The sequence below is a fragment of the Cervus elaphus genome, chromosome 19 (assembly GCF_910594005.1).
Source record: "Cervus elaphus chromosome 19, mCerEla1.1, whole genome shotgun sequence".
NCBI lineage: Eukaryota > Metazoa > Chordata > Mammalia > Artiodactyla > Cervidae > Cervus > Cervus elaphus.
This window is the reverse complement of record NC_057833.1, coordinates 406,171-550,349: the sequence shown is the minus strand read 5'-3', so window position 1 is coordinate 550,349 and position 144,179 is coordinate 406,171. Positions and strand designations below refer to the sequence as shown.

Here is a 144,179-nt window from a genome sequence, read left to right as displayed (position 1 = left end):
ATGTTAAGGAACTTAGTACACTTGAAGATAATGAGTATGAATTTTAATATGCACTCTTTGATCACAGAAATGAGTGTTGACAAAATTAAGCATGGCTTATTGTATATAAGAATTTAGTCTTCTTTTTTAGTTCTTCATGTGATAGAACATAAAACACTAATATGGTTTTTGAAAACTTTTGGCATATGTTTGTTACATTTGTTTTTCAGTTTATTGTTCACTGTTCTAGAATAACTGCAGAAAAACATAAGATGTTAATTTTTTTGTTCTTTTGGCCTGAGGAGGTCCATAGCACTTGGTTTCTGACTAGTTAATGCTAACAGTGGTTATTATTGTTCTAAGAGAATCCAGAAAGTCAACACTGCAACAAGAAACATATTTTTTTAATTTATTCCAAGGTCAAGAAAACCCATTACTGAACTTCTTGAATATATATAATGAAGAGGTGACTATAATTGGAATATATTTAAGAGCTTTGCTGTATTATTAAAATTTATGCTTATGGCAGGCAATGACAAATCAGTAATTTGGAAGAGGAGAGGAAGGGTGTGGTTTCTTCTCGGGAACACCAGATTTTAGTTAAGGATATGGAAGGATCAGTTGACTTTTACTCCTCATCTAGGGTAACACGGTAGTTGGAGTTATTAAAGGGGCAGCAGAGACGGGAGAAGGCCTGGAAAGGGCTGAGCACATTAGTGCTCATTAGTGCACATTAGTGCAGGTCCAGATAAAACAGTCAAGTAGCAAGTTTTGGCTTAATGTGTTAATTATAATTAATATGCATACAGGGGCTGGGATTTAAGGTGGAGAGATGGAAAAAGTAGTGACTAGGTAATAGTGGGAAGGACTAGGATGGGATCAAGTCACTAGAAGACAAAAACAGCTTCTCCAACCTCTGAGTGTATGTGTTTAGGCTAAAAATCATTTACTGATATACAAACAGGAGGTCAGGCCTTCTCAAATTTGCTGTTCAAACTGGGCAGAAACTATCCTCAGGGCCTGGGAATTCCGGAGATATCTGCAGTAGTGTGACCTGGTAGCTGAACTTTCTCCTTTTCATGCTGGACCACAGCTGGAGCCTAGACTGGGGCTCGGTCCTGGGCTGCGTGCTCCCTGTAGGTTGTGTAGGTTGGAAGGCTCACGTTTTTAACTGGAGGGCCTTGGGCTCAGAGTGTTTCTTTTCTGTCTTCCTTCCTCTTTGAACCGTCTCCTCCCAAGATTTTTAGAAATCCTTCACCATCCTGGACTGACCCACAATTTCTAAAATCCTACTCAGAAACACAGCAGTGGGAAAGAGAGTCAAGACTGAAGGGTTCAAATGGCCAGATTCTCAATGGTTAGATGAGTAGAGGAGTATCTTGTGTGTATATAGTTTCTGGGTATCCTTTTACATATATTTGACCTATATATTTATATCAGGTCTTCTTTTTCAGAACTGGTTAAATCATGGACAAACAAAGTAAGTAATCTAAGTGTTTATTTAACTCCTATAATATTAAATCTCTTGTTAATGTGTTATTTGTCAAAATGTTTTATTCAGTTTCTGAAAGAACAGAATTTGGTTTGTGTTGTTTATGTTCCAGAACCCGCAGTCTGGGGCAGTGTTTTGACTATAGAGAAGATGTACACAAATATCCACTACCACTAACTTTCCCTTTAAAAATAAAAAAGCCTTAGATAAACCTATGAAATCTTGGGCTTAAAATAATGAAATTTAGGCTTACTGGAAAACATGTAATATTACACTTCATCTGAATCAGGTTTCCCTTTTCTTTGTACATTTTATATATAAAAAAAGACTATTCAAGTCATATTATTTAATAAACAATGGATTTAATATGCCAGGACATTGTAATAAAATGCTCAGATACATCCCCAATATATATCTCATAAAATGCACATTTGAAAAGGTTTAAATAAATGTTTATTTTCTGGCTTTTTTTTCCTCAAGAAAATTCTAAGTAAGATGAATACTGGCCAAACATGTAATAAAAGACTTTGTCTTTTAAAAAAATCTAAGTTTCTGAAGAGAAAAAAATCAAATGGGAAAAAAAAATCCTGTCTTCAGAAAGATCTCTTTTCTCTATCTTTACTTAGATAACCGAAGAGATATTTGTCTCTACCACAATGCCAGCCTTGCTTCATATATCAGGTCTTCTTTAGGGCCAGAAACCTTGACTTTCTTTCACAATGTTTCATGATTTTTCTTAATATATGCTATATTAATTAACAATACTAAAAGCTTTCAAAATGTAAATTCATATAATATTAAGCTATTTTCTTTGCTGTAAGCTTTAAGATTCTTCAAATCACTTAAAAAATTGATTGGGTCATGGTCATAATTACCTTTTAACTTCAGTTTCATATATACAAATATATGAATTTGTGTGTATATGTGTACATAAGTAGAATGTATATGTGTGTGTGTGCATATATATACACACACACACACTGATATAGAGAAATAACAATAAAATAACTTGTTGACAATATGAAAGTCCTATGATTTTTTTAAGTTATTCTGAGTTGCACTGCACAAATGCAGAAATGCATCCATAAGTCATTTGCTGTTTGATCCACTTGAACACTTGCCCATTCACTTATTGTTTTTCTTTGTATAACTTCCCCCTGGAATTCCTGAAACTGGGATTGTTGCTCTGATACTGAAACCCCAGAGATTATAGCCACCTAATTTCTTGAATCTGTCAGCTCCTTGATTTGTGTGTGTACTTACTGTTGTTCAAACAGCAGTACCTGGTAAGAAGTGACAAAATGCGACATGCCATTTAAGGATGGGTCTCTAAGTCACACTTGCAGTGTGTTTCCTCAAGGTCTGTTGAATCTTGCCCTGTGAGGGGCTGTGGGCAGAGCCTGGGGAGCTGGAGAACTGGAGCTGGCCCACCCACCTGAAGCCAGGGCAAAAAAAGAAAAGACGGCTAGGACAGAATGACTTGTGATATTGCAGCGATGTGTGATGATTTGGGGTATGCTGTGGTCCGTATGGGGAAAAGCCCTAACTCAAGTAGAGGATTCTCTGTTGCCTGAATTTGCACAGTATGCATCGACTCCATTCAGCTGAAGTTATTATGAAGCCAATAATGGGAAAAAAAGGGGGTAGGAGTGGGGCATAACCCAGTCTTCCTGTGAAATTACATGACCTGAGTGGTCTTTCAAGACACATGATAGAGAAACATACAGGAAATGTGTCAGATTGAAAGTCTGGTCAACTTTTTCTTCTACATTCATGCTATGTCCCCATTATTCAAAACTAAACTATTTTGAATTTACAATTAATAAGCCATAGGAAAGAAAGGAGAACGTTGCATAAACGGAGTGTCTGCTAGATCATAAATTCCATAAAGGCAGAGCCAGTGTGGCCCCTGAACCTGACTGCGGGGTGACAGAGGACATGCTAGGAAACACTCCTCTCCTGGCCACGGCGGTCGCTGAGGGACCATTAGACAGATGCAAACAGGAGGAGATGGGAGCTGAGAAATGTGTGCACACACTGAGACTGTTCAAAGCACACTGATTAGCGGGTAGCAAGACGTAATATGTTTGTTATTGTAATTAACTCAGTTATGATTTTTGTCAGTCAGAATCAGTCAAATGCTGGGAATTCCCTATGGTATAAACTTAATGGGGGTAGTTCCAGAGTAAGCATTAAAAGGATATTTAAATACTGAAGTACACGTATAATTTTGAATATTTAAAACATAATTCTTATAGCAACAATTATAGATAGCTTTAAAGTCACCTATAATCCTTCCATTACCAAACCCACATCCAACTAGTTTCATGTATCTGTTTCTCCACAGTCTATGTGTGGTTTTAAAACAATCTATTTTTTCCTCATAACGAAATCAAAATATGGAAGACAACACTCATCAAACTTTTTTGAGAAATAGAAATTCAGTCCCAGTAACTTAGCTGCTATTTTATTCAAAGAGAATTTGTTTGAACCAAGATTTGACTGCAAATTACCTTTGATAACCGGCACAACTTTTGTTAAGTGAAGAATCCACACTGTTTCAATACAACACGAGAGCATGTAAATGAAATTATCTAAGAACTATGCATTTTTCTGATATGTATATATATTTTTAAGAAGGTATGTTTACCTTTTGTTGAATTACAGATGTGCAAATGAATGCTCCACACCCAGGAACAAATTTAACAGGTGGGTATCCCCTTGAATATCCATCAGCAGCATTCCCAGGTAAACGTTTGCTTAAAGAATAAAAAAAACAAAACAAAATTTACCAGTATGGACATTCCCCAAAGGATGTGCGTGTGTGTGTCTGTATGTGTGTGCCTATCTCTGTGTGTATTTTAGTAGTGTCTTTTATTAAAGGGGCAATAATGAAATTGACAGTGTAGTACTTGATTTTTTTCTTTGATTATATGTTATCATAAGGATCATTAAAATATTTTTTTATATACAGGATAGTAAAAACAGTAGTGAGTTGACAGCATATGAAATATAAGTTTTCACGTAAATTGAAAACCAAAATATACATATTCAGTAACAGATTTTATTGATTCTCAATTTGTTCTGAAAATTATGGTCATTCAATCATATTTAGGAGATTTGTCTCTGGGTATTTTTGAGTTATTTATTGTCTGGGGTTAATTGTGTTCAGTGATTGTCATGAAAAAGAGATAACTGCTTAAGCATGGAAGCTTCACTCATCAGAAACATAGCTACCTGGGATAATTCTCACTTTCATTTTGAAACATACGGAAATGTGAAAGCTTTACTTTTATGTACATACTCAACTGTGCCTTGCCTTTCTAAGAAAATAACTGAGTCATATCACTACATACACCAAGGAATATATTTTTTTTTTGAACCACTGTCTAGAAGACTTCAGAGATTTTCATTTAGACAAACAGTCATCAGCATTTCCAGAACTTTACCAGATGGCAGAGTTCATTTGCAAGTAGGCATCTACTTTTGAGAGACCAGGACTTAGGATCAAAAGGGATCCTGTTTGGCCACAAGGGTTTACACATTTTGTATTCTACTCTGAGCAAACACATCTGCTTGGAACTGAGTGACTGGTTTAGCTGTCTAGCCAGGAGCCTTTCAGTGAAGCCTGATCTCCTCCCGATGTTTGTGTTTAAAAAAAATGTGACATAGAAAGACTGCCGAGGTTCTAAGATGATCGCTCTCAGAGGTGCCTCGGCTTAAGTACTACTTGTTAACTGTCGAAAACACTAGTACCAGGGCACCATCCCAGGAAAACTGAAGCAGGGGCTATGGTTGTGGGACCCTGGGATTAGTAATTTTTTAATTTCCAGGTGATTCTAACGTGCAGCCAGGGCTGAGAACTGCTACTTGAAATTTTTATATGGTTGGTGTTTAGAGAATTATTAGCACTTGGGGGATATTTTAATCCACCCATGACTAAATAACAGTAGATGGTACATAATTAGGTTATAACCAGACTGGAGAGCTTGTGAGAAAAATAGCTCAACTTTATTTCTCAAGTCTAAGGCTCATGTAGCACAGGTCTTTTATGATAATGATGCTAACAACAGTGATGGATTGTGGAATAACTCGTTTAGTTCTCAGGAAATATTAACAGGGTAAATACTATTCATTATCCCCATTATGCAAGTGCAAAAACAGTCATAGAGAGACTGGATCGCATAGAGAGACAGGATCAGGCTTCAAGTTCTGGCTTTTGTATTTAATCATTGTGTAGTGGTTTTAAGCCAGTTGCTGTACCTCCAAGCCTCAGTTCTTATGTATAAAATGGGCATAATATTTTCTAATTCAGGTGGTCTGAAAATTAAATGAGACTATGTGTAAAACACCCAGCACAATGCTTTACAATTAATAAATGACAAGTATTTGCTATTATATTTGTAATATATTAAATCAGTTGGGCTTTAAGTAAATGAAATATTATTTCAGGTAATTCCATATGTCTGTTTAATCCATTGATTTGGAAAATAACTATTCTCTCAAAGAATCCTGTGAGGATTTAATGATGCTAATAATGTAACCAGTTAATTCACATCTCTCCCTCACTGGCTTCCTGTGGTTTGATCTTTGCACTATAGTCAGTGCTGTTTAAAAATAGATATGTTAATGTTACAGACAGTACCTAATGGGTGAGGCTTCCCTGGTGGCTGACTCAATTGTAAAGAACCCACCTGACAATGCAGATGATATGGGTTCAGTCTCTGGGTTGAGAAGGTCCCCTGGAGAAGGAAATAGCAATCCACTAAGTATTCTTGCCTGGGAAATCCCATGGACAGAGGAGCTTGGTTGGCTAAGTCCATGGGGTTGCAAAAAAGTCCGACAGGATTTAGCAACTGAAAACAACAAACAACTATTAAAATATTGTAGGACACAGTAATTTCTTTGAAGTTACATTACATTCCTATGGAACAGTTACTCTGTAGACTATTCATTTAAGTTATAAAGTTACAAAGCTTCATATTTGTAATCACAAATTCATGTGGAATAGAATAAATACCTATTGAATTTCTTCCTCTACTGTGCTTAATAAATACTTGAGACAATTTTGCTTGCTAGAAGTTTTTACCTTCCTTGATTCTCAAGTTGTATTTTCCAGAGACTTGCTAAATTGTGAAATTTAAATTTGGAACATAAGTATCATAATAAACTTTTTTTTTTTTCCCCTATGTGGAGAGTTTTAGGAATGGAATACACCATGGGTTCAAACTTCAGGCAAATTGTTAACCCAGGGTGGGTATCTGAACTAGTGGAAGCAATGACACGCCTTTACCTCTTTATGAGGGTTTCTCAACAAAGGCACCATGATATTTTCGGAAGGATAGTTCTTTTTTTTTCAGGCACTGTTCTTGTTCTTTTAGGCTATTTAGCAACACCCTTGGCTTCTACCCATCTGATGCTAATTCTGCCCTCCAACTGTGACAGCCAGAAGGGTCTCCAGATGTCGAGTATGCAAGAAAGGGACAAAACTGCTGTCAAATCTACACGTGTAGGAGACGCCACTTGTTAGAATTCTAGAACCATTTTTTTCACAAGGTGGCCTGGCTACGGAAATGCTGACTCAGAGCCTCTGTTCTGGGCTTTCTACTCAATGGCATCCCCCTTTTTCAAGAAGCCATTTCAGAAGTTTTATGTACCTGACTCTAGATTGTTTGTTGACCTTCTTTTACTTCCTTGGTTTTCAGGCATATTTTCATCTGAGTTTTGAATGATGAGGGTAAGTCTGTGTGGCAACTCTGTACACAGAGCCTAAAACCCTCAAAATAGGAGTGGACATGAAATCACAGATATCTCAATGAAAAATCACTGACAGATAAAAATATCTTAGAATCCTAAGAATCTTAAATATCTTAAGATTTAACATTATCTTAGAATCCTGTTTCTACAGGATTTCTGAGTAGGAATTGTAGTTTGTAGACAACCGGGGTGATCCTAAAAGACTTGGTTTGCATTTTTCTGTGCAGTTACGAATTATTTCCCATGTTCGTATTTCAGGACCTCCGGGATATATTGGCTGTCCTGGCCCCCAGGCTGGCTATCCAGTGCCACCAGCTGGTTATGCAAGTCCTGGCCCAGCTGGCTTCCCTGTCCAGCACCAGCCAGTGACTAGTCACCCAGGTGAGCCCACCCAGGTATCATGGATGCCAGCACCACTGCCTCCATTAAACTGCCCACCAGGACTGGAGTATTTAACTCAGGTAATTCAATACCTAAAACACTCATTAAAAACAAAACTGTGCTCCCAGTTTACTTAATGAGAATAACAATTGACTAATTCACAAAAGTGTGAAACAGTAAACAACTTTACTATCAAATTACTCTAATTCTTCTAGGTCAGGTCTACTTTTACAGCAAAATGCAAATGTTTTAGGAAATTGTGTGTTCTATGATCTTGAATATAATCTGCAGTAACAGCCAATATCAAACCTTTAGTAAGCACTATTTTTCCATGCTTTATCCCTAAGTATAATATATGTATTAACTCATTTAATTCTTTTTAAAAAATTATGTGATATGTAAATATTATAATTATCACCATTTTACAGAAGAAGAAACTTAGGTCCAGAGAAGTTACATAATTTGCTCAACATCAAAATGCACAGGAAGTAGGAACAAGTTTTTATTTCCGGGACCTTGGCTCTGAAAACTGTGCCCAACACTGAATAATTTTCCAGGAGTTGGAAAGAAACATCAAACTCAATTTAGTGTTCATTTTCCACAAGTGGTACTAAGAAAGGAGTTAATAACCTGTGTATAATATGACCTACCTTTTATAATAATTAGAAAATTACATTTTTATGTTGCTCTTGTGTTTTGGAAGACCCAATTTTATTAATGCTACCAATAAGGAAAAAACATTCCTGGGTTTTAATGTACAGCATAACGGCTTACCTCAGCAATGTGAGGTTTAGTATTTGCTTGCCATTAGAAATTTGGTAAGTTAGTTTTCAGTAAATGAGCTGTCTCTCTTGCATTCTGCACTAATTTCCCATAATGCACTTGGGCAGCATATACTATAAGAATTTTGGTAGTTCCTAAATTCCCTAAGAAATACCCTAAGTAAAAAAAAAAAAAGAAATACCCTAAGTATATTTTTTTAAAGAAAAATTAAGCCCTTACAATATATTTGGGGAAGTCATCACCTACCACAAATGATATCAAGCACACTTTAAAAGAAAAGTGTTTTTATTTGTACAAAAAAGCTCTTTAAATGGATGAAAAGGTCTTAATATTTCTTAGGCCCTTTCTGGAAGGAACATTTTTTTCTAATTTTATAGGGATTCCAGTGTAAGTCAATTTTGTTTGCCCTGAATTTGTCCACATTAAAAATAAACACATTTCAGTAGTTTTTAAAAATATACTAACTTTAATTTTATACCTAGATGTGAAATAAACAGTTATTAACTATTGATAGTATTGATAAATGTTGATAACTGATTATATACATTCTTTTAAAATATACAAACACTGATGTTAATTTGTTTGGCTTAATAACATGGTTACAGCTCTTTTTTTTTTTTTTTTTTCCTATAATAGATAGATCAGCTATTGATTCATCAGCAAATGGAACTTCTGGAAGGTATATATTCATTGTATTTATCATATTTCTAGGAAGAGAGGACATTTATGTAGATAAAAGCATATCATCAAACACAGATATAACACTTTCAGTGATGTTGAAATTAAACCTGGTTTTAAAAACCATTATCTGTGATAATGATAATCCTGATAAGGATCATCAGCAGCTCATTTTTTTGAAATTAATAGTCAAGTGGTAAAATACCATTAAGCTGGACATCTGTCCTCATGATACAGACCATGACTTGGGAGGAAACCAATCAAAACTTACTTTTGTTCAATCTTCTCTCTAGAAATCACTTCAGTGATTCTATCTCTAACCCACCCTAACCTCTATCTTTTCAACTTTTTTTCCCCCAGTTTGTGATGAGCTTGAGATTGTCAAAGAGCCACATGCAGTAGTTCAGTTACTACACTTCCAAAGTAGATGAACTCTGACTTTGGAGGGATGGGGATGTTTTGGAAAACCTCATTATTGTCCATGGTTTTTCTTGGGAGTTCAGATGAGCACTATAAAACCTTTGTTCCACGGGCTATGAATTATCACCTTGGCACAGGGCCTCCACACTGAAGGGTGCTGACCAGTCAGCCACGCCTGACTTCCTAGAGTGTCCTGCTGCTCCTATGAGTGGGGCCTGATTCCTACAGTTGTTTCCTTTGGCCCAGAGCTCCTCAGGGGCAAAGGAAACTTAAGAAAGCCAGTAGATGTTTCAGGACTGCTGCCAGGGAAAGAGAAGCTGGGTAAATTCACGCACCGATGTATTTTCCTTACAGACAATTCAGTGAAAACGCTAATAGATTTTAGAATATATCTATTAAATCTTTCTTCACATCTCTGCAAAGTTCTTTACCACTGATAGGAATAATAAAGTGAATTGTACTACTATAGTAATATGGTTAATATTTGGTTAGAATATATAATTGTTGCTTATTTCACTTAAATCACTTGTGATGTTCACTGTTAGAAATTTAATGTTCTCTTTTTTTTTTGGTCCTGAGATCTCAGTTCCCTGACCAGGGATTGAACCCACACCTCCTGAAGTGGAAGCGTAGTCTTAACCACTGGACCACCCGGGAGTCTCATAATGTTTTCATTTTTTTAGTTTGTTTATACTATATTTTCTCTGGAAAAGAGTATGATAATTTGAATTTTCAGTTTTTTTAATGATTCATTGTAGGGTTTATTTTTGATATTATAAAAACCAAAAAATCAGACACTGTACATTATATAGCACTCCATTTATAGTTTTCAGATTTATAAGTTTTATATATATTTGAAAAAATATATATGCATTAGTCATGAAATATAAATTTCAAATTTAATAATTATAAATTCTTCAGTTTTTTAAAAAAGGATATCTAATTTTCTTATTTTTTGTCTTAAATTGCAAGTTTATATTTTAACATTATAAGTAGTATAGAGAAAAGATTACTCAGTTCATTTTTTAGCACCTGAGACATGACAGGACACTAGTACATGTCCCAGTTCAAAACTTAAGAGACAATAAAGACAAAACAGTAGAATTCTTTTATTTGTTTTCATTTTTTAAGAAACTAGAAAGAAACAGATTGTGTAAGCTCACTTACCTCACTTTACAGATAAACAAGGTGAAGAAGTTAGAGATTAATCTACTTAAGAAACACTTAGGTAATAGATCCCATTTCATGATTACTTTAACTTTTTTACATAAAATATTTGACAGGTGGATACTGAAGTAAAGGGTGGCTCTTTTAAAGGCAGAGTCAGGGTCTGTCTAAGGCATGGCAAAGACACGTAAGGGAGGTCATGGTGATGGAACTTGTGAAGAACATCTCCATCTAGATCCATCCACACCAATGTGAGGGGCTGATTTTTGCCTCTGGTTTTGACTGCTCCGTACGGGATGACCGCTGGTGCCCTGTGACTCAGCCAGCGAGGGCTGTGGGCGGGCGTGTGCACGGGCGTGTGCACGGGCGTGTGCACGGGCGTGAAGTTGCTCGCTTGTGTCCCACTCTTTGCGACCCCAGGGACGGGAGCCCGCCGGTTCCTCTGTCCATGGGATTTTCCCAGCAAGAATACTGCAGTAGGGTGCCATTTCCTACTCCAGGTGATCTTCCTGACCCAGGGATTGAACCCCCATCTCTTGCCTCTCCTGCATTGGTTGGCACTTTACCTCTGTGCCACCTGGGAACCCCTTGTGTCTCATAGAAACTCCACATTTCTCTGTGCTCTAATACCCTCTCCTCCATTCCTGTCTCCTTTTTTCTATATTTAGATCATTCCTAAACACCTTTCCTTTTCTTCCTCCTGTGTTAAATGAAGTGCCATCTAAAAACGGTATGGCTAGACACTATAGCATCTTAGGATAGACTGATTATTGTTTTAATACTGTAGTCATAATGAGTCCCTCTTTTATGTTTTTAGTCCTCACAGGTTTTGAAACTAGAAACAAATATGAAATTAAGAACAGCCTCGGACAGAGGGTCTACTTTGCATCAGAGGATACTGATTGCTGTACTCGAAATTGCTGGGGGCCTTCTAGGCCTTTCACCATGAGGATCCTTGATAACCTGGGCCGAGAAGTCATCACTCTGGAGAGACCACTGCGGTGTTCCTGCTGCTGCTGCCCCTGCTGCCTGCAAGAGGTGGGCGAGCGATCAACGGCAACACTCACAAATACTCTGCAAAGCAGTCCTGTAGGGGTTTTCACCTTACCGGTGAACTTATGTAATAAAGTGAGATTTAAAGGTGTGGTTCACCAGCTATAGTTTATGCTCGAGAGTAACTTGTAGGAAGGCGGCAGGTGGAGAAGAGCAAGCCGTCAGCCGCACCTCCCTGAGCAGTGTGCCCTCCGGGCTGGGATCAGAGCTCAGAGACCAGACTTCTTGATCTTCAGGGAGAGCTGAGAATTAGGGCACCTGGGTCACGTCCCTCACCTGAAATGACTACGAGGGCCTGGCCAAAGCCAGAGGAGAGCCCCGGGTCACGTCCCTCACCTGAAATGACCACGAGGGCCTGGCCAAAGCCAGAGGAGGGTTCCATAGAGAATATCCTCAAATGCCATCCCAGCAGCAAGTGGTCAGAAGAGTGAGGAAGAGGACACACATGTTCATCACATAATTTTAGCCAACCTGCAGGGAGCTAAGCAGGGCTTCCCAGGTAACTCCAGCAGTAAAGAACCCTCCTGCCAGTGCAGGTAGATGTGCGTGGCCTGGCTTCCATCCCTGGGTTGGGAAGATACCCTGAAGGAGGGCATGGCGACCCACTCCAGTATTCTTGCCTGGAGAATCCCATGGGGAGAGGAACCCAGTGGGCTACAGCCCATAGAGTCACGAAGAGTCTGACACAACTAAAGAACCTGCCCACCAGTGCAAGAGACCCAAGAGATGCAGGTTCAGCCCCTGGGCTGGGAAGACGCCCTGGAGTAGGCAGTGGCCACCCGCTCCAGTGTTCTTGCCTGAGCTACCCCATGGACAGAGGAACCTGGTGGGCTGCAGCCTAGGGACACGCAGTCAGACGTGCCTGAGCACGAATGCACACGCGGGGAGCGGCCCTAGTAGAGGCTCCCTCTGGGAAATCTCAGTTCCTGTGTCTTTCAGTTCTCCATTTGAAAAAGTAGTATATTTGAGTTCCTGTAATTCCTACTACAGGACAGGGCGAGTTGTGAGCACCTTCAGGCCCGTAAAGGCCAGGTGTCTCTTCCGTAGCACTTGACAGCCCTCTGACAGAGAGCATGGGTCTCGGGGGGACCCCGGGCGCAGAGTGTTAGAGGAAGCTGACCTTCGCCTGTACCTCCACTGGCCTGAGACCAGTGCTGCCGGGCTGCTCAGTCGTCCACACAGGTCGCTGTGAGAGCCGGGCAGACAGAACTACAAGCACATGGGCATTTGATGTCTAACACTGCACTGATTTTTGAAAGGATAACTGAAGTTGTTCACGCTGAATTATTTTGTTTTCCAAGTCAATTAGTTTAGATATAATAATATTCAAGAATAGCTGAGGTAAAACAGAGTTTGATAGAATATGCTTTACAATTTATAGAGCAGGTTAGCATATGATTGGCCGTAATAAACAGATCTAGGAAGTCCTCAGTTACACATGAACATGCCGAGATGCTCTCAAGGTTGCGGAGTTGAGGTTCAGCTTCAAGATTCCAGGCCCCATCTTGTTTCTGTCTTAGCACTACTGACCTTATTTGAAGATTGCTCCAGTGATCAGGACTCTGTCCATACATCTAAACCCCTATTTTTAAAGGAGTTTAAAAAATAGCTCTTAATAATTTAGACATTTTTCATAAGTATGGAAATTTAAAAATACACGAGACGGATAGAGCAGCACTCCAGAGTGGGTGTGGGGCATGTGGCTCCCTGAGCTGGCGTCTTCTCTCTTCCACTCCGCCGCTGGGGGGTCTGATGCAAGTTAATTTACCTCTCTGTTCCCCCCTTACTGACTCTGTAAATAGGGGTAATAGTAGCGACCTGGTAAGGACATAGAGTGAGTTAACTGGTGCTTAGAGCAGTGTCTGACAAACAATTTATATATTCTTTTGCTTTTGTAGATAGAAATCCAGGCTCCTCCTGGTGTCCCAGTAGGTTACGTTACTCAGACCTGGCACCCTTGCCTGCCAAAGTTTACAGTTCAAAATGAGAGGCGAGAGGATGTGCTAAGAATTTCTGGTCCATGTGTTGCCTGCAGCTGTTGTGCAGATGTTCATTTTGAGGTAAGACATGTGATAATGTTTATAGGTTTTGCTTTCCTAGTTGATAAACTTTAAACATGGTGGTTTCTGTGTAGAGGCACTGTATACTATCCCTTTTGAGTGGAACATTAACCTAGTCATTAACGTCTGGTTTCCAAAGCATATGGTCTTTCCTTAGTCTGAAACACAGGCTATCAGTGCTCTAAGCCCTCTTCAGAATCTCTGGCATCTTTGAGTTCCTACAAAAAGCCCAACTACGCAAAGAGAATTTTAACAACAATAATATATGAGGTACTAGCCTACCATGCTTCTCTATGATCTGTCCTTTATCCTTGTATTAAAGTAATTAGAAATCACAATTTATCTGTGTATTTACTACCTCAAGAAACTTCATTTCAGCAATTTTTCGACAAATGGGGCCCAGACTTACAGCCCAAATTAATTGGATGCAAATGCTTAAAAGTCAAACAACTATAAAACTTAATCTTAATACCACAACTATCTTGTATAAGCATAAAATCTGTTAAACTGGACAATTTCTACAGAAGGGACAAATTCTAAAACTGAGTAGGGCTGGCCCCCTTATAATGAACCTGTAGATTTCCTTTTAGAATAGTTTATCAGTTATTTGTATTAAATTTATAAGTTAATCAATGTAATAGTAATATAATATGTTTATTATTTCTAGAAATTGAAATCATTTTATTATATAGGTTTTTGTTTTTAAATTTTTTTTTTAGAATTTAGTTAAAAATCATCTAGTCCTATTGACTTTCCAGTTGTACATCCGTATATGCTTTTCTGTTCCTTTCCATTAAAAATTTATATATTCTACTTCTTACATAAATTTTTGGTGAATTTTTAAATTCCTTTCTATAGGAATCAAAAAGAAAAAAAGGAAATCTTAATATCTTGTAAGTTTAGTAGTAGGATTGTGGTGGCTGATAAATTATCTTCTGTATATTTCATTTAAAATTTTTCAAAAATTAAACTAAAAATAAAATGTAAGGTATAGATGTTTAGAGGACAGCTGTTAGCAGATGAAGCATGCGAGTGTGCACTAGGGAATTTTTGTAGCGCAACGAACAGCCCCTAAAACCCAGTGGCTTAAGAAAACAGGAATTTATCCTCATGCTTATGGATCTCAAGGTCAGCTGCGTCTGGAGGACATACCTAGGCTTAGACAGATGGGCCTGACTTAGGCCGTAAGTTGGCCTCAGGTCTGCCCCAGGTGTGTCCGCTCTGGAGTTGCATGAACAGCAGCTGCCTGGATCATGCTTTTTTAGTGGCCGATCACTGGAGAGCAGGACCAAGGCCACGGTCTCTGCTGTCTAAGATCTCTACTGGTGTCACATCCATTAAGCCTCCATTGGTTAAACAAGGAACGTGGCCGCGTCTTAATTTCATTGAGCAGGGAAGTATACCAATTTCAGAGGGAGGACACTGAAACGACTGTTTGATGAACAGTAACCCAGCAGTTTGAATCACAGCATTCATAGTAGGAGTTTATTTCATGTTTTTAAAGAGCTTAACTATCTACATCCAAATAAAATGAGTCAATGTTTTTAATCTCTCATATTTAGTGGCTGGTTTCAGCCTAAGAGAGGGCTTCAAATCCAAATAAAATGAGTCAATGGTTTTCATCTCCCATATTTAGTGGCTGGTTTCAGCCTAAGAGAGGGCTTCAATGTTGCCAGCATGCGTGGTGCCTCGTGCACATCTGAAAAGCACGCTTCCCTGCCTGCTCGGATACAGCCCTGCCTATAAATACCCTGGCAAGTGTGGGCTACGTCCAGCCCCCAGATGCCCACGTTGTGAGGGGCATTCCATGGGCTATAAGCTGTTCCGTTCTTTACCATGGGCCTGGGCTTTAATTCAGATAGAAACATACAATTAGAAAAACTTTGTTTTGGAGTTCTTTTGTTTCATACATCCTTCCTCTTTTATTGTTCAGTCCCATTCTGTTGTCCAGTCTTACCCCGAGCTTTGACCTGGGGCATCCCATCAAATTACTTATTGGTTACTTTACTTCACTGAAAACTGCCAGTCCTCTGTTCCAGCCTCTCGGCCTTTTATGTTTTCCTGAGTCCTTCCGTCACCTTTAAACACTCGACCTGTGTCAACTTTCTGTGCTAATCTTAAAGCTGAAGTCAGATTAGAGTTTCATTTATTACCTGCTCCCCCCACCAGATGGCTTTAGAAATTTCATTCAAAGAATAATTTCATAGTTGTGTCTTTTCCTGCTTGAATTTTATTTTGGATAGATTCAACTAATATATTACTGTATATCGTAATGGAGAATAGAAAATGTTAACTATTTCAGCTAAACTACTTTCATATTAGTTCTCTGTAGCAAATAAAGTTTTTAAAATGAATCTGTAAATAAACATAGGAATCTACCTTCATCTACTGAGTGATACAATGTTCACAGTTATGAATGGCATATAATTTTAATATTGGTTTCATTTTACTTCTACTTGGAAAGTAGCTTTGTTAGTTTGCTAGAAGTTTTTGTCCTTTTTTTTTTCTTTCCAATTTAGGTTAAATCTCTTGATGATAAGTATGTGGTTGGCAAGATTTCCAAGCACTGGACTGGCCTTGTTCGAGAGTTATTTACAGACGCCGATAACTTTGGCATCCAGTTCCCGTTAGACCTTGATGTGAAAATGAAGGCAGTGATGCTTGGCGCGTGTTTCCTCATTGTAAGTTTACTCCTGCTGATCTAGGGCACAGATGGCTTCTCTAGTTTTATTCTGAAATAATTTTTTAAGTTTTATATATTTAAATGACCTTAAATTTGTAGGTTTTATCGAAAGTGGTCCTGTTTAATCTTAGCTCTGAAATTCCATTTTCTTCTGCTACTCTTGGTTCACAGGTGACTAGCTTCTCTCTGGAGAGTCTGTAGTTTCACACGGTAACAGAAGGATCTCACATGTTAAGGAGAAGTTCTGGTTTTAGTGGTTAAAAAAAACAGCCACCACCACCACCAATAACAAAAAACCCCACATTGGTACTTTGGAGAAGAGTTTGGATCTTCTAGTGTGTTTAAATGAAATATGTCTCAGTGAAACAAGGAAATTCCTTCCTTATTCACTATTAAACCGTCTAATACAGAAATACAAACTGCAGTAAGAATATACATTTGATCAAGTCTTGGATGGAGCTATCAGTTGAGAGGAAATATATGGAATGCAGCATCGATTCTGAACTTGTCTTCACATTAAATTAGGAAGTTTTTAGTAGTAAGCCATATCCCACTTTAACTAAGTCAGAAGCACACCATTAAACATTTGTGTAGCCCCCCAGATGACTCCGTATGTGGCCAGTGTCAAGGTCTCTGGGGAACAGAGCAGTGGTTTTCCACCTTAGCTGCACAGTAGGAACACCTGGGTAGCTTTTTCACGCCCTCCGTCAGGACTGGACCCAGATCCAGTAAACTAAATCTGGAGATGGAACCAAGCCATCAAGTGTTCAAGCTGTCATATGATTGCAATGCAAGTGAGGTTTGGAGCCACTAAATTAATATCTTAAACACTGACATGCAGAAGCAATCAGAAAAAAAAACAAAACAAAACACTAGAAAGTGAGAGAACATACAGAAAAGGATTCAGTTACTTCAACAAACGAATATCAGAAGATGAAAAGGAAAAGAGAAACATCAGCTCAATATAGTTTGTAGACTGTGTTTGGATACTGATTTAAACAAACCAATATAAAAAGACATTTACAAGACCTTCATGCACATGTGAACACTGGCTATTTGATAATTAGTAAGGTTTTTAAAACGATGTTGTTATTATGGTTATGCAAAAACAAAACAGTCCGTATTTTTTAAGGGTATATACTGAAGTATTTCAGTACAAAATGGTTATTTATCACAGATTTGCTTTTAAATAAGGGCAGTGAAGCCAGGGGGACATAAGGGATGGATTAATCAGTGAACTAAGCTGGATGAGTAGTCACTGGGACTTTATTATGCTATTCTATCTAAATTGGGATAGACAAGATTTTCTATATAAAATTTTAAAGATAACCACAATTCTGTTTAAAAATTGTGCTTTCAACAAATGTTTATTTCACATGAGAAGAAAATTGTAATCTTAATCTTGGGGAACTGTTTAACCAAAGGTTTACACACCATAACCAAAGATATGATGTATATAGGGCAGAGAGAGTGATGTCTGGTTAGATGAGATACCGGATTGGAGGGTGGTGGTGGGGTTATGAAGTGAAAGTCCCTCAGTCATGTCCAGCTCTTTGTGACCCCATGGACTATACAGTCCATGGAATTCTCCAGTCCAGAATACTGGAGTGGGGTTATTAGGAACTGAATATAGGGTAGATTGGGCAACTTCTTATAGACCTTGGGAAGATACTAAAAATTGTTTAGTTAACTGGTTAGTTTTAAGCTATGTATAAATAAAAATAATTATAAATCCAAATTTTAGAATGATAAATCCTGATGACCAACTGTATTAGTGCAACTGCAAGTGAATGGTTATAAAGATTCAGTTATTTCTTTATAAAGGGATAAAGGAAAATGACAGATGTGAGAGAGCTAAAATCCATACAATCTAGAAGTCATAGGGATGAAGATTTGGTTAGAAACTGATGGAGTAAGACGAACTGAGGAACAGAGAGAGACAGGCTTGGAAGAGAAGTCATGAAACTGGGCCCCAGAATTCTAAGATATTATTCTAAGTCTAAGATGGCTGTCATTCTCCTGAAACAATCTAAAAATTGTACATGGAACTCCATGTGCAGTCACAACACAAGTTATATTACTAAAGAAGGAGTTCAAAAAGTTGAGGCAGAAAGATTGAAAGAAGAACATTCTAAGAAGCATGAAGAATAGTGAAACTTGCAGAAATTACCTGAGAATTACTTAAGTTCATGCAGGTATCCATAAATGAACAGAATTGTAGGATTTAATTGCCTTCAAACTGGAAAGTTGAAGCTATCACTTTTTCCTAGATCTACTTATTACAGTTGATTTTTCTTGTTTAGCAAGTATGTTATTTTGTTTCTTCAGATCCCTTAGCATTTATGCATCTGAGAGCTGATCTCTGCTTGGTGCTGAAAACTCATTTCTGTATTTTGTTTTTCTCTAGGACTTCATGTTCTTTGAAATGATTAAGTGAACAGAGAGCAGGAGTGTGATAGTACATTCATGAAAGTCTCAGAAAATCTGAAGTCCATATCTTGATTGGGACTATGTAAAAGAAAATTGTGTGGATTTTTTTCTTTATGTAAATGACTTATTACAGCATGTGTAAATTATTCTAGGATACCTAAAGCTTCAGGCATATGATTTTACTTTTCAAATTAAATAGTTTATTTTATATATCACTTACTTATAAGTGTTTTTATACATTTTCTTCTTCATTGTGCATTTTGGAGGAAGGCTGTAGAAATTTTTACATTTAAACATAACTTCCTGTGATGAATTGCTTTGAACTAGAGTCCCTGCTTTGTTTTCAATCTGTACAGAAAAATTAATTAAAGCCTTTTTAAAGTAATACAAATATAAACATACATTGTTTTATTAAATCTAGTTATTTCCTATGTAACAACTGTTATTTTGCAAAAATGGTATATTCAAAAAAGTTCAAAATGAACATAATTTTCAGTGTTTATTTTTACAGTTATGCTCAAATAATACTCAATATTCATATTGTCAAATGTATTTTTTTGTTCAGAAAATCACACTACATTTAACTTCTATAATCTGCAACTATTAACATTTTTATATTGACAAGACTATAAATTACCAAATTTTGATGATTTTTCATGAATAAAAGAATGATTGTGTACCAAAGAAGGACATACTTAAAGATTCACTCTAAAACTGGGATACTATAATATTTTGAAGTAATTATATATATATGGAATAATTAGCTTCTGTTCTATATTCTGTCATTCATGGAATATAGTAGTTTTCAGATCACTCAAATGTTAATTAAATAGAACATATATATTCTGTCCTTTTATATAAACATATATAAATGTTTATAATGGTCTATTAGATTATTTTTGCCAACAATTAAATAATTAAAACATTGCTGATATATTTCTTTGAATGTTTGATTTTTTTTTTTACACAAACTGTGAACAGTCAATTCACATGATATTCTGAACTTTACACATTTACCTCACTTTCCCTTTCAAATCTTTAAAGCGCTAAACCATAAGATAATCTTTGGTAAAATATGTATATACCTGTGCTGGAAACTGAGTTTTCTTCCTGTTAGAAAGTTAGTACAATTTTTATACACTGTTTTGTAGGAAAAACTGAATCAAGTGAGAGGAGATGTCCAACCCACCATTTACCTCATGGAAAGGAAAAATGTGTTTAGGAAATAAAGAGCTTAGGGGAGCGGTTCTCTTATCCACAGCAGAACTCCAGCACGACTAGCCCCTAAAGATGGCAGAGGAGCTGGGGGAGCAGTCATGCGAGACCACCTTTCATGAGCCTAAATAATTCACCAGTTGTCACACCCAGTGATGAGGCATAACAGGCACTAACACTCAGTTTATAGTTGGTACAGACAGCGTGCCAGATACAGGGGGGCATGTGCACAGCTGGGCTCTAGTGGCATTAGTTATGCCAGTTAGAGAAGGGGGGCTTTCCAAGCTAGCTGTGGTGCCACAGTCAACCCAGAATGAGGCTGCAAGGACTAACATTACCCCTGTGAGAGCTACATCTTGTTTTCACTTTCCCCTTCCTCCTCCCAATCTCCCCTACTCCTCCTCCTCCTTCAGACAGAACTCAAGATCTCTGGGTAAGCAAAGTAAAACTGCAACTTATCTGAACAGTTCCTTCCTTCTTCAACTACACAAAGAAGATCTGAGCAGAAACTAAATACTAGAAGAATACGCTTTCATTAAATATTTACAAAGAGAAGACTCATCATACATGGAAAGCTGCAAATTTATGAAAAACACTAGGACTTGCAACAAATGTCTTCATTGGTAATCTCAATGAGATTTGAAGGAATGTTGCATATTTATTTCTGGAACAGACAGAAGAGAAAAAGGAACACTCTGATGAGGAAAAGTTTTCATAAAATTGAAAAGTATGATAACCACCCTTTAAAGTATGATGGAGACACTGGAACAATAGATTGCATTCGTTAGAAAGATAACATGATACAATAAAAGATATTTTAAAGAATAATCCCAGAAGTCAGATAAGCACAAAGTACAGAGAGAAAAGGTAATTCCTGAGGAACACATAAATCCACATCAAGTCACACGCAACATAAATTCCAGAAGCAGAAATTAAATGGAGCGAAGAGAATACTTTATTTCCAATCAAAACAGACTGCTGTCTCTAGGTAAATGGATTTATCATATACAAGAAAAATTAATGAAAATGACCTATTTGTAACTGTTGAAGAATAATTTCATCATACACAAAATTTCAGGTCATTGGTTTTTTCTCTCACTAAATATTTCATTCCACTCTTCTTGCTTGCATGGTTTCCGAACAGAAGTCAGATATTATTCTGATCGTTGTTTTTCTACAGGTATGGTGTTTTTTCCTGTTTCACAATCTTTTTTAATCTTTGATTTTATGTAGTTTAAAAATAATATGCTAGGGTGGGGGTTTTTTTTTTCCTCCTCCTATTTTTTCCTGCCTCATGTTTGCTAAGCTCTCTGAACCTGTGGGTAGGTGTCTGACAATATGAGAAAATTCTCAGTTATTATTGTTTTAAATATTTCTTCTGTTTTTTCATCTCTTTGTCTTTCTTCTGGTATTCATATTACATGTATGTTACACTTTTGTATTTTTCCCACAGTCCCTGAATTCTGATTTTTTTTTTTTTTTCAGTCTTTGATCTACCTGCTTTCCGGTTTTGGCGCTTCCTATTGACATCGTCAGATTCTTTCTTCAGCTGTGTCTAGCCTACTAATAAGCTCATCAAAGACATTCTTCATTTCTGTCGCAATATTTTTGATCTACAGAGTTTCCTGCTGGTTCCTTCTTAAGTTTCCATCACTTTGTTACCTTACTGTCTACTTTATCTATTAGAGACCTTAGCATTTTAATCGTGGTGGTTTTAAATTCCTAGTCTGGTAATTCCAACACCCCTTCCATATCTATTTCTGATGCCTGTCTCTTCAAATGTGTTTTTTGACTTTTGCTATGCATTGTAATTTTTCCTGATAGCTGGGCACGGTATGCAAGATAAAAGGAACATTGTAAACAGGGTTTTTTGTACTGTGATGGTGACGTGGGAGAATGGAAAGTGTTCTGTACTCCGATGATTATTAATCATCTCAGTCTTTTACTGAGCTTTCCCCTGTGGACTGGAAACTTCACAAGTATTTTTTTCAGTATTTTTTTTCTCCCTTCTTTGATGCATCAGGAAAGCTATCAGTGAACTGGAGTTGGGTATTTCCTGTCTATCACATGAAAAACAAGAGCTGAATGGAGTTCGGTATTTCCTTCCCACCAGATCATTTAGGTCATGGTTAACTTTTTCCTGAGGGCAGACCTTGTTAAGAACAGAGTGCTCTGGTGTCTTTCAAAATGAACCTTTCCCCCTCCCCGTGTAGGAAGCACAAGGGGATTTAATTGTTTTAATTTACTGTGAGAACCTGATTGAGCTCCTGAGGGAACCTGTCACAAAATTGTGTCCCATCCTCCCCACACCCACCAATGGTAAGGTTCTTGTGGAGTTTTTAACTCCCTGACTTGCCCACATGAGTGTCTGTGCACCAATACATCCTCCTTCTATGGCCCTGGTTCCTGTGGCCTTAGCTCCAATAAGCCCTGACTCCCGGTGTTCACCTGTCTCTTCAGTCTTGGGGCAGCAGTTGGCCTTGTGACCTCACTTCTCTTGCTAGATCCTAGAGTTAACTTTTCAGTCAGTTCAGTTTTTTATTTTTCAGGACAGAAGGGCAACTTTCAAGCACCTTCAGGCAGAACCAGAAGTCAGAAAATGAAAGTGAAAATCTCTCAGTTGTGTCAGACTCTTTGCGACAACATGGACCGTAGCCTGCCAAGCTCCTCTGTCCATGGGATTCTCCAGGCCAGAAAACTGGAGTGGGTAACCATTCCCTTCTACAGGGGATCTTCCAGGCCAGGGATCCCAGGTCTCTCTCATTGCAGGTGGATTCTTTATTGTCTGTGCCATGAGGAAAGCCCAAGAATACCAAGTGGGTAGCCTATCCCTTCTCCAGTGGATCTTCCTGACCCAGGAATCAAACTGGTGTCTCCTGTATTGCACGCAGATTGTTTACCAGCTGAGCTACTAGGGAAGGTGGAAGTGGCCCTTTAATTTTTTAATGCCAAAATTGTTGCTACAATCCAATTCTTCTCTAGCTTGCATTTAGGCTGTATTTCTCCTTTTCATGCCTTAAAATAGAATGGTAATTTTATTATGAATACGAGCACATTTTACCCTATATCTATCTATCTTCTGTTTGTGATTCATCTTCTTTACTAGAGTGTGTGCTCTTTCTGGGTAAGCTCTGCCTCGAAATCATTTTCTTATCTATCGTCCAAAATGACAGAAAGGCTGTCCATTGCATATAGTTAATGTCAACAATTATTTCTTTTCATGTTGTGGAGCAAATGAAAATTTTAAACAGATAATGTGTAACATCTCAGATGACTAAAAATCATCAAAATTTCAAAACTGAGAATGCATTAACTGTCGGGAGCAAGCGAGAGAAACCTCGCCTGTGACAAGGTCTGGGTCCAAGGAGCTGGCATGCAAAGGCGTCCGGACCTCGGGGACCGCTCCACATGCAAAGGCGTCCGGACCTCCGGGGGTTTCTCAGGACCGCCCCACCATCCACTCCCAGGTCTTCGTCCTTTCATCTTCTGATGCTTGGCGTTCTTCTATGTTCCCTAAAAACTAGTCTGACTCTTACCTAAAATCCCTCCTTGAAACCTTTGCATGGCAGCAACACAGTCCCTGGGGGAACATGGGTCCCAATAAACAGGCCAGAGGTAAGGAAAATATTACACAGAACATCCTGACTCTTCTGGCTCTGTTGGAATTATGATTGCCAGTTTAGAATCTGGAATGCTCATGATTGCACAAAAACCCTTCTAGTACAAAACCAAATCTGCTAGCAACAGGCCTATCTATCCCATAAGCAAAAGTAGATAAAGAGTCCATTATGAGATTGGAGAAGATTCCTTAGGGTGTGATCAGGAGGGAATTCTTGAGACCTCTGACCCTTAGGATTACATACCAGAGCTTGCTGTCATACCTCCCTGCCCCCTGTCCATAATGTGCCTGGGGGCTTACTAAAAGCAGATACAGAGATAAGAGTAAATAACAGAATAAGTATAGGGATTTAGATGGATAACAAAATAAAAGTAATGTAAATTTTACCTTTGCTGATGTAGGGGGGAGAGGTCAAAAGGCAGATATCGTGCTACCTATGAAGCCACAAAGTCTGCCCAGGGTTGAGCTTCCCAAGATAAGGTTTGTAGATAGCTTTTCCAAGTTGACTAGCTGCTGCACAAAGCCCTTTTTTATTTCTTGTGACCTTGCTGTCTCAAACATCCACTGAATTGTTTAAAAGTTATGTGTAGGCAATTTGTATGGAAATACAAAAACCTCCAATAGCCAAAGTAATCTTGAGAAAGAAGAACAGAACTGGAGGAATCAACCTGTCTGACTTCAGACTCTACTACAAAGCCACAGTCATCAAGACAGTATGGTACTGGCACAGAGACAGAACTATAGATCAATGGAACAGAATAGAAAGCCCAGAGATAAACCCACGAACCTGTGGACACCTCATCTTCCACAAAGGAGGCAAGAATGTACAATGGAAAAAAGACAACCTCTTTAACAAGTGATACTGGGAAAACTGGTCAACCACTTGTAAAAGAATGAAACTAGGACACTTTCTAACACCATACACAAAAATAAACTCAAAATGGATTAAAGATCTAAATGTAAGACCAGAAACTATAAAACTCCTAGAGGAGAACATGGGCAAAACACTCTCTGACATAAATCACAGCAGGATCCTCTATGACCCACCTCCCAGAATATTGGAAATAAAAGCAAAACTAAACAAATGGGACCTAATGAAACTTAAAAGCTTTTGCACAACAAAGGAAACTATAAGCAAGGTGAAAAGACAGCCCTCAAATTGGGAGAAAATAATAGCAAATGAAGCAACAGACAAAGGATTAATCTCAAAAATATACAAGCAACTCTTGCAGCTCAATTCCAGAAAAATAAATGACCCAATCAAAAAATGGACCAAAGAACTAAACAGACATTTCTCCAAAGAAGACATACAGATGGCTAACAAACACATGAAAAGATGCTCAACATCACTCATTATCAGAGAAATGCAAATCAAAACCACGATGAGGTACCATTACACGCCAGTCAGGATGGCTGCTATCCAAAAGTCTACAAGCAATAAGTGCTGGAGAGGGTGTGGAGACAAGGGAACCCTCTTACACTGTTGGTGGGAATGCAAACTAGTACAGCCGCTATGGAGAACACTGTAAAGATTCCTTAAAAAACTGGAAATAGAAGTGCCATATGACCCAGCAATCCCACTTCTGGGCATACACACTGAGGAAACCAGATCTGAAAGAGACACGTGTACCCCGATGTTCATCGCAGTACTGTTTATAATAGCCAGGACATGGAAGCAACCTAGATGCCCATCAGCAGACGAATGGATAAGGAAGCTGTGGTACATATACACCATGGAATATTACTCAGCCATTAAAAAGAATTCATTTGAATCAGTTCTAATGAGATGGATGAAACTGGAGCCCATTATACAGAGTGAAGTAAGCCAGAAAGATAAAGACCAATACAGCATACTAACGCATATACATGGAATTTAGAAAAATGGTAACGATAACCCTATATGCAAAACAGAAAAAGAGACACAGATGTACATAACAGACTTTTGGACTCTGTGGGAGAAGGCGAGGGTGGGATGTTTCGAGAGAACAGCATCAAAACATGTATATTATCTAGGGTGAAACAGATCACCAGCCCAGGTTCGATGCATGAGGTATATCTTCTTCAGAGTCTGCCCTACTATCCATCATGCTATAAAGCCTTGCTAAGGAGGAGTTTGATCATTTGTTTTACTTCCAGATAGGCAAGAAGGCAATATGAGCATATATCACATAGATCTAGGAAAGAGAGTTTGGGATTGAAGAAGTCACAGTATCACCAAGGATATTAATGTAAAAGCACTAGGAAGACCCAGAGGGATGGGGTGGGGAGGGAGGCGGGAGGGGGGATCGGGATGGGGAACACATGTAAATCCATGGCTGATTCATGTCAGTGAATGACAAAACCCACTGCAATACTGTAAAGTAATTAGCCTCCAACTAATAAAAACAAATGGAAAAAAAATAAAAGTTATGTGTAGGTATTGACTCTTCTGGAAAGTCATTTATGATGTAACCCGTGATTATGCACCTGGTACAATCTTATCATCACCCCCTCCTTAAACCTCTTTAAAGGATTATTGGTTTTAGGGTATATAAGCACTGATGTAAAAAAAATGAAGTAGTCTTGATTCTGCACTCAACCAGCACTTGACTCGCGCTTCCTTTTCTTCGCCGATGCCGCTCATCCGAAGGAAACCCCTGGACTCCGCCGGGGCTGGACCCTGGCAATTAACATTTCATGTAAAAGGGAAACAGGCGTTCATTTCATGAAAGACCCAAGAAACCTCCAGAATAGCTGGAGTTTTTACAGATGAGCCGACATAAATACAGTATCCATAATGAGAGTGATACTCATACAAATACTACAATAATAGAATCCGGACTCTTTACAACACTGGCAAAACAGGACCTCTGAGAAACAGGATTAAAGGAAGAAGAGAGGGAAAACTATGCTCTATGAAGAATGACTATATAGCCTCAAGAGAAAACGTGGGTGCTGAACTACAGAAGTGGAATATCTTTATTCTTACATGTGTGCTAAGTCGCTTCAGTGTTAAGTCACTTCAATCGTGTCTGACTCTTTATGACCCCATGGACTGTGGCCCGCCAGGCTCCTCTGTCCATGGGTTCTCCAGGCAAGAATACTGGAGTGGGTCGCCACGCCCTCCTCCAGGGGATCTTCCCGACCCACATCTCCTGCGGCCCCTTGTGTTGCAGGCGGATTCTTTACCACTGAGCCATAAAGAACAATAAGAGTATGGGTTTAGGAGAAAAAAAGTTAGGCATTGACAAAGTGTCCACCTCACGACTCTAAAATACACCTTTTTTTTTTTAAAATAGAGGATAGTCAGTTCAGTCACTCAGTCATGTGTGACTCTTTGTGACCCCATGGACTGCAGCACACCAGGCTTCCCTGTCCATCACCAACTCCCAGAGCATAATCAAACTCATGTCCATCGAGTCAGTGATACCATCCAGCCATCTCATCCTCTGTCATCCCCTTCTCCCACCTTCAATCTTTCCCAGCACCAGGGGAAATATTTAGTCAAGGTATTCCCCCAAGTAATCTTGACCCAGACTTGCCAGTGAGTGCCCAGGAGTCTCCAGCAGAGGCGTGGGTCTGCGGAGGCATTGGTCAGTGGTGGCCTGGTGCAGGGTCAGGGGAGCTGAGTTCAGCAGTGCCTGCGTGGGACCTTTTGAAGGAGGTCGCCACTATCTTCATTACCTCCACCATAGTTTGGCCTCAGGTCAAACAATAGGGAGGGAACACAGCTCCAACCATCAACAGAAAATTGGATTAAAGATTTACTGAGCATGGCCCCGCCCATCAGAACAAGACCCAGTTTCCCCCTCAGTCAGTCTCTCCCATCAGGAAGCTTCCATAAGACTCTTATCCTTATCCATCAGAGGGCAGACAGAATGAAAACCACAATCTTAGAAAACTAGTCAAACTGATCTCATGGACCACAGCCTTGTCTAGTTCAATGAAACCATGAGCCATGAGTGTAGAGCCACCCAAAACAGTTGGGTCATAGTGAAGAGCTCTGACAAAATGGTCCACTGGAGAAGGGAATGGCAAACTAATTCGGTATTCTTGCCTTGAGAACCCCATGAACAGTATGAAAAGGCAAAAATAGAGGGTAAGCAAAGGTATTAATTGGAGAACATACCATTGAAGGCATAATGTCCCCAGTGAGCGTGGTGTGCTCTGATCACTGATAGGAGATAGCCAACTAGAGCATCTGCCAGTGTTTTGTTTCTACCTAGGAAAATCAACAAAGTTATGGAGAAGACTGGTTATGTACTATTGTGCATCATTTGTGTGTGGGTGCATGTGTGTGTATGTATTGTAGTTACTAAGAACTATGAAAGAACATGTTCTTTTTCCATATTACTCATTCTATAGTTACAAAGGATGACCTGAGAGACACTAGGACTTGATTCAGCACTAAGAAGTTCAGCCCTAATTTTTCATAAGGAAATAGTTTATATCATAGGCTCAGTATTTACACATTAAAGTTATTAATTCCACTTAGGTAGCTCAGTCGGTAAAGAATCTGCCTGCAATGCAGGACCCGGGTTTGATTCCTGAGTGGGAAAGATTCTCTGGAGAAGGAAACAGCAACCCACTCCAGTATTCTTGCTTGGAGAATCCCATGGACCTGCTGCTGCTGCTGCTGCTAAGTCACTTCAGTCATTTCCGACTCTGTGCGACCCCATAGACGGTAGCCCACCAGGCTCCCGTGTCCCTGGGATTCTCCAGGTAAGAACACTGGAGTGGGTCCATGGACATGAGTTTGAGCAAACTCAGGGAGATAGGGTAGGACAGGGAAGCCTGGTAGGCTACAGTCCATAGGGTCTCAAAGAGTTGGACACAACTGATGTGACTTAGCATGCATGCACAGTCATCATAGACATACTACTTGTGTGTCCCAGTCACTAGATTCTGCACTACTTTCAAAGAACAGAGTCCCTTTCAATTTTTATTCCCTAGTGCAAAGCACAGTTCCTGATGAGATAAAAGAAGTCGGATAAATAGCTACTGAATGAAAGTCAATCTCAGCTTCTGACTCAGAAATATGCACCAAATTTTCATTATATTCACTCCCTACAATATAAATGGAACAGATCCCACAGACAGACTTATTATTGGATTATGTAATAGTGGAGATATATATAGTTGTTAAGTCACTAAGTCATGTCCGACTCTGCAACCCCATGAATTGCAGCACACCATGCTTCCCTGTCCTTCACTATCTCCCTGAGTTTGCTCAAACTCATGTCCATCAAGTCAGCGATGCTATCCAACCATCTCACCCTCTGTTGTCCCTTTCTCCTCCTGCCTTCAATCTTTCCCACGATCAGGGTCTTTTCCAATGAGTCAGTTCTTTGCATCAGGTGGCTAAAGTACTGGAGTTTCAGCTCAGCCCCATTCTTTCCAATGAATATTCCAAGGTTGGTTTTGTTCAGGACTGACTGGTTTGATATCCTTGCAGTCCAAAGGACTCTCAAGAGTCTTCTCCAGCACCACAGTTCAAAAGCATCGATTCTTTGGTGCTCAGTCTTCTTTATGGTCCAACTCTCACCTGCATGTATATATGTATATAGTCACATAATATAATATATGACTATTGGAAAAACCACAGCTTTGATTATAAAGACCTTAGTCAGCAAAGTTATGTCTCTGCTTTTTAATACATTCTCTAGGTGTGTCACAGTTTTTCTTCCAAGGAGCAAGCATCTTTTAATTTCGTGGCTGCAGTCACCATTCACAGTGATTTTGGAGCCTCAGAAAATGAAATCTGACACTGTTTCCAAGTTTTCCCCATCTATTTGTCATGAAGCGATGGGACTGAATACCATAGCCTTCATTTTTTGAATGTTGACTTTTAAGCCAGCTTTTTCATTCTCCTTCGTTATTTTTGTCAAGAGGCTCTTTAGTTCCTTTTTGCTTTCTGCCATTAAAGTGGTATCATCTGCATATATGAGATTGTTGATATTTCTCTCAGTAATCTTGATTCCAGCTTGTGAGTCATCTAGTTCAACCCTTCATATGATGTACTCTGCAGAGCAGTTAAATAAGAAGGTGACAATATATAGCCTTGACATACTCTTTTCCCAATTTGGAACCAGTCGTTGTCATGTCTGGTTTTAACTGTTCCTTCTTGACCTGCATAAAAGTTTCTCGGGAGGCAGTTAAGGTGGTCTGCTGTTCCCATCTCTAAGAATTTTCCACAGTTTGCTGTGATCCACATAGTCAAAGTCTTTAGTGTAGTCAACGAAGCAGAAGAAGATGTTTTTTCTGGAATTCTCTTGCTTTTTCTATGATCCAACAGATGTTGGCAATTTGATCTCTGGTTTCTCTGCCTTTTCTAAATCCAGCTTGTACCTCTGGAAGTTCTTGGTTCATGTGCTGTTGAAGCCTAGTTTGAAGGATCTTGAGCATTACTTTGCTAGCATGTGAAATGAGTGCAAATGTCTGGTAGTTTGAACATTCTTTGGCATTGCCTTTCTTTGAGATTGCAATGAAAACTGACTTTCTCCATATAAATGGAATAGATATACACCCATCTATAGATATATAGATGTGCACGAGTCTGTACTCATGTATGTATCGGGTCTTCAACTTACAAAGTTTTTTTTTTTTTTTTTAAAGAAGGATAGGCATTAGCTCTTCTCTAAATGTTTGATAGAATTCTCCTGTGATGCCATCAGGTCCTGGACTTTTGTTTTTTGGGACATTTCCAATCACAGTTTCAATTTCAGTGCTTGTAAATGGGTCATTCATAATTTCTATTTCTTCCTGATTCAGTCTTGGAAGATTGAACTTTTCTAAGGATCTGTCCATTTCTTCTGGGTTATCCATTCTATTGCCAAATAGTTGTTAATAATAGTCCCTTATAATCCTTTGTATTTCTACATTGTCTGTGGTAACCTCTCCTTTTTCATTTCTAATTTTGTTGACTTGATTTTTATCTCTTTTTTTCTTGATGAGTCTGGCTAAATAAAGGTTTCTCAACTTTGTTTATCTTCTCAAAGAACCAGCTTTTAGTTTGATTAATCTTTATTATTGCTTCTTTCATTTCTTTTTCAGTTATTTCTGCTTGGATCTTTATGATTTCTTTCCCTCTACTAATTTTGGGGGTTTTTTGTTCTTATTTTTGAGTTGTTTTAGGTGTAAAGTTAGACTGTCTATTCATTGCTTTTTCTTGTTTCTTGAGGTAGGATTGTAGTGCTATAAGCTTCCCTCTTAGAACTGCTTTTGCTGCATCCCATAGGTTTTGTGTTGTCATGTTTTCATTGTCATTTATTTCTAGAAATTTTTTGATTTCCCTTTTGATGTCTTCAGTAACCTGTTGGTTATTTAGAAATGTGTGGTTAATCTCCATGTGTTTGTGTTTCTTACAGTTTTTTTCTTGTAATTGATATCTAGTCTCATAGAGCTGTGGTATGCTTCATATGATTTCAGTTTTCTTAAATATACTGAGGTTTGATTTGTGATCCAAGATGTGGTCCCTCCTGTAGAATGTTCCATGTGTACTTGAGGAGAAGGTGTGTTCTTCTGCATTGGATGGAATGTCCTGAAGATATCAATGAGATCCACCTCATCTAATGTATCATTTAAGACTTGTGTTTCCTTATTAATTTTCTGTTGTGATGATCTGACAATTGGTGTGAGTGGTGTGTTAAAGTCTCTTACTATTATTATGCTACTGACAATTTCTCCTTTTCTGTCTGTTAGTGTTTGTCTTATATACTGAGGTGCTCCTATGTTGGGTGCATAGATATTTACAATTGTTATGTCTTCCTCTTGGATTGATCCCTTGATCATTATGTAGTGTCCTTCCTTATTTCTTGTAATTTTCTTTATTCTTTTGTCTGATATGAGGATTGCTACTCTAGCTTTCTTTTGCTTCCCATTTGCATGGAATATATTTTTCCATCCTCTCACTTTCAGTCTATATGTGTCTTGAGGTCAGAAATGGGTTTCTTGTAGACAGAGTATATATAGGTCTTGTTTTTGTATCCATTTGGCCAGTCTGTGACTTTTAGTTGGAGCATTTAATCCATTTACATTTAAAGTAATTATTGATACATATGTTCCTATTTGCCACTTTCTTAATTGTTTGGGGTTGCTTTGGTAGACCTTTTTTCTTCTCTTGTATTTCCTGACTGTATAAGTCCCTTTAACATCTGTTGTAAAGCTGGTTTGGTGGTACTGAATTCTCTCAACTTTTGCTTGTCTGAAAAGCTTTTTATTTCTCCATCAGTTTTGAATGAGATCCTTGCCGGGTACAGCAATCTTGGTTGTAGACTTTTCCCTTTCAGTGCTTTAAATACATCCTGCCTTTCCCTTCTGGTCTGCAGAGTTTCTGCTGAGAGATCAGCTGTTAAGCGTACGGGGTTCCCCTTGTATGTCACTTGTTCCTTCTCCCTTGCTGCTTTTTATATTCTTTCTTTGTGCTTAGTCTTTGTTAGTGTGATTAGTATGGGTCTCAGTGAGTTTCTCCTTGGGTTTATCCTGTATGGGACTCTTTGTGTCTCTTGGATTTGACTGACTATTTCCTTTTCCATGCTGGGGAAATTTTCAACTATTATGTCTTCAAAAATTTTCTCATACCCTTTCTTTTTCTCTTCTTCTTCTGGGACCCCTATAATTCGAATGTTGGTGCATTTGATATTGTCCCAGACGTCTCTGGGACTATCCTCAGTTCTTTTCATTATTTTTACTTTATTCTGCTCTTCAGAAGTTGTTTCCACCATTTTATCTTCCAGCTCACTGATTCATTCTTCTGCTTTAGATATTCTGCTATTGACTCCTTGTATTTTTTTTTCCTTCTAGAGTATTTTTAATTTCAGTAATTATACTGTTTGTATGTTTATTCTTTAATTCTTCTTGGTCTTTGTTAACTGATTCTCCATTTTCTCCATTTTGTTTTCAAGGTTTTTTGATCATCGTTACTATAGCTATTCTGAATTCTTTTTCAGGTAGTTTGCCTATTTCCTCTTCACCTATTTGGACTTCTGTGTTTCTAATTTGTTCCTTCCTTTGTATAGTATTTCTCTGTCTTTTCATTATTTTTTTTTTAACTTATTGTGTTTGATGTCTCCTTTTCCCAGGCTTCAAGGTTGAATTCTTTCTTCCTTTTGGTTCCTGCCCTCCTAAGGTTGGTCCGGAGAAGGCAATGGCAACCCACTCCAGTGTTCTTGCCTAGAGCATAGCTTGGACAGAGGAGCCTGGTGGGCTGCTGTCCATGGGGTTGCAGGACAGAGGCTGAGATGGTTGCATGACATCACCGACTCAATGGACATGAGTTTGAATAAGCACCAGGAGTTGGTGATACACAGAGAAACCTGGCGTGCCGCAGACCACGGGATCACAAAGAATCAGACATGATTGAGTGACTGAACTGAACTGAGCATCTCAAATTCATTGATCTAACTGTTATTTACCCCAAGTCTCATCCTTGATCCCTCCTTATATTTGCATGTGACCACTCACACAACTGCGTCCCTGGCGGCTCAGAAGGTGAGGAATCCACCTACAATGTGGGAGACCCTGTAATGTTTTTGAACCCTGGATTGGGAAGATCCCCTGTGACTCTGTTATCTGGAGAAGGAAATGGCAACCCACTCCAGTATTCTTGCCTGGAGAATGTCATGGACAGAGGAGCCTGGCAGGCCACAGTCCACGGGGTCACAAGAGTCGGACATAACTTAGCAACTAAACCAACACCAACCACATAGCTGCTCAGATGAAAACCTTCTTAAAACAATCCTCTTCCCTTTCTCTCTCCCAAACCTTTTTACTCACCAAACATCACTTTGCTTCTATTCCCGTTTCTCCCCTCTACTTCCTCCCTGTCCATCTCTGAAACCCCTCCCCTTCTTCTGATTTTACTAAACAATATCTATATTTTTAGGATGACATGATTTCATGTCTGGAATTGTCACTACATGATCTCTCAGCTGCTATTTTACAAATCATCCTTCACCCTGTCACTGATTCAGTTTTTCTAAAGCAGAGTCGTTCTCACACTAAGTGTATCATTCTTCAACCTATCCTTCAAAATAAAGCCCACCCTCTCCAGGACAGTGTCTGACCGTTTATAGACACCACCTGCCTGACTTTTCCAGCACTGACTGTGCTCAAAAGCGTGGCCACAGTAAGAAAAGTTCAAAGGCTTCTCCTAACAGCGTTGTTATGTTTCTACTACAAACTATCAGGATGGGGTTTCTGATCAGTGGGTGGCTTTTATTGGCATGGCTTCAGGACCACAATAACCTTTGGTTTTGTTTTCTCTTTCTCTACGTCTCGTCACCTTCTGCATTAAGCTGACGGTGGGGAGATAGCATGGTGAAGGCTCGTCTTCTTTACTGTCATTATTTATTTACTTATTTTTGGCTGTGCTGGGTCTTTGTTGCTGTGTTCAGGCTTTCTCTAGTTGTGGACGTCTCATTGTGAGGGACTCTCTTGTTGCAGAGCACCCACTCTAGGGCCCGAGGGCTTCAGCAGTTGGGGTTCATGGGCAGGCTCAGTGGTTATGGCACACAAGTTTAGCTGTCCTGCGGCAAGTGAAATCTTCCTGCACCAGGATCAATCCCGTGTCCCCTGCATTGGCAGGCATATTCTTAATAACTAGACCACCAGGGAAGTCCTTTTTCTACTTCGTAAGAACCCTGGCCTGGAGGTTATATATTTGATGCATCTCACATCGGTTGCCAGAAATGCACTTACATGTTTCATCTAGACACAAGATACTGTAGTTCTAAGCTAGACATCAATTTCTCAAAATTTCTATACCATGGAAGAAGGAACACAAATGATGCTAGTTACCATGCAATTTATATTTGACCAACAGATTGTGAAGAGCAATGATGTGTGTGTCAATTCTAGGCCTGGCCCATAAAACCCTTCCATATGCAACTCTCTTCTCCCTTCTCCTCTCTGCAGACTCATTGTTAAAGCCCAGAAAACTTTGGAAATCACATATTAAGCATGCTAGTGCTTCCATTAACCTGGGTCCCAAATAATGCTGGCAAGCAGAGCCCTAGTGCACCAGAAGGTAACATTTCCATTTGCTTTTTATGTCATGAAATAACAACAAGAATAAAAAGCCTGTGCTATGCTATAAAAGCTTTAAGTTTGCTAACGCTACCAGTATCACTCCTAGACTTATAGCCCAACATTGATGATTAAAGAATTAGTGTTAGTAATCTAACTGAAAATTAAAATACCCTACTAAGCCAATTTCACCAAAACAGAAAACTGGGCCCTACTTCAGGTAAACCTGATGCACTCAGCTGTCAGGATTTTTCCTGTTGCTTCTCGTGAAGCCCTATTACGCCAGTTCTACCTCAGGACCAAGGGACTCTTGGAGCTACTAACTATAGCAGCTGGCCAAGATAAAAAATGAAAAACAAAGACATAAGAGCAAGACAGAGAATTTAGAAGGAATGTGTTTAAGATCTTCATGATACAATGCTTTTGACTAAAGAGAACCTACATAACTTAAACAAAGAGTCCAAATCAGGAGAATTACAACCATAGTACAAAATTTTAAAAAGAATCAAACCCCATCATTCACACAGGAGAACAAAAATAAATTTCATATTGACTATGAAATCAGGTGAAGAACAAAAATAAATTGCCTCTAAGGGTTCATAATCACACGCCAGCCTTCACGTAACAAGTCCTGGGGAACCAGATGTCAGGGTGAGTGGTGTAGTTCATCAGCGTCATCAAGTTCTTGGGCTCTTTCCACAATTCAGTCCTACCATCCACAAGACTTTTCACAGTGTCTTAAGATGCTGTCACAGCTCTACATATCACTGCACACGCAAAGGAGGACACATATACAAGATCTATGCATCATACATGAAAGCAGGCAGGAAGCACTCCCCTCAAAGTCCTCAAGAAGATTTTCCCTTAAGCCAAGTCTGGGCAACATGCCCATAGGCACACCAATTACAGTATAAAAGAACGCTGTTGTCTACAATTGTTGTATACTAATAAAAATTCATCTTTAGGGTTGGGATCCTTGTTTCATAAACATATTGCTCTTCAATACCTGACCAAAACAACATCGCTTTACCCACGCTTCTAAAGTGAGGTCCATAGTACAGCATCATCAGCATTACATGGGAGCTTGTTAGAAAAGCAAATTATCAGGCCCCATCCAAGACACACTGAATCAGAAACTCTAGATGGGGCCCTGAAAATGAGTTTCAAAAGACTTCCAGATCATTCGGATGCACTCTAAAATCTGGGGACCATAGTTAAACATGCTAAAGTATATATAGATGCTCCCCTAGCATCCATAGATTCTACAAACCTCTGATAAAATATACTCTAAAAATATTTCCAGAAAGTTTCTGAAAGTAAATTAGAATTTGCTGTGGAACAACAACTACTTGCATAGCATTTACATTATATTTACAACAGTTTACATAGCACTTATATTGTACTAGGTATAATATTATGATCTAGAGATTATTTAAAGTATAAGAGTTCTCCAGGCCAGAGTACTGGAACGGGTAGCCTTTCCCTTCTCCAGGGGATCTTCCCAACCCAGGGATTGAACCCAGGTCTCCCACATTGCAGGCGGATTCTTTACCAATTGAGCCACCAGGGAAGACATATACTATTATAATCTAGAGATTATTTAAAGTATAAATGGGATATGTGTAGATTATATGCAAATACCACATAGCTTTATATAAGGTACTTGAGCATCAGTGGATTATGGTATCCTGGAGGGTTCTAGAACCAGGCCTCAGTATGATCACACTGAGTTTTGGGTAGGCAACAACAGATTATACCATACCAAGATGTTTTTGAATTAAGATGGTACTTTTCTTCAGAGACCATAATAAAATAGTTAAACAGACAAAAAACTCAAAAGCTACAATAACTCCAAGGACAATAAAAACATGAGAATATACAATAGGGAGAGAATGGAAAATAGAAACATATGTGGTAAATGATGTTGGAAAACAGAGGAAACCACAACTTAAAGTAATAAAGAAGGAAGTAAGAATGAAGACATCCATTTTAATTCCATAGAACCCCAAGGAAACTCATGATGGTATTTGGCTCAGGGATGCCAAATAAAGAGAAGGATAAAGCTGAAAATTAGAAATTAAAATGAAGAATGCACAAGAGGTTACATTCAGAAGCCTGTTCATCCACCCTCATTCACTGCCTTTATGGAGAAAATGTGGCAATGGTCTGTATTACACTAAACAAGAGATGGAAGATTTCTTCTGTGTATAACTAAACAGAGAAGTCTTGGGATTCATTGGGTAAGGAGAGGTTAAAAAATAACATTTAAATTGGAAACTACTGGATCTCTACATTTTTCCTACCCTATCTGCAGCAGAAGGTCAGCAGTCAGGAAGCTAAATCCCAGGAGAAGCTTCGGCACACACTGGAGACCTTGGCATCTACCTTGACTACTGCATAAAAATGCTGTGAACCAAGTGTTCATGTCCCCCAAGTTTCACATGTTGAAGTCCCCCCATCAATGTGATAGTATTTGAAGATGGAGCCTTTGGGAGATACTTAGGTTTAGGTGAGGTCATGAGGAGGGCGCTGCATGAAGGACTTAGAAAACTTTTAAGAGGAAGAGAGACAAGAGCTAGTTCTCTCTGTCCTGTGAGGAAATGGTGAGAAGGCTGCTGTCCGCAAGCAGGAAGCAGTCCCTTACCAGGAACCAAATCTGCTGACACTCTGATCACGGACTTCCCAGCTTCTAAAACGATAGGGGGAAAAAAAAAAAAACATCTGTTGTTAAAGCCACCCAGTCTATGGAATTCTGTTACAGCAGACAAGCTGAATAAAACTGATGTTAAGATCAAAGATAAATTTCAGAACCCATCAAGAAGAAAAAGGTAAGAGAAGATCCCCACTAAAATGTGTTCACAAAATGTTATCACCTTGTAAAATCTAAGAGCATGAAGCATGAAGCCCCAAACATGGGGAAGGGAAGAGCACAGAGGAAACTTGACCCTCTTGACGTGTTTCCAGATAAGAGAATATATCTATATTTATCTATGTGTGAGTATATATATATACATATATATGTGAATATATTTATGAATTAAACATTAATTTCACACAAACTAGATATAAAGGAAAAAATACTAAAAGGAAAGAGAAATACTTCATAATGATAAATGTTCAATTCATCAGGAATATACAACATTCAGGTTTTTCCTAATCAGATAACTTCAGAATGAATGGGGAAAAAAAAAATCAAAGCAATGAGAAACAAAGAAATTCATAATTGTAGTTGATATTTTAAAATCCCTCTGAATTAATGATAGAACAAAATAAAATCACTATACAATTAACAAATTAAGTCAATTATAAAACAGAGCACTGTACACCCACAATTGAAGACTGACACTATTTTTCAAATAATTATAAAGTACAAAAATTGGGTGTGTACCAAAGGGCTAAAATACAAGTCTCAAAACATTTCAAAAAATTGAAACTATTCCTAGCATGTTCTTATATTACAATTACAAATAATAATTAAAAACTAAAACTAGAATTCCCACCCCTTAAAAATTAGGAAATAAATAGGTGTGAAGGAGGAACCCATAATAAATATCCTGGGGCACAATCGGTTTTTTAAAATCAAGGCACAGAACCCAGAAGTCAAAAAAATAAAATAAAATAATTAGAAACAAAAACTTGCAAAATAGGAAAGAAAGTTTAAATAATTTATAAACCAGAGACCTACTGGGTGAAAGAACTGTATCTTACTTAATAGGTGAGGGATTCAACTTTACAATATTAAAAAAGAACACCAATAAATCAGCAAGGAAAAAATAGTAACACCCCAGAAAAACAGGCATTAATGTCAGATAAATCACATAATAAAATGATCAATGACCAGTAATCATGTTAAAAATTACTCAGCTCTATTAACAATTACAAACAAAAACAAGAAAAATAGTAAAAACTGCCAATCAGAGAAGCAAACAATTGAAATTACAGAACTGGAGCAATTTAAATAAACAAGCATTCTCATACTTGACTGGTAGAAGAACAGGATATTTTTCTGTAACTTGTATAGAAAGATATGTACAAAGATGACTACAACAAAATCTGTAATTGTGAAAAACTGAAAATAAAGGACACCTAGATTATTAGATCAATGATTCAACTCTGTATCAAAGGCCTGGAGATTTCCAAGATGCATCATCAGGGAACAGGCTATATAAAAATAATTTTGTTTATTTAAAAAAATAATCAAAAGTGCCATGTAGATATGTATACATATGTATACATATATTTGCATGCATTGCATTTACTGAGTGCTTACTCTATGGCAGGCACCATTCTAAACCCTTTATGTATTTATCTTTCTTAATCTTAATAAAAATCCTATGGGTACCATTACTACCTTTATTTTACACATTAAAAATTAAGCGCAGAGATGATCATGTAACTTTCCCAATGTCACAGAGACAGTAAGTGAATAAGAAGGGGTTCAAACCAAAGTGCCTTGATCTCCTCCCTTCATTTTCCATCTTCTCAGTTTCTCTCTCTATGCCCCTTCCCTCCAACACCCTTCTCTCTTCCCACCTGCCTTTCTTAGTTAAATTTTCAAATGTCTGTTAAGTATAGTTCACAGTGGAATAAGAAGTAAAACAGAGCATGGAGAATGTAAAATTTCAGCCTATTGCTTGGAAGATCGTGTTACTTTTGTACATAAAAATTGTTAAAGAAAAAAAAAAAAATCAGTGAAAACACTGCAGTTCAATTTAACCAGTATGTATTTATGAATGGTTTGTGTGCCAGAAAATCCAACAGTCCACACACCTAGTAGCTTTGACTCTTCAACTGTTTTAAAACATCATTTGGTAGAGAAAGAGGCAGAGAGCATACGCTATAGAGAAAAGAGACCATGAAGAAAAGGAGACTGATCCCATCCTCGTTTATCCTCTTTACCGCCGCCAGGATCCTGGCTTAAAAGCAACAGGAACCTAACAGATGGAGGTGAAGGCCAGAGCCAAGGACGTTCCCTTGAGCGGGTTACTCCCCTGTTAACGACTTCCAAGTTCCAGCTGGTGGCCACGTCCTCGCTCCTCGCGAACCTGAACCTCAGAACCAACGTTTTTGGAGCCTCTCCAAAGGCAAGAAAGGGAGCGGCAACGTCTTTGCTGCTTGAGTCTCACAAGGGCAGCGGTCTCATCTCCAAGTCTCATGCCCTCCGGCATCAACGTGGGCTGCAGGGCAGGAGAACCACCTCGGGTGCCCAGGACCCGGACTCACTCAGCTCACTGTATCCGTACTGCCCAGGACCGCTGCGGAGGCAAGGTGGCCCACGCGCAGCAGCGCTGTGGCTGGCGGGGGATGGCGGAAAGCAAGAGGTGGAGCTGGGTTTCACAGGGTCGGACCGGGGTCCCAGCGGCCTCGGGGAACGACTGCAGAAGCAGAGTGGAGGGCTTGGCAAGCGGCCTAGCTGACCTAGTCCTATTCCTAGACCTTTCTATGCCAAATGGTCTCCTGCCCGAAACCAAGTTTTAGGCTGAATTTCGCCTAATCCATCTCTTTATAGCGCAGAGGAGCACTGGATCATGGCCAGAACCTCGACTCAGGGGTATCTGCCAGCATTTGGCCATATTAGAAGGGATGGTTAATAGAGACTGCTAGCTGTTGTTGAACAGTTAAGTATGACTGGGGCTGTGACTAGGGCCAAAACGATGCTAGGCACTCAGGAACACCAGAAAATTGCGAAGACAAGTGATTTATCGCATAGAGGCTAAAATCAGTAGCTCGGGCGTCCACCTGCCTGACTTGAACCTGCCTCTACTGCTTAGCATCTGTGGACTCCCAGGCAGTTACTCGCTCCATCCCTTCCTCTAGCATCTCTGAAACTGGATAATGGTCAAGTTACAAGAGTTAGAGCATGGTGTGTTTTAGCGTGACTTTGTTAGAGTCTGGCATTGCACAATGGGTTCAGCAAAAGTTAGATCTGTAGCTTTTATTTATTTATTTATTTATTTATTTTTAGATCTGTAACTTTTAATATCTGACAAAGTCCCTTCTTCTCCAGGCTCACTGTCTGGTTCCCATCTGGTTTACTTAGAAATCTATTCTATCAAGTCCTGGCCTCACTTGCTAAGTGAAGTGTCAGGAGATTCAGGGTCGGTCCCCTTGTTCTTCCTGGAACTTTCCTGACAACAGAACTTTCTCTTAATACCATCCTGGAAAGCATGACGACTATAGGGCGTTAACTACTGAACAAACACAAGGAAATGAAAAATAAACAGGAAATGAGCGGACTTTTCCAACTGGATAGAAGCGGCACATAAAACAGTTGAGTTACAGATTAGCAGCCTTCACATGGGTAAAGAAGCTTTTCTTTCTGAAAGGGTGAAATAATAATGTATGCACTGTTGACTCAATAGGCACCAATTAAGTGTCTTGTTCTTAGAGAACTTAGAGGCAGGATACCTGTAAGAGCTTCCCTGTCCATCTCTCCATCCTCTTGTCTAGTGATCTCTTCTTTGCTCTGTGACCCGCAGATCTTCATCCCCTTGAATGAGCCAAGCCCCCTCTCTCAGGCCTCAAGACTGCCACTGATATGGTCCCCCGGCCTCTAATGCCTCACCTCATCTCATCCCATCCCCCACCCCGCCCCTGGCCAATACCTCCTTGGCCTGGTTGAATTTAGACTTCCTTCGGCTTTCAGATCAGACTTCTATGAAAACCCTACCACCATCATCATCTAAAACAGGGCCTCAATCTCTCTTTCTTATAGACCATCATTTTTAATTAGAGCACTTAGAGCGATTATAATAAGGTACTTAATTTTGTCTAATTATCCATTTCTCCATTTTTGCTCTACTGCTTGGTATGGAGCATTGCATGCTTATGATTTTTAAATGAAGAGGAGGATCATCTTGGAAACACCAGATTTTAGTTAAGGAAATTAGGGATTAATTGACTGCCTTTTAATTGAAATATACTTGACAAAAAATATTATGCTAGTTTCTAGTGTATAGCATAGTGAAGTTGACAGTCAAATACATTACAAAATGGTCACTATAAGAAGTCTGGTAACCAATGTAACTATACAAAATCACTACTGTGTTATTGGCTGTATTCTTTATGCTGTATACCTCAGCTACTTCTGTGTTTTACACCTGGACGTTTATACTTCTCAGTTCCCTTCATCCATTTCGCCGGCTTCATGCTCCATACCCTCTGGCAACCAGCAGACTGTCCTCTGTGTCTGAAAGTCTTTTTCTATTTTGTTTATTTGTTCATTTACTTTTTTTAAAGACCCAACATATAAACATATAAGTTAGATCACAGGGTATTTGTCTTTCTCTGAGTTATTTTATTTAGCATAAAAACCTTTAGGTGGATCCATGTTGTTTTGTCACAAATGGCAAGATTTCATATTTATGGCTAAGTAATATTCCTCATGTGTGTGTGTATTACAAAATTAAGTATCATATTATAATTACTCTAAGTGCTCTACTTAAAAATGATGATTCTATAAGAAACAGATTGAGGCACCATTTTAAATGATGATGGTGGTAGGGTGTATATATACATCTTCATCTATTGATGAACATTTAGATTGCTTCCATATCTTGGTTATTGTAAATAATGCTGTGGTGAATATAGTAGTGTATATGTCTTTTATGAATTTGTGTTTTTGTTAACTTTAGGTAAGTATCCTGAACTGGAATTGCTAGATCCTATGGTAGTTCTATTTCTTATTTTTATTTTTGAGGAACCTCCATACTGTTTTCAACAGTGACTACACTAATTTATATTTCCACCAACAGTGTATGAAGATTCTCTTTTCTTCACATCCTATCACTTGTTATCTCTTGTATTGTTGATTGATAATAGCCACTCTAAAAAGGTGAGATATTTTGTGGGTTTGATTTGCATTTCCTTGATGTTTAATGATATTGAGTACCTTTTCATGTGTCTTTGGCCATTTGCATGTCTTCTTTGGAGAAATAGTTTCCAGGTCCTCTGCTCATTATTTAATCAGATTGTTTTTCTTTAATATTGGGTTACATGATTTCTTTATATAATTTGGATATCAGACACTTATTGGAGAAATTACTTGATTTTATTTAACATTTACAATGATACAGTAGGAAGCTTTAGTAAAGGGCAGGAAAGACTGGAGAAAGTTTGGGAAGGGGAAGGACTGAATCATATTCAGGCTAGTTCAAAATAAACCAGTCAGATAGCAGAGTTTTTGTAATTTACAGTTCATGTAATTTACAATTAACATATAGGCATATAGGAGTTGGGATTTAAAGTGGAGAGATAGCAGAAATAGTGACTGGATTGTACCAGAAAAAAAAAAGAAAAACTAGAATGTGATCAAGGCACTAGAAAAGGGAAGTTTGTTGTTTCCAAGTTTCAGTTGGATTATCACAGGGTTACAGCTTGTATAAACCTTGACATACGTTTTTGGAAAAGTATGTACTGATATATAACATGGGGTCAAAGTCGTCTCAAATTTGCTGTTCAAGCTGGGCAGAACAGGTCTTCAGGATCTGGAATTTCCAGAGGTATTTGCAGTTGTGTGACTTGATTGTTGTTGACTTGATAGCTAACTTTTCTTCTTCTCATTCCTGGAGCTGAGCCCTGAGGCTGGATGCTGGATCACATGCTCCCCCTCAGGCTGTGTACATTGTGAAGACTCTGATTTTTAACTTTGTTATCATGAGGGCTCTTAAGCTCATAGCTTTACTTCCTAGCTTTCTGCCTCATTGGACACTCAGGATTTTAGAAACTATCCACCATCCTGGGCTGACCAACCACTTCTAAAGTTCTACCCAAAAACACAGCAGTGAGGAAGGGATCAAGCCCAAAGGGTTTAAATGGCCAGATATAGCTAGACTAGATGAATAAAGGGGAATATTCCAAGTGTATGACTATATAGGTACAGAGTGTTTTGTTTCAACAGTCACATTTGACTTTCAAATTTGTAGACAATGTATTAATACAAGGTCTTCTTTTTCAGATCTCTTTAGATCATGGACAGCCAAAGTAAGTCATTTGCTTTGTTTATGTCCCATGCTATAATGTTAATTTTGTTGTTAAGAGGTTATCTGTCATAAAGTTTTATTAAGTTCTGGAAATGATACAATTTGTTTTGTGTTATCTTTCAGAATTCAGTGTGTAGTTTAGTATCTGTACTATAGAGAAGATGTAGACAAATATCCAATACCACCTGTTTTCCCTTCACAAAATAAAAAGATATTTTAGAGAAGCTTAAGAAATTCTAGTGGAGGAGAGGAGAGTGAAAAAGCTGGCTGAAAACTCAACATTCAAAAAAAATTAAAATCATGGCACACAGTCCCATCACTTCATGGCAAATAGAAGGGGAAAAAATGAAACAGTGACAGATATCATTTTCTTGGGCTCCAAAATCACTGTGATTGTGACTACAGCCAGGAAATTAAAAAACACTTACTCCTTGGAAGGAAAGTTATGACAAACCAAGACAGTGTATTAAAAAACAGAGACATCACTTTGCCAACAAAGGTCCATACAGTCAAAGCTATGGTTTTTCCAGTAGTTGTGTATGAATGTGAGAGTTGGGCTATAAAGAAAGCTGAGCACAGGAGAATTGATGCTTTTGAACTGTGGTGTTTGTTGGAGAAGACTCTTAAGAGTCCCTTGGACTGCAAGGAGGTCCAAGCAGTCAATCCTAAAGGAAATCAGTCCTGAATATTCACTGGAAGGACTGAGGTTGAAGGTGAAACTCCAATACTTTGGCCACCTGATGCAAAGAACTGACTCATTTGAAAAGACCCAGATGCTGAGAAAGATTGAAGGCAGAAGGAGAAGGGGATGATAGAGGGTGAGATGGTTGGATGGCATCACCAACTCGATGGACATGAGTTTGAGCAAGCTCCAGGAGTTGGTGATAGACAGGGAAGTCTGGCGTGGCATGCTGCAGTCTCTGGGGTCGCAAAGAGTTGGACACGACTGAGCAGCTGAACTGACTGACTGACTGATCATGGGGCATGATCCTATTCATATATTATGGTTTGCTAATATTTTGTTCAGGATTTTGCCTTTGTATTGAAAATTTATTGACCTGTCATTTTCTTTTTTTATAGTGTCACTAATATAATGGTGATTTCCTTGTATATAACTCTTTGTTTTTCTCTTGCTGTCTTTAGAATTCCTTTTTTATATTTAATTTTTGACATTTTAATTTGATATGTCTTCGTGTGGGTCATCTTGTTAGGGACCCTCTTTGCTTCCTATACCCGGATATCTGTTTCTCTCTTTAGATTTGGGAAGTTTCAGCTATAATTTCTTCAAATACATTTTTGCACCTGTTTCTCTCTTCTCCTTCTGCAACGCCTGTAATGCAAATGTTGGCACATTAATGTTACCCCAGCCATTTTGTATGTTGCTTTCATTTTTTTTTCTTTCTGTCTGTTATGCTGTCTTCCAGATTATATATGCATTCCATTATTCTGTTTTCCAGATCATGTATGCATTCTTCTGTTTCATTTAGTCTGCTACTCATTGAATCTAGGGTGCTTGTTTTGTTTTTTTTTTTAATTTCATATACTGGATTGTTTAGTATGATTGGGTTTTTTTTTTTATACTTTCTAAATTCTAGTTAAGATGATCTGTATTTAGATCAATTCTCTCCCTTAACTTAATCAACATTTTATTACCAATGTTCTGGATTTTTATCTGGTAAATTATGTACTTCTGTTTTATTTATTTTTCAGAGGTATCTCCTGCTCTTTCAATTGAGAATAGTTACTCTGCCTTTTCAGGTTTCTTAACTTTCTCTGCCTCTATTAATTTAGGTGAAACAATTACCTGCTGTCGTCTTGAAAGGGTGTTCTTTTATAAAAGCATCCCTCTACAGATGTGAGGGCTGGCTGTGATGAACATCGATCACGCCTCCTCAGTGTGTGCTGACACCTGTCACCTTGGCAGGGGGTGTGACCGGGGATGGAGGAGCTAGAGCTGGAGCAGGCGGAGGCAGAGCGTCCTCTCTGCTCAGGACCATCACCATCCTTTTCAGCAGTGGGGTCTGCTCCCGTGCTGCTGGAGCGAAGTCCTGCAGGTCGAGCTTCCAGCTGGCTCTGTTCTCTTTAAGTGCGTGTTTTTCCTTTTCCTCACACCAGGCTCTTGGCCCTAAAGGTGGGGATGGGGGAAGCAAGTGGAACTCAGTGCTTACGGAGGTCCAGTGCTCTGCTTATTTAGGCCCCTGTGGCTCTGCTCAGATACGGCCAGCAGTGGTTTTCCCCTGGCTGTGTCCTTCCCCGACTCGGATCTAGAGCTGCGCCGCCGCGTGGAGTGGGCTGGGCTGCACCGTCTCCTCAGCTGAGGCTGAGACACACAACACAAAGGCCACGGGAACTGCAGCTGCCTTCAGAGTCTGGGCTGCTTCCGGGGCCACTTGAGTAAGCACCCACAATGGCCACTGACATCCCACCTGAGCCATCCTCTGGGCACCCAGGCAGTCTCTGTCCCGAGGTCAAGCGTCCAGCCTGGTCCTGGCCACCCTAGCGCTAAAGCAGAGCTGTGGTGTGGCGCAGTGCGGTCTGAGTAGGGCTGTGGTTGGCATCCACTTGCTTGGAGAGTGTGGTGAGGTGGCAATCACTAGGGCAGACCCCTCTTCACCCTTCCTGGGGGCGACCTATCACCCCTCATGGATGGAGTCTGAGATTCTCTACCCTTTTTAGATAGAAAGCATTTTTCCCAGCAGCCACAGAGGCATGCCTCCCCCACACAGGACCCCAGGACTAGGACATCCAGTCTCTGTTCAGCCTGCTCACTTCCCAGGACAAGTGTCCGCCCCTGTGGTCTCCTTTTTTCTCTGAGTCCCGTCCCAGGGGCACAGGTACTGACCCAATCACTTGTCTTCACATTACACCCGATTGCATGTGTATCTCTGATACATCCCCGGTTGCAGGAGTTGTTCTGCCAGTTCCCAGTTAGTTCTCCAGGAGGACTCTTCCACACATTCATGTGTTAATACGCTTATGTTGGGAAGTAAGCTGCATGTCCTTCTACTCTACCATCGGTCTCCCTCTGAAAAAGTCTTTTAAGTCTTACTCTTTACAATGTTTTGTCATCAGTGTTCCACTTAAACATATTTATAAATGGCCTATTCTTAGTATTAAGTTTTGCGTAGCCTTTGCAATTAAAATATTTTGGGACACAGTCTTTTCAAATTATATTACATTTTTATGGAATTGCTTTTGGAAAGTACATATAAGCTTATAAAGTTTCACTGCTTACAAATTTTCATGGATTATAAGAATAAATGCTTACTAAATTCTTCCCATACTGTGTTTATTAAATATTTAAGATAATTTTGTCTCTGATACTTTTTACCTCCTTTTGTTCTCAAATCATATTTTCCAGAGAGCTAAGGTATGAAATTTTTAAATTTAATTTGTAACTTCAGGATCAGTCAACTTTTTTTTTTTGATGAAAGGGTTTTAGGAAAGGGATAAACCATGGATTAAAGCCCCAGGCAAATGGTTAACCCAGGGAAGTATTTGGACAGTATACTAGATGGAACGACATGCCTTCACCTGTATACCAGATTCTCAGTAAGAACATTATAATGTTTGGGAATGGATAATTCTTTATTTCAGCATGCTGTTCTGACCACTTTAGGATATTTAACAGCATTCCTGGCCTCTATCAACCATCCCAGGATCACTCTCTTCTGCAGCTGAAGCGATAAAAACATCTCTAGACCTTGACAAGCGTTCCTTGGAGGGGCAAAACCACTGCCGGTTCTACACGTGTAAGAACTTCCGTTTGTCAGAGCTCCAGAACGGTCCTTTTCTGTACAGTGATTTGGTTCTAGAAATGCTGGCTTAACACCTCTATTTTGGGCCTTCTACCCAATGCCACATCTCATTTCCGTGAAGGCATTCCAGAATATGTATGTTACGTTGTTGATCTGTTTTCACTTCCTTAGGTTTCAACCATATTTTCATACGAATTCTCAAGAGTAAGTGTAAGGATGTGGAACAACTCTATATACAGGCCAAAACCCACAAATAGAAATGGATATGAAACAACAGATATTTTACTGAAAAATTGTTGAACTATAAAAACACAAACCGTAAGCTTCATAGAAACAGGATTTCTGAGTAGAAATTTTTAGTTTGTAGATAACTAAAAGAATTGAAATCTCAACTTTTCTGTGCAGTTACAAATAATTACACTTGTTTATATTTCAGCAACTCCGGAACATTCTGGCTCTCCCACCCTGAAGGCCGGCAACAGTGAAACCCAGGCTGAAAATCATGTCCAGGACAGCAATCCTGAAACCCAGGCTGAATATCCCAGTCCTCAGCCTGCATACTCTGAAACACAGATTGACTATCTAGTCGTCCAAGCTGGAAAAACAGGATCTGGCCTAGTTGACATTCCGGTCCAATACCAGCAAGTGTCTCTTCAGCCAAATATACCTGCAAAGCCACTATATATTATAAAACTAATACCTTCACCAGACTGTCCACCAGGGTTACAATATTTAAGTCAGGTAATTTCAAATACATAAAAGACTCTTAACAAGTAAAACTGTGCTCCCAGTTTACTTAATGACATTAGCAAATAACTAATTCACAAAAGTCTGAAATGGTAAAATGCTATTTCTTGCTAACAAACTAATTCTTCTAAGCAAGGTTTACTAATAAAGCAAAATACCAATGTCTTAGGAAATTGTATTTTTCTATGATCTTGAATATAATCTGTAATTAAGAGTCAACAGCAAGCCTTTACTAAACACTATTTCCCAGGCTTTGTTCCTAAATGTACTACATATAATAACGCATTTAGTCTGTAGAAGCTCTATGGTAGTGGGTTGCCATTTCCTCTTCCAGGGGATCTTCCCAACCCAGGGATCGAACCCATATCTCCTGGGTCTCCTGTTTTGGCAGGTGGATTCTTTACCACTTGAGTAACCTGGGAAGCCTATGATATACAGGTGCTAGAATTGTCACCATTTTCTCAAAGAGGAAACTGAGGCCTAGAGAAAGTTAAATAATTTGCTCAGCATCAAAATGCACAGGAAGTAGAAATGGTTTTATACGGCTGGAACCTTGGTTTTGGATTCTATGCCCTTTAATCCCAACACTAAATAATTTCTTAGCAGTTAAAAACAAATATAAAACAAACTTTAGTGTTCAATTCAACAATTTTTGTATGACTTACCTTTATATTGTAATTAATAAAATTACATTTTATGTTGTTTTTATTCTTTTGAAGAGCCAATTTTATAAATGCAACCATAAAGTGGGGAAAAGTAATAGATTATAATGTTTGATAACTTATCTCAGCAAAATAAGGTTTTACATTTGTTTGATGTTAGAAATCTCACAGGTAAAGTAGAATAGGAAGTTCTGTGTGCCCAAACTATATAAAGCTAAATATTCCTGTGTCATTCAAACATTTTTCAAAAAATGAGTTGTGTCTCTTACACTCTCTGAACTAATTTTATATACCAAAATGTATTTGAGCATAATATAAGAATTTTATTAGTTCATATATTCTGCAAGAAATAGATTTTTTAAAATCAAGGACTCACAAAATATGTAGAGGTTATCACCTACTAGAAATGATGATCTCATTTACACTAAAAAAGAAAATTGAGATTTATAGTAAAGAAAATCTCTTTATATGGATAAAATGGTCTTAATATTTCCTAAAGCTCTTCTAGAAAGATCAGTGTTCTCATTTTTAAGGGTTTTTTTTTTTTTTTTTTTTTTTTAGTGTGGTGGTTTAGTAAATAAGTTCTGTTCAACTCTTGTGACCCCATGGACTGTAGCCAGCCAGGCTCCTCTGTCCATGGAATTTTCCAAGCAAGAATACTGAAGTGGATTGCCATTTCCTTCTCCAGGGTATCTTCCCAACCCAGGAATCGAACCTAGATCTCCTGCATTGCAGGCAGATTCTTTACCAACTAAGCTATGAGGGAAGCCCCCTTTTTTTAGTTTAAGTCATTTTATTTCACTTGAATCTGCCCACATTAGTACTGAACACATTCAATAGGTATCTTGTCACTTATAAATATATATGTGTATAATTTATATTACATTTTAGTTTTACACTAACAAGTATGTAAACTATCATTAAATATTGACAGTATTGACAAATATTGATAATTATATGCATTTTTAAAAATATAAAAACATAATTTGGTTGGCTTAAAAATCATCTGACATATGCTTACAGTTTAAATTTTTGTTTACTATAATAGGTAAATCAAATCCTGATTCATCAGCAAATTGAACTTACAGAAGGTATGTATTCCTTGTATTGATTATATTTCTAGAAAGAGGAGATATTTATGCAGATTAAGGCATGTCATCAACCACAAATACAACACTTTTAGTGATGTTGGACCATTAAACTGGTTATTTACAAAAGTCTCTCTTTGTTGCAATGAATTGGATACAGCAACTCATCTCTTGAAATTAGTGGGAGTCAACTGGCAAAATACTATTCATCTGGACATCTGTCATGATAAAGACTCTAACTTAGAAGGAAAACAACCAAAATATACTTTTGCTCCCTCCCCTCTCTAAACATCATTTCAGGGAATCTGTCACTTTATCTGTGCTTCCTGGTTGGCTCAGCCAGTAAAGAATCCACTTGCAATGCAGGAGCCCTGGCTTCTATCCTTAGGTTGGAAAGAGCCCCCGGAGGAGGGCATGGAAACCCACTCTAGTGTTCTCACCTGGAGAATCCCCATGGACAGAGGGGCCTGGTGGGCTACAGTCTATGGGGTCACAAAGAGTCAGACACGACTTCACCTGACTTCTATAACTTCACCTATTTTCTCCCCAGTTTATGACAACCTTGACGTTGGCACAGAGCTACTGGCAGTAGTTCATGTTAACTTATTATCACGTACTAACAGCTGTTGTTTAGTCACTAAGTCGTGTCTGACTCTTTTGCAACCCCATGGACTGCAGCCCTCCAGGCTCCTCTGTCCATGGGGCTTACCAGGCAAGAATGCTGGAGTGGGTTGCCATTTCCTCCTCCAGGGGATCTTCCTGACCCAGGGATCGACCCTATGTCTCCGGCATTGTGGGCAGATTCTTCACCACACAGCCACCAGGGAAGACATACTCAGTTACCTTACTCCATTTCCAAATAGATGGAACTTTTTGAATTTGGATGTGGATATTTTAGAAAATTGTATTCCTGTTCACTCTCTCTTGGGAGTTCAGATGAACCCTAGAAGACCTGTGTCCCATGGGCTCTGCTCCATGGACTGTGAACTACCAGCTCGGATGAGGGGACACTGCAGTGCTGGAGCGTGCTGACCAGCGGCCCAGTAGCCTGGCTTCCCAGAAGAGTACTCCTGCTTGTGCTAAATGACCCCTTTGATTCTACAGGCTTCTAGTGCTCTCCATGTGCAAGAATAAATTCAGGATCTAGTGAGATACTGCCCAACTGCTGCCAGAAGAGAGAGAACCTCTGTAGACGATGAGCCAGTGTCCTCCTTCCAGATGTAAGGAGTCAGTTATAGAATACATCTATAAATCCATCTTTACTGGGGGGCAGTCCCTTTCCAGTAGTAGATTTAGAAACCAAATTTTAATAGCAGAGTAAGGATTTGGTATCGCCTACTGACGGGGTCGCGCGGAGTTGGACACAGCTGAAGTGCGGCAGCAGCAGCAGCATGTTTAAACCACCTGCAGCGGGACAGGTAAAGGTCGCGTCAGAGCAGCCTCCTAGAGTCATCTCCTCTATGTGGGTATCTGCAGCTACCCACAGGAAACTTCCTTCTGAAGGAAATCCAGAAACTAGCTGAATGACGACACATTGGGCAAATGAAAAATAAGCAAGATAAAATAAAATACCGACTTACCTCACCCTGTGTAACAGGCTCTAGGCTCACCCAAGGAGACGCAGATATAAAGAACAGACATGGTCACAGTGTGGGAGGAAGGGGTGGATGACGAGAGGGTAGCATTAAACATGTTCATTACCATATATAAAATATGGCATATATGGTGAGAATTTGCTGTGTGATGCAGGAAACCTAGAGCCATTGCTCTGTGATTTCCTAGATGGGTGGGTAGGGAAGGGAGGTGGGAGGGAGGTTTAAGAGGGAGGGGACATATGTACACCTATGGCTGATTCATGCTCATGTATGGCAGAAGGCATTACAATATTGTAAAGTAATTATCTTCCAATTAAAAACAATAAATTTTAAAAAATACTGAAATGGTTAGGAGAGTTATGACACAGCCATGCCACAAACCCCTCTCCTAGCATAAGAACACAGACCAAGAGGGAGCTCACACCTCTCAGCTTCTCCCCGAGGGATGAAGAGTTTGACCTAACGGCTGGTGGCTCAGTTTTTAAGATTCCTGTCAGACAGATGGGTCCACCAAAACCTATAACTTGGAAAACCACTATGGGACTTACATCCATGGGATCCAAAAGGCTACAAACAGCTCAGAGACAGTTTGTAGGGGCTCATTTGACTCACCATATCTAATCCCTTAAGGCCCAACACATAGGCATGAGACTGACACAAGCCCATTTTTCTGTGAAAGTATTCTTTTTGCTTAAATAAAACAAACACTTTTTAAAAATTTTACTTTTGGGTGCAGGTTCTAATTTAACATACATAAAGGTACTTACCACTACCTCCAGAGACCAGGGAGGCCAATAGAACCCTACTTACATGTTGTTACAAGAAACTCACTTCAGCTTTAGAATACACACAAGTGAAAGTCAAGGGAGGGAAAAAGTATCCCAAGAAAATTTTAACCAAAGAAAGTTGGAGTAGCTATACTAATATCAGAGAAAATATGAGGGTTTCCCTGGTGGCTAAAAGAGTAAAAAAATCTGCCTGTGTTGGGAAGATCCCCTGGAGAAGGAAATGGCAATCCACTCCAGTATTCTTGCCTGAAGAAGTCTACCGACAGAGGAGCCTGGTGGGTTACAGTCCATGGGACTGCAGCGTTAGACACAACTGGGAGACTAACACTTTCACTTTCATATCAGACAAAATAGCTTTCAGTCAAGGACCAAAATAAGAGGCAAAAAAGATCACTAAATAGTTACAATCCACCAAGAGGATATAAATTTGTAAATATTGGTGTACTATTTTAAGTATCTGTATATATAAAAGCAAATATTAACAAACCTGAAGAGAAAAATAGACAAACATAAAATGGTACTAGGGGACTTTAATACCTCACTTTAATCAACAGATACGTCATCCAGACAAAAATCAATAAGGAAATTTTGGACTTACACAATACCTTTTAACCAGGTGGACTTAAAAGACATTTACAGAACATTCCATCCAAAAGAAGCAGAATACATATTTTTCTTAAGTGCAAAAGGAACATTTTCAGGATACATCATATATTAAGTCACAAAACAAGCCTTAATACATCTAAGAAAACTGAAATCATATGAAGCATTTTTTTTTTCAAAAATAGTCTGAAAGCAGGAACCAAGTACAAGAAGAAAACTAGAAATTTCACAAATGTGTGGAAAATTGAACAACCAAAGGATCAGAGAATAAACAGAATATAACTCACAAAAATATCCTGAGACAAATGAAAGTGGAAATGCAGCATACCAAAATGATGGGATTCAGGAAAAACAGTAGTAAGAGGGCAGTTCATGTCAATAAATGCAACGTTAAAAGATAAGAAAGATCACAAATAAACACCTGACTTTATATATCAAAGAATCAGAAAAAGAACAAACTAAGCCAAAAACTAGTAGAGGGAAAAAAAATAAGAAAGAACAATAGAACTAAGAGAATGTTTGTTGAAAACACAAAATAGGCAAACATTTAGTTTGATATACCAAAAAAAAAAAAAAAAAAAAGTGACTCAAATGAAAACTGAGAGAAAAGATGTTACAACTGACACCAAAGAAATAAAAAAGCATTATAAGAGACAACCATGAACAAGTACATCCCAACAAACTGGACTACCTAAATAGATAAATTCCAAGAAACATCTGACAAGCCAAGACTGAACACAAAGAAGTAGCACATTTACGAAGACCGGTCACTAACAAGGACATGGAGTCTGTGTTTGAAAACCTCTCAGTAAACCAAGTCCAGGACTGCATGGCTTTAACAGTGATTAACACCGGACATTAACGGTGAATTCATATGTATGCTTCTCAGAAAGATGTCATCAGTCTGCTTGTGGTTTAAGGTGTGAGTGTGTCCCCCACATGTCATTGTGTATACTTATTTTCTCTGTAGCAATTTAGTTTATTAAGAGAAAGGGCCTCTAATATGCTGCTTGGGAATGATAAACCTGACTTTTGGCACTATGGTGCAGAGGGAGGGAGTCACTCTACCCAGGATGAACCCAGGCCAGAGTCTCTCTATCAGGAGAAGCCCTGCAGGCTGGCATCTAGACTCACAAGCTCACCCACACGTCTCAACCCATACTCTGTTCCTCGGGCTTGCCTAGATGCTGGCCAAGTCCACTTCCAGCTTTATGGATGAGGCTTCTCAGCAGATACTGGCCTGTGGTTCTACTGGTAATGATGTGGTCCTCTCTCTCAGAAGTTCACAGACTATTCCAGCAAGGAAGAAGCAAACATTACCACAGTAACACAATGTGATGATGTTAGATTTTAGCATGTTTAGGCATAGTCAAAGGTTGATGCCTGCCACCACAGAACAAAATAAAGGAAAATTACTCTGCACCCATTCTTATATAAACTAGCAATACTGAATGACTTTTATTCAGTACAATGTTGGCATTACTTCCTTTAGAAATCAGCTGACATTCCCCCAAACACATTAATTTTTAAAAAGATAACTTTTAAAAATATGTTTGAATTCATTTCAAAATTTTATACATATTTTTTCTTCCATATTCAATGTGAATTGAAAACTATACTTATTTCACTGCCCATTTTTAGACTTGTATTACATATCTTACTTTTGTTTAATGAGGAGAGTTGAGGCTAGATTTTTTTTTTTTTTTCTTAGAGGACAGTCTCTAGGGAGGAGGCAAGATGGCAGAGTAGAAGGATCTAGACCTCACCCCCTCTCACAAATACACCAACACAACAATATTGGAATCTGGGGAGTGTCAGAATCAAGATGGTGGAGGAGTAAAAAGCAGAGATCACCTCCCTTCACTGAAACATTGAAAATACATCCACAAGTGGAACAATTCATACAGAACAACTCCTGAGTGCTGACAGAAGACCTATGATGCCCCAAAGACAAGAAAACCCCCATGTAAACAGGTAGGGCAGAGAGAAGAAGAAAAATAAGGAATGAGGACAGGGCCTGTGCCCTGTAAAGGAGGAAAGGTTCCCGTACCTTGGAAGACTCCTCCCAGCAGAGCGATTAGATTGGAGAGAGGGAGAGTTTCATAGTCTGAGAGAGGAGAGCAGCAACCAATTTGTGGAAGGCAAAATGGACTGTAACCTGCACAGTGGGTCAGCTTCATCACTTTGCACTCCCCAATCTGAGATATTCCTCTGTTGGTGGGGTAGGGGTCAGCCATTCAGACTTCAAATCTCAGTCCCAGGGAGAGGAGCAGGGTTAGGTGCAGAAACAGCCTGAAGAGGTCAGGCCATGGCAACCAAGGGCGTACTAGGAAGAAGCCTGGGCCCATGAGAAGGCAAGGGGAAAGGGGTAGGACCACCATAAGAACTTCTATCCTTACGAGCACTCTCAGGCAAGAGGACACTGCCCACAGGAGCTCAAGGAGTGGACGCAAGTCACTGCTGACATCCTGGGCTCCAGAGGCCAGCACTGAACACCTCTTGCAGACCTGCTGACAGATGCAAGGTCCCACCTCTGCTGACCCACAGGGTGAAGACAGCTCCAGTCACCAGAAACTCCCCCAGTGGGACCCAGAACCTGCCCCAACTATCCTGGAAGGACATGGACAGGTCCAGCCACTAAGAATTCTGCCAGCAGGTTCCAGGACCTGCCCACACTGTCCCAGGACCTACCCACAGAATCCCAGGAGTCCATGGATGCCTTTTGCTGCTATGAAATGCTTCAAGTGGGTTCCAGGAACTGCGAGTCATCCCAGGAGTGTGAGGAAACCTCTCGTTACTAGAAAATCCCCTATTAGGTCACAGGACCAGGCTTGCTGTTCTGAGAGAATATTGATAGCTTCTGCTATTAGGAAGTCCATCAGTTGGCGCCAGAATACACACTGTTCTCCCAAGAGCAGGCAGATAGATCTAAGTACTAGGAAATATGCCAGTGGATGCTAGGACCCACCACATTGTCCCAGGAGGGTGCAGCTAACTCCCTCCACTAGGAAACCACAAACACAGTAAGTTTGGCAAAATCAGACAACAAAGAAATATGTTACCAAAAAAAGCAATATAAAGATCTACATGAATAACTAAGTGAAGAGGAGATAAGCAATCTATTTGAAAAAGAATTCAGATTAATGATGGTAAAGATAATCTAAGATGTCAGAAAAAGAACAGAGGCATGGATCAAGAAGATACAAGAAAGGTTGAATAGAGACCTAGAAGAACTAAAGAACAAACACAGATGAACAAAACAATGACTGAAATGAAAATTACACAGGAAGGAATCAATAGCAAAATAACTGAGGCAGAATAGATTAGTGACCTGGAGAACCAAATAGTGGAAATCTCTGCTGTGGAACAGAATAGAGAAAAAACAATGAAAAAAATATAAGAACAGTCTCAGAGACCTTTGGGACAACATTAAACATACAACCATTCAAATTATAGTAGTCTCAGAAGAAGAAAAAGAAAGCCTAAGAAAATATCTGAAGAGATAATAGTTGAAAACTTTCCTAACATGGGAAAGAAAATAGTCACCAAGTGCTGGGTGGCCCGGTGTACCACATAGGATAAACTCAAGGAACAACAAACTGAGACACGTTAACTGAATGAACTAAAAGTAAATGCAAACAAAAAATGTCCAAAGCAACAAGGGAAAAGCAACAAATAATATAAAAGGGACTCCCCATAAAATTATCACCTGATTTTTCAGCAGAAATTTTGCAGGCCAGAAAGGAGCAGCAGAATATATTTAAAATTATGAAAAGGAAAAACATATAAACAAGATTACCCTACCCAGCCAGGCTTTCATTCATATTTAGCAGAGAAATCAAAAGCTTGATAGACATAAACCAAGAGAATTCAGCAACACCAAACTAGCTATACAAAAAATGTTAAAGGAATTTTCTAGGCAAGAAACACAGGAAAAGAGGAAAAAAAAGAAAAGAAAAAGAGAAGAAACAAAGGCTACAAAAACACTGAAAACAATTAAGAAAATAACAAGAGGAACATACATATCTGTAATTAATTTAAATATAAATGGATTAAATGCTCCAACCAAAGACACTGACTGAATGAATACAAAAATAAGACCTAAGTATAAGCTGTTTACAAGAGACCCAGAGACACATACACACTGAAAGATGGAAAAAGATATTTCATGCAAATGGAAATCAAAAGAAAGCTGGAGTGGCAATATTATATGAGACAAAATAGACGTTAAAATAAAGACTGCTACAATAAACAAGGAAGGACACTATATAATAATCAAGGGATCAATCCAAGAAAAATATATAAAAATACATTTTTTATAAATATACTTATGCACCCAAAATAGGAGAACATCAATATAAGGAAAATGCTAACATCCATAAAAAGGGAAATCAATAGTAACACAGTAATATTAGGGGACTTTAACACTTCACTTACACCAATGGCCAGATCACCCAGACAGAAAATTAGTAAGAAAACACAAGCCTTGAATGACACATTAGATCAGATAAACTTACTTGATACTTTCATAGGATATTCCGTCCAAAAGCAGCAGAATATACTTTCTTCTCAAGTGTTCACAGAACATCCTCCAAAACAGACCACATTTTTGGTCACAATTCAAGCCTCAATGAATTTAAGAAAATTAAAATCATACCAAGCATCTTTTTTGAACACAATATTCTGAGACTGTAAGTAAATTACAGGGAAAACTGTAAAAAACACAAACACATGAAGGCCAAATAATATGTTACTAAATAGCTAATGGATCATTAAAGAAATCAAAAGAGGAAATCAAAAAATACCTAGAAACTAATAACAAAATCAAGATAACCCAAAACCGATGGGATGCAGCAAAAGCAGTTCTAAGAGGGAAGTTTATAGCAATAAAGTCCTACCTCAAGAAACAAAAAAATCTCAAATAAGCAAACAATCCTTATACCTAAAGCAACTAGAGAAAGAACAAACAAAACCCAAAGTTGGAAGAAGGAAATAAATCATAAAGATTAGAGCAAAAATTTCTGAAAAAGAGATGAAAATGATAGAAAAGATAAATAAAACTTAAAGCTGGTTCTTTCAGAAGGTAAAGAAGATTGATAAACCTTTAGCCAGACTCATCAAGGAAAACGGAAGAGGACTCAAATCAATAAAACTAGAAATGAAAAAGGAGAAGTTACAACAGATATTATCTGGCCAACAAAGGTCTGTATAGTCAAAGCTATAGTTTTTCTAGTAGTCATGTATGGATGTGAGAGTTGGAGCATAAAGAAAGCTGTATGCGGAAGAACTGATGCTTTCAAACTTGGTGTTGAAGAAGACTCTTGAGACTTCCTTGGACTGCAAGGAGATCAAATCAGTCAATCCTAAAGGAAATCAATCCTGAATATTCATTGGAAGGCCTGATGCTGAAGCTGAAACTCCTATACTTTGGACACCTGATATGAATAACTGACTCATTGAAAAAGACCCTGATACTGGGAAAGATTGAAGGCAGGAGGAGAAGGGGACAACAGAAGATGAGATGGTTGGATGGCATCACTGACTCAATCGACATGAGTTTGAGCAAACCCTAAGAGATGGTGAAGGACAGGGAAGCCTGGCATGCTGCAGTTCATGGGGTTGCAAAGAGTCAAGACATGACTGAGCAACTCAGCAACAACAGACATTGGATTTTGTTACACTGACTTGAGTCCTCCACAGAAAGACAAAAGATCATAAGAGATTACTAAGCAACTATATGCCAATAAAATGAGCAACTTAGAAGAAATGGACAAATGCTTAGAAAGGTACTACCTTCCAAGTCTGAAGAAGAAATAGAAAATAAACAGATCAATCACAAGTAATAAAACTGAAACTGTGATTTAAAATCTTCCGACAAAGAAAAGTCCAGGTTCAGATGGCTTCACAGGTGAATTCTACCAAAAGTTTAGAGAAGAGCAAACACCTATTCTGCTCAAACTCTTCCAGAAGTTTTCAGAAGAAGGAAAATGCCTAAACTCATTTTACAAAGCCACTGTCACCCTGATACCAAAACCAGGCAAAAATGCCACATAAAAGAAAATTACAGGACAATATCACTGATGAACACAGATGCAAAAATCCTCGACGAAATTCTAGCAAACAGAATCCAACAACATATTAAAAGGAGCATGCACTATGGTCAAGTAGATTTATTCCACAGATGGAAGGATTCTTCTATATAAGCAAATCAATCAATATATTACACCATATTAACAAATAGAAGAATAAAAGCCTATCTGATAATCTGAATAGTTGCAAAAAAGCTCTTGACAAAAATCAACACCAATCTATGATAGAAACCCTCCAGAAAGTGGGCATAAAGGGAACTTATCGCAAAATAATAAAGGCAATTTATGACAAACCCACAGCAATCATCATTCTCAACAGCGAAAAACTAAAAGCATTTCCTCTAAAATCAAGAACAAGACAAGAATGTCCACTCTCACCAATTTAATTCAAAATAGATTTGGAAGGTCTGGTCACAGGAATCACAGAAGAAAAAGAAATTTAAAAATCCAAATTGGGTGGGGGGGAAGTAATAAAATTTTTACTATTTGCAGAGAACATGACATGATACATAGAAAATATTAATGATGCTACCAGAAACTACTGGAGCTCATCAATGAATTTAGTAAAGTTCCAGCATAAAAAATTAAGACAGAAATCTCTTTCATTCCTATACAGTATCAATGAAAGATCAGAAAGAGAAATTAAGGAAACCACCCCATTTATCATCACATCACAAATATTAAAATACCTGGAAATAAACCTAAGGAGGCAACGATGTTAGGAGGACACACAAGAAAACCCTGTGCACACCAGGACCCAGGGACCCCATAGGAGACTGAGCCCAACGTGCCTTTGAGTGCTTGCATGTCTCCTGTGGATCATAGGTCAGCAGCGGCCTGCAGCAGGGACAGTGACCCCGGCTGCAGCAGACCTGGGAGGCACAGCATGGGGCACAAGTCCTCTGGGAGGAGGTCACCATTGGCCCCACCACAAAGCCTCTGAGCAAACAACCCACAAACTGCAGGACAATTACACGGAAGAACTTCTTGCACTGTTCTGTTGCAAAACTTCTAGGGCCTACAATAGATTTCCCAACCTGGGGATCTGGCAAAGGGACTGACACAACCCTCAGGCAATTTGACTTTGAAGGCTAGAGGGGTTTGATTATAGAATTTCCATAGGACTGGGGAAACAGACCCTTGGAGGGCACAAACAAAAGCTTGTGGCATCAGGACCCAGGAGGAAGGAGCAGTGACCCCATGAGAATCTGAGCTAGACTTGCCGGTGAGTGTCCAGGAGCCTCCAGCGGAGGCCTGGGTTGACACTGGGTTGCTGCAGGGCCAGGGGCGCTGAATAAAACAGTCCTGGGAGCCATAGCTGGCATAAGTCGTTTTGCAGTAAGTGGACATAGCCACCATTATGCCTACCATAGTCTGGACTCAGACCAAACTACAAGGAGGGAACACAGCCCCACACATCAGCAGAAACTGGATTAAAATTTCACTGGCTATGGCCCTGCCCATCAGAGCAAGACCCAGTTAGCCTCACAGCTTGTGCCTCCCCTCAGGAAGCTTCCATAAGCCTTTCTCCTTAACCATCAGAGGCCAGCCAGAATAAAAATCACAAACACAGGAAACTAACCAAACTGGGCATGGATCACAGCCTTGTTTAACTCAATGAAACTACGAGCCTTGCCATATAGGGCAACCCAAGAGGGACGTGTCATGGTGGAGAGTTCTGACAAAACATGGTCCACTGGAACAGGGAGTGGCAAACCACTGCAGCATTCTTGCCTAGAGAACTTCATGAACAGTATGAAAAGACAAAAAGATATGACGCTGAAAGAGGAACTCCTCAGGTTAGTATGTGCCGAATATGCTACTGGAAAAGAGTGGAGAAATAGCTCCAGAAAGAATGAAGAGACTGAGCAAAAGTGGAAACAATGCCCAATTGTGGATGTGTCTGGTGGTAAAAATAAAGTCCAATGCTGTAAGAATAATATTGCATAGGAACCTGGAATGAAACAATATTGCATAGGAACCTTAATGGTCCATGAATCAAGGTAAATTGGAAGTGGTCAAACAGGAGATGGCAAGAGTGATCATCAATATTTCAGAATCAGTGAGCTAAAATGGATGGGAATGGATGAATTAAATTCAGATAACCATTATATCTACGACTGTGGGCAAGAATCCCTTAGAAGAAATGGAGTAGCCCATATAGTCAACAAAAGACTCTGAAATGCAGTACTTGGCTGCATTCTCAAAAACAAGAGAAAGATCTCTGTTCGTTTCCAAGGCAAACAGTTCGATATCATACTAATCCAACTCTATGCTCCAACTACTAATGCTGAGAAGCTGAAGTTGAATGGTTCTATGAAGACCTACAAGATCTTCTAGAACTAACACCAAAAAAGATGACCTTTTCATCATAGGGGACTGGAATGAAAAAGAAGGAAGTCAAGAGATACTTGGAAAAACAGGCAAGTGTTGTCTTGGAGAACAAAATGAAGCAGGGCAAAGTAACAGAATTTTGCCAAGAGAATGCACTGGTCATAGCAAACCCTCTCTTCCAACAACACAATAGACAACTCTACACTCGGACATCACCAGATGCACAATATCAAAATCAGACTGATTATATTCTTTATAGCCAAAGATGGAGAAGCTCTACACAGTCAGAAAAATCAAGACCAGTAACTGACTGTGGCTCAGATCATGAACTCTTTATTGCAAAATTCAGACTTAAATTGAAGAAAGTAGGGAAAACCACTAGACCCTCAGGTTTGATGTAAATAAAATCCCTAATGATTATACAGTGAAAGTGACGAAGAGATTCAAGGGAGTAGATCTGATAGAGTACCTAAAGAACTATGGACAGAGGTTCATGACTTTGTACCAAAGGCAGTGATCAAAACCATCCTCAAGGGGAAAAAAAATGCAAAAAGGCAAAATGGTTGTCTGAGGAGGCCATACAAATAGCTAAGAAAAGAAGGGAAGTGAAAGACAGAGGAGAAAAGGAAAGATAAACCTGTCTGAATGCAGAGTTCCAAAAAAGAGCAAGGAGAGACAAGAAAGTCTTTCTAAGTGAATAATGCAAATAAAGAGGAAAACAATAGAATGGGAAAGACTAGATATCTCTTCAAGAAAATTAGAGATACCAAGGGAACATTTCATGCAAAGATGGGCATAATAAAAGACAGAAATGGTATGGACCTAACAGAAGCAGAAGATATTAAGAAGAGGTGGCAAGAATACACAGAACTATACAAAAAAGATCTTCATGACCCAGATAACCACGATGGGGTGATCACTCACCTAGAGCCAGACATCCTGGAATGTGTAGTCAAGTGGGTCTTAGGAAGCATCATTACAAACAAAGCTAGTGGAGGTGATGGAATTCCAGTTGAGCTATTTCAAATGCTAAAAGATGATGCTGTGAAAGTGCTTCACTCAATATGCCAGCAAATTTGGAGAATTCAGCAGTGGCCACAGGACTGGAAAGGTCAGTTTTCATTCCAATCCCTAAGAAGGGCAATGCCAAAGAATGTTCAAACTACTGTACAATTGCACTCATCTCACATACTAGCAAAGTAATGCTCAAAAGTCTCCAAGCCAGGCTTCAACAGTATGTGAACCAAGAACTTCCAGATATTCAAGCTGGATTTAGAAGAGGCAGAAGAACCAGAGATCAAATTGTCAACATCCATTGGATCACAGATAGAAAAAGCAAGAGAATTCCAGAAAACATCTATTTCTGCTTTATTGACTACACCAAAGCCTTTGACTGTGTGGATCACAACAAACTTTGGAAAATTCTTCAAGAGACGGGAATACCAGACCACTTTGCCTGCCTCCTGAGAAATTGTATCAGGTCAAGAAGCAACAGATAAAAGTGGACATTGAACAATGGACTGGTTCAAAATTGAGAAAGGAGTACGTCAAGGCTGTATATTGTTACCCTGCTTATTTAAATTATATGCAGAGTGCAGCATGCAAAATGTCAGGCTAGATGAAGCACAAGCTGGAATCAAGACTGCAGGGAGAAATATCAAGAAACTCAGATATGCAGATGACACCATCCTTATGACAGAAAGTGAAGAGGAACTAAAGAGCCCTCTTGATGAAATTACAAGAGGAGAGTGAAAAAGTTGGCATAAACTCAAACTTCAAAAAGCAAAAATCATGGCATCCAGTCCCATCATTTTATGGAAAATAGATGGGGAAACAATGGAAACAGTGATAGATTTTATTTTCTTTGGCTCCAAAATCACTGCAGATGGTGACTGCAGCCATTAAATTAAAAGAAAAGCTCCTTGGAAGAAAAACTATGGCAAACCTAGACAGCATATTAAAAAGCAGAGACATTACTTTGCTGACAAAGCCTGTATAGTCATAGTTATGGTTTTTCCAATAGTCATGTATGGATGTTAGATTTGGACTATAAAGAAGGCCGAGCACCAAAGAACTATTTTAAACTGTAGTGCTGGAGAAGACTCTTGAGATCCCCTTGGACTTCAAGATCAAACCAGTCAATCTTAAACAAAATCAATCCTAAATATTCATTGGGAAGGACTGATACTTAAACTGAAGCTCCAATAATTTGACACCCAATGAGAAGAACTGACTCATTGGAAAAGACCCTGATGCTGGGAAAGACCGAAGGCAGGAGGAGAAGGGGACAACAGAAAACAAGATGGTTGGATTGGATGGCATCACTGCCTCAAAGACATGAGTTTGAACAAGCTCCAGGAGATGTTGAAGAAAAGGGAATTCTGGGATACTGCAATCCCTAGGGTCAGAAAGAGCTGGACATGAATCAGTGACTGAACAACAAGGATGGCAATGAGGCAAACCACCTGTACTCAGAAAACCATCTGGAGAAGGAAACGATTACCCACTGCAACATTCTTGCCTGGAGAATCCCAGGGACAGAGGAGTCTGATGGACTACAGTCCATGGGGTTACAAAGAGTTGGATACCCCTGAGCAACTAACACTTTCACTCTCTTTTTCAGAAAACTGTAAGATACTAATGAAGAAATTAAATATGAAACAAACAGATGGAAATATATACCATGTTCATAGACTGGAAGACTCAGTGTTGTGAAAATGACTATAGATTCAGTGCAATCCAAGTCAAGTTACCAACAGCACTTAAAAAAAATTCCAGTGAAAAATATTACAATTTGTATGAAAACAAAAAAACCTAGAATAGCCAAAGCAGCCTTGAGGAAGAAACACAGAGTTGGAGGACTCGGGCTCCCAACTTTGGTCTGTACTAGAACGCTATAGAAACCAGCACAGCATGGTACTGGCACAAAACAGCAACGCTGGTCAGAGGAGGAGCACAACAAGCCCAGTGATGAACCGCGTGCCCTTGATCACCTAATCCACCTCGTCTATGAGAAAGGAGGCAGGAGTATACGACGCAGGAGAGACCGTCTCTTCAATAAGTGGTGCTGGGAAAACTGGACAGCTATATATAAAATAATGAGAGAAGAACACTCCATAATACCATACACAAAATTAAACTCAAGATAGATTAAAGATCTAAATGTAAGTCTGGACACTATAAAACTCCTAGAGCAAAATATAGACAGAACACTCTGACAGAAATCACAGTAAGATCTTTTTTGATCCACCTCCTAAAGTAATAAAAATTAAAAATATACAAATGGGACCTAAATAAACTTAAAAGCTTTTGCACAGCAAAGGAAATCATAACCAAAACAAAAAGACAACCTTCAGAATGGGAGAAAATAATTTTAAATGAAGCAATTGACAAAGGATTAATCTCCAAATATATAAACAACTCATGCAACTCAATATCAAGAAAACAACCCAATAAAAATGGGAGGTTAAACAGACATTTCCCCAAAGAAGACATACAGAGGGCCAAAAAAGCACATGAAAAGATGCTCAACATCAGTAATTATTAGATAAATGCAAATTAAAACTATGATAATGTTTCATCTCATACTGTTCAGAATGATCGTCATCAAACAAAAATCTACAAATAATAAATGCTGCAGAGGGCATGGGGTAAAGAGGGCCCTCCTAGATTGTTTGTGGGGATGTAAATGGACACAACCACTATGGGAATAGTATGGATATTCCTTAAAATAACTAGGAATAGAACTACCTTACAACATAACAATCCCATTACTGGGAATATACCGTGGGAAAACCATAATTGAAAGAGATGCATATACATCAATGTTTGTTGCAGAACTATTAACAATAGCTAGGACATGGAAGCAAACTAGATGTCCATTGACAGATGAATGGATAAAATTGTGGTACATATATAGAGTGAAATATTACTCAGCCATAACAGAGGACATATTTGAGTCAGTCATAATGAGTGGATGAACCTAGAGCCTGTTATACTGAGAGAAGTCAGAAAGAGAAAAACAAGTATCATATATTAACTAATTTATATGGAATCTAGAAAGATAGTATTGATGAACCTATCTGTAGGGCAGCTATGGAGACTCAGACATAGAGAACAGACTCATGGCCACAGTAGGGGAAGGCGAATGTGAGACAGATTGAGAGAGCAGCATGTAAACATGTGTATCACCGTATGTAAAACAGCCGGTGGAAACTTGTTGTATGAAGCAGGGAGCTCAAATCAGGTGCTCTGTGATAACCTAGAGGGATGGGATAGGGTGGGAGGTGGGAAGGAGATTCAAGAGGGAGGCTGCTGCTGCTGCTAAGTCGCTTCAGTCATGTCCTACTCTGTCCGACCTCATAGATGGCGGAGACATGTGGATACCTGTGGCTGATTCATGTTGATGTATGGCAGAGACCAACACAATATTGTAAAGCAATTATCCTCCAATTAAAAAAAAAAAAGTTAAGATCATGGCATCTGGTCCCATTACTTCTTGGCAAGCAGAAGGGGAAAAAGTGGAAGCAGTGACAGATTTTATTTTCATGGGCTCCAAAATCACTATGGATGGTGACTGTAGCCATGAAATTAAAAGACTTGCTCCTTGGAAGGAAATATATGACAAACCTAGCCCTTAGTCACCCAGTCATGTCAAACTCTTTGCAACCCCATGGACTTTAGCCTGCTAGGTTACTCTGTCCATGGACTTTTCTAGGCAAGAATACTGGTGTTGGTTGCCATTTTCTACTCCAGGGTATCTTCCTGACCCATGGATCAAACCTGTGAACCTAGAAGGTGTATTAAAAAGCAGAGACACCACTTTGCTAACAGTCCATATAATCAAAGCTATGGTTTTCCCAGTAGTCATGTATGGATAAGAGAGTTGGACCATAAAGAAGGCTGAGCTCTGAAGAATGGATGCTTTTGAATTGTTGTGCTGGAGAAGACTCTTGAGAGTCCATTGAGCTGCAAGGAGATCAAACCAGTCAATCCTAAAAGAAAAACACCCTGAATTTTCACTGGAAGGATTGATGCTGAAGCTCCAATATTTTGGTCACCTGATGCTAAGAGCCAACTCATTGGAAAAGACCCCAGTGCCGGGAAAGAGGAAGGCAAAAGGAGAAGGGTGTGGCACAGGATGATATGGTTAGATAGCATCAAACCAACTCAATGGACATAAATTTAAGCAAACTCTGGGAGACAGTGGAGGACAGAGGAGCCTGGCTTGCTGGAATTCACGGAGTCACAGAATTGGACACAACTTAGCAACTGGACAACAACAACAATAACATGTGTTCTAGTAGAATTCATTCCAATATACAAGGATGTTCAACATTTACAAATCAAGCCATGTCATATACTACTTAATAAAATGAGTGATTATAATCACATGATCTTCTGAATAGGAAGATCATTCCCATTTGTCAAAAAAAGCATTTGACAAAATTTAACATACATTCATGATAAAAAAAAAAAAAACAAAACTCTGAGAAGACTGGCTATAGAAGCAGTGTACCTCAACGTAATAAAGACTACATACAGCAAGCTCACAGTTAACATAACATTCAACACTGAAAATCTAAAAAACTTTTCATCTAAGGTCAAGAAAAATCAAATAATGCCCACTCTAGCCACTGCTATTCAACTGAAGTCCAAGAGAGAGCAATTAGGCGATAGAAGGAAATAAAATGTATACAAATCACAAAGAAGTAAAACTCTTATTTCAGGTGACATGATATCATGGAAAACCTGAAAGGCTGATCTAATAAACCACTGGACCTAATAAACAAATTCAGTATGTAAACAATATACAAAATCAGTTGCATTTCTATACACAAATCAAATAATGAAATATCTTAAGAAATAAATTAAGAAAACAATCCCATTTACAATTGTATCAAAAGGAATCAAATATCTAGGAATAAATTTAACTAAGGAAGTGAAAGACCGGTACACTGAAAACTGTAAAATATTGGTGAAAGAAACAGAATATACAAATAAATGGAAAGATATTCTCACAGATTTGAAGAAATTAATATTGTTCAAATGCTCTTACTAACCAAAATAATCTACAGATTCAATGAAAATCCAATCAATATTCCAATAGCAATTTTCATCAAAAGAGAAAAAACAATCCTAAAATTTGTACAGAACCACAAAAGACAAAAAAAAAAAAAAAATCAAAGGAATGTTGAGAAGGAAGAATGGACTGCAAGTACTATACCATATGTAATATGGTTTTGGATTTCAAACCACATTACAAAGCTATAATAGTCAACAGTGTTGTGTTAGTATAAAAACAGACACACAGACCAAGAGAACAGGATAGAGAGCCCGGAAACACCCTGCACACGAGAGCTCCTTCAATTTATGATAAAGAAGCAGCATACGATGGGGAAAGACAGTCTCTTCAATACAGGTGCTGGGAAAACTAGATTGCCACATGCAAAAGAATGAAATTGGACCACTGTCTTGTACCATCCACAAAAATCAACTCAAAATAGGTCTTACAAGTAAGACATAAAAGTCCTGGAAGAAAACATAGGGAATATGCTTCACAGTAATGTTTTCTTGGGTAATGTATTACAAATGCACAGGTAACAAAAACTAAGATAAACAAGAAAAGGCTAAATTAAAAAGATTACTTACAGCACAGGAAACAATGAACAAAATGAAAAGGCAACATATGGCATGGGAAAAAATTGTAAATCATTTCTGATAAGAGGCTAAAAACTGAAATATATAAAGATCTCATACAACTTAGTAGAAAGGGAAATTGTTTTAAAATTATTTAAATGAGGATCTGATAGATATCTTTCAAAGAAGACACACAAATGACTAATAGTGACATGAAAAAGCACCTAATAGTACTAATTATGGAGGAAATGCAAATCAAAACTTCAGTGAGACACCACCACAAACCTGTTAGAATGGTTGCTATCAAAAAGAGAGGAGATAAGTGTTTTTTGAGGATATTGAACCCCTGCTGGCTCACAGGGTAAAGCGTCTGCCTGCAATGTGGGAAACCCAGGTTCAATCCCTGGGTTGGGAAGATCCCCTGGAGAAGGAAATGGCAACCCACTCCAGTATTCTTGCCTGGAGAATCCCATGGACAGAGAAGCCTGGTAGGCTACAGGCCATGGGGTTGCAAAGAGTCGGATACAACTGAGCGACTTCACTATCTTTTTATGAAAGGGAACACTTACATTCTGTTGATGGGAATATAAACCGGGGCAGCTGCTATAGGATACACTATGGAGATTTCTCAAAAAACTAAATACAACTACCACATGATCAGTTCCATTTTCCTTTCCTTGGTATTTAACCAAAGGAAACAAAAAGATATCTCCATCCCCGTGTTCACTGCAGCACATTTACCATAGCCAAGACTTGGTAACTATGTTGTTTCGCTGAAAGTTCCACTTTTGTCTCAGGTTCAAAGGATTTGTTAAAAAAAAGTAAGCCACTCATTATACACAACTTCCCTGGTGGCTCGGCTGGTAAAGAATCTGCCTGCATTGCAGGGGAGCTGGGTTTGATCCCTGGGTTGGGAAGATCCCCTAGGAAGGGAAGTGCTACCCACGCCAGTACGCTGGCCTGCAGAATCCCATGGACTGTCCTGTCCATGCAGGTGCAAAGAGGCGGACACGATTGAGTGACTTACACCTTCTCTATATACAAATAAACAATACAAATATTTATTAGAGAACTATACAGTCTACTTTTAATATAATAACATTAAAAGGCAAAAAAGAAAAAGAAACAGCCGAGGAGAGCAGTAGTACATATGTCATCAAACTGGATTTGCCAACATCCAGACTTAAACAGCAGTGGCAAGTCCTGTGTGAGAGCGGCCCAGAACCCCACTGGGAAAAGGCCGCAGGCAGCATGTCCCCTCTGAGGCTGAGACTCTGGACTGCTGTCAATACGGCCCCACTCACAACCCTTGGGCAAGTCTTGGAGTGTTGCTAAGTCCGGGGAGTGGTTGACCAGACCTCCGCCAGGGACATACCAAATTCCAAGATCCCCTCCCTATCTATCTATCTATCCTGTTTTCTTCCCAGAAACCACAGCAGGTGTGGCTGACACCCACTGCAGTAGTCAGGACAGAGTCTAGGAAGGTCAGAAGCAAGGTCGGAGGCCTGCAGTGCTCTTTTGCCTCTGAAGTCTGAACAAGACTACTTCTATTTTATTTTCCTAACAGTTGGCCTCAGGGTTGTTTAGAATGAAGAGCATAGGAACAGGACAAAATAACACAGTCTTTTAAATTCTATAAATCAAATAACAATTCCAAATGGTTAAAATAAACAAGATAATCAAAGGAACAAGAGATTAAACAGTACAGAAAACCATTTCTAAGCAGTAGGGGATGTAGTAAAGAAAAAGTCCCACCATGAATGAGAAGTATGTTTTTGTACATTAACCCATTGGCTGGGTTATATTACCTAATTGAATTTGCCAACATCCAGACTCAAACACCGCTGGGTGTCCTGTGTGACAGCAGTCTGCAGTTTCAGTTGGGAAAAGGTCCCAGGCGGTGCTCTGTGGATGAGACTTTGGATTGCTGTCTCTGGGCCCCCATCTATGATCCCCAGGCCACAAATGGATATCATTGTAAGTCTAAGAGCAAAACTGCTGCTCTGGTATAATGTTAATTTTTATAACGCTGCTTGCTTTGTTCTACAAATCTTGGAATGTTGTTAAGTTGAGGCAGTGATTGGCCTGACCTCCTCCAGGGATTTAACAAATTCCAAGATCCCCTCACTATCTATCTATTACAGTGTTTCTCTTCTGGGAACTCACAGCAGGTGTGGCTGACACCCAGGGCAGTAGTCAAGACAGTATCCAGGAAGGTCAGAAGCAAGGTCAGAGGCCTGCGGTGCTCTTTTGCCTCTGAACCCTGAACAAGACTACTTCTATTTTATTTCCCTAACACACGTGTCCACTGACAGATAAAGAAAATGTGGTACAGTCACACACACACACAATGGCATGTTATTCAGTCAGAAAAAGAAGGAAATCCTGCTATCTATAACATGATGAATCTTAAGAACATTATGCTAAATGAAATGTTAGAAAAAGAAGACAAATAATATCTTATCTCAATATATGTGGAATTTAAAAAAAGTAAATGAGCTTATAGATACCAAGAGCAGATTGGTGGTTGCCAGAGTGGGTGCAGTGGGTTTGGTGAAATGAGTAAAGGTGGTGAACAGGGCAAACTTCCAGTTTTAAGTAAAAGAAGTCCTGGGGATACGATTTACAGGATGGTGACTATAGTTAGCAACAACGTATTATATATTTGAAAGTTGCTAAGAGAGTATCTTAAATGATCATGTTAACTTACTGTAGTAATCATTACACTTTATGTAGAAAGTAAAAGGGAAGTCGCTCAGTCGTGTCCGACTCTGCCACCTATGGACTGTAGCCCGCCATGCTCCTCCATCCATGGGATTTTCCAGGCAAGAATACTGCCATTTCCATTTTCAGGGGATCTGCCCGACCCCAGGGATTGATCCCAGGTCTCCTGCAGTGCCGGCAAACTCTTTACCATCTGAGCTACCAGAGAATCCACACTATATGTAGATGCATGAATAATCATGATGTATATAGAAAACTAATAAATACAATGTTATACATTAATAGCATCTCAATAAAAATTTAAGAGTATCATTTTCAATAAGCATTATTGAAAATGCATAGTATTGGATATTTATAATGCTCTTGGTTTTGTTGAGATTCTTGAAATGAAGTTTTCTCTCAAAAGGAACGCTTTGATGTTTAATCATTTGTATTCTGATTTTTTAAAAATACGATATTTTAAAGCATACATTATTGAGATTATAAAACCCTCAGACAGATACATATATTATACAGGACTCCATTTATAATTTATGTATAAAAAAGTTATACATATTTGTGAAATATTTGTATGTCTTTATCATTAAATATAAATTAAGAAATTTATTGCTTGATAACTCTTCAGTTTTTTTAAAAGGAATGTCTTTAATTTTCTTCTTTTCTTTTTGTCTCTAAATGGAAGTTTACATTATAACCTTAAAAGTAGTATAAAGTGATGATGATTACTCAGTTTATTTTTAGCATACGAGGCTATGACCAGCACTTATTCCTTTCCATATTTCAAAACTTAATAAAGACACAACTATAGATTCTTTGTCTTGTTGTCATTTTGTAAGTAACCAGAAGAAAATTTAAGGTTTCTATAAGCCCTTGGAACTCATTTTAAAGATAAAAAAGATGATATTTGAGATTTTTGAAGAATTTCAAAGTGTGGTTCAAAGGGGAAGCCCTTTGGGAAGACACCACATGGGTGTCAGTATTCAGAACACCTCTGTTTCCCCCATAGAGACATTAGCCCCCACTAAGGTACACGGTGCACTTAGGAGGCCAGTGGTCTAGATGTCCTGTGACTTGTAGTCTTGGTTGCCAAGCACTTCTTCCCCTTGTTTAATCCCACCTCCCCCTTCTGAACAACGACTGCTGAAATAAACAAGGGTACCAGGGCGGGTTCGACCTCCCCTTCCATTTTCACTTTCTCCCTTTTCACATGTGCTCATTGAGAGGAAGCCCTCTCATACATTCCTCACACAGTGCAGAAAGACAAGTGATGCCTCGTTCATAAAACAAAATCTTAAGCCCATTTACTTAATATAATATTGTAAGGCACATAAATGTAACAACCATCCTATATTCCCCTCTCTAGTTGAATACATGGACAAGTAGACATTTTCTGCATACACTCAGCATGACTGTGACCATCCCTCACAGCAAAGTCTCCCTTTCTGACGTGGTCCATGGGATTAGGAAGATGTGAGCTGTTTTCTCTTCCGTGTCTCACATAGATACTCATAGATACTCTTACATAGATACTGAATTTCTCAGTATCTTAATACCATTTCCTTCTAGTTTTCTTTGTCTTTTTTTTCCCTCTGCCTAGATCGTCTCCGAACACTTTTCCTTTTCCTTCTCACTATTCAAGAAATATAATCTAAAGTAGTGTCTAAAAAATGTAAGTCTAAAATATTTAGATTTAAAATTCTTTTAGCAGTGGTGATTATGGTTTCCTGTTCCATGGTTTTAGTCATAATAAGTAACGAAACCAATAACAAACATAAAACTAAGAACAGTCTTTGATAGAGAATACATCTGCAGCAGAGGATACTGTTTTATCCTCTGTGTCTCACACGGATTGCTTAATTTACCAGTACCTTAAAACTGCTCCTTCTCTCTTTCCCTTTTTCCTAAAGCTAGTTCATCTCTAAACACCTTGCCCTATGTAATATGAAATATCATCTAATGTAATATCTAAAAATATTTTAGTCTAGTCTGTATTTTTAACATGATGATGATTATGGTTTTTTCCTCTATGTTTTCAGTCATTGTACATATTAAGACAAATAACAAATATGAAATCAAGAACAGCCTCGGACAGAAGATTTACTTTGCAGTAGAGGATACGGATTGCTGTACCCGATACTCCTGTGGGGCCTCTAGGCCTTTTACCATGAGGATTCTTGATCTTCTAGGCCGCGAAGTCATAACTCTGGAGAGACCACTAAGACTTAACTGCTGTTGTATCCCCTGCTGCCTTCAGGAGGTCAGTAAGCAATTAACAGAGTACTTTGTAAAATAGGTCAGCAAAAATTTTCACCCTTTCAGTGAACCTATAGAATCAAATGAGATTTAAAGGAAAAGTGGTCCACCAGCTACTGGTTTATGCTTGAGAGTGAATTGTAGGAAAGAAGGCAGGTGGAAAAGACTGAGCAATTAGCCCCATATTCCAGAGCAGTGTGCCCCCTGGGGGTGAGATCAGAGATCTCAGGGACTAGACTTTCTGATCTTCAGGGAGAGCTGAGAAGGTAGGGCGTCTTTGTCAAGTCCCTCAGCTGAAGTGACCATGAGGGCCTGACCAAACCCAGAAGAGGGTTCCACAGAGAATATCTTCATATGCCACTCCAGAGGCAAGTGAAAAGAAGAGTGAGGAAAAGAACAGATGTGTTCATCTCAAAATTCCCCACGCTACAGACAGCTAGCTTCTGAGATATTTCAATTCCTGTGTTTTTCAGTTCTCCATTTGAGGAAAAGTAATACATTTGGGAAAACCACCATATCGTTTGGGTGTGACAGCAATCAAATTCCTTATGATTATACAGTGGAGATGATAAATAAATTCAAGGGATTAGATATGGCAGACAGAGCGCATGAAGAACTATTGACAGAGGTTCATAACATTGTAAAGGAGGAAATAACCAAAACCATCCCCAAGAAAGAGAAACGCAAAGAGGCAAAGTGGTTGTCCAAGGAGGCCTTACAAATGGCTGAGAAAAGAAAAGAAGCGAAAGGCAAAAGAGAAAGGGAAAGATATGCCCAACTAAATACAGAGTTCCAGAGAATAGCAAGGAGAGATCAAAAAAGACTTCCTAAGTGAACAATGCAAAGAAATAGAGGAAAACAATAGAATGGGAAAGACGAGAGATTTCCTCAAGAAAACTGGAACTACCAAGAGAAAATTTCATGCAAAGACGGGCACAATAAAAGACAAAAACAGCAAGGACCTAACAGAAGCAGAAGATATTAAGAAAAGTTGGCAAGAATACAGAAAAATTATACAAAAAAAAAATCTTAATGACCCAGATAACCACAGTGGTGTGGTCATTCACCTGGAGCCTGTAGTATGAAGTCAAGTGGCTCTTAATAAGCATTACTATGAACAAAGCACCAGGAGGTGATGGAATTCCAGTGGAGTTATTTTAAATCCTAAAAGATGATGCTGTTAAAGTGCTGCACTCAATATGCCAGCAAATTTGGAAAACTCAGCAGTGGCCACAGGACTGGAAAAGGTCAGTTTTCATTTCAGTCTCAAAAAAGGCAATGCCAAAGAATGTTCAAACTACCATACAATTGCACTCATTTCACATGCTAGCAAGGTAATGCTCAAACTCCTTCAAGGGAGTCTTCTGCACTTTGTGAACCAAGAACTTTCAGATGTATAAGCTAGATTTAGAAAAGGCGGAAGAACCAGAGATTAAATTGCTAACATCCACTGGATTATAGAAAAAGCAAAGGGATTCCAAAATAATATGTATTTCTGCTTCACTGACTATGCTAAAGCCTTTCCCTGTGTTGATCACAACTAACTGGAAAACTCTTAAAGAGATGGGAATACCACACTACCTTACCCATTTCCTGAGACATCTCTATGCAAGACAAGAAGCAACAGTTAGAACTGCACATGGAACAACAGACTGCTTCCAAATTGGGAAAGGAGTACGCCAAGGCTGTATATTGTCACCCTGCTTATTTAACTTACGTGCAGAGTACACCATGAGAAATGCTGGGCTGGAAGAAGCACAGGCTGGAATCAATAGTGCTGGGAGAAATATCAGCAACCTTAGATAGGTAGGTAATACCGCCCATATGGCAGAAAGTGAAGAAGAACTAAAGAGCCTCTTGATGAAAGTGAAAGAGGAGAGTGAAAAAGCTGGCTTAAAACTCAACATTCAAAAAATGAAGACCATGGCATCTAGTCCTATCACTTCATGGCAAATAGATGGGGAAAATGTGGAAACAGTGACAGACTTTATTTTTTGAGCTCCAAAATCACTGCAGATGGTGACTGCAGCCATGAAATTAAAAGACACTTGTTCCTTGGAAGAAAAGCTATTACAAACATAGACAGTGTATTAAAAAGCAGAGACATCACTTTGCTGACATACATCTGTACAAAGCTATGGCTTTTCCAGTAGTAATGTACAGATGTCAGAGTTGGACCATAAAGAAAGCTGAGCGCCTAAGAACTGATGCTTTTGAACTGTGGTGTTGGTGCAGACTCTTGAGAGTTCCTTGAACAGCAAGATCAAACCAGTTAATCCTAAAGGAAATCAACCCTGACTATTCATTGGAAGGAAAGATGCTGAAGTTGAAGCTCCAATACTTTGGCCATCTGATGCAAAGAGCCAACTCATTAGAAAAGACCCTGATGTTGGGAAACATTGAGGGTAGGGGGAGAAGGTGGTGATAGAAAATCAGAAGGTTGGAGGGCATCAGCAACTCAGTGGGCATGAGTTTGAGCAAATCTGGGGGACAGTGAAAGACAGGGAAGCCTGGCATGCTGCAGTTTATGGTGTTGCAAAGAGTTGGACTTTGATGGACTTATTTGATGGAATATGGACTTAGCAACTGAACAACACTATACCTTTGAGTCCGTGTAATAGGGCTATGGAAGTTTGAGCACCTTCAATCCGCAAAGACAAGGTGTTTTTGTTTTTGTTTTTGTTTTTCATAGTATTTGACAGCCCTCTGACAGATAACAAGGATCTCGGGGAGGTGCCAGGTCACAGAGTGCTTATAGGAAGTCGCCCTTTGCTTATGTCTCCACTGGTCTGAGGTTAGCACTGCCTGGGCCACTCGGTGATCCATGAGAGCAGAGCAGACAGAGACACGGGCACACAGAGATTTATGTCTAATATTGTACTTATTTTGAAAAGATAACCGAAGTCCATACTGTATTATTTTTTTTCCATGTCATTTAGGAATGACATTCCACATACATTTATTAAGTATAATATCTATAATAAGAGTATCTGAGGAAACCAGAATTTGATGGAATATGCTCTACAATCTATAGAGCTCATTAACATACAATATATTATTGATCTAAAACATCCCTAGGAAGCCCTTAGTTACGATGAGCATACTGGGATACTCTCATAGTGGCCCAACTGTACAGCACAATGAAGACTCTAGGCCTCGTTTTCTTTCCATCCTAGCACTATTGCCCCTTATCTTTGAAAACTGCCCCAGTGATCAGGGCTCTGTCCATATATCTAAACTACTGTTTTTAAATGCGTTTAAAGAAAGAGTTCTGGATACTTTAGACATTTTTTGTAGGTACAGATATTTTAAAATATGTAAGACCAGCAGAGCAGTGCTTCACAGTGAAGACTGTGTATGCAACCTCCCCAAGTTGGTATCTTATCTCTTCCACTTTGCAGCTGGGGAATCGGATATAAGTTAATTAACCTCCCTATTCCTTAAGTTATCTCTATAAATAGGAATAATAGAACCAACCTTCTAAGAATATAGTGTGAATTAAGTGTTTATAAAACAGTATCTTGCCCTTACAAAGTGAGCAAAGGACCTAGATATTTTGTCAACAAAGACATACAAATGGCCAACCCATATATGAAAAGGTGCTCATATAATTAATCATCAGAAATGCAAATCAAAACCACATCACACTTGTTTGAACAGCTCTTTTTTAAAAGACAAGAAATACAAATTGGTAAGGATGAGAAGAAAAGGGAAACTTTGTGTGCTCTTGTTAGCAACGCAAATTGCCGTTATAGAAAACAGTATGGAGTTTCCTCAGATAACTGAAAAAAGGACAATTCTAAGATCTACTAATACTACTTTTGTGTATATATCCAACAGATATTAAATCAGGTTTTCAAAGATATCTGCATTCCATGTTAATTACAGCATTATTCATAACAGTAAAGACATGGAGACAACCTAAGTGTTTATTGACAGATGAATGGATTAAGTATGTGTGTGTGTGTGTGTGTGTGTGTATGTAAACAGATCACATATAGATCTATATGTGATATAGATCTAGATCACATATATATAGATCTATATCTATATAGAGAGGTCACATTTATATACACATCTGTACATATACACACAATTGAATATTATTCAGCCAAAAATGGGGGAAAAAATCCTGCCTTTGTGATAATATGTATATATCTGGATGGTGTTATACTACATGAAACAAATCAGACAGAGAAACACAAATACAGTGTGGTTATCACTTAAATGTGAAAAAAAAATTAACTCCTATAAATAGATTAAAATGGTGGTTGCAAGGAACTCGGGGGTGAGGGAAATGGGGAGATTTTGGTCATCAGTACAAGTTTCCAGTTATAAGATAAATAAGCTGTAGACCTCTGATGTGTATCATGATGACTATAGTTAACAGTATTAGAGCTGACCTTTGAACAACCAGGGTTTGAACTTCACTGGGCCATTTACACACGCTGCCGCTGCTGCTGAGTCGCTTCAGTCGTGTCCGACTCTGTGAGACCCCACAGACGGCAGCCCACCAGGCTCCCCCGTCCCCGGGACTCTCCAGGCAAGAACACTGGAGTGGGTTGCCATTTCCTTCTCCAGTGCATGGAAGTGAAAAGTGAAAGTGAAGTCGCTCAGTCGGGTCCGACTCTCAGCGGCCCCATGGACTGCAGCCCGCCAGGCTCCTCAGATGGATCTCTTTGAATAAGCACATGCTGCAGCACTACCTAACCTGTGACTGGTTGAATCCTTAGATGAAGAACCTTGGATATGGACGGCCAGCCTGCAAAGGCAGATGTTTGACTGTGCAGGATAGGGGTGGGGAGGTTGAGGTGAGGGTCAGGGGAGTCAGTGCCCCTAACTCCTGCTTTGTTCAAGGGTCAACTGTATACTGTGTACTTGAAATCTGCAAGGAGTAAACCCCATTACTGACACCAAAACAAGTGGCTGTGTGAGGTGACGGCGGTGTTAACTGAGAGTGGCGGTCAGTTCACAGTTTACATGTATATCATCATCACACAGTGTGCCTTAGATGTATTACAATTCAGCGGTTAATCACACCTCAGTAGACTTGGAAATAAAGACTGTACTGATGAGAGAGCTCTTATTAGACATCTGATGATAGTGATGATGATGATAATGACATATTACATTTATTCTTTTACTTTTTCAGATAGAAATCGATGCTCCTCCTGGTGTACCAATAGGATATGTTACTCAGATAAGGCATCCATTTCTGCCAAAGTTTAGAATTCAAAATGAGGATAGAAAGGATGTACTAAAAATTATTGGTCCATGTTGTATGTGCAGCTGTTGTGGAGATACTGATTTTGAGGTAAGAGATGTGATAAATTTTGTAACATTGGCTCATAAGAATATCATAATATTACAAACATATTAATAAATATTTGTATACTGATCTCAAGAGGAAGGTAATGTGCTTATTTATTTAACTTGGGCTAGAAAGGGGGATTTTGCTCTTATTAAACATCATGATTCTAAATGTGAAAAAAGAGAAGAAACTTATAGTCAAATAAATATAAGCAAAATATCTAACACTTAAACAGGGTGTTTTCTAATGGAGGTACTATGTATTATCCATACAAGTGAAAATGCTAATGTTGTCTTCAAAATCTGATTTCAATAAAAAATGTTCCTTTCTCAGTCTGAAACACAGGCTGCCAATGCCCTAAGTCCTCTTCAGAAGCTCTAAAATCTCTGGGTTCCTGTAAAAAGCCCAATTATGCAAAGAGTATCAGAACAAAGATAATGTAAGTTATACTACCCAATTATGCTTTTTATAGTCTCTCCTTTATCTTTCTTTGTATTAAACTGATCTCTATAAACCATAATATACCCATGTATTTACCACATAGAAGAATTTCATCACAGCAAATTTTCCAAACAGATGAGGCCTAGTCCCATAGTCCAAAGTATTTAGTTGCAGAAGGTTGAGATATTTTATAACCTAATGTCATGATTTTCTTGGAAAATCATAAAATCTGAAACTGATCATAAGCTGAAATCACTCATTTCCATAGAAGGGGCAAAATTCTCCTAACACCAAGCAGGGTTGCCTCCTTATGATAAGATATGGGAATTCTATCGCTGTCCCCTGACTTCCTAAGATTTCCCACTATCCAGTATCTTTCTTTTACATTATCTGGCTGGCTTCCCTAGTCACATAGCTTTTAATTCGTCTGTTAGACTCTGACTATATGAAGATGAATCATTCCCCTAAGAGACATCAGAGTCTACTAACAGATGGATAATTCTAAGAAAACACACATAACATAAAGAGATTTTGTAAAGCTCTTTTAAAGGCATTATGTTCATGCAAACACACACACACTCGCGTGTGTGCACATATCGGTCATTGTTGTTCAGTCACTAAGTTGTGTCTGACTTTTTGCGACCCTACGGACTATAGCACACCAAGATGCTTCCCTGTCCTTCACTATCTCTCAGAGTTTGCTCAAACTCATGTCCATTAAGTTGGTCAATCCTAAAGGAAATCAACCCTGAAGATTCATTAGAAGAACTGATGCTGAAGCTCGAATACTTTGGCCACCTAATGCAAAGAGCTGACCCATTGGAAAAGACCTTGATGCTGGGAAAGATTGAGTGCAAGAGGAAAAGGGGACGACAGAGGATTAGGATGGCATCACCTATTCAGGGCCTTATTTGAGGAAACTGAGAGACAGTGAAGGATAGGGAAACCTGGCGTGCAGTAGTCTATGGGATTGCAAAGAGCTGGACATGACTTAGTGACTGAACAACAATCCCTGATCATTAGGGATTTTGAGCATTTTACTCTAGGTTTACTGGCTACTTGCATTTGCTCTTATTGCTTTGTTTATTAATGTCTGTTTGTCTATTGAATGGTTTATTTTTTGTCAGTTTATAAAAATAATTTCTGTATCAGCTCAGTTCAGTTCAGTCGCTCAGTCGTGTCCGACTCTTTGCGACCCCATGAACTGCAGCACGCCAGGCCTCCCTGTCCATCACCAACTCCTGGAGTTTACTCAAACTCACGTCCATCGAGTCGGTGATGCCATCCAACCATCTCATCCTCTGTCGTCCCCTTCTCCTCCTGCCCTCAATCTTTCCCAGCATCAGGGTCTTTTCAAATGAGTCAGCTCTTCCCATCAGGTGGCCAAAGTATGGGAGTTTCAGCTTCAGCATCAGTCCTTCCAATGAACACCCAGGACTGATCTCCTTTAGGATGGACTGGTTGGATCTCCTTGCAGTCCAAGGGACTCTCAAGAGTCTTATCCAATACCACAGTTCAAAAGCATCAATTCTTCTGTGCTCAGCTTTCCTTATAGTCCAACTCTCACATCCATACATGACCACTGGAAAAACCATAGCCTTGACTAGACGGACTTCTGTTGACAAAGTGATGTCTCTGCTTTTTAATATGCTGTCTAGGTTGGTCACAGCTTTCCTTCCAAGGAGTAAGCGTCTTTTAATTTCATGGCTGCAGTCACCATCTGCAGTGATTTTGGAGCCCAGAAAAATAAAGTCTGACACTGTTTCCACTGTTTCCCCATCTGTTTGCCATGAAGTGATGGGACCGGATGCCATGATCTTAGTTTTCTGAATGTTGAGCTTTAAGCCAACGTTTTCACTCTCCTCTTTCACTTTCATCAAGAGGCTCTTTAGTTCTCCTTCACTTTCTGCCTTAAGCGTCGTGTCATCTGCATATCTGAGGTTATTGATATTTCTCCCGGCAATCTTGATTCCAGCTTGTGCTTCCACCAGCCCAACATTTCTCATGATGTACTCTGCATATAAATTAAATAAGCAGGGTGACAATATACAGCCTCGACATACTTCTTCCCTGATTTGGAACCAGTCTGTTGTTCCATGTCCAGTTCTAACTGTTGCTTCCTGACCTGCATACAGGTTTCTCGATTTGTCTGCTGATTATAAATAGTTTTCAAGGAGTGTTGTACCGTGTGTGTGTGTGTGTGTGTGTGTGTGTGTTGTACTTAGTTACTCGGTTGTGTCCAGCTCTTTGTGACGCTATGGAATTCTCCGGGCAGGAGCACTGGATGGATTGCCATGCTCTCGTCCAGGAGATCTTCCCAACCCAGGGATCAACCCCGCGTGTCTTACCTCTCCTGCATTGGCGGGTGGATTCTTTACCACTAGCGCCACCCGGGAAGCCCATATAGAAATTTTATATCTATTAGTACCATATAGGAGCAAACTTTATTTTCCTGCAGTTTTAATTCTTATTTACTTATTTGGCTGTGCCAGGGCTTTATCTACAACATGCAGAATCTTCAGTTGTGGCATGCGAACTCTTAGTTGTGGCATATTTCCTGACCAGGGATCAACCTGTGCCCCTGCATTGAGAGTGTGGAGTCTTAGCCACTGGACCACCAGGAGAATCCCAAGCTTTATTTTGTTTCAATGGCCAGACAGCATGTCATCAGACGTTATTAAGGAAACTATTATTTCCTTGCTGAATTAAAATATCATGCAAACATTAAACATTAATTTACCAAACATTAAATTCCTACATATAATAAAATCTATTTCTAGATTCACTCCTCTGTTGTACTGACCTGACAATCTGATTTTACAGTAGTGCCTTATGATATAATTATGGTGACATAATATGTCCTCTTTCAAGTCATACCAAAATGATCACTCAATATTCTTCTTTGATAGTATTTTCTTGCTAATATCTAGTATTTTCCTTCACATGAATATTAAAGTCATTTAATTTTTCATAAGTTAGAATCTAATCAGGATTTTTTAAAATCTGTTTATCATTTTTTAAATTAACATATTTATGATGCTAAACCTGCTCCATCCAAGAAGTATTCACTCATATCTTGTTTTATATTTTTCATAAGAATATATAGGTTTCTTCATATAGAAACTTTGTGTTTTATTAAGTTTATTTGTAATTTATACCATTATCACTGTTAAAAATAAGTGCTATTATTAATTGTGAGAAAAGCTATTTATTTTTATTTTTTATCCAGTTGTATGACTATATTATAATATTAAACATAGGTGTTTCTGCTTTATTTAACTTTCTTAGGTATAACATCACATTTCAAATGACATTATGGTAGCTCTTCTAATGCTTCTATAGCAATTGGCTCATTTTTTTTCCAGCCTTCCTACAGGTCAAAAATTCCAATGATGATTACAGTAAAACAATAACTATCAATTTGATTACTTCAGTTGAAACAGTGAAAAATATTATACTTTAGAAATATATTGCTATGATCTTTCATACCATTTTACTATCCCTATGTTGCTTAACATAGCACATACTTTGCAAGGTTGTTATGAGCATTAAATTGTAAAGACTTTGTATGCCATGACTGTACTAAATGTTATACATTGTATTAGTAAGTAATAAAATATCTTTCACAATCATTGATGTGATCATTTGCTTATAATTTATAATTTTTAAAGTATTTTACACTTTATTACAGTGCATTGTTTGCTAGGTTTATGTGCTAATGTTCTATTTGGATTTTTATTTATATTTACATTATATTAATAAGTGATTTACAATTTTCTTTTTAGAATATATTTATCAAATACTGGTATTAAATTTATGGATTTATAAATTTAATTCAAATATAATATACCATAATTCGATTTTTTATCCATATATCTGATACCAAATGTATGTGCTTTTTTCTCTCACATGAAATAGTTATCCTATTCTCTGGACCCCAGTTAGGTGTGCAACTTAATTCAATTCTGACACTAGCTAACTGGAGTTGATGTAGATCCCACAATGACCTCAGATGCTATTTACAAGTCTCAAACCTACTGTACTTCTGACCTACTAGCCATCAATCAGGGATACCCACAATTCCCTCCTCAGGTTCAATATTTTGGTAGGATAATCACAGCACTAGGAACATATTTTACTCATGCTTAACGGTTTTTATAAAGGATATTGTGAGACACAGATGAGCAGGAGGATGAAGTAGTACACGGGCACGGTCTGGAGGGGTCCCCCGCACAGGGGTGTCGTCCCCAGCCTGGAAGGTCTCCAGTCTGGAGGGTCCTCCGCACAGGCGCTTTCACCCCCGTGGAGCTGCGCTGTGTCAGCCTCCCAGCCCGGGGGTGTGTTCCCCAGCCTGGAAGGTCTCCAGTACTCAACTGTTTACTGAGCATTTATGAAGGCTTCACTACAGAAGCATGATTTATAGGATCACTGGTCACTGATGGATAAATCAATCTCTCGCTCCTGTCTCCTCCCCAAAGGTCAAGGCAGGAGTTCAGGGTGCCAAATTTCTAATTATTGCTTGGACTTTCTGGTGACCAAACCCCAGCTCAGCTGGTAAAGAATCTGCCTGCAATGCAGGTGACCCTTGTTCAATTCCTGGGTCTGAAAGGTCTGCTGCAGAAGGGATAGGCTACTCACTCCAGTATTCTTGGACTGCCCTGGTGGCTCAGCTGGTAAAGAATGGGTTCAAACCCTGGATTGGGAAGATCCTTTGGAGAAGGGAATGACTACCCACTCCAGTATTCTGGCCTGGAGAATTCCGTGGACTGTGTAGTCCATGGGATCACAAAGAGTCGGACATGACTAAGCAACTTGCACTTTCACTTTTCAGGGCCCACAGCCACCAATCATCTCGTTAGCCTAGAAAACTTTTATTCCTCAGAAGATTCCAAAAGTTTTAGCAAATGTATGCCAAGAACTTGGGACAAAGAACACATATTATGACAAAAGACTCTCCTATAATCCCTATCAATCAGAAAATTACAAGGGTTCTAGAGCTCCATGTCAGGAACCAGGGAAAAAAAAAAAAAAAAACAACTAAATATGTATTTCTTCTTATGTCACAAATACTAAAGAATAACTTCAGGGTTGAAATAACTTTATGATAAAAATTTTCTCTTCTTAGAAGTTTATCTAGAATTTAGCTAAAAGTTGTCTGGTCCTAATAACTTTCCAGCTGGAGGTCATTATTCATATTTCTGATGTTTTTCATTCAAAAATATTGTATTTTTATTTTTTACATGAATCTTGGTAGAGTTTAAAATTTCCTGCTACAGGAATCAAGAAGGGGAAATGTTAATATCTAATAGTAAGATTTTGGTGGCAGGTAAGTTATTTTCTGTGTTTTCAAAATTTTCAAATATTTCAAAAATAAATTTTAAACAAAGATTTCTTTACAAGATACATATGCTTAAATGACAGCTACTAGCAGATTAAGAAATGAAGGTGTGCAAGAGATTTGTGTTAATGTTTTGTCACAATAATGTTATGTAACATATAACCCTTAAAGTTAACTGACTTAAAAATAGGCATTTATTCTCAGGGCTAAGGGTCTGGGGTATATACCTAGGCTCAGACAGATGGCCCTAATTTTGGCTGTAAGTTGGCTTCAGGTCTGTTCCAAATATGTTCATTCTAGAGCTGCTGCAATACCAGCTGCCTGGATCATGCTTTTCTAGTGGCTGATCACTGGAGAGCAGGACCAAGATCAAACCATTCAGCCATGTCTGAGGTCTTCGCTGGTGTCACATCCATTAACCCTCCATTGGTTAAACAAGGAACATGGTCAAGTCCTAATTTCAATGTGCACGGAAGCATACTGGGTTTACAGAGGGAAGGCACTGAAATGACTATTTGACGAACAGTAATTCAGGCTATCAGAATTCCTCAGTTGCTCAGCAGTAAAGAATCTGCCTGCAAAGCAGAAAATGCAGGTTTGATCCCTGTGTCAAGAAGATCTCCTGGAGGAGGGCATGGCAACCCACTCCAATATCCTTGCCTGGGAAATCCCACGGAAGAGAGGAGCCTGGCAGGGTTCATGGGGTCAAAGGAGTCAGACACGACTTAGCAACTAAACGACAACTTCATGTTATCACAGTGTTCATATCAGAAGTTTAATACAGATTTTTAGAGAACTTAACCAACCATATCCAAATAAAACACTTCAGTGGTCCCATGTTATGGAACTGGTCCCAGCCTGAGTTAGAGCTTCAAAGGTTACGCCAGCACACACGGTAGCTTGTGCATATTTGAAAAGGACATTTCTCTTCCTGGTTTGACACAGCTCTTCCTATATATACCCTGGCAAGTGTACTATATGCCCTCTTGGTGAGGTGCATTTCTGTGGCAACAAGCTGTTCAATTCTCTACCATGGCCCTTGGCTTTCCTCGAACTGTAAAAGTAAAAAATTTTTATTGAGCTTCTTTGTTTCATACACTTCCGCTTTTGTTGTCCCCCATCCCCTCCTGTTGTCCAGACTTATTCCAAGCTTTGAGCGGGAGCAACACAGTTCAGTTCAGTTCAGTCGCTCAGTCAAGTCCTACTTTTTGGGACCCCATGGACTGCAGCACCTCAGGCCTCCTTGTCCATCACCAACTCTAGCAGCTTGCTCAGAATTCATGTCCATCGAGTCATTGAAGCCATCCAACCAATCTCACCCTCTGTCCTCCCTTTCTCCCCCTGCCTTTAATCTTTCCCAGCATCAGGGTCTTTTCCAATGAAGCAGTTCTTCACATCAGGTGGCTAAAGTACTGGAGCTTCAGCTTCAGTATCAGTCTTTCCAATGAATATTCAGGACTGATTTCCTTTAGGATTGACTGGTGGGATTTCCTTGTAGTGCAAGTGACTCTCAGGAGTCTTCTCCAAAACTACAGTGCAAAAGCATCAATTCTTTGGTGCTCAGCTTTCTTTGTGGTCCAACTCTCACATCCATACATGACTACTGGAAAAACTATGTTTGACTAGACGGACCTTTGTTGTCAAAGTAATGTCTCTGCTTTTTAATATGCTGTCTAGGTTGGCCAAAGCTTTTCTTCCTAGGAGCAATTGTCTTTTAATTTCATGGCTGCAGTCACCATCTGCAGTGATTCTGGAGCCCCCCAAAATAAAATCTGTCACTGTTTCCACATCTATTTGCCATGAAGAGATGGGACCAGCTGACATGATCTTCGTTTTCTGAATGCTGAGTTTTAAGCCAGTTTTTTCACTCTCCTCTTTCACTTTCATCAAGAGGCTCTTTAATTCCTCTTCGCTTTCTGCCATAAGGGTGGTGTCATCAGCATATCTGAGGTTATTGATATTTCTTCTGGCAATCTTGATTTCAGCTTGTGCTTCATCCAGCCCAGCATTTCACATAATGTACTCAGCATATAAATTAAATAAGCAGGGTGACAATTTACAGCCTTGATGTACTCCTTTCCCAATTTGGAACCAGTCCATTGTTCCATGTCCGGTTCTAACTGTTGCTTCTTAGCTATATACAGATTTCGCCGGAGACAGGAAACATGGTCTGGTATTCCCATCTCTTGAAGAATTTCCCACAGTTTGTTGTGATCCACACACTCAAAGTCTTTGGCATTGTCAATAAGGCAAAATAGAAGTTTTTCTGGAATTCTCTTGATTTTTCTATGATCTGACAAATGCTGTCAATTTGATCTCTGTATCCTCTGCCTTTCTATATCCAGCTTGAACATCTGGAAGTTCTGGGTTCATGTACTGTTGAAGCCTGGCTTGGAGAATTTTGAGTATTATTTTTGCTAGCGTGTGAGAGGAGTGCAATAGTGCCGTAGTCTGAACATTCTTTGGCATTGCCCTTCTTTGGGATTGGAATGAAAACTGACCTTTTCTAGTCTTGTGGCCACTGCTGAGTTTCCCAAATCTGCTGGCATATTGAGTGTAGCACTTTCACAGCATCATCTTTTAGGATTTGAAATAGCTCAACTGGAATTCCATCACCTCCACTACCTTTGTTTGTAGTGATGCTTCCTAAGGCCCACTTGACTTCACATTCCAGGATATCTGGCTCTAGGTGAGTAATCACCCCATCATGGTTATCTGGGTCATTAAGATCTTTTTTGCATAGTTCTTCTGTGTATTCTTGTCACCTTTTCTTAATATCTTCTGCTTCTGTTAGGTCCCTACCATTTCTGTCCTTTATTGAGCCCTTCTTTGCATGAAATGTTCCCTTGGTATCTCTAATTTTCTTGAAGAGATCTCTAGTCTTTCCCATTCTATAGTTTTCCTCTCTTTCTTTGCACTGATCACTGAGGTAGGCTTTCTTATCTCTCCTTGCTATTCTTTGAACTTTGCCTTCAGATGACTATATCTTTCCTTTTCTTCTTTGCCTTTCATTTCTCTTCTTTTCTCAGCTATTTGTAAGGCTTCCTCAGACAACCATCTTGCCTTTTTGCATTTCTTTTTCTTGGGGATGGTCTTGATCACCACCTCCTTTACAATGTCACAAATCTCTGTCCATAGATCATCTTGCCTTTTTGCATTTCTTTTTCTTGGGGATGGTCTTAATAACCACCTCCCCTACAATGTCACAAATCTCTGTCCATAGATCTTTTGGCACTCTGTCATATCTAATCCCTTGAATCTATTTGTCACTTCCACTGTATTATCATAAGGGTTTTGATTTAGGTCATATCTGAATGGTCTAGTGGTTTCCCCTATTTCCTTCCATTTGATTCTGAATTTTGCAATAAGGCATTCATGATCCCATCAAGTTACTTATTGGTTACTTTACTTCAATCAAAATTCCCAGTCCTCTTTTGCAGGCTCTTGGCATTTCACATTTTCCTACTGACAGTGGGCGATAATGGGGCCTCGCATCATGTTTAAAGACTTAGCCTAAGTCAACTCTTTGTCTCTGTCTTAAAACTCAATTCAGATGGGAATTTCATGTACGACCTTCCTGATGGCTTCTAGAAATTTCATCAAAGAAACATTTCACTCACTTTATGGCTGTATCTTTTCTTGTTTAACTTTTATTTGGGATCAATTCCAACTCATTTATTACTGTCTGTCTTAATGTAAAATAAAAAATATTAAAATATTTTAGCAAAGCTACTTTCATATAAATTCTTTATAGCAAAGAAACAGTTTTCTCAATTATCTGTGTGTGTGTGTATATATATATATATATATATGAATCTATATGCATCTAATAAGTGATATAATTTTTAAAGTTTGTTATGTCCCATAAGGTTAATACAGTATTTGTTATATTCCAAGTTTACAGGTAGTTTTATTTTTATTTTCTAGAATTCTTTAAGACTTTCTTCTTTTCTTCCAATCTAGATTAAAGCTCTTGATGGAAAAAATGTGGTTGGCAAGATTTCTAAGCAGTTTACTGGAATTGTGAGAGAAATATTCACAAGCTACAGTAACTTTGACATTCAGTTCTCTTCAGACATTGATGTGAAAATGAAAGCTGTGATACTTGGCGCATGTTTCCTCATAGTAAGTTTATTCTTGCTGAACTTCAGTATAGGTGATTTTTCTAGTATCATTCTGAAATTACTTACTAAATTTCACATTTTAAAAGTGATCTTAAACTCACAGATTTTATTCAAAGGGGTGACATTTTATCCTTGCTCTGATATTTCATTTTATCCTGATACTGTGGATTCATAGGTGACTAGCTTTCTCTGGAAAGTAAACTCAATTTCATATGTCAATATATGGGCTTTATGTATTAAGGAGAGGCCCTGGTCTTTGGGGTTTGTATTAAAAAAAAAAATTAAAATTCATGCTTTGAGGAATACTTTAAATAAGGGCTTAAAATGGCATAAATTCAGTGAAATAGGGCAAATTCCTCTTGACTCACTATTAAATAATCTAGTGTAAATTGTAATCTGCAACAAGAGTATATTGTCAATTAAGCAATTAGATAAAAGTGCAAATTGAGAGGAAATACATGGGATAGAGCAATGACTCTGAACTTGTCTTCACATTAAATCACCTAGAAAAATTTCCGAAACTCCAAGTACCAAATCATACCCTGAGTTCAATTAAATCAGAATTTCAGAATCAGAAGTTTTGTATGATTCTATATCCAGTCAAAATTAAAGATATCTGAGACAGAGTAATAATTTTTACCCTTAATGACTCAATGGACATGAGTTTGAACAAGCTCCGGGAGATGGTGAAGGACAGGGAAACATGGCAAGCTGCAGTCCATGGGGTTGCAAAGAGACAGACATGACTAATCGACTGAACACCACCACCAGGGAAATCCAGTGGTATGATTAAGATGTGAGCTAACCTGCCTCTAAAAGACTTTTAAGGATTAAGCAACACTTTCTACAGATTGGTAATTCATTGAAAATGGTTTTGTTAATTGACTGGTTTTAAATAGGCATAATAGGCTATTATTTAAATAGGCTGACTTTATTTTTCTGGGCTCCAAAATCACTGCAGATGGTGACTGCAGCCATGAAATTAAAAGTCGCTTACTCCTTGGAAGGAAAGTTATGACCAACCTAGACAGCATATTAAAAAGCAGAGACATTACTTTGCCAACAAAAGTCCGTCTAGTCAAGGCTATGGTTTCTTCAGTGGTCATGTATGGATATGAGAGTTGGACTATAAAGAAAGCTGAGTGCCGAAGAATTGATGCTTTTGAACTATGGTGTTGGAGAAGACTCTTGAGAGTCCCTTGGACTGCAAGGAGATCTAACCAGTCCATCTTAAAGGAGATCAGTCCTGGGTGTTCACTGGAAGGACTGATGTTGAAGCTGAAACTCCAATACTTTGTCCACCTGATGCAAAGAGCTGACTCACTGGAAAAGACCCTGATGCTCGGAAAGATTGAAGGCAGGAGGAGAAGGGGACAACAGAGGATGAGATGGTTGGATGGCATCACCGACTCGATGGACATGGGTTTGGGTGGACTCCGGGAGTTGGTGATGGACAGGGAGACCTAGTGTGCTGGGTTGCGGTTCATGGGGTCGCAAAGAGTCAGACACGACTGAGCGACTGAACTAAACTGAACTGAAATAGGCATAAATAAAATAGCTATAAATCCAAATTTTAGAAATATAAATCCTGTTGTCTATGTGAACAATGAATTTGAGGGGTAAAATTACAATAGTATAATTACTAGTGACTTGCAACAAGTATTAAATTATTTCTATTAAAGGAACAAAGAAAAATAATAGATGTGAGAGAAATAAATTTCATAGGATTTGGCTAAAGTTATAGGGAAGGGAGTTCTACATAGACACTGATGGACTTGAACAACCTGGAAAACATAGTAATTAAATTTGGAAGACAAATCATGAAACTGACACAAAAACTTCTAAGGTGCATTCTGACTCTTTAGATGGCCATCATTTTTATGGGAAAAAAAATCTAAAAATTATATATGCAACGCTCATCACAAGTTATACTGCAAGAGAAGAACTACAAAAAATTGGGGAAGAAAAACTGAAAGAAGATTTAACGGAGACTATAAAAAGTGAAATGTAGAGAAATTGCATGTGCATGCTCAGTCATGTTCAACTTTTTGTGATTCTGTGGACTCTAGCCTCCCAGGCTCCTCTGCCCATGGGATTTTCCAGGCAAGAACAATGGGGTGGGGTGCGATCTCCTACTCCGGGAGATCTTCCCAACCTAGGGATCAAACCTGAGTCTCCTACATTTGTAGGCAGATTCCTTACCACCATGCCACCCAGGAAGCCACATAGAGAAATTACCAAAGAGTAATTAAATTCATGCAGGTATCAACAGATGAATGAATTATAGGGCGTAACTGATATTAAAATAGAAGGCTGGAGGTACACTTATGCAGCCATAGACTTCACCTGATTTATTGTTTATAGTTAATTTTTCTTGTTTAACAGCTATATTAGTGTTTTATCAGATCCCATAGAATTTCTGTACCAGAGAATTATACATGTTTTGCTTCTGAATATTCTTCTCTGCATTTTTTAAATTTAGGACTTCATGTTTTATGAAAGAAAGAGATGCGCTAAGTTTTTGGCACTAACACCTTTTTAGCAAGCTCACAAAAGTCTCTCATAAAAGAAAATTTGGTATCTATACTCAGTGGGACCATGAAAACGAAAACTCAGTGTTTTTTACCTTTAAAGTATTATACCATGTCTGAAATCCTCTGTGAATCCTGTGGTCCAGGTATGTGCTTTTATGTCAAAACTATATAGTTTATTTTCTGTTCACTGACTTATGGTTTTACACATTTTCTTTAAACATTCATCATATATTTGAAAGAAACTATTTTGGACATTTTACCTTTAGACATGAATCTTTTTATGAAAAACTGCTTTGAATTATAGTCTGTTTTTTCCATTTTATAGCAAAAATTAAAGACAATTATAATATGAAATATTTGTAATTAAATCTAGTTTTTTATATGCAACAACTGTTACTCTGCAAATACTGTATATTCAAAAGTTAACATTAATATGTACTAAATTTCCTTTATAATTATGTTTAAATAATACTTAATATGCATATTATTAAGGAAAAGTAAAATTTGTTTTATAGCAGTTTTATTCACTTTATATAAACTTCACCTGTAATCTAACTTGCTACTATAAATAAGACATCAACTGGAATATAAATTACCAATTTTTAACAGTTTTCAGTACAAAGAAAGATATGACTCTTTCCCAAACACAGATACATTAAAAAAAAAATCTCATTCACTAGAACTAGGGTATTATTACAATTTTTGGCATAATTATTAATATGTAATTATTACCTCATATATTCTATCATCCATTGAACATAGTAATTCTGAGATCACTTTAGGTGTTAAATGACATACATATTCCTTCACAGAACATAAACTTCTATAATGGTATATTATTATTTATACCAATAGTCAAAATAACTGATAGAAAATTCTTTATATATTTATTTGCATATTGATATTTTTATTTTTTAATTTTATTTATTTTTTTTGCATATTGATATTTTTAAACAAATTGTAAACACTTTATTCAGGTGGTACTCTGAGCCCTGTACATTTACCACTCATTCCCTTTTGCTCCTTTAAAAGGAGCAAAAGCATATGATACCATTAATAAAACAGATACCAGTACTGGAAACTAGGATTTCTATATGTCAGAAAGTTAGAAGAATTTTTATATCCTGTTTTGTAGAGAAAATTGAATCCAGAGAGAGGAGAGGTCCAACCCACAATTTACCTAATAGAAAGGAAAAGTGTGCTGATTAAGAAATAAGAGATTAGGATAAGAAATGAGATCATCCTCAGGAGACCTCCAACATCCCTCAGTTCAGTTCAGTCATTCAGTCATGTCTGACTCTTTGTGACCCCATGGATTGCAGCACGCCAAGCTTCCCTCTCCATCCCCAACTCCTGCAGCTTGCTTAAATTCATGTCTATCGAGTCAGTGATGCCATCCAACCATCTCATCCTCTGCTGTCCCCTTCCCCTCCTGCCTTCAATCTTTCCCAGCATCGGGGTCTTTTCCAGTGAGTCAGTTCTTTGCATCAGGTGACGAAACTATTGGAGTCTCAGCATCAGCATCAGTCCCTAGCTCCTAATATTGAGACCTTTGCGATGGCAGAGGAGCTGCGGGAAAAGTCATGACTAGACCACCTTTCATTAGTCTAAGTCATTTACCGGATGCCACATTCCGTTGATGAGGTGTCACTGAGGCACTCACGTTCAGTTTACAGTTGGTACAGACAGCATGCCAGGCACCCTGAGGCACTTTACAGCTGGATCCTGGGGACATGAGCTATGCCCGTCAGAGAAGGAGGGCTTTCCAAGCTGTTAGGTACCAGAGTCAACCCAAAAAGAGGTTAAAGTTACACACAGACATGATCTCTGTACATCTACATGTTGCTTCTGTTTTCCTTCTCAGCTTCCCCGTCTCCCACTTATTTGCATAAGACCTAGGATATCTGATTAAGCAAAGTAAAACAGCATCTGATCAATCTGAAGAGTTCCTTCTTCAATTGTATAGGGAAGATTTGAGCAGAAACTTATACACTATCTGCAGAACTTAACATTCAAATATTAGACAAATACTTTCTCTTTAAATATTTTCAAAAAGAAAAATGATCAAACATAAAAAATTAGAAACTTAAGTAAGAAAAATACCAGGAATTGCCACAAATGTTTTAATTTATAATCTCAATGAGATTTAAGGGACTGTTGCATATTCATTTCTGGACAGGCAGAGAAAAAGAAATATATTAATGTGGCAAAATGTTAATCAACTTGTAAAAATACAATGACCACATTTTAAAGTATGATGGAGACAGTAGAAGAGTAGATTTCATAATGTAGAAGGATATAACATAATAAAGTAAAATATTTTAGAAATTCTTCTAGAAGTCAGAAAACACAAAGTACAGAGAAAAGGGGGGATTCCTGAGGAACATATCTATCAACTTACATTTATGCACAGCAGAAAATCCAGAGAGAAAATTCAGATGGAGCCAAGAGAGTAATAAAAAAAAAAGTAATAAATCTTATTTGCAATTAGGATAGATTATTCTTTCAGGTGAGTGAATTTACCATATACCAGAAAAATTCATGAAAATACCTGTTTATGTTGTTAAATAATAATTATAATTTTATAATAATTTTTATAACAATTATAATTGTGTGTCTATGTGTGTGCATGTGCTCCATTGTGTCTGATTCTTTGAGATCCCATGAATTGTAGCCCACCAGGCTCCTCTGTTGTGGGATTTTCCAGTCAAGAATACTGGATTGGGTTGCCATTTCCTTCTCGAGAAGATCTTCCCGACCCAGAGATCAAACCCACATCTCTTACGTCTCCTGAATTGGCAGGCAGATTCTTTACCACTGTGCCTTGTGGGAAGCCCTCCTATTATAATTATTTATTAACAAAACTATATTACAGGCATTTTTAGGTTTAATAAAATGATTTCAGTGACCTAGATTCCATGATATTTCCACAGTCTAGTTCATTTTTTCTTATTAAAAAGGTTCAATAAATTCAGTACTATTAATCATAAGCATTTAAATGATCAAAGTGTGTGGACCAAAAAGAAATCCTATAAAGGTATTGTGCTCTTAAGCCCTATTTCCTATGCCTGCTCTTGAATGGAGCCCTTACCCTGTCAGAGATTCTGTCCCTCAGGTGGAGGTGACTTAGAGATGGGAGGTCATGGACTCACTCAGAACAAGGGCTCCCACTGCCAGTGGTCTCACCCTGCAGAGAACAAAGGAAAAGCATCACATCTCAGGTCATTATTCTACTCAGCAATTTCTAGATGTTGGCTTCTTAATACTGCTCTCTACCCAAACTGGGGTCTCTGAGAAAGGGTTGATCCCAGAATTAAAGCAGGAAAAAGTGTAAGATAAGCCTTGAACAACTTATGGAATAGAAATGAGGTGCTCAGAAGGAGGGTGGTGTGTCGAAAGAATAAAACTGAAAGGGCTCAAACCAGCAAAATTAAGGAACATCAAAATATTTTAAAAGAGATTATTACCATTAGATAAAATAGAACACTATGTATCCCTAGAGATAAAATAAACATGAAAAGTTTGAGGAAGAAAAAGATATACACAGTTTCAATACACTGTCACACGAAACCTATTTACTTTTAGAGGGAGAAAGAATAAATAACATTCACAGCAGCCCCTAGCAGCTACCACCATAATCAAATGATGGAAGTGATCATCCTCAGTAATCGGACAAAGTGCAATTGAGCATTGCCGGATAGAATGTAGTAAGATGCAGCATCACAGGGATCTTGACATGTTGTCTAGACTAGCACATAGTCAAGTAATAATTTTCCAGGTTTTACTAAGATATAATTGACAAATAACATTGTATTATTAGCTCTGTGTGCCAAGCTGCTTCAGTCGTGTCTGACTCTTTGAGACCCCACAGACTGTAGCCCACCAGACTCCTCTGTCCGTGGGATTCTCCAGGCAAGAATACTGGAGTGGGTTGCCATGCTCTCCTCCAGGGATCTTCCTGACCCAAGGATCAAACCCATGTCTCTTAAGTCTCCTGCATTTGCAGGTGGGTTCCTTACCACTAGCGCCACCTGAGAAGCCCCTGTATTAACTTTTTACTTTGGCCTTTTTACTTTGTACTTTGCGAAGAACTGACCCATTGAAAAGACCCTGATGCTGGGAAAGATTGAAGGCAGGAGGAAAAGGCGACGACAGAGGATGAGATGGTTGGATGGCATCACTGACTCGATGGACGTGAGTTTGAGTAAGCTCCAGGAGCTGGTGATGGACAGGGAAGGGTGGCGTGCTGGAGTCCATGGGTCACAAAGAGTTGTACACGACTGAGCGACTGGTTTAAAATACAGTTTAAAATAACAATAATGTACATTTCATATCCATTATATACTTATATACATACAACTTGGGTGTCCCTGCTACTAGACTGAACTACTTTCAGAGAGACATGTCTTTTTCAATTTTTCTTCCCTAGTGCAAAGCAAAATACCTGATATCATAGAAGAAGCCTGATAAATATTTGCTGAATGAAAAGTCAATCTTAAACTCTAATTCAGAATATATATGCCAAACTTCTCATTATATTTATCTACTATTAATATAAATGGAATAAATCTAACAGATATGCTTATCGGGGCTATATAATAGTGGATGCATCTTATAATCCTCATCTGATTCTGAGTACTTATGAATAAACTCTGATGCTATGATTTAACAGAGTTGTACCCATTAGGAGTTATGTATGCTTTATCTCAAGTTAATCCTTCAAGACTTATTTTAATACAGAGAGGCAATTTAGAAAACTTTTAGCCTGTTAGCCTTGCTTGATTAAAGTTAGTTTATTTCCTAGCAATTAAATTTAAAGCCACAGTAACAGCAAAATATAAACAGTGTTCATGGTTTTTCTTTTTTTTTTACAGTGGCCAGGGTTAATGAAATCAATAAATAAATTAAGAAACGCCAGAGGGTACAGGCAGTAAATGAACAGAAATATATTATTAGTATCAAAGAGCAAGCTGACACCACAAGTTTCCCAAATCTTTTGGATTTTTAACTAGTGGAAATACAAAGCATTTTCCCATTGTAAATATGATATTTTCAACCACAAGCAGAGATTGCAGATAGTATAATTTAAATAATATATAAGAAATGGGGCTAGTTAGTGCATTGTATTCATCTTTACAAGGTGATAAATTAACCTCCAAGTTTGTCTGCTTAACTGTAATTCTTCCCACTAATATAAACATCTCATTGAATCTGTCAGAATGTATTCTAAAAGTATGACTTAATCAAAATATTAAAAAGAGAAAAAAAGTAAATTAGCAATAAATCAAAGCATATTATCTACATCTTGTAGATAAACAATGACAATTCTTAACAGATACTGAACATTAGGTATATATTAGATAAGTACTAAGACTATATAACTAATTGAACTCTAATATTTTTATAATATATTTTCCACTTGAGAGATGAGAGAGCAGATGAGAAAAGTGTGCAGAATGGAAGAGCTAGCACACAGCCAGTTTGCAGAGTTTACAACTGAGCCAACACTGAATCAGTTAATGCTTACACCTCCTAATAGTTGTACACGAATAATCAGTGGATTTTAAGAAGTTTGTCATGTTAAGAAATGTTGTCATGACCCACTGACCAATTCATTCACTGAATATATTTATAAATATACATACATCAAAACATTATGTGTATGAGTGTATACGCATATATGTATGGGGTCTGTCAGTCAGTTCAGCCACTTAGTCATGTCTGACTCTTCACGACCGCATGGACCACAGCACGCCAGGCCTCCCTGTCCATCACCAACTCCTGGAGTTTACTCAAATTACTGTCCATCGAGTTGGTGATGCCATCCAACCATCTCATCCTCTGTTGTCCCCTTCTCCTCCCACCTTCAATATTCCCAGCATCATGGTGTTTTCCAGTAGGTCAGCTCTTCCCCTCAGGTGGTCAAAATATTGGAGTTTCAGCTTCAGCATCAGTCCCTCCAATGAACACTCAGGACTGATCTCCCTTAGGATGGACTGGTTGGATCTCCTTGCAGTCCAAGGGACTCTCAAAGAGTCTTTTCCAAAACCACAGTTCAAGCATCAATTCTTCGGTGCTCAGCTTTCTTTATAGTACAACTTTCACATCCATTCATGACTACTGGAAAAACCATACCTTGACTAGATGAACCTTTGTTCGCAAAGTAATGTCTCTGCTTTTTAATATGCTGTCTAGGTCGGCCATAGCTTTTTTCCCAAGGAGCAACTATCTTTTAATTTCATGGTTGCAGTCACCATCTGTAGTGATTTTGCAGCCCTAAAAAATAAAGTCTCTCACTGTTTCCATTGTTTCCCCATCTATTTGCCATGAAGTGATGGGACCAGATGCCATGGTCTTAGTTTTCTCAATGTTGACTTCTCAGCCAACTTTTTCACTCTCCTCTTTCACTTTCATCAAGAGGCTCTTTAGTTCTTCTTCACTTTCTGCCATAAGGGTGATGTCATATGCATATGTGAGGTTATTGATATTTCTCCTGGCAATCTTGATTCCAGTTGTGCTTCATCCAGCCTGGCATTTTGCATGATGTACTCTGCAGATAAGTTAAATAAGCAGGGTGACAATATACAGCCTTGATGTACTCCTTTCCCAATGCAGAACCAGTTGGTTGTTTCATGTCCAGTTCTAACTAGTGCTTCTTGACCTGCATATAGATTTCTAAGGAGACAGGTCAGGTGGTCTGGTATTCCCATCTCTGAAGAATTTTCCACATTGTCTTGTGATCCACACAGTCAAAGGCTTTAGCATAGTCAATAAAGTAGAAGTAGATATTTTTCTGGAATTCTCTTGCTTTTTTGATTATCCAGCAGATGTTGGCAATTTGATCTCTGGTTCCTCTGCCTTTTCTAAATCCAACTTGAACATCTGGAAGTTCACGGTTCACATACTATTAAAGCCTGGCTTGGAGAATTTTGAGCACTACTTTACTAGCATGTGAGATGAAGAAAATTGTGCAGTAGTTTGAGCATTCTTTGGCATTGCCCTTCTTTGGGATTGGAATGAAAACTGACCTTTTCCAGTCCTGTAGCCACTGTTTTCCAAATTTACTGGCATAATGAGTGTGGCACTTTGACAGCATCATCTTTTAGGATTTGAAATAGCTCAACTGGAATTCCATCACCTCCACTACCTTGTTTGTAGTGATGCTTCCTAAGGCCCACTTGACTTCACATTCCAGGATGTCTGGCTCTAGGTGAGTAATCACCCCACCATGGTTATCTGGGTCATTAAGATCTTTTTTGCATAGTTCTGTGTATTCTTGTCACCTTTGCTTAATATCTTCTGCTTCTGTTAGGTCCCTACAATTTCTGTCCTTTATTGAGCCCATCTTTGCATGAAATGTTCCCTTGGTATCTCTAATTTTCTTGAAGAGATCTCTAGTCTTTCCCATTCTATAGTTTTCCTCTATTTCTTTGCACTGACCACTGAGGTAGGCTTTCTTATCTCTCCTTGCTATTCTTTGGAACTTTGCATTCAAATGGGAATATCATTCCTTTTCTCCTTTGCATTAGCTTCTCTTCTTTTCTCAGCCATATGCAAGACCTCCTCAGACAACCATTTTGCATTTTGGCGTTTCTTTTTGCATTTCATTTTGCATTTCTTTTTCTTTGGAATGGTCTTGATCCCTCCCTTCTGTACCACATCCCGAATCTCTGTTCATAGTTCTGCAGGCACTCTATCAAATCTAATCCCTTGAATCTATTTGTAACTTCCATTGTATAATCATAAGGGATTTGATCTAGGTCATACCTCAGTAGTCTAGCTGTTTTCTCTTTCTTCAATTTAAGTCTGAATTTGGCAATAAGGTGTTCATGATCTGAGCCAGAGTCTGCTCCAAGTCTTGTTTTTTCTGACTGTATAGAGCTTCTCCATCTTTGGCTGCAAAGAATATAATCAATCTGATCTTGGTATTGGCCATCTGGTGATGTTCATGTGTAGAGTCCCGTGTTGTTGGAACAGGGTGTTTGCTCTGATCAGCGCCCTCTCTTGGCAAAACTGTTAGCCTTTGACCATCTTCATTTTGTACTCCAATGCCAAATCTGCCTGTTACTCCAGGTGTTTCTTCCCTTCATACTTTTGCATTCCAATCACCTATAATGAAAAGGCCATCTTTTTGGGGTGTTAGTTCTAAATGGTCTTGTAGGTCTTCATAGAACCATACAACTTCAACTTCTTCAGCGTTACTGGCCTAGGCATAGAGTTGGATTACTGTGATATTGAATGGTTTACCTTGGAAAGGAACAGAGATCATTCTGTCACTTTTTAGATTGCATCCAAGTACTGCATTTCGAACTCTTTGTTGACTATGATGGCTACTCCATTTCTTTGAAGGGATTCTTGCCACAGTAGTAGATACAATGTTCATCTCAGTTAAATTCACTCATTCTAGTCCATTTTTGTTCACTGATTCCTAGAATGCTGATGTTCACTCTTGCCATCTTCTGTTTGACCACTTCCAATTTGCCTTGATTCATGGACTTAACATTCCAGGTTCCTATGCAATATTGCTCTTTACAGCATCAGACTTTACTTTCATAACCAGTCACATTGACAACTGGGTGTTGTTTTTGCTTTGGCTCTGTCTCTTCATTCTTTCTGGAGTTATTTCTCCACTGATCTCCAGTAGCATATTAGGCACCTATCAACCTGGGTGGTTCATCTTTCACTGTCCTATCTTTTTGCCTTTTCATACTGTTCATGGGGTTCTTATTCCAAGACTACTGAAGTGGTTTGCCATTCCCGTCTCCAGTGGACCATATTTTGTCAGAACTCTCCTGGACCTGGTATATAACTGGTAAATAATATGTGGAACCTGGTAAATAACCCTGGATCTGGTAAATGACTGGCAAAGATTTGTACTGTAGATGTCTGTCCTAGGGAAGGATAGGATTTTGGTCAATTGTGCTAACACAAGATAAAGTACTACATGACTGAGGATGTGTTTCTGGGAAGCTCTCTTGGCTGTGATTTCAGCAATTAGACACTGCATGGAAGTTAGTTATTAGCACTTTTAACTCCTGCCTGAAGAAAGAGGTTAGTACCCTGAGATGCATAAGTACATTCCGTCTGGACTAGGTGGACCTGTCTGTCCTTGAGTCTAACCTTGGTCACAATGGTTACCTCCTTTTTTAATGAACAAGGTAAATCTGTGGCCCTCTCCTAACCAGTTGTTCAAGTCCACTTTTCATTTTCTTCTGTCTTTCTCTCTCAGCCTCTCTCTTATTCTTCCTCTATATTATAAATACATTGAGCTTTCTAATTATGTTCTTTCATCTGAGATATACAAAATGACAATACTTTCACAGTGACACTCACTGACCACAGTGAGATGGTCAGAAAATTGCTCTTTGGAGGAACTGGATAGTCAAAGAAAACACAACAAAAAAACTCCAGATTTTGGAGTATGTGGAAGAAAAAAAAAAAATGCAGCTTTCTACTCACTAACCATACAGTGAAGCAAACTCATCAACAAAGTTTGCTGCTAAAATCTGCTATCTTACTGCTTCTGACCATATATATATATGCTATCTAGGAATTACCCAACACTTAAGCAAGGCCTCAGGCAAACAGACAAAATTCAACAGAAGACAAGCTAAACATTCAAAAAACAGAAATTATTGGTAGAAGAGAAAACTGAAGAATTGCTCCCACCCCATACAAAACCTCAGACTAAAAACACATCTATAAAACATGGAAAGTTTTGTAAAAAAGGACATTTGGGGATGACACAAGGTAAAAATAGATTGGTCAAAGTTTAAATAAACTAAGGTATGAAATATCAAATGAGATATTCTCTCAGAATTTTAAACACAAAAAATTCAGAGGTGGAAACTAGAGAAGAAAGAGAATGAGGGGGGAGGGGTGCATGGAGAAAATGGGAATTAAGAAGAAATGCAAATCTGAACATCCTATTAGGAGAGGAACTCAGGTTTGTCTTGGGCATGTGAAAGAGAAGGAATGCTTACCACCAGCATCCGACTCACTGAGACATCAAGATACGGGGGTCCACAGAAAACTAACCCGGATGGTGTTTTTGCTTATTTTCCCTAGAAGCAGGGGAGGGTGGATGGGAGGGAATGACTGAAGCTTGTCTCCTAAATATATATTCTCTGTGTCACAGCTCATTCTTTTTTAAATAAAATGGTCCATATCTTCTTTGAAGACTTGCAGACAATTTGTAGGAGAGTCCTCAAAATATTTTGCAAAGAATGGCTCAATACATTATGTTAATAGACAGCATTCTCATTTTGAGAGATCTTTCCATATCCCAATTCACTGAGCGAACTACTATGGTTATTCAAGGCCTCAATTCTTCTCTAAAGAATGGATTCTAAATTTTCACAGACTCTAATTCAAAATAGGACTCTCCATAACACACCATACTGAGAACTTTTGGGGTCACTTGAAGTTACTGCAGATGTGGATCTATTTATTATCTATGATGCCAAGGTTAAGCCCTGGAAAAAAGCACTGGCATTTCTCCAAATCTCAAAACTTAAAGTAAGCATTTTTTAGAGACACAACAAGTGGCAAAGTTTAACTTGAATGATCTTTGAGAGGCTAGCATCCAAGACAGGGATTGAGCCTTGCAGAACTTCTGGTAGAGGACCAACAGGGAATCAGGACTGGTCAACATGATAAAATGACTGTGAATGCAAGGTTGGACTCCATCAGTCATGCCAGGGGAATAACTGGTGCTACCTCAATGAGAAGTACTGAATACACCAACAGGGCTGATCGCCAGAGACCTGACATATTTCACTGCTGTCAATATCATATTCAGGAGTGACAATCAAACGTATAACTGGGATGGCATAAGACCAATGCCATCAGAATAGATGCTAGATTAAATAGAATTACAAAGATTTCTCCCCCAGTTTTCCATCCCCTAGTTAGCTGATCAAACACTTGTCTAGATACTGCTAGGAAAGTTATTATTACGTTGGTGCAAACATAATTACAGTTTCAGACCATGCATTTTAACTAGGCTTATTGTAACAAAGGCTCAAACCCATCTTTCTTAATCAAAATAGGAACCATTACAATCAACACATTTTTGCCAATGAGAAACAAGTTGGTTTATTCCTGTAGCATAAAAATCTGCGCTTCAGGATTTGATGAACTCTTGGTAGTTTGCTGGCAAGAGATCAGATCTCATAGCAGATGAGGCAAAACTTCGTAGCCCAATTCATTCAATTTTTGAAGCATTGGTTGTCTGATGTGTAGTTGGGCATTGTTGTGGAGAAAATTGGGTCCTTTCTGTTGACCAATATTGGCTGCAGACACTGCAGTTTTCTGTGCATCTCATCAATTTGCTGAGCATACTTCTCAGATGTAATGGTTTCACTGGGATTCAGAAAGCTGAAGTGGATAAGATGGGCAGCAGACCATCAGACAGTGACCATGAACTTGTTTGAGTGCAAGTTTGGCTTTGGGAAATGCTTTGGAGCGTCTTCTTGGTACAACCACTGAAATAGTTGTCACCAGTTGTAGAAAATCCACTTATTGTCGAATGTCGCAATCCAATCAAATGTTTGTTGTTGTCGCGTAGAATAAGAAAAGATGACACATCAAAGTGAAGACTTTTTTGATTTGCAGTCAGCTCATGAGGCACCCACTTATCGAGCTTTTTCACCTTTTCAATTTGCTTCAAATGCCCAATGACTGTAGAATGGTCGACACTGAGTTATTTGGCAACTTCTTGCATACTTGTAAGGGGATCAGCTTCAGTGACTGCTCCCAGCTGGTCACTGTTGACTTCTGATGGCCAGCACTACATTCCTCATCTTCAAGGCTCTCATCTCTGCTGCAAAACCTCGTGAGCAACTGCTGCCCTGTTCATTCATTAGCAGTACCTGGGCCTAATATGTTGCTGATGTTGTCAGTTGTCTCTGCTGCTCGAATTTGCTTTTGGTCTAACATCATTTCTATAGTATAAAAAAATATAAAAGTCACAGCAAGTAACAAATCATTAGCAAATAAAACCATAAAGTGAGAAATGCATATTAAAATGAGGTATAACTACATTTAAGAATGTATTCTAATATCAAATGGAAAATTTCAACAATGCAAAAGCTGCAATTACATCTGCAGCAATCTCATATTTACCTTCTTGATGGATCCTGCAGTTTAGCTTTGTTCTTAACATCAGTTTTACTCAGCTTGTCTGCTGTAACAGAATTCCATAGATTGGGAGGCTTTAATAATAGAAAAAATTTTCCAACAGTTCTAGAAGCTGAGAAGTCCAAGATCAGGGTGTCAACAGATTTTATTCCTGGGAAGGGCCCTCTTCCTGGCTTGCAGACAGCAGCTTTCTCCCTCACAGGACAGAGAATGAGCTCTTGTCTCTCTTCTTCTTAAAAGGATCCTAAGCCCATTATGGGGCCCCACCCTCATGATCTCATCTAAGCCTTAGTGTCTTTCAAAGGCCCATCTCTAAATACTGTCACATTAGGGGAGCAGGGCTTCAACATATGAAATTTGGGGGACACACATTCAGTTCTTAAGATTATTATGCAGTAGTCAAGGTAGATGCCAAGGTCTCCAGTATTTGCAGAAGCTTCTCTTGGGGTTTAGTTTCCTGACTGTTGAAGTGGCTGTGCTGACATCAGAGATCTGGGCTGCTTTTGAGGTGCTGACCGAGCTAGCACCAACAGTGGTACTGCCCACCCCTAGACCACACCTCAGTCCATCTCTGCAGAAGGGAGGGGAAAACTGTAGAGATCCAGGAGCTTCCAATTTAAATGTCACTTTTTAACCTCTCCTTCCCCAATGAATCCCAAGACTTCTCTGTTCAGTTTTACATGGAAGAAATCTTCCATCTCTTGCTTAGTTTAGTCCACAACACTGCCACATCCTTTCCATGGAGGTGGTGAATGAGGGTGGGTGGATAGCCTTCTGACTACTGTGCATACTTCATTTTATATTCTAATCTTCAATTTTGTCCTCCTCTTTATTTGCTATCACTAAGTCCTCATCTCCCTGGGGTTCTGTGGAGATAAATTGGATCTTTTTATTCTTATACACTTCTTCAGAGGTAGACCTCAGAGATACTGTGAGTTTGGTTACAGTTCACTGCAATAAAGCAAATGTCACAAGAAGGTGAATAACATGAAGTTTTTTGGTTTCTCAGTTCATATAAGTTATGCTTACACTATACTGTAGTCTATTAAATGTGCAAAAGCATTATGTCTAAAAACCATATACACACACATATACCTTAATTTAAAAATAATTTATCCCCTCCAAAATGTTAACCATCATCTGACAACACAGGGTTGCCACAAAGTTTTAATTTGTAAAAAGCACAGTACCTGCAAAGCCCAATATAACAAGGTATGTATGTGGAATAATACAGTCTTCTGTAGTCTGCACCAGAAGACAGGTGCAAGAATAATGACTACAGCATAGTCATCACTTAATAAAATTATAAAAATAATTGATAATTGTGAAAAATTAAAAATGAAGTATGCCTACATAATTAGAGTACTGATACAGTTCTGCATCAAAGGCCTGGAGATTTCTAAGATGCACTGCCAGAGAACAGTTTGTATAAAATAATCCTATTTGCGTTAAAAAAAAACAAACAAACCTGTGTGTATGTTCATTTTTGTAATATACATCTTACACAGACAACATTTATTGAGTTCTTACTGTATGACAGGCATCCATTTAAATCCTTTACATATTAATTTTTCTTAATTCTCATAAAAATGTTATGGAGTAGATGCTATTATCATCCTCATTTTACACATTAAAAATGTGGCACAGAGATGAGCAGGTAACTTTCACAATGTCATAGATATGGTAAGTGGATGAGGTGGGATTCAGGCCAAAGTGCCTTGCTTTTTCTCCTTTTCATCTCATTTTCTCAGTTTTTCTCTCTATTCCCATCCCTTCCAAGGCCCTTCTTCTCTCCTCCCATCTACCTCTCTTAGTTAAATCTTAGAATGCCTGTTAACCACTGTTGACAGTGTAATGAAAACAAAAACAGGAGGTGGAGAGAACAGGGTTTCCCTTTTTTCTTCATGTCTGGCTTTATTATTCAGAAGATCATGTGTTACTTTTGTAAACAAACAAAAAAAAAAGTTAAGTATCAATGAAGGCATTTCCATTCAAGTTAAGAAAAATATATTTATTCCATGGTTATGTGCCAGCTCTGGGGCAGAAAATTAAACATTCTACACACCTGGTCACTTTGACACTTCAACTAATTAAAAATATCATTTGACATAAAGGAGGAGGCAGTGGGATCAGATAACGATGGCAGAGTAGAAGGATGTGGAACTCACCTCCCTCCCCAAAACACATCAAAAATAAATCTACATGTGGAAAAATTCTCATGGAAAACTAACTGGAAACAGGAAAAAGAACTCCTATACAACCAAAGCTGCAAGAAAGATTTCAACATCATCTGGCAGGACACAAAAAAGGCACAGGGTCAGGACCTCTGCCCCTGGGGGAGCTATGAAAGGAGAAAAGCTCCACATGGGCAGACCCTTTCTCTAAGCAATGAATGGCTTGAGCCACAGACTGGGCATCCCATCCTGGGGCCATACACAGGGGAAACCAGTGCCTTTGGCTGATGAAAGAATCTGGTGGGAGGGATAGAAAAGTTGGCGAATTTCAGACTCCACTCACAAAGAGTGTGTGGGTGCTGGCCTACCAACAAACAGGGAAGAGAAAGCTCTGTACTGGTAGCTGCCACCTTTCCCCACTTTCCAATCCAAACAGGGTGTACACCCAGTTCCACTCATCCCATACCACAGCTTGGCCCTCCAGAGACAAGTCTTGGGAAAAAACCTGATCTAGGGACACAGATAAGCCTAGACAGCATATTGAAAAATGGAGACATTATTTTGCCCACAAAGGTCCATATAGTCAAAGCTATGGTTTTTCTGGTAATCATGGGATGTGAGAGCTGGGCTATAAAGAAAGCTGAGCACTGAAGAATTGATGCTTTTGAACTGTGGTGTTGGAGAAGACTCTCTTGAGAGTCCCTTGGACTGCAAGGAGATCCAACCAGTCCATCCTAAAGGAAATCAGTCCTGAATATTCATTCGAAGGACCGATGCTAAAGCTGAAACTCTAATACCTGGCCACCCGATGTGAAGAGCTGACTCATTGGAAAAGACCCTGATGCTGGGAAAGATTGAAGTCGGGAGGAGAAGGGGACAACAGAGGATGAGACAGTTGGATGGCATCACTGACTCAATGGTCATGAGTTTGAGTACACCCTGGGAATTGATGATGGACAGGGAGGCCTGGCAAGCTGCAGTCCAGGGGGTCACAAAGAGTCAGACATGACTGAGTGACTGAACTGAACTGAACTGAGGGACATAGAGATGGACTGAGGTGTGATCTAGGGGTGCGAAGTACCAGTGTTGGTGTTAGCTCGATCAGCACCTCAAAAGTAGCCCAGATCCCTGATGTCAGCACAGCCACTTCAATTTCTACAGCTACAATGTCCTAACCCCTATCCTGAGCCCAGAGAATGCTCCAGCCATATCCACTCCAGCCACAACCTTGCATCATATCTGAGGCAACAAGAGGGGAAGGGACATGATCACTAGGCTTTGTCTGAGCAGAGCTGTTGACACCTACACAGGCAACCTATTGGACTTCCATAAGTGCATGAATCTCTCTAGCACTCCTCTCCTCTGGGGCAAAACAATATTCAAAGTGAACAGAGCCATCTTGAACGCAGGCCTCAGGGTGCCTGCTCCAGCAATTGGGGAGCAGACTTCATCCCTGACTGGTGAGTGCCAGCCATAAAGAAGAAAAGAAGGTATGGCTTTAGACCATACCTCCTAGCAAGGTGATATTTGCCAACACACCTTGAGGAAAGACACACTCAGTTTACACAGGATTGCTCCCACATAAAATCACCCCTTCAAGACAAGAGATAGCAAAAAAAAAAAAAAAATAAATAATAATAATAATAAGTAAAATGAAAAGAAAGAGGAACTACTCCCAACTGAAAGGGCAAGAGAAAAATTGAAAAAAAATAATTAAACAGATCATTAGCATTCCAGGCACTAAAGGGACACAGAACTAGAACAAACAACACTAAAATTCACAGAAACAACAAAAGATCCTGAATTGCCAAAGCAAACCTGAGAAAAAAAGAATACAACTGAAGGTATCACTCACCCAGACCTCAAACTATACTAGAAAGCTACAGTAATCAAAGCAGCATAGTTTTGGCACAAAAACCCATAGATCAATGGAACAAAATAGAGATTCCCAGAAATAAACTCACACATCTATGGTCAATTAATCTATGACAAAGGAGGCAAAAGTATACAATGGAGAAAACACAGTCTCTTCAACAATGCTGGGAAAATATGACAGCTAAATATAAAACAATGAAAGTCGAATGTTCTCTCATACCATATACAAAAACATACACAAAAATAAACTATTTTAAAGACCTACATGTAAGACATGACACCATAAAACTCCTAAAAGAGAACAGAAGCAAAATACTCTTTGACATAAACCCTAGTGACATTCTGTTAGTCTCCTAAAGCAAATAGAAAAAAGCAAATTAAGCTTAGGTTGAAAAAGCTTGACCCAGCAAAGGAAACCATCAACACCACAAAAAGCCAACTTACAGAATGGGAGAAAATATTTGCAAATGATATAATTGACAAGGTGGTTAATATTTAAAATATACTGCTCATACAACTCTATTCAAAAAACAAATTATATCAAAAAAAGGGGGGAGAGGGGAGCAAGACTTGAAGAAACATTTTTCCAAAGAAAACATACATATGGCCAACAGGCACATGAGAAGATGCTTGACATCACCAATTGTTAGAGAAATACACAGCGAAACCACAATGAGGTTTCAGCTCACACCTGCCAGAATACCCAGAACAAATGTTGGTGAGGGTGCTGAGAAGGAACCCTGCCACACCACTAGTGAACACCTAAAGTGGCACCGCCACTATGAAGAGAGTATGGAGCTTACTTAAAATGTAAAAATAAAGTTACCATTTGATCCAGCAACTCCACTCCTGGGCATATTTAGGGGAAAAAGGAAACACTAATTTGAAGAGATACAAGCGCCCCAATGTTCACAATAGCACTATTTACAGTAGCCAAAGAAATAAAAACAACACAAGCATCCATCCATATGACTAGAGTAAGAAAAAGTGGTCTGTATATACAAGAGAATACTATTCAGCCATAAAAAGAATGAAATACTGCCGTTTGCAACAATGTGGATTTACCTAGAGAATATTTTATGCTTACTGAAATGTCATACAGAGGAAAACAAGTACTATACAATATCACAAGTGGACTCAAAAAAAAAATACAAATGAATGTACGATATATACAAAACAAAAACAAACTCACTGGCATAGAAAACAAACTGGCCATTACCAAACGGCAGAGGGAGAAGGACTGTAACAAATCAGGACTACGCAATTAACAGATACAAATTTATTACACGTAAGATAGATAGGCAACAGGATGTACTATAGAGCAGGCTTCCCAGGTGGCTCTGGCGGCAAAGAGCCCGCCTGGCAACACGGGAGACTTCAGAGAGGCGGGTGTGATCCCTGGGTCAGAAAGACCCCCTGGAGAAGGGAATGGCAACCCACTCCAGTATCCTTATCTGGAGAATCCCATGGACAAAGGAGCCTGGTGGGCTACAACCCATAGGGTCACAAAGAGTCCGCTAGGGCTGAAGCGACTTATACACACATAAGGAAACTAACTCAGTATCCTATAATAATCTCTAATGAAGTATAATCTCTAAAATAACTGAATCACTATGGTGTACACTTGAAATCAAAACAATAATATAAATCAACTGTACTTGAATTTAAAAAGAAATTATAAATTAGAAAAAATAGCTTCACCTCACCAATAAAAGAAGAGAAGGGAGAGAGCGTGACCAAGAAAGAGATCACCAGGAAAAGTGCGCTTAATCAGTCCCTAGTTTTACTCTGAACACCCCCGTTCCTCGTTCTGAAGCAACAGGATTCTAATGGGTGGAAGTCAAGGCCATAATTAAGGAAGCCCCCCCTCAGGAGGCACCGGGAGCCCACCCAGGAGGCGGCCACTCTCCTGTTACTCATTTTCCACGTTTCAGCTGGAGTTCATGTTCCAGTTCTTTGAGGCCCTGAGCCTCAGAACCAACGTTTTTAGAGCCTCGCTGGGGTCAAGAAAGGGAGCAGGCACGCTCCCTGCGCCGCTAGCCTCACCAGAACAGTGGTCTCACCTCCACGTCTCACACCCTCCTGCAGCGACTCCGTCCGCAGACGAGGAGAACCACCAAACCCGTGACCTCGGCCCCGTGCTCCGACCCCCTGGAACCGGAACCACGGCCCAGGCAGGACGCATGCGCAAGAGCAGGCTGGCCGGTGGGGGCGGGGCAAGAGGCGGGGCTTCGTGTTGGCCTCGCGGGCTGGGGCAGGGGCGCAGCGCTCTCCAAACGCTACCCCGGAACCACAGCAGGGGCTCAAGAAGGCGGGCCACCTGGCCCAGTGGTATCCCGGCCATTCCCAGGACCTTTCCAAGGTTTTCCTGCCTGAAACCGCCTTGGAGGCTTGGGCATCACGTAGTACCTCTCTTCGCAGACGGAGCAGGGCTGGATCACGGACAGAATCTGGGCTCCGGTATCTGCCAGTATTTGGGGGTCTTAGAAGAGACGATTAATAGAGCCTGCTAGCTGTCGTTCAAAGGTAAGCATTAATGAGTGTGGCTAGAGTCAAAACTATGTTAGGCACCCTGGAACACCAGAAGAATTGTGAAGATGGGTGGTTTATCACATAGAAACGAAAATCATTAGCTCAAGCGTCCACCTGCCTGAGTTGAACCTGCCTCTACTACTTAATATCTGTGGACTCCCAGGCAGTTTCTCCCTGTATGTTCCTTCCTTGGCTCCTCTCTGAAATTGGGTAATGATCAAAAGTTTCAAGAGTTAGGGTCTGACGTGTGTCCGTGTGAACATTGCTAGAGTGTGGCGCTGCAGAATCACTCAGTAAACGTTAGATTTATTACTTTTGACATTTGACCAAGTTCTTGCTTCTCTAAGGTCACTGACTCCGCGTGGAGTTGTTTAGGTAGTTACTCCTGAAAATTCTGACATGGCCACTTTCCCAAAGGCAATAACTGATTCTCCTAATTTAGCAACTTGAAATACTTGGTTAGCACAAGTGTCACTTGCTTAGTGGGAATTGTCAGGTGATTCAGGGTTCTCTTCATCTTTCTGGAATTTTCTCTTACTACCAGCCTGGTGAGCATTATAATTCTAGGGCTTTGACTATTGAACAAACACAAGGAAATGAAAAATAAATGAAATGGGAAATGAGTGAGTTTCGGCAACTGGATAGAAGTGGCATATAAAACAGCTGAGTCATGGATTAGTAGCCTTCACATTGGTAAAGGAGCTGTTTTTTCTGATTGAAAGGAGGGAAATAATACTATATACATTGTTGAATCAAGGAGCACCAATTAAGTGTCCTGTCCTGACATGAGGCTTCCCTGGTGGCTCAGTGGTAAAGAATCTGTCTGCCAATGCAGGAGATGATCTCTAGAGAAGAAAATGGCAACCCACTGCAGTATTCTTGCCTGGGAAATCCCATGGACAGAGGAGCCTAGAAGTCTATATAGTCCATGGAGTCCCAAAAGAGCAGGGCATAGCTCAGTGACTAAGCAACAACAATAATCTGACAAGACAGGCAATGCTTTGGCCTTTGAGAGTTTAGACGAAACCTGTAAAAACGTCCCTGTCCACTTCTCCATCCTTTTGTTGAATAATCTCTCTTCTTTGCTCTGTGACCTACAGGTCTTCATAACTTTGAGTGAGCCAAGGTCCCTCCTCCAGACACAGGACTGCTACCCATACAGTTCCCCCTGCCTCAATGCCTCTCTCCACCCAAGCACACACCTCCCTAGCCTGGTTGACTTTAAACTGCCTTTGGCTCTCAGATCTGCGTGTCTTAACAAACCCAGTGCCACCATCACCACCATCCAAACTAATGCTTCTATAATTCTTTCTTATAGCACCACTATTTTTATTAATAGCACTAAGAGTACTTGTGATATTATATTTAACTTTGTTAATTATCTATCTCCTCTATTTTGGTATAGTGCCTCATATAGGGCCTTGTATGCTGTATGTCTTGATTCAGTATTTCTTGGGGAAAAAACCCAACAAGCTTTATATTAAACAAATATATATTTATAGGAATGTAATACATATGTGTGTGTATGTATATATACACACATGTGTGTGTTTATATATACACAAATACTCTGTAGCACTAACTTGAATAGTGCTAAATTTAAAGCCAAAGCACTTTAGTTATCAGTACTAACAAATGTGCCTTTAATTTTTAAAATTTTGTTTTTAATAATTGCTTTAAAAAGGTCTTTCCTGACCTAGTAAAAACATAAGCTGCAAGAATAATTGAAATTCCATATTTTAATTGTTACATACGAAAGATACATTAGAATAGTCTTTTAACACAAACTCACTCCTATATTTCAAGTCGGTAACCAACAAGGATCTACTGGTTTGGAACTCTGCTCAGTGCCCTGTAGCAGACTGGATGGGAGGAGAGTTTTGGGGGTAATGAGTGAGTGAGTGAAAGTCGCTCAGTCGTGTCTGACTCTTTGCGACCCCATGGACTATAGAGTCCATGGAATTCTGCAGGCCAGAATACTGGAGCAGGTAGCCTTCCCCTTCTCCAGGGGATCTTCCCAGCCCAGGGATCAAATCCAGGCCTCTGGCACTGTAGGCAGATTCTTTACTAGCTGAGCCACAAGGGGGTAATGGATACATTATATGTATGGCTGACCTAAAATTGTTAATCGGCTATACCCCAATACAAAAGAAAAAGTTAAAAAGAGAGGAGAATGGTCTTTTAACAAATTTCATTGAATTTATCAGTTTAGGAGAATATTTTTCAGTGAATCAAGGACATGAGTGCAAAGGACATGGATCATGAACTATTCATATCATGCAGTTAGTGAGCTGTATAACACTGACTATTAATCTCTCTGAATTTAGGAAAAAACACAAATGTGTGAGGGAGCTCTGAGTTGTCAGAAAAGGTTTTCTAGGCGTAAATAAAGCAACCAAAGTAGGCTAACTGACACAAAGATTAGTGTGTGTGTCTTTGGTCTCTGGTTTGCTAGTTTCGTAGAATACTAGTTGCAATACTAGAGCAACTGTATTGCTCACTTACTCCCAGTTAATGTAATATCTATAGTTTGCTCAAGGTTGACTCTGAAATCTTATGCTAATGTGGTTCTAAGCATAATTGTTCTGTTCTCTTGAATCCAAAATATGGCAGTGGTATTTTATCGATAAACTGCCTCCTATCAGTTTCCTTGCATTGATAACGGCCTCAGCCACCCACTTCTATCCACTGTCTTGGTATGCGTGCTGGTGTACTCATATCTTCACCAGCATCTTGGTTTGAAGCCATCTGCGTTTTCCCTGTTTGTCCTTAACCAGAGCCACAGTTCAGTCAATGAAATGCTTTTGTCCTGGATGTTAACCTTAAATTTTACCTACATAAATTTAAGGTTTAGCTGCATAAATTTTGCCTACAAACATAAGCTGAGCAACATGAAAAATGCTTGATTTGTGACTTACCTCAGCAAGTGTTTGGTTCTCCACTAGCTCTGTCTAATTCCTCCCCTCCTCCTAATCCCCCTAGTCCAGTACCTCATTTTCACTTATTAGTAGGAAGTTAAGGATATAGAATTCTTGGGTTGTGCTTAGAGCAGTAATGTTTTGTTAAAATGATTAATGACATATTCCCATCTTGGTACTCAGAAAAATTTTAACTGACTTGGTTTTAGTCAATTAAGTAAATTTAGATAAGTAATCCAAATGTAGTTTATGTCTATTTTTATAGGCATAGTAGTTATAGAAACTTTAAAAATTTTAAAATTAGGGATTTTTGCCTTTGGTTTGCAGATTATACTTCAATATTTTTGATGCAATAAGATAGAAATTTCAGGACCCTAAAAGATGGGTCTAAAAGGTTTTACTGTGATATGAAGTGTGGATGTCTTCTACACTATTTCTCCTTCTGTCTGATGGTTGAGGTTTATGATTATCAAATGTTAGAGCAGCAGTGGTGTCTCATAAGATATATATGTATATATGCCTTAATTTCCTCAGTTCTCATTTAATAATGTTAATTGCTAAATTAACATTGTTACATATAATAATTCAATTATAATTTGAAGTTCTGTATTTGTCCTGAAGTAATTATGATTCCACTGACACAGTATATAATATGATTTTTGGAGGTTTTTATTTTAGTACAGGATTAATATGATTTTCTTGGAAGTTTTTCGATGATTTGTTTCATACTAGGAGTAGTGGAAGGCATTATTTAGAAGTTACCATATTAAATTAATTAACATAATTAATTCATCCAGGACACACAGCCCAGTCATTTCCAAAACTAAGTGATATTATGTCTTATGATATACCCATTGGATTTGAGAACCTTAAGAACCTTAAAACAGCAAAAGAGACTGGACAGGGATGAACATGAGGGATATGTTTAGTCCACAAGTGCATTATTCTACCTGGTACACATATGGATTCAGCTGTCACTTCACTTCTGCACCCGAACTTCTGACATAACATTTTTCATGCTTGGGATATTATGAAATTGTGAAAATTCTAAAATCTACAGAATGTGAGGACTCAGATTTTATTCCACAGTAGTTTTGCAAACAGGTACTTATTCTCACAAATCCATAGTTTAAGAATGAAAATAATGAGACCAGTACAGTTCAGTTTAGTTGCTCAGTCATGTCCGACTCTTTGTGACCCCATGAACCACAGCACGCCAGGCCTCCCTGTCCATCACCAGCTCCCGGAGTCCACCCAAACCCATGTCCATTGAGTCGGTGATACCATCCAGCCATCTCATCCTCTCTTGTCCCCTTTTCCTCCTGCCCTCAATCTTTCCCAGCATCAGGGTCTTTTCAAATGAGTCAGCTCTTCCCATCAGGTGGCCAAAGTATTGGAGTTTCAGCTTCAACATCAGTCCTTCCAATGAACACCCAGGAATGATCTCCTTTAGGATGTACTGGTCAGATCTCCTTGCAGTCCAAGGGACTCTCAAGAGTCTTCTCCAACATGACAGTTCAAAAGCATCAATTCTTCAGTGCTCAGCTTTCTTTATAGTCCAACTCTAACATCCATACATGACCACTGGAAAAACCATAGCCTTGACTACATGGACCTTTGTTGGCAAAGTAATGTCTCTGCTTTTTAATACGCTGTCTAGGTTGGTCATAACTTTCCTTCCAAGGAGTAACCGTCTTTTAATTTCATGGCTGCAATCACCATCTGCAGTGATTTTGGAGCCCAGAAAAATAAAGTCAGCCACTGTTTCCACTGTTTCCCCATCTATTTGCCATGAAGTGATGGGGCCGGATGCTGTGATCTTAGTTTTCTGAATGTTGAGCTTTAAGCCAACATTTCACTCTCTTCTTTCATTTTCAGCAAGAGGCTCTTTAGTTCTTCTTCACTTTCTGCCATAAGGGTGGTGTCATCTGCATATCTGAGGTTATTGATTTTTCTCCCAGTAATCTTGATTCCAGCTTGTGCTTCCTCCAGCCCAGTGTTTCTCATGATGTACTCTGCATATAAGTTAAATAAGTAGAGTGACAATATACAGCCTTGATGTACTCCATTTCCTATTTGGAACCAGCCTCTTGTTCCATGTCCAGTTCTAACTGTTGCTTCCTGACCTGCACACAGATTTCTCAAGAGACAGGTCAGGTGGTCTGGTATTCCCATCTCTTTCAGAATTTTCCACAGTTTATTGTGATCCACACAGTCAAAGGCTTTGGCATAGTCAATAAAGCAGAAATAGATGTTTTTCTGAAACTATCTTGCTTTTTCGATGATCCAGCAATTTGCAGATGTTTGCAATTTGATCTCTGGTTCCTCTGCCTTTTCTAAATCCAGCTTGAACATCTGGAAGTTCATGGTTCACATATTGATGAGACCAAGTAGAAAGGAAAAGAGAAATTTGAGCAGATGAGCTCTATTAGAGTCTGTTTAGTTTCCCTTCCTTCAATTTCCATGAAAGAAAGGAATCGTCTCTGATCTCGTGAAAGATAAATACTCCTATATTCATAGTTGGTACTCATTTGGCAGGGACTTGGGAACTTTCCATTGCTTAAGAACCTCCACCTGTACCTGATATGATGCATAGAGTGCAACACACGCTAAGTTGCTTCAGTCACATCCGACTGTTTGTGACCCTTTGAACCATAGCCCACCAGGCTTCTCTGCCCATGGGATTCTCCAGCAGGAATACTGGAGTGGGTTGCCATTTCCTCCTCCAGGGGATCTTCCCGACTCAGGGGTCAAAACTACATCTCTGAAGTCTCCTGCACTGCAGGTGTTCTTTACCACTAGCACCACCTGGGAAGCCCCATGATGCACAGCAGTAGTATATAAATTCCTTCTTTTTAGCATATTCTTTATTTCTGACTGGCACTAAATTTCCTGGGCTCAAATAACTAAATACTAAGAAGTGTATTTTAAATTAAAATTTTTTTCCAATCTCAAATATATAGATTTGCACTCCAGAAATTGTAGATTTTTTTTTCCAATTCAGTGATTTGTTTAAAATTTTATTGTAAACAATATAATACCTCTGGGTACTAGGCAGGATTTTTCCCTAATATGAGTGCCTTTTTTATATTGTGGGCAAGATGAGAATAACTGAAACAACTGTCCCTTAAAATTGCTAAGTTGGTTAAAGGCCAAAGAACATTTTTTAAAGTCTAAGTGTATTACAGAGTGGTCCTTTGAGGAATAGCCGTTAAGCACAAACTTAGCTGTTTAGTACAGTGTGTTTATAAGGGATACTGCCTATTTCTAAACTTCTTGATTATATATAATTGAGAAGTACTATAATTGGAATATTCTTAAGAGTTTTACTATATTATTAAATAATTAAAGCAGGCAATGATAAATAACTAATCTAGAAAAAGAGAAATGTGGTTTCTTCTTGGAAACACCAAATTTTAGTTAATGATACAGAGGATCAATTGACTTTTATTTAACATTTAGAATAATACAGTAGAAGGAGTTATTAAAGAGGCAGCAGAGACCAGAGAGGGCCTGGGAGAGGGGAAAACTAATTCATATTGATATGTGGCTCACAATAAATCAACCAGGTAAGAGCTTTTATCACATGTATTATTTAAAACAATGTATGGGGATTAGGATTTAAAGTGGAAAAACAGGGGAAAGTAGTGACTGGATAGTAGTGGGAAAGACTAAAATAGGATCAAGGCACTAAACTCAGAAGTACTGACAAAAATATATTTTTTTGGTTTGTTTGTTGTTTGGTTTCTGTAGAAATAACCACCACAAAGTTTCAGTTGGACTATCATGGTATTTCAGCAACTATAGTCCCTCAGTTTATGTTTTTTTGGCTAAGGGCATGTACTGATAAACAAGACAGTGGATCAAGTCTTATCAAATTTGTCACTCAAGCTGGGCAGAACGTACCCAAAGGACCTGGAATTTTTCAGAGACATCTGTAACAGCGTGACCTCCTAACTCACCTTTCTCCTTCTCGTGCTGGACCATGCCTAGAGCCCAGCCCTGAGGATGGATGCTGGGTCACATTCTCCCCTTAGGGTTCCGTACCTTGTGAAGTCTCTGATTTTTAACTTGGTTACCATGTAGGGTCCTAGGCTCACAGCTTTTCTTCATGACTTTCTGCCTCATTTTACCCTCTCCTCCTAAGTCTTGGAAAAACTGTAACTATCCTGGGCTGCCCTACAACTTCTAAAGTCCTACTCAGAAATAGTAATGTGGAAGGGGTCAAGCCAAAAGCATTTATATGGCCAGATTGGCTAGACTATATGAATAAAGAGGAATATGTCATGCGTGAGGGTATTGCTTTAGAGAACCTTGCTTCAACTGTCATATTTGACATATAAATCTGCAGACAGTATTAATATGAGGTCTTCTTTTTCAGAAATCGTTAGATCATGGACAACCAAAGTAAGTACTTTGCTTTGTTTATCTTCTTCCCTATAGTGTTCATCCTGTTGTTACTGGTTTTTGTGACTATGTTTTACTCGGTTTCAGAAAGGGCATGATTTGCTTTGTGTTGTTATGCTCCAGAATCTAATGGCTAGTTCAGTAGTTGGACCATAGGCAAGATGTAGACAAAAGTCCCCTTTTCACCCTTTAAAAACTCTAAGAGTATTTCTCTGATAATGAGTGATGTTGAGCATCTTTTCATGTGTGTGTTAGCTCTATGTATGTCTTCTTTGGAGAAATGTCTGTTTAGTTCTTTGGTCCATTTTTTGATTGGGTCATTTATTTTTCTGGAATTGAGCTGCAGGAGTTGCTTGTATATTTTTGAGATTAATCCTTTGTCTGTTGCTTCATTTGCTATTATTTTTTCCCAATCTGAGGGCTGTCTTTTCACCTTGCTTATAGTTTCCTTTGTTGTGCAAAAGCTTTTAAGTTTCATTGGGTCCCATTTGTTTATTTTTGCTTTTATTTCCAATATTCTGGGAGGTGGGTCATAGAGGATCCTGCTGTGATTTATGTCAGAGAGTGTTTTGCCCATGTTCTCCTCTAGGAGTTTTATAGTTTCTGGTCTTACATTTAGATCTTTAATCCATTTTGAGTTTATTTTTGTGTATGGTGTTACAAAGTGAGGTACCACAATGAGGTACCATTACACGCCAGTCAGGATGGCTGCTATCCAAAAGTCTACAAGCAATAAATGCTGGAGAGGGTGTGGAGAAAAGGGAACCCTCTTACACTGTTGGTGGGAATGCAAACTAGTACAGCTGGGGAACAGTGTGGAGATTCCTTAAAAAACTGGAATTAGAACTGCCATATGACCCAACAATCCCACTTCTGGGCATAAACACCGAAGAAACCAGATCTGAAAGAGACACGTGCACCCCAATGTTCATCGCAGCACTGTTTATAACAGCCAGGACATGGAAGAAACCTAGATGCCCATCAGCAGATGAATGGATAAGGAAGCTGTGGTACATATACACCATGGAATATTACTCAGCCATTAAAAAGAATTCAGTTGAATCAGTTCTAATGAGATGGATGAAACTGGAGCCCATTATACACAGTGAAGTAAGCCAGAAAGATAAAGAACATTACAGCATACTAACACATATATATGGAATTTAGAAAGATGGTAATGATAACCCTATATGCAAAACAGAAAAAGAGATACAGATGTACAGAACAGAATTTTGGACTCTGTGGGAGAAGGCGAGGGTGGGATGTTTCGAGAGAACAGCATAGAAACATGTATATTATCTAGGGTGAAATAGATCACCAGCCCAGGTTGGATGCATGAGACAAGTGCTCGGGCCTGGTGCACTGGGAAGACCCAGAGGGATTGGGTAGAGAGGGAGGTGGGAGGGGGGATTGGGATGGGGAATACATGTAAATCCATGGCTGATTCATGTCAATGTATGACAAAAACCACTACAATATTGTAAAGTAATTAGCCTCCAACTAATAAAAATAAATGAGAAAAAAATCTAAGAGTAACCTAAGAAATTCTAATCTTATTGGGAATAAATTATATAATTGTCAGTGTTCCACCAGATAAGTTTTCCCTATTCTGTGTACATTGTATATACATAAAGTTTATTCAAATCATACTAATTAACAGATAGTGAATTTAATATGTTCATTGTTTAAAATCCTCAGATATATCCCCTATGTATATTTCTTAACATATACAGATATATAGGTTTAAATAAGTAACAATCATTAAGTTCAGGCTGTTTTTCTCTAAGAAAATTCTAAATAAAATAGATATTGATCAAGGATATAAATAAAGACCTTCTCTTTTTAAAATTTTAAGATTCTAAAGGGGAAAACAATATATAATAGAGGGAAATGTTAGGAACAAAATCCTGTGAAGAGCAAAGAGGAATGATGCTACCCAAAATCAAGACTTTATGATAGTTACAGTATCAAGACAAAGTGGCAAGTGCAAAAGAGTAGACAAATATATTTGTCATTGGAACAGAATAGAGAGTCCAGAGTAGATACCCATAGATATAGTCAACTGATCTTTGACAAAGGAATAAGGCTTGCAATGGAACAAAAATTTTTCAACAAATAGTGTTGGAACAACTGGACATTGACATGCAAAAATTGACTCAAGACACTGACCTTACACTCTTCACAAAAATTGACTCAAATGTACTATAGACCTGAATGTAAAGAGTGAAACTATCAAATCCCTAAAAAATGACACAGGAGAAAATCTAGATAATCTTGAGTATAGTGATTTTTTTTAATACAACCCCAAAATCACAACCAATGAAAGAAACAGTTGATAAGCTGAACTTCATTAAAATAAAAAACCTCTACTTTGCAAAAAGAGACAATATCAAGCGTGTTAGAAGACAAGAAACATCCTGAGAGAAAATATCTGCAAAGACACATCTGATAAAGAACTACATGTAAAACATACAAAGTACTCAAACTTAACAACAATAAAATCCTGTGAAAATTGGGCTGAAAAACTTAAAGTTTTCAGTCTCAAGTGACTTCCCCACTGTGCTCCTTCTCCAAGGGTGATCCAATAGGGGTTTCTGCTGGGGGTGACCAGGATCTGAGCTTTAAGTCTAGAAGGGACTAAAGAGATCTAAGCACCTCACACAAAAAAATATACAGATGACAAGTAAGTACATCACTTATTAGTATAGCCAAAATCTGGCACATTCAGTTCAGTTCAGTTCAGTCGCTGAGTCGTGTCTGACTCTTTGTGACCCCATGAACCACAGCACGCCAGGCCTCCCTGTCCATCACCAACTCCCGGAGTCCACCCAAACCCATGTCCATCGAGTCGGTGATGTCATCCAACCATCTCATCTTCTGTCGTCGGCTTCTCTTCCTGCCCCCAATCCCTCCCAGCATCAGGGTCTTTTCCAATGAGTCAGCTCTTCCCATCAGGTGGCCAAAGTATTGGAGTTTCAGCTTCAACATCAGTCCTTCCAATGAACACCCAGGAATGATCTCCTTTAGGATGTACTGGTCAGATCTCCTTGCAGTCCAAGGGACTCTCAAGAGCCTTCTCCAACATGACAGTTCAAAAGCATCAATTCTTCAGTGCTCAGCTTTCTTCACAGTCCAACTCTCACATCCATACATGACCACTGGAAAAACCATAGCCTTGACTACATGGACCTTTGTTGGCGAAGTAATGTCTCTGCTTTTTTTTTTTTTTTTTTTTTAATTTTTTTATTAGTTGGAGGCTAATTACTTCACAACATTTCAGTGGGTTTTGTCATACATTGATATGAATCAGCCATAGATTTACACTTATTCCCCATCCCGATCCCCCCTCCCATCTCCCTCTCCACCCGATTCCTCTGGGTCTTCCCAGTGCACCAGGCCGGAGCACTTGTCTCATGCATCCCACCTGGGCTGGTGATCTGTTTCACCATAGATAGTATACATGCTGTTCTTTTGAAACATCCCACCCTCACCTTCTCCCACAGAGTTCAAAAGTCTGTTCTGTATTTCTGTGTCTCTTTTTCTGTTTTGCATATAGGGTTATCGTTACCATCTTTCTAAATTCCATATATATGTGTTAGTATGCTGTAATGTTCTTTATCTTTCTGGCTTACTTCACTCTGTATAAGGGGCTCCAGTTTCATCCATCTCATTAGGACTGGTTCAAATGAATTCTTTTTAATGGCTGAGTAATATTCCATGGTGTATATGTACCACAGCTTCCTTATCCATTCATCTGCTGATGGGCATCTAGGTTGCTTCCATGTCCTGGCTATTATAAACAGTGCTGCGATGAACATTGGGGTGCATGTGTCTCTTTCAGATCTGGTTTCCTCAGTGTGTATGCCCAGAAGTGGTATTGCTGGGTCATATGGCAGTTCTATTTCCAGTTTTTTAAGGAATCTCCACACTGTTTTCCATAGTGGCTGTACTAGTTTGCATTCCCACCAACAGTGTAAGAGGGTTCCCTTTTCTCCACAGCCTCTCCAGCATTTATTGCTTGTAGACTTTTGGATAGCAGCCATCCTGACTGGTGTGTAATGGTACCTCATTGTGGTTTTGATTTGCATTTCTCTAATAATGAGTGATGTTGAGCACCTTTTCATGTGTTTGTTAGCCATCTGTATGTCTTCTTTGGAGAAATGTCTGTTTAGTTCTTTGGCCCACTTTTTGATTGGGTCATTTATTTTTCTGGAATTGAGCTGCAGGAGTTGCTTGTATATTTTTGAGATTAATCCTTTGTCTGTTTCTTCATTTGCTATTATTTTCTCCCAATCTGACGGCTGTCTTTTCACCTTACTTATAGTTTCTTTTGTAGTGCAAAAGCTTTTAAGTTTCATTAGATCCCATTTGTTTAGTTTTGCTTTTATTTCCAATATTCTGGGAGGTGGGTCATAGAGGATCTTGCTGTGATTTATGTCAGAGAGTGTTTTGCCTATGTTCTCCTCTAGGAGTTTTATAGTTTCTGGTCTTACATTTAGATCTTTAATCCATTTTGAGTTTATTTTTGTGTATGGTGTTAGAAAGTGTTCTAGTTTCATTCTTTTGCAAGTGGTTGACCAGTTTTCCCAGCACCACTTGTTAAAGAGGTTGTCTTTTTTCCATTGTATATCCTTGCCTCCTTTGTCAAAGATAAGGTGTCCATAGGTTCGTGGATTTATCTCTGGGCTTTCTATTCTGTTCCATTGGTCTATATTTCTGTCTTTGTGCCAGTACCACACTGTCTTGATGACTGTGGCTTTGTAGTAGAGTCTGAAGTCAGGCAGGTTGATTCCTCCAGTTCCATTCTTCTTTTTCAAGATTACTTTGGCTATTCGAGGTTTTTTGTATTTCCATACAAAGTGTGAAATTCTTTGGTCTAGTTCTGTGAAAAATACCGTTGGTAGCTTGATAGGGATTGCATTGAATCTATAGATTGCTTTGGGTAGAATAGCCATTTTGACAATATTGATTCTTCCAATCCATGAACACGGTATGTTTCTCCATCTGTTTGTGTCCTCTTTGATTTCTTTCATCAGTGTTTTATAGTTTTCTATGTATAGGTCTTTTGTTTCTTTAGGTAGATATACTCCTAAGTATTTTATTCTTTTTGTTGCAATGGTGAATGGTATTGTTTCCTTAATTTCTCTTTCTGTTTTTTCATTGTTAGTGTATAGGAATGCAAGGGATTTCTGTGTGTTAATTTTATATCCTGCAACTTTACTATATTCATTGATTAGTTCTAGTAATTTTCTGGTAGAGTCTTTAGGGTTTTCTATGTAGAGGATCATGTCATCTGCAAACAGTGAGAGTTTCACTTCTTCTTTTCCTATCCGGATTCCTTTTACTTCTTTTTCTGCTCTGATTGCTGTGGCCAAAACTTCCAACACTATGTTGAACAGTAGTGGTGAGAGTGGGCACCCTTGTCTTGTTCCTGATTTCAGGGGAAATGCTTTCAATTTTTCACCATTGAGGGTGATGCTTGCTGTGGGTTTGTCATATATAGCTTTTATTATGTTGAGGTATGTTCCTTCTATTCCTGCTTTCTGGAGAGTTTTAATCATAAACGAGTGTTGAATTTTGTCAAAGGCTTTCTCTGCATCTATTGAGATAATCATATGGTTTTTATCTTTCAATTTGTTAATGTGGTGTATTACATTGATTGATTTGCGGATATTGAAGAATCCTTGCATTCCTGGGATAAAGCCCACTTGGTCATGATGTATGATCTTTTTAATATGTTGTTGGATTCTGTTTGCTAGAATTTTGTTAAGGATTTTTGCATCTATGTTCATCAGTGATATTGGCCTGTAGTTTTCTTTTTTTGTGGCATCTTTGTCAGGTTTTGGAATTAGGGTGATGGTGGCCTCATAGAATGAGTTTGGAAGTTTACCTTCTTCTGCAATTTTCTGGAAGAGTTTGAGTAAGGTAGGTGTTAGCTCTTCTCTAAATTTTTGGTAGAATTCAGCTGTGAAGCCATCTGGTCCTGGGCTTTTGTTTGCTGGAAGATTTTTGATTACAGTTTCGATTGCCTTGCCTGTGATGGGTCTGTTAAGATCTTCTATTTCTTCCTGGTTCAGTTTTGGAAAGTTATACTTTTCTAAGAATTTGTCCATTTCATCCAAGTTGTCCATTTTATTGGCATAGAGCTGCTGGTAGTAGTCTCTTATGATCCTTTGTATTTCAGTGTTGTCTGTTGTGATCTCTCCATTTTCATTTCTAATTTTGTTAATTTGGTTCTTCTCTCTTTGTTTCTTAATGAGTCTTGCTAATGGTTTGTCAATTTTGTTTATTTTTTCAAAAAACCAGCTTTTAGCTTTGTTGATTTTTGCTATGATCTCTTTAGTTTCTATTGCATTTATTTCTGCCTTAATTTTTAAGATTTCTTTCCTTCTGCTAACCCTGGGGTTCTTCATTTCTTCCTTCTCTAATTGCTTTAGGTGTAGAGTTAGGTTATTTATTTGGCTTTTTTCTTGTTTCTTGATGTAAGCCTGTAATGCTATGAACCTTCCCCTTAGCACTGCTTTTACAGTGTCCCATAGGTTTTGGGTTGTTGTGTTTTCATTTTCATTCATTTCTATACATATTTTGATTTCTTTTTTGATTTCTTCTATGATTTGTTGGTTATTCAGAAGCGTGTTATTTAGCCTCCAGGTGTTTGAATTTTTAACAATTTTTTTCCTGTAATTGAGATCTAATCTTACTGCACTGTGGTCAGAAAAGATGACTGGAATGATTTCAATTTTTTTGAATTTTCCAAGACTAGATTTATGGCCCAGGATGTGATCTATTCTGGAGAAGGTTCCGTGTGCACTTGAGAAAAAGGTGAAGTTGCTTGTTTTGGGGTGAAATGTCCTATAGATATCAATTAGGTCTAGCTGGTCCATTGTGTCATTTAAAGTTTGTGTTTCCTTGTTAATTTTCTGTTTAGTTGATCTATCCATAGTTGTGAGTGGGGTATTAAAGTCTCTCACTATTATTGTGTTACTATTAATTTCCTCTTTCATACTCGTTAGTGTTTGCCGTACATATTGCGGTGCTCCTATGTTGGGTGCATATATATTTATAATTGTTATATCTTCTTCTTGGATTGATCCTTTGATCATTATGTAGTGTCCTTCTTTGTCTCTTTTCACAGCTTTTATTTGAAAGTCTATTTTATCTGATATGAGTATTGCGACTCCTGCTTTCTTTTGGTCTCCATTTGCATGAAATATTTTTTTCCAGCCCTTCACTTTTAGTCTGTATGTGTCTCTTGTTTTGAGGTGGGTCTCTTGTAGACAGCATATATGGGGGTCTTGTTTTTGTATCCATTCAGCCAATCTTTGTCTTTTGGTTGGGGCATTCAACCCATTTACATTTAAGGTAATTATTGATAGGTGTGGTCCCGTTGCCATTTACTTTGTTGTTTTGGGTTCACGTTTATACAACCTTTCTGCATTTCCTGTCTAGAGAAGATCCTTTAGCATTTGTTGAAGAGCTGGTTTGGTGGTGCTGAATTCTCTCAGCTTTTGCTTATCTGTAAAGCTTTTGAGTTCTCCTTCATATCTGAATGAGATCCTTGCTGGATACAGTAATCTAGGTTGTAGGTTATTCTCTTTCATTACTTTCAGGACGTCCTGCCATTCCCTTCTGGCCTGGAGGGTTTCTATTGATAGGTCAGCTGTTATCCTTATGGGAATCCCTTTGTGTGTTATTTGTTGTTTTTCCCTTGCTGCTTTTAATATTTGTTCTTTGTGTTTGATCTTTGTTAGTTTGATTAATATGTGTCTTGGGGTGTTTCGCCTTGGGTTTATCCTGTTTGGGACTCTCTGGGTTTCTTGGACTTGAGTGGCTATTTCCTTCCCCATTTTAGGGAAGTTTTCAGCTATTATCTCCTCGAGTATTTTCTCATGGCCTTTCTTTTTGTCTTCTTCTTCTGGAACTCCTATGATTCGAATGTTGGGGCATTTCACAGTGTCCCAGAGGTCCCTGAGGTTGTCCTCATTTCTTTTGATCCTTTTTTCTTTTTTCCTCTCTGCTTCATTTATTTCCACCATTTTATCTTCTACCTCACTTATCCTATCTTCTGCCTCCGTTATTCTACTCTTGGTTCCCTCCAAAGTGTTTTTGATCTCATTCATTGCATTGTTCATTTTTAATTGACTCTTTTTTATTTCTTCTAGGTCTTTATTAAACAATTCTTGTATCTTTTCAATCTTTGTCTCCAGGCTATTTATCTGTAACTCCATTTTGTTTTCAAGATTTTGGATCATTTTTATTATCATTATTCTAAATTCTTTTTCAGGTAGATTCCCTATCTCCTCCTCTTTTGTTTGACTTGGTGGGCATTTTTCATGTTCCTTTACCTGTTGGGTATTTCTTTGCCTTTTCATCTTGTTTAGATTGCTGTGTCTGGAGTGGACTTTCTGTATTCTGGAGGTCTGTGGTTCCTTTTTATTGTGGAGGATTTACCCAGTGGGTGGGGTTAGACGATTGGCTTGTCAAGGTTTCCCGGTTAGGGAAGCTTGCGTCAGTGTACTGGTGCGTGGAACTTGATTTCTTCTGTTTGGAGAGCAATGGAGTGCCCAGTAATGAGTTTTGAGATGGGTCTATGTGTTAGGTGTCACCTTGGGCAGCCTGTATGTTGACATTCGGGGCTATGTTCCTGTGTTGCTGGAGAATTTGCGTGGTATGTCTTGCTCTAAAACTTACTGGCTCTTGGGTGGTGGTTGGTTTCAGTGTAGGTATGGAGGCTTTTGGACGGTCACTTATTGCTTAAAGTTCCATGTAGTCAGGAGTTTTCTGGTGTTCTCAGGTTTTGGGCTTAAGTTTCCTGCCTCTGGATTTCAGTTTTATTCTTCCTGTAGTCTCAGGACTTCTCCAACTATACAGCACTGATAATAAAACTTCTAGGTTAATGGCGAAAAGATTCTCCCCTGTTAGGGACACCCAGAGAGGTTCACAGAGTTACATGAACAGGAGAAAAGGGAGGAGGGAGATAGAGATGAGCAGGAGGAGAAAAAGGGGGACTCAAGAGGAGAGAGACAGATCTATGCAGCTGTCTGTTCCCAGAGTGTTCTCCGTATCTCAGACACCTACAAGGATTCACAGAATTGGATTGGGAAGAGAAGGGGAAAGGAGGAAACAGAGGTGTTCTGAGGTAGAAAACAGAGAGTCAAGATTGGGAGAGAATAATCTTCGGTTTAAAGATAGGGCTTCTCTTTTTTTTTTTTTTGGTAAGGTTATAGTGTAGTGAAAATGAAAATGAAGAGTAGTAGAGGAGTACTAGAGGACTTTAAAAGAAATAAGAGAAAAAGAAAAATAGAAAATAAAAGAGAAAACGGAAAGGAAAAAAAAAGAAGAAAAAAGAAAAAAAAGAAAAAGAAAAAGAAAAACAAAAAAAAGAAGAAAGAAAGAAAAAAAAAATTTTTTTTTCCCCTAATTAAAAAAATCGTAAAAATCTATGTAAATGAAAGTTAAGGAGTAATGGGGGAGTAATAGGGAATTTTAAAGGAAAATAAAAGAGAAAAAATAAAAAAGAAAAAATATAAAAAGAAAAAAAAAATTTTTTTTTTTTTTTCTTACTTAGAAAAAAAAAGTAAAAATATATCTAGGAGTTTCTCTGGAGCTGCTGCGGTCAGTGTGGGTTCGGCTCAGTTTCAGATAGCTCCTCGTTCCAGCTTACACTTCTCGATATCTACAGGGCCCTTCCGGTGAAGTCGGTGTTTCCTACAGGGATTTTAATCTGTTGCACCAGTCCCTTCTGAAGCGGTTCCCTTTGTTTATTTGGCTTCTGTTTGCCGGTCTCTTCAGACCCTCATTTCCGCCCTGACACAGGCGGGCGGAGGTGGGCTCTTATTCAGTTAGCTAGTTCCCTTGCGCTGCTGGGAGGGGCTGACGCTGCGGGGCGGGGCTGACGCTGCGGGGAGGGGCTGGCCCTGCGGGGGCGGACTGGCGCTGCCGGGAGGGGCTGACGCTGCTTTCTCCGTCTGCCGCTGCTCAGGCTCCCGGCTGTTCTATATGGAGCGCGCCCCGCGCTGCGCCAGGCTCCAGCCCTCGGGTGTTACACAAAAGCGGGGAAGGAAAAGCTGCGCCTGCTCTCTGTGCCTTCCCCGTCAGAGCGGTCCAGGCAGCGAGGGGCTTGATGGGCGCACTATCCCCAGGTGTGGCGGACTCACTCCCTTCCGCGGACCCAGTCTCAGTTTCCGCTGGCGCCAGTCGGGTGCGCGCGCCTTCCGCCCTCTGCGTCCCCAGCCCCAGTCCTGCCCGCGCCGGTCGGGTGCCTGCGCCCTGTGTCTCGCCGCGACCTTCCCCTCCCCCCTGCCTCCTGCCTCCGGCGGGGCTGGGCGGGTCCGCAGCCTGCGACCTCTTCTTGGGACTTTCTCCGTCCCTTTGTTCTGCGAACGGCCGGCAGTGTGTTCCGGCCGGTTAATTTTCTCTCTTTTGGTCTCCCACAGTTCAAGTTGGCACCTCACAGAAGCTCCCTCCGATTGTCCTCAGGGCACTCAGGCCGACCCTAGCCCAAGCAAGGCCGCCCAAGGCTCCCTTCCCGGGACGGGTCTCCGTCCTTAGCTCTTTTGTCTCACTTTTTATCTTTTATATTTTGTCCTACCTCCTTTCGAAGACCATGGTCTGCTTTTCTGGGCGCCTGATGACCTCAGCTAGCGATCAGAAGTTGTTTTGTGAGGTATGCTCTGCATTCAGTTATTCTTTTGATGAATTTGTAGGAGAGAAAGTGGTCTCCCCGTCCTACTCCTCCGCCATCTTGGCTCCTCCTCCAATGTCTCTGCTTTTTAATACGCTGTCTAGGTTGGTCATAACTTTCCTTCCAAGGAGTAACCATCTTTTAATTTCATGGCTGCAGTCACCATCTGCAGTGATTTTGGAGCCCAGAAAAATAAAGTCAGCCACTGTTTCCACTGTTTCCCCATCTATTTGCCATGAAGTGATGGGACCAGATACCATGATCTTAGTTTTCTGAATGTTGAGCTTTAAGCCAACTTTTTCACTCTCCTCTTTCACTTTCGTCAAGAGGCTCTTTAGTTCCTCTTCACTTTCTGCTATAAGGGTGGTGTCATATGCATATCTGAGGTTATTGATATTTCTCCTGGAAATTTTGATTCCAGCTTGTGCTTCCTCCAGCCCAGCATTTCTCATGATGTACTCTGCATATAAGTTAAATAAGCAGGGTGACAATATAAAGCCTTGACGTACTCCTGTACCTATTTGGAACCAGTCTGTTGTTCCATGTCCAGTTCTAACGGTTGCTTCCTGAACTGCATACAGATTTCTCCAGAGGCAGGTCAGGCGGTCTGGTATTCCCATCTTTTTCAGAATTTTCCACAGTTTATTGTGATCCACACAAAGGCTTTAGCATAGTTGATAAAGCAGAAATAGATGTTTTTCTGGAACTGTCTTGCTTTTTTGATGATCCAGCGGATGTTTGCAATTTGATCTCTGGTTCCTCTGCCTTTTCTAAACCCAGCTTGAACATCTGGAAGTTCACAGTTCACGTATTGCTGAAGCCTGGCTTGGAGAATTTTGAGCATTACTTTACTAGTGTGTAAGATGAGTGCAATTGTGGGGTAGTTTCAGCATTCTTTGGGATTGCCTTTCTTTGGCAATACTGGAATGAAAACTGCCCTTTTCCAGTCTTGTGGCCACTGCTGAGTTTTCCAAATTTGGTGACATATAGCATCATCTTTTAGGATTTGAAATAGCTCAACTAGAATTCCATCACCTCCATTAGCTTTGTTTATAGTGATGCTTCCTAAGACCCACTCGACTTCACATCCCAGGATGTCTGGCTCTAGATGAGTGTGACTGATCACACCATCGTGATTATTTGGGTCGTGAAGATCTTTTTTGTACAGTTCTTCTGTGTATTCTTGCCACCTCTTGTTAATATCTTCTGCTTCTGTTAGGTCCCTACCATTTCCGTCCTTTATTGAGCCTATCTTTGCATGAAATGTTTTCTTGGTATCTCCAATTTTCTGGCACATTGATAACACCAAATGCTGGTGATGATATGAAGCAATAGGAAATCTTATACATTTCTGGTTGGAATGCAAGATGGTACAGCCACTTTGAGAGGTAGTTTGTCAGTTTCTTAAAAAAATAAATATATTCTTAACATACAATCCAGATATCATACTCCTTATTATTTACTCAAAGGTATTGAAAACAAATCCACACAAGATCTTGATGTGCTTATATCTGTCTTCTGTCCCAGTATATGTATTTATCATAGAAGTGTATTTTATTGAAAATACAATAATGAAATTGGTAGCCTAGTTCTTGGAGAAGGCAATGGCAGCCCACTCCAGTACTCTTGCCTGGAAAATCCCATGGACGGAGTAGCCTGGCAGGCTGCAGTCCATGGGGTCGCTAAGAGTCAGACACGACTGAGCAACTTCACTTTCACTTTTCACTTTCATGCATTGGAGAAGGAAATGGCAACCCACTCCAGTGTTCTTGCCTGGAGAATCCCAGGGACGGGGGAGCCTGGTGGGCTGCCGTCTGTGGGGTCGCACAGACTCGGACATGACTGAAGCAACTTAGCAGCAGCAGCAGCAGCCTAGTTCTTGACTTCTGTTTGGTGTATTTTCATAAATATTAACATCATGTAGCTTCTCAGATTGCACAGTGGTAAAGACTCCTGCCAGTGCAGGAGACACAGGAGTTATAGGTTTGGTCCCTGGGTCAGGAAGATGCCTTGGAGAAGCAAATGGCAACCCACTCCAGTATGCTTGCCTGGAAAATTCTATGGACAGAGGAGTCTGGCAGGCTACAGTCCATGGGGTCGCAAAGAGATGGACATGACTTAGCGACTGAGCACACACATGAATAAATATCATAAAAGTAATTTTTATTTATAGAGGATAGTAAAAAGATGTAAAGGTAATAAAAACAATAATGAGTTTAGATTTATCTGATGAAATATAAATCTGTACATAAATTAAACCCCAAAATACACATGTTTAATAAAAGAGTTTATTGATTCTCTTTTTATTCTGAAAATTGTGGTCATGTAATCATATTTAGGAGACTTAGCCCTAGAGGTTTTTGAGTCATTTATTATCTGGAGTTAATTGTATTCATTGAGCATCACAGAAGCAGTGACTTTTTAAATCTGGAAGCTGTAAGCAATAGAAACTTAGCTACCTGGGATAATTTTCATTTTTATTTTGTAATATGTATGAAAGCTTTATTTTTGTATGCATGCTGAATCATGCCTTACCTCCCTACAAATTAGGGAATATGTTTTGCTTTTGAACCACTGCATATAAGATGTCAGAAAATTTCATCCAGACAAAGGCAGGTTTCAGAATTATCAGCTGGCAAAGTCCATGGTATACCAGATTGTCAAGTAGGCAGAGACCTAGGGGCCTAGAACCAACAGGAATTTTGTGCCAATACCATGCTATTTGATTACTATAGCTTTGTAGTTAGTCTGAAGTCAGGTTGCTATCTCCAGTTTTGTACTCTTTTCTCAAGATTGTTCTGGCAATTTTAGGTCTTCTATGATTCCATATAAATTTTCAGATTATTTGTTCTAGTTCTGTGAAAAAAAATTGCTTTAGTTCTGTCGTGGGTAATTTGATAGGGATTGAATTCAATTATAGATTGCTTTGGGTAGTATAACCATTTTATTAATCCTAAACATTCCAGTTGAAGAGCATAGAATACCTTTCTACTTCTTTGAGTCATCTTCAGTTTCCTTCTTCAGTGTTTTTAGTTTTCAGAGTGTAAGTCTTTCACCTTCTTGGATAAGTTTGCTCCAAGGTATTTAATTTTGTGTGATTTTTATTTGTTGTTAATTTCATTGGAATATAGTTGCTTTACAATGTTGTATTAGTCTCTGCTATACAGAAAAGCTATTTTATGTGATTAGAAATGGGAGTTTTTCTTTACTTTCCTTCTCTGATAGTTCATTATTACTGCATCGAAAAGCAAGAGATTTCTGTTTACTAGTCTGTTGTATCCTGCAACTATACTGTTATCATTTATTCTAACAGTTTTTTTGTGGAGACTTAAGGGTTATCTATACACACACACGCACACACATGCACACACACATGCACATGCACACACACACACACACACACGCACATGCACACATGCACATGCACGCACACATGCACATGCACACACATGCGTGCACACACGCACACATGCGCGCATGTACGCACACACATGCACACACATGCGTGCGCGCACACACACACGTTGCTGCTGCTGTTGTTTAGTTGCTAAGTCATGTCTGACTCTTGTGGCCCCATGAACTGTAGCCTGCTAGGCTCCTCTGTCCAGGGTATTTACCAGGTAAGAATACTGGAATGGGCTACTGTTTCCTCCTTCAGGGCATCTTCCTGACCCAGGGATCAAACCGCATCTCCTGCATTCAGGCGGATTCATTACCACTAAGCCACCTGGGAGGCCTCATATATATATATCTATGTATATATATATATATATATATATATATATATAGAGAGAGAGAGAGAGAGAGAGAGTTATCTGCAAGTGGTGATAATTTTTACTCCTTCCCTTCCAATTTAGATGTCATTTGTTTCTTCTTCTTGTCTGTTGTGACAAGGGCTTCTGATACAATGGTAAATTGAGGTGGTAATAGTGGGCATTAACCACCCACAATTTTTGAACTGTGGGGTTGGAGAAGACTCTTGAGAGTCCCTTGGACTGCAAGGAGATCCAACCAGTCCATCCTAAAGGAGATCAGTCCTGGGTGTTCATTGGAAGGACTGATGCTGAAGCTGAAACTCCAATACTTTGACCACCTGATGTGAAGAGCTGACTCATTTGAAAAGACTGTGATGCTGGGAAAGATTGAGGGCAGGAGGAGAAAGAACAACAGAGGATGAGATGGTTGGATGGCATCCCTGACTCAATGGACATCGGTTTGAGTGAACTCTGGGAGTTGGTGATGGACAGGGAGGCCTGCCATGCTGCGGTTCATGGGGTCACAAAGAGTCAGACACGACTGAGTGACTGAGCTGAACTGAACTGAATTGTGGGCATTCTTGCTTCATTTATTTAGGATTAAGACATTCAGCTTTTTACCATTCAGTATGATGTTAGCTGTTGGTTTGTCATAATTGGCCTTTATTATGTTGAGCTGTGTTCCCTCTATCCTAGCTTTGGTGAGAGTTTTTATCATAAATGGGTGGTAAATTTTATCAAATGCTTTTTCTGTGTCTCTTGAGATTTATTCCATGGATGCAAGGTGGTTCAACATTTGTAAGTCAATCAGTGTGATACACCACGGTAGCAAAAGTAAGGATAAAAATCACATCCATCTCAGTAGCCAGTATTTTATAATAACTTTTAACAGGATATTATCTATAAAAGTACTGAATCACTATGCTATACACTTGAAACAAATATAATATTGTAAAACAATGACATTTCAGTTAAAAAAATTATGGGCAGAAAGGTACATGCATTTTGTATACTACTCTGAGCAAACAAATCTGCTTGGGAGCTACATGGTTTGTCCAGACAGAAAACTCCCAGTGTGGCCTGAACCTCATCCGGATGTTTGCAATTAAAAGTATGTGCAGTAGAAAAACTTTAAAGCTTTAAGGCGGTAAATCTCAACACTGCCTTCACTTAAATATTAAGAAGAAGCTCTTTAAAATACTATCAGGGATTATGTCAGAAAAATCAAATCAGAAACTCTAGTTGTGGGACCCAGTGATTGATAAATTTTAATTCCTCAGGTGATTATACTGTGCAGCAAGGACTGAGAACTGCACTCTAAATCCTTATACTGTTGCTCTTTGAAGAATGATTAGCAAGTCTATAACATCTATCCAAGGCACTTGGAGAATGATTTAATCTACACTGTAGAATTAAAGCAGGTGGTACATAATTAAAATTGGTTGTACTCAACTTGAAAGTTCATGAGAAAAATTGCCGTTTTCTTTTTTAAGTCCAAGGCCACATATAGCTCATGTCTTAGGAGGAAAGTTATGCTAACAATATTATAGCTTAAAATTGAGGATTTACTGTGTTTTAGGCATTGTTCTATGTGCCTAATGTAGATTAACTCACTTAATTCTCAATCATATAGAGTAAATACTATTAATTATCCCCATTATTCAGGTGGGGAAAAAGGCAAGAAAGATTGGATCAGTCATCAGGTTTGGGTTCTATATCTAATAGTTGTGTGGTGATCTTAAACAAGTTATTACACCTCCAGCCTCAGTTTTCTTATCCATAAAGTGGGGGAAATACATATTACAGAGAATATTCAGTCTCACTGGCTTTCCATTACTTTTAGAATGGAAGCCAAAATGCTTAATTTGGTCACCAGGTCCTAGGAGACTTCCCTGTCTTTTCTGTTCAGGTAGATTGGCCTCTTTTCGGATTTTTTTTCTTTTTCTTCATTTATTTTTATTAGTTGGAGGCTAATCACTTTACAATACTGCAGTGGGTCTTGTCATACATTGACATGAATCAGCCATGGATTTGCATGTATTCCCCATCCCGATCCCCCCTCCAACCTCCCTCTCTACCCGTTCCTTCTGGGTCTTCCCAGTGCACCAGGCCCGAGCACTTGTCTCATGTATCCCACCTGGGCTGGTGATCTGTTTCACTCTAGATAATATACATGTTTCGATGCTGTTCTCGCGAAACATCCCACCCTCGCCTTCTCCCACAGAGTCCAAAAGTCTGTTCTGTACATCTGTATCTCTTTTTCTGTTTTGCATATAGGGTTATCATTACCATCTTTCTAAATTCCATATATATGTGTTAGTATGCTGTAATGTTCTTTATCTTTCTGGCTTACTTCACTGTGTATAATGGGCTCCAGTTTCATCCATCTCATTAGAACTGACTCAAATTCTTTTTGATGGCTGAGTAATATTCCATGGTGTATACGTACCACAGCTTCCTTATCCATTCGTCTGCTGATGGGCATCTAGGTTGCTTCCTCTTTTCAGATTTTTAAAGTCTCTGTGTTTGTTATTATCCCAGGACTTCTTTCTGAAATGTTCATTCCCTGCCACTGGCCTACTAAACAACTTTACATGCCTTAGGTCTCTTGATGGTCTTTAGGGAGGCTGTCCCCATCCCCTTCCTTCCTCTCTGTCCCCTTCCAAACACTGTCCTTTGGCATGCGTAGTCATAAAACCCGGGTCCCTCCCTTTAAAGGATTTGTTTCTGATTCTAGTTAGTCATTTCATCACACTGGTGTTCTATCTCTTTACTCTAAGGGTAAGCATACAGTTCTGTTTCCCATCAGGTAGTTAGGACAGAGGTTGCATTTGCACTTCTCATTTTAAATCCCAGTGCTGAGTTTGGGAGTGTTCCTTCCTCTGCAATTTTTTGAAATCGTTTCAGAAATATAGATGTGTGTGCATGCTAGGTTGCTTCAGTCATGTCCAATTCTGCGACCCCATGGACTATAGCCTACCAGGCTACTCTATCCATGGGATTCTACAGGCAAGAATAATGGAGTGGGTTGCCATTTCCTCCATCAGGGATCTTCCCAACCAAGGCATTGAACATACATCTCTTACTTCTCTTTGGCAGGTGGATTGTTTACCACTAGCACCACCTGGGAAGCCCAGATAGACATTAATCTTCTCTAAATATTTAAGAGAATTTACCTGTAAAGCTTTCTGATAGCTCAGTTGGTAAAGAATTCGCCTGCAATGCAGAAGACCCTGGTTTGATTCCTGGGTTGGGAGGATCTGCTGGGGAAGGGATAGGCTGCCCACTCCAGTATTCTTGGGCTTCCCTTGTGGCTCAGGTGGTAAAGAATCTATCTGCAATGTGGGAGACCTGGGTTCGATCTCTGGGTTGGGAAGATCCCCTGGCCTAGAGCATTCTATGAACTGTATAGTCCTTGGGGTCACAAAGAGTCGGACATGACTGAGCAACTTTCACTCACCTGTGAAGCTGTCTGGTCCTGGACTTTTGTTTGTTGAGAATTTTTAATCACAGTTTCAATTCCCACAGTTGTGATTGGTCTTTTCATATTTTCTGTTTCTTCCTGGTTGAGTCTTGGAAGATTGTACCTTTCTAAGAATTTTTCTATTTCTCCCAGGTTGTCCATTTTATTGGCAGATAATTGCTTGTAGTAGTCACTTAAGATACTTTGTATTTTTGTGGTTTGTATGATTTGTATGATTTCTTTCCTTCTACTAACTATGAGTTTTATTGTTTTTCTTTCTCTAGTTGCTTTTCAGTGTAAGGGTAGGTTGTTTATTTGAGACTTTGCTTGTTTCTTGAGGTAGGATTGTATTGCTATAAACTTTCCTCTTAGAATTGCTTTTGCTGCATCTCTTAGGTTTTGGAACATTGTGTTTTAATTTTAATTTGTCTCAGTATTTTTTAAATTTCTTCTTTGATTTCTTCACCGATTCATTGGTTTTTAATAGTCTACTGTTTAGTCTCCACAGGTTTATGGTTTTTGAGTTTTTTTCTTGTAGTTGACTTCCAGCCTTATAGCATTGTGATCAGAAAAGACGCTTGATGTGATTTCAATTTTCATACATTATTGAAGCTTAAAACCCATGAACCTATGGCCAATTAATCTATGACAAAGAAGGCAAGAATGAATATACAATGGAGAAAAAGTCTCCTCAATAAGTGGTGCTGAGAAAACTGGACAACCACATGTTTAAAAACAAAATTAGAACATTCTGTACCACCATACACGGAAATAAAAATGGATTAAAAACCTAAATGTAAGACTAAATACTATAAAACTCATAAAAAGAAAACATAGGCAGAACACTTTGACATAAATCTCAGCAATATCTTTTTCAATCCACCTCCTAGAGAAATGCAAATAAAACAAAAACAAATGGGACCTAATCAAACTTATAGGCCTTTGCACATCAAAGGAAATCATAAACAAAACAAAAAGACAACTCATAGAATAGGAGAAAAAGTTTGCAAACAATGCAACTGACAAAGAATTATATTTATCTTCAAAATATATAATACAAACAGCTTATGCAGCTCAATATCAAAAAAACCAACAACCCTATCAAAAATGGGCAGAAGATCTAAATAGGCATTTCTTAAAAAAAAAAATACAGGTGACCAAAAAGCACATGAAAAGATGCTTAGCATTACTAATTATTAGAAAAATACAAATCAAAACTATAATGAGGTATCACCTCACACTCGTCATAATGACCATCATCAAAAAGTCTACAAACAATAAATGCTGGAGTGGATGTGGGGAAAAGGGAATCCTCCTGTTAATGGGGATGTAAACTCGTACAGGAACCATGGACAATAGTATAGAGGTTCCTTAGAAAACTACAAACAGAACTACTATATGATCCAAGTCTCACTCCTGGCCATATATCCAGAGAAAGCCCTAATTCAAAAAGATAAAATGTACCTCAGTGTTCACTAAAGCACTATTTACAAAAGCCAAGACATGGAAGCAATCTAAATGTCCATCAATAGAGGAATGGATATATACAACAGGATATTACTCAGCCATAAAGAGAAAAAACAATGCCATTTGCAGCAAAATGAATGAACCTAGAGATTATCAAATGAAGTGAAATAAATCAAAGACAAATATCATGATTTCACTTATATGTGGAATCTAAAAAAAAAAATAAATAAAGATAAAAATGGACTTATTTACAAAACAGAAATAGACTCACAGACTTAGAAAACATATTTATGGTTACCAAAGGGAAAAGGGATAAATTAGGAGATCAGGATTAACATATATATACTACTATAAATAAAAAAGATAGCTAATAAAAATCTATTGTATAGCACAGGGACCTCTACTTAATACTCCGTAATAATGTATATAGAAAAGAATCTGCAAAAAAATAGATACTTTGTGATTGAATCATTTTGCTATATACTTGAAACTAACACAACATTGTAAATCTACTTTATTCCAATATAAAGTAAAATAAAAAATTTTAAAATTCCAGTGGTAGGTACTCCCCCAAACCTTGTAATTCATAAATCGGACCATGAAATTTGTTCTTCTGCTTAAAATCCTCTAAGGCCTGTCAATCACATTTGGAATAAAATAGAAACGCCTGATTTAGCAGCTCCCAAGATGAGCTGATCCTGTGTCTTTACGTCTTTAGTGTTAGCCATTTCTCTTCTTCTTATTTCCTATGAAATTTTATTGTAATTACAAATTCATGTGGAATACAGAGTATACACTTATTAAATTCCTTCCTATACTGTGCTTATTACATACTTAAGACAAATTTTCCTAACATGCTTTTTACCTTCCTTGCTTCTCAAATTCTATTTTCTGGAGAGCTGAGGGTGTGAAATTGTAAAGTTTAAATTTGTAACTCAAATATCATAATTTAAAATGTTTTAATGTACAGCATCTTAGGAACAGAATACACCATGGATTAAACCCCCAGGTAAGTTGTCAAGCCAGACAAGTATTTGAACAATACTAGATAGAATGACATGTATTTACTTCTATACCAGGGCTGTCAACAGCAGCACTATAGTATTTGGGGGTGGATGATGCTGTTTCTTCAGGATGCTGTTCTGAGCATTTTACAATATTTAACAGCATCCCTAGCCTCTGTCCACTAGCTGCCAGTGTTGCTCTCTCCTCTGCAGCTGGGACCATGAAAACATCTCTGGACCTTGGCAAGCATGCCTTGAGGGAACAAAACCACTGTCAATTTTATACATATAGGAAGTGCCATTTGTTATAATTCCAGAATTATTATGTATCATAAGGTGTTTTGGGCTAGAAATGCAGGCTCCAAGCCATCACATTGGGCCCTTTGTGCTGTGCTTAGCCTCTCTGCGACCCCGTGAACTCGAGGCCACCAGGCTCCTCTGTCCATGAGGATTCTCCAGGCAAGAATACTGGAGTGGGTTGCCATTTCCTTCTCCAGGGGATCTTCCAAACCCAGGGATCCAAACACAAGTCTAATCCCGTATTGCAGGCGGATTCTTTACCCTCTGAGTCACCAGGGCCCTTACCCAATGCTCTCTCTTATTTCCATGAAAACATTCTAGGATCTCTATGTACATGACTCTAGATCATTTTTTTCCCCCACTTTCTTAGGTTTCATGCATATTTTCATCTGAATTTTAAACAATAAAAATAAGGCTATGGGCCTTACACACATTCCCCAAACCCTCAAAATAAAAGTGGACATGTAACCCCAGATATTTTATTGAAAATTACTGAATGATAAAAACACAAACTTTAAGCTTAATAGAAACAGGATTTCTGAGGGGAAACTGTAGTTTGTAGATAACTGAAGTAATCCTAAAAAATTGAAGTTTTCAATTTTCTGTTCAATTAAAAACAATTTCATTTGTTCGTATTTCAGCATCTCTAGAAAATAGCCACTCCCCTGCCCCCAAGGATGACTCTAGTGCCCCCACGGCTGTCTGTCCTGAGACCCAGGCTGAGAATACTGTCCCCGACCATCATCCCACCTCCCAGCCTGGCACCTGCAGAGCCCAGACTGAGTGTATAATCATACCACCTGGCTGTTCTGTGGTTGGAGCGGCTGTCATTCCCGTCCAGCTCCAGCCAGCTGTGCCTGAAGAGCTAGCATGGACCCCACTCTCATCAGACTGTCCACCAGGGTTGGAATGTTTAAATCAGGTAATTTCAAATACATCAAAGACTCTTAACAGGTAAAACTGTGCTTCCAGTTTACTTAATGACATGAACAAATAACTAATTCACAAAAGTCTGAAATGGTAAAACAACATTTCTTGCTAACAAATTACTCTAATTCTTCTAGGTGAGGTTTACTAGTAAAGCAAAATATAAATGTCTTAGGAACTGTGTGTTCTATGATCTTGAATATAATCTGCAACAATACTCAATGGCAAACCTTTATTAAGCACTATTTTCCAAGCTTTGTTCCTAAGTGTAATACACATATTAATGCATCTAATCCCTTAGAAACTTTATAATATGTAGGAGCTATAGTTATCACCATTTTACCAAAGGCCTAGAAAAGTTACATGATTTGCACAGCATCATAATACACAGGAAGTAGATGTGACTTTTTACTTCTGGAACTTTGGTTCTGGATCCTGTGTCCTTTAACCTCAACACTGAATAACTTTCTAGGAATTAGAAACAAACATCAAATATAACTTAGTGTTCAATTCAACAATTTGTGTATGACTTAACTTTTTATTATCATTAATAGAATTACATTTTATGTTGCTTTTATTCTTTTGAAGACAATTTTATAAGTGCAACCATAAAGGGGGAAAAAGTTCTGGATTTTAATGTACTACATTATAGCTTATCTCAGCAAAATGATGTTTTACATTTGTTTGATGTTAGAAATCTCATATGTAAAGTAGAATAGGAAGTTCTGTGTACCCAAACTATATGAAACTAAATATTCCTGTGACATCCAATCATATTTCAAAAAATGAGTAGTGTCTCTTACAATCTCTGAACTAATTTTATATCTTAAAATGTACTTGGGCATCATATATAAGAATATTATTAATTCATATATTCTCCAAGAAATATCCTCAATGGATATTTTTAAAATCAGGGACTCAAGGAATATGTAGGGGAAGTTTATCACCTACTAGAAATGATGGTATCATGTACACTTAAAAAGAAAAATCTTGAGATTTGCAGTAATAATACTCTTTAAATAGATTAAAGTGGTCTTAATAGTTCCTAAATCCCTTCTAGAGACAGCAGTGTGTTCTTATATTTACAGAACTTTCAATGTAAGTCAATTTTATTTCACTTGAATTTTCCTGCATTAATAGTGAACGCATTCAATTGATGTTTTTGAAAAAAGATTACCATTATTTTTGCAACAAAAAATAATATAAAGTATTATTGAACACTGAAAGTATTGATACATACTGATGATTGTGTATATTCTTAAAATATAAAAATATATATGCTTAACAGCTTAATTTATTTGTTTACTATAATAGGTAGATCATATTCAGATTCATCAGCAAATTGCACTTACAGAAGGTAAGTATTCATTGTATTAGTTATGTTTCTAGAAAGATGGGACAGCTGATACATTGATAAAGGAGCTGGTGATATGCAGAGAAAGGTGTATCACAAACCACCAACTGCAAATAAAACACTTTCAGTGATATTGGACCATTAAAGCTGTTTATTTACAAAAGTCTCTGTGGCAATGAATTGATGAGGTTTATCAGCAGCTTATTTCTTAAAATTAGGAGTCAAGTGGTAAAATACTATTTCTCTGGGTCTCTGTCTTCATGATAAGGACTCTAACTTTGAAAGAAAACAATCGGAATTTACCTTTGTTCCCTATGCTCTCTAGACATCATTTCAAGGAATTTATCTCTTTACCTGACTTCTATGACTTCAGCTATTTTCTTCCCAATTTCTGACAACCTTGACATTGGCAAAGAGCTACCAGCAATAGTTCATATTAATTTATTATCATGTATTAATGCTAACAGTTGTTTAGTCAGTTAGTCACGTCCAACTCTTTTGTGACCCTGTGGACTGTAGCCTGCCAGGTTCCTCTGTCCATGGAATTTCCCAGGCAAGAATACTGGAGTGGGTTGCCATTTCCTTCTCCAGGGTATCTTCAGGGCTCAGGGATCAAACCCATGTCTCCTGAATTGGCAAGCAGATTCTTTACCACTGAGCGACCAGGGAAGCCATAATAACACATTTCTAAATAGAGTGAAATTTTTTAATTTGGAGGGGGATATTTTAGAAAATGGTATTCCTGCTCAGTTTCTCTTGGGAGTTCAGATGAATCCTATAAAACCTGTGTTCCACGGGCTATGTTCCACGGACTGTGAATTACCAGCTCAGATGAGGGGACAGAGTGCTGACCAGCGGGCCCAGTAGCCTGGCTTCCCAGAAGAGCACTCCTGCTTGTGCTAAATGATACCTTTGACTCTACCGGATGTTTCCAGGCCTTTTCATGTTCAAGAATAAACTTAGGACCTAGTGAGATGCTTCAGGTCTGCTGCCAAGGGAAAGATAACTGTGTAGATTCGTGAAACAGACTGTCTTCCTTCCAGATATAAGGAGATTAGTGAGAAAACTGCTAGTTGTAGAATACATCTGTAAATCTATCTTTATATCTCTGGACAGTTCCTTTCCAGTAGTATATTTAGAACCTGAATTGTACAGCAGAGTAATGGATTTGTTTAAAATATACAATTATCTGCATCTATCTATGAAATAGAAACAGAATCAAGGACATAAAGAATAGACTGGTTGCCAAGGTGGGGGTGGGGGTGGAAAGGGTTTGAGTTGGGAGTTTGGGATTAGCAGATGCAAACTGGTATATGGGTGTTAGTCACTCAGTCGTGTGCAACTCTTTATGACCCCATGGATGGTAGCCCACCATGGATTGTAGGCCCCTTTGTCCATGGAATTCTCCAGGCAAGAATACTGGAGTGGGTTGCCATTTCCTTCTCTAGGGGACCTTCCCAACTCAGGGATCTAACCTGGGTCTCCCACATTGCAGGCAGACGCTTTACCGAGTGAGCACTATGAGAATAGATAAATAACAAGGTCCTACTGTATAGCATAGGAAACTATATTCAATATCCTGTGATAAACCATAGTAGGAAACCATTTAAATATATATATATATTCATATTCATACACACATATATATGTGTATATATATACACATATAATAATTTCATATTCACATATACACACATATACATATAATTTCATATTCATATATACATATAATAATTTAATATTCATATGTATACATACACATATATTTTCATATTTGTATATATACATATATGCATATAATTTCATATTCATATATATACATATATACATATAACTGAATAACTTTGCTGCACAGCAGTAATTAACACATTATAATTCAACTATACATTAATAAAAAAATTAAAAATATATATAATATCATCGAATACATTTAAATTACTTATTGTGGACCAGTTGAAGATGGTGTCAGAACAGGCTCCTGAACTCACCTCCTCCGGTGGTGACAGTAGATCTACAGCTACCTACAGAACAGCTCCCTCTGAAGGAAATCTGGACACTAACTGAGCGACTCTGCACATTGGACAAATGAGAAAAAAAATGCACATTGAAATGGACTGGGGGATGTGAGATACAATATCACCACCAACCATACCCCCAGCACAATACACAAAGAGGAGGGAACTTACAACTCCCAGGTTCTCCTAGGGTGAATGGTCCTTGACCCCATAATTGATACCCCAGTTCTTAATATTTTCACAGAATGGTGTACACCCCAAATATGTGGTTTTGAAAGTTATGGATTTCACGTACATAAGACCCACAAGGCTATAACAAACTCAGAGATAACGTCTTCACATTTTTATTGATTTATTTATTTATGACTGTGCTGGGTCTTTGTTGCTGGCTGCGGGCTTCTGGAGAGTGGGGCTCCTCTCTGTGGCTGCACACAGGCTCCTCGCCGCAGTTTCCCTTGCTGCAGAGCTCTAGCTCTAGGGCGCCCTGGTTTCCGTAGATGTGGCTCCATGGGCTTAGCTGTCCCATGGCATATGGGATCTTCCCAAGTCAGGGACTGAGCCCATCTTCTGCATTGGCAGGTGGATTCTTAACCACTAGACCACTGGGGACGGTCAGAGGTAATTAAATGTTGATTCGCTATGTCTAACTCCCAGATCCCAGCACAAATGTAGCAGACTGAAAGCAGCCCAGTCTTTTTGTGAAAGAAACCTAGTCTTACCATGAAAGAAGTGTGGTTTCTTAACTTGACACATATCAGGGCCAGCTGCGGTGCAATCTAGAGTCCCCAGAGACCTGCGGGCCCCGTCTCTGTGCTCTCCCTCGCCCCCATCCACTTTGCTGATATCTCCTAGAAAGGAGTCTGTACACGTCTGTCACCCGGCTCCTGTGGGCGCCACAGAGAGGAAGCATCTCTTGATAGCCTGCCTTTGGTGGTAACAGTGCTTGTGTTCAATTTCCACAGTGTGGTAACAAACAAATGATTCTTAATTGGCTATCCACCCTAGGGTTCAGCACCTATATAGGAGAGAAAAATGTGCATCTCCCAATCATCCCCTGAAAGATGTATATTTGCATACTTTAAATGTTGTTGCCTGAATGTCCATCTTCCAACCAGACCACATGAAGGGACTGAGTAAGACCCTACAGTTTGGGACACTGATAGTTCAACTGCTGAAAGCCACTAAGAATAAGAAGGCTGCTTAGGTGATCACAGAAGTTTGAGAGGTAATCCAGGAGCTAGGGCAGTGTTACATGATACAGTTCACTTCCTTCATGAGGCCACTCATTCAAGACAGAGAGAGATACATGTTTTATGTAGTTCAATGAAACCAACACAGGGAGGCCAGGAAAATGAAGAAACAGAGAAATGTATCACAAACAAAAACAAGATAAAGACTCAGAAAATGTCATTAATGAAATGGAGATGAGTGATTTATGAAGAATTAAAAATAATGATCATAAAGATGTTCAACACGATTAGAAGAATGTAACAATGTGAGAATTTCAACAAGAGATACAAAATATAAGAAAGTACCAAAGACACAGTGCTGAGGAATATAGGAACTGAACTGAAAAATTCAAAAGGGGTTCAACAGCAGAACAGATGGAGCAGAAAAGTGGATCAGCAAATTCAAAGACAGGGAAGTGGAATTCATCCAATCAGATGATCAAAAAGAAAAAAAAATTAAAGATAGCTTAAGGCACTTATGGGACAGTATCATGCAGACCAATAATCACATTTAAGGCATCCAAGAAGGAAAAGAGAGACAGAAACAGACACAATACTCATTGGAAGAAATGACAGTTTCCCTAACCTAAGGAAGGCTACTGACCTCCAGATCGAGGACACAGAGTTCTAGATAAGATTAGTTTAAAGAGACTCACTTGTGGCTTCCCTTGTGCCTCAGCTGGTAAAGAATCTGCCTGCAATGTGAGAGACCTGGGTTTGCTCCCTGAGTTGGGAAGATCCCCTGGAGAAGGGAACGGTTACCCACTCCAGTATTCTGGCCTGGAAAATTCCAGACTGTATAGTACATGGGGTCACAAAGAGTTGGACACAACTGAGCGACTTTCACTTTTAAAGAGGCTCACACCAAGATTCATTATAATTAAATTGTCAGAAGCTAAAAGAAGAGAGACTCTTAAAAACAGCAAAAGAAAAACAATTTAATACTTCCAACAGAACCCCTATACAACCATGAGTAAATTTTTCAATAAAAATTTCATAGACCAGTGGGAGTGGAATAATACTGTCAAAATTCTGATAAAGGAAGAAAGCTACTGACAACCGAAAATATTTTACCTGACAAAGTTGACCTTCTTAATTTAAGCAAAGATAGTTTGCCAAGCAAACAAAAGTTGAAGAAATCCATCACCACTAGACCTGCTTGCAAGAAATGTTGAAGAGATATCTTTAAGAAGATATAGTTAAA

At 38.9% G+C, this 144,179-nt stretch overlaps 2 protein-coding genes and 1 long non-coding RNA gene across 7 annotated transcripts in view; 2 read left to right on the top strand and 1 right to left on the bottom strand.

Moving 5' to 3' along the window:
- LOC122675854 (phospholipid scramblase 2) overlaps positions 1-19,819 on the top strand; it is a 23,787-nt gene extending 3,968 nt beyond the window's left edge. For 2 of the 5 annotated variants that reach the window (XM_043875002.1, XM_043875000.1), the window contains exons 2-9: positions 1,434-1,459; positions 4,139-4,180; positions 7,487-7,689; positions 9,029-9,071; positions 11,475-11,695; positions 13,609-13,770; positions 16,290-16,451; positions 18,861-19,819. In XM_043875002.1, the coding sequence (XP_043730937.1) occupies positions 1,447-1,459; positions 4,139-4,180; positions 7,487-7,689; positions 9,029-9,071; positions 11,475-11,695; positions 13,609-13,770; positions 16,290-16,451; positions 18,861-18,890 (876 nt within the window). In that variant the 5' untranslated portion in view covers positions 1,434-1,446 and the 3' untranslated portion in view covers positions 18,891-19,819. Of the gene's footprint in view, positions 1-1,419; positions 1,460-4,138; positions 4,181-7,486; positions 7,690-9,028; positions 9,072-11,474; positions 11,696-13,608; positions 13,771-16,289; positions 16,452-18,860 lie in introns of all 5 variants that reach the window. The other 3 variants (XM_043875003.1, XM_043875004.1, XM_043875005.1) reach the window with 3 other exon arrangements.
- Positions 19,820-47,226: 27,407 nt separating this feature from the next.
- Positions 47,227-90,738, top strand: LOC122675847 (phospholipid scramblase 2-like). Its single transcript, XM_043874989.1, has 8 exons — positions 47,227-47,254; positions 47,362-47,466; positions 47,897-48,201; positions 49,918-49,960; positions 72,766-72,986; positions 78,135-78,296; positions 88,036-88,197; positions 90,679-90,738. The coding sequence occupies exons 1-8, from the start codon at positions 47,227-47,229 to the stop codon at positions 90,736-90,738; spliced, it is 1,086 nt and encodes a 361-aa protein (XP_043730924.1).
- Positions 90,739-92,229: 1,491 nt separating this feature from the next.
- On the bottom strand, positions 92,230-109,063 carry LOC122675855. The gene is made up of 3 exons (XR_006335357.1): positions 108,984-109,063; positions 93,822-93,917; positions 92,230-92,500 (listed from the first exon to the last, which is right to left on the bottom strand). It is a non-coding gene; the product is annotated as an uncharacterized LOC122675855 (long non-coding RNA).
- Positions 109,064-144,179: the final 35,116 nt, after the last annotated feature.

Coding starts and splice junctions, on each gene's coding strand:
- LOC122675847 (XM_043874989.1), top strand. CDS start 47,227: ATGCCTTCACCTGTATACCAGATTCTCA. Junction 47,255..47,361: donor ACCTGTATACCAGATTCTCA/GTAAGAACATTA, acceptor CAACCATCCCAG/GATCACTCTCTTCTGCAGCT. Junction 47,467..47,896: donor CTACACGTGTAAGAACTTCC/GTTTGTCAGAGC, acceptor TTTATATTTCAG/CAACTCCGGAACATTCTGGC.